General features: G+C 34.3%; 3 long non-coding RNA genes across 7 annotated transcripts; 1 reads left to right on the top strand and 2 right to left on the bottom strand.

Moving 5' to 3' along the window:
• Positions 1-43,583: 43,583 nt before the first annotated feature.
• LOC112641052 (uncharacterized) lies at positions 43,584-59,245 on the bottom strand. 2 transcript variants are annotated; one of them, XR_003124444.3, is made up of 3 exons: positions 58,913-59,245; positions 55,641-55,786; positions 43,584-44,847 (listed from the first exon to the last, which is right to left on the bottom strand). It is a non-coding gene; the product is annotated as an uncharacterized LOC112641052 (long non-coding RNA). The 2 variants fall into 2 exon arrangements; XR_007411591.1 differs by having other exon boundaries at positions 59,153-59,238.
• An 8,407-nt stretch (positions 59,246-67,652) lies between these two features.
• Positions 67,653-108,430, bottom strand: LOC125755212 (uncharacterized). Of its 4 annotated transcripts, none has more exons than XR_007411084.1 (4): positions 108,278-108,430; positions 108,013-108,191; positions 78,570-78,624; positions 67,653-67,773 (listed from the first exon to the last, which is right to left on the bottom strand). It is a non-coding gene; the product is annotated as an uncharacterized LOC125755212 (long non-coding RNA). The 4 variants fall into 4 exon arrangements; XR_007411082.1 differs by lacking the exon at positions 67,653-67,773 and adding an exon at positions 74,918-75,055; XR_007411085.1 differs by lacking the exon at positions 108,013-108,191 and having other exon boundaries at positions 108,250-108,430.
• A 71-nt stretch (positions 108,431-108,501) lies between these two features.
• LOC112679133 (uncharacterized) lies at positions 108,502-115,010 on the top strand. Its single transcript, XR_003148140.2, has 3 exons — positions 108,502-108,655; positions 111,931-112,099; positions 114,820-115,010. It is a non-coding gene; the product is annotated as an uncharacterized LOC112679133 (long non-coding RNA).
• Positions 115,011-144,179: the final 29,169 nt, after the last annotated feature.

Here is a 144,179-nt window from a genome sequence, read left to right as displayed (position 1 = left end):
TACATTTCTGAAATGAGTTCCAAACATGACTTATTCCTAAAGACTTTTACATGTGTAATCTATTTAAATGGGACTATTGTATGTATGTATGTGTATAACTCCACTTTAAGAAACAAAACAAAACACTCTGAAGCATCTGGCTTTACATTACCTGCAATAGAAATCAGTCTCATTCTTTGTGAAATAAGTAGCTGTTGCCATGGTGAGAACTTGATGAGATAAGTTGTTCTTATGTATGATATTTCAAAATCCTTAATGTAGTATCTATGTGACCAGGGTATCTGAACATTCTCAAAGGATTTACTAGCAACATAAAAACGTTCTCTGCTTAGAGTAACCATACAGTATTCAATAGATGATCAGTATTCAAAAGGCATTTATTAAAATTTTATCATAAGTATGATACTATTAGAAGCTCCTTTGGATGAAAACAAAGTAAAATAACCCCACAAGGAACATGCATTCCAGTTGAAGAGATGACATAAAACGCATTAAAATTTGAACTGAGAATGAAATGAAAACATGATGCATGATTCAAGAGAAGTCACAAAAATATTAGGTATTCAAGGAATTATAAAGATTATTAGGGGCTGTATATCAAGGAAAAAATCTCCTAGAGTAGGTGGAGATTAAACAAAAAGGGTTTTCAGGAATAGATGGAACTTGACTCAGATATTAAAGAAAAGATAAGATTTGGAAAAGCTAAATGAAACAGCATATATTATCTTTGGGGAATAAATGCAGAAATCCAAGGAGTCTGGGGCCTGCAGATTGCCAAGATCAAAACTTTTGCATGGAACAAAAAAAAATAATAACAAGCCAAATAATAGAATTTTTGAACAAGGCTGAAACTCACTTTCAAGGCAAGCAGAGGTCCTATTGTTAGGACTTGGGTACAGGCTGTGAGCAAAATTAAGGAACATCATTAAAGTTATATGACCAGTGTGTGTATCTCTGACATTCTCATTCAGAGGCCTTATTTAACCTGCAAACATTGATCCTTTTGTAATTCAAGGTCACTAACCATGCTGTCAAAGGTGGTAAAAGAAACTTGTGTAAGCACTCTTTTCCCTGGAACTGTATTAAGTGTTTTTAACATTTATTTTCTCAGGTAACTAACAAAAAGTAGCCTCATAATTGTTACAGAGAGCTCAGTGAGGCTCAGAATCTCTCAGATATGGTTACAATTACTCTGCTTTTCTACTCGTATGCCTTTCATAATCCTACTTTTAAAAGACTGGTGAAGTGATTACCATGGTAATTGCCCCCCTTATTTTTTTTTCTGTGTATGTATGTATTTATTTATAGCTTGCATTTAAGTTCCACTTAGGTAACATCCAGTGTAATATTAGTTACAGATGTGCAATACAGTAATTTAGCATTTCCATACAATACCCAGTGCATATCACAACAGGTGCACATCTTAAGCCCTATCACCTACTTATCCCATCCCCCAATCATCTCCCCTCTGGTAACCAGAGATTATTCTAATATGTAGATTTGATCCTTTCACTTTCTTGTCGAAATCATGCCGGTGGCTTCCCACCAATGCATTCACATACTCCAGAAGAAGACAAATGATTACGAGGTCTTTCATGGGTTGCTGTGTGTTCTCTCTTAAGCTCCACCTTTAAAAAAAAAGAAAAAAAGAAAAAAAAAAAAACTCCACTTTTACTATTACCTATCTTATACTTTTTCCTCTTTCCTTCCATCTTTCCAATAGACTAATCTTCTCTTTCATGCTTGCCTAATCGCTATTTTCCTTGCTTTAGCATTCCTTGGTATAATTCATGACAAATTACTGCCTAAATATTTTAATCATTGCACCATATTCTCTATTCATAAGAGCAGATGGGTAGCACAGTCAGTTAAGCATCTGCCTTCGGCTCAAGCCCTGATCCCAGGGTTCAGAGATCAAGCCCTACATCAGGTCTCTGCACAGTGGGGAACCTGCTTCTCCCTCTCCCACTGCCCTTTCCACTGCTTGTGCTTTTTTTTCTCTCTCTCTCTGGAAAAAGAAAATCTTTAAAAAACAAAACAAAACAAAAAAACAGAAAACAAATCAAAACCAAACCAAACAAACAAAAAACCAACAATAAAGACAACAGAAACAATATTCCTGCTTTTATGATCAAGGAAGAACAAATTACCAAATATAGCAGGAAACCAGTTAATGTTGAATGGACAAAGCACTGCTTATAGAGGAAGTGGTATCTGTAACTTTCCATAAATTTTCCATATTTAGAAGAATTATACATCATACAGATCTTCTAAATTTTATTATGCATATTAGCATGCATTTAAAAATCATGAGACATGCTAACAGAAAGAAAAGGTCAAAAGAAAAAAATAGAGACAGAGATTCTTGGAGTTAAAAGAAATGCATTTAAAAATAGCTATGGTTAACATATTCAAGAAAATTGGTATTACCATGTAGAATTTTCACAGAGATTTGTAATATATGAAAATATCAAACAGAAATTATAGGTTTGAACAACCCAATAACTGAAATTCAGGAGTCAGTAGATAGGCTTAATAACATATTGGAGCAGCAAAGTAGATATATGGTGAACTAGAAATAGATGATTACATAGTATCCAGAATAAAGTATAGAGTCCCGAACAGTTGGAAAAATAGAGAAAACCATATAGAACAATTGTTGAATGTAATAAAAAGTGTTAAATATATGATACTGTATCCATAGAAAGAGAGATCAAATGGGCAAAACTGAAATTTGAAGTAATATTGACATAACATTTCAAAACATATGAAAAACAAGCACAGATTCAAAAACCTTTGTGTGTCCGAAGCAGAATAATTTCAAGGAAAAATATATCTAGATATTTTATAATCAAACTATTTGAAGCCAAAGAAAAACTTAAAATCAGCCGGGGGGGGGGGGAATACACATTTTGCTTAGGAGAGCAATGATAATTCTGAATGTTGATATTTTAATAAACACTACAGTCTGGAAAACACATTATGGCATCTCTAATTCACTGAAAGAAAACAAGACCAACCTCGAATTCTATACCAAACAAAAATATCCTTTAAAAGTGAAGATAAAAGGGAAGCCCGGGTGGCTCAGTGGTTTAGTGCCACCTTCAGCCCAGGGCGTGATCCTGGAGACCCGGGATCAAGTCCCATGTCGGGCTCCCTGCATGGAGCCTGCTTCTCCCTCTACCTGTGTCTCTGCCTCTCTGTGTGTGTGTATGTGTGTGTGTGTGTGTGTGTGTGTGTGTGTCTCATGAATAAATAAATAAAATCTTTAAAAAAAAGTGAAGATAAAAGGAGACATCCAGATTAAGAGAATGTGAGAGAATAAATTTTTGCCCATTGTGCCTGTGTTAAGGTAAATATTAATAGGAAATCTTCAGGAGGAAAAGAATTTATCTAGGGAGAAACACAGAAAGGCCAGAAAAAATAAAGAACGACAGAAATGATGAAGTCAGGAAATTTTAAGTGAATATTATTTAATTGTGAAGCTTAAGTTATTCATAAATTCAAATACATGAAAATAATACAAGTTATTTGAAACGGATCAAGTTAAATAGTCCTTGACTTCTAACCTTGTCTGGAGGGTGATATAAGCACTGATATATATTAAAATATACAAAGTATAGAAGCATGTTTTTATTCCTAGGATATCCATTAAAAGTCATCCTAAAAATAAGTAATTTTAGGTGATAAAAGGGAGAAATAGAATAATAAAATATATCTAAGTGATTCAAAAGAAGAGAGAAAAGGGACATAAAATGGGTAGGGTTGGGCAGCCTGGGTGGTTCAGCAGTTTAGCACCATTTTCAGCCTAGGGTGTGATCCTGGAGACCCGGGATGGAGTCCCACGTTGGGCTCCCTACATGGGGCCTGTTTCTTCCACTGCTTGTGTCTCTGCCTCTCTCTCTGTGTCTCTCATGAATGAACAAATAAAATCTTTAAAATAAAATGGGTAGGGTAAGCAAGCAAACAAAGTTTTCTGATAGATTTAAACTAAACTTTGTCAGTATTTGTATAAAATGTGCTTGAATTTGAAATAAAAGAAGAAATATTGTCCTAAAAGCTAAGTAAAGCAATATATTCATTATAAGAAACAACTCTTAATAAGTGCATAGAGAATATCCAAGTAAAAGTATGGAAGACATGCATTCTGCAGTCACCCTACTTCTCCTCCCCTTCTCCTAAACACACAGAATCAGGCCTGTGTCTATACTACCATTAGACAAAATAGACTTAAGGAAGAAATGGGTGAACAGATATAGGAGACCTTACTGTATGATAAAATGGAATAACTCATAAATCTGTACACATGTAACATATAGCTTCAAACATGCAAAGGAAGCACTGACATTATAAAGAGGGGAGAAAGACATACACATGCCACAGTGGGAACTTTAACACACCTATCGTAATAACTTTAAGCAAGCAACAAGTCATCAGACATATAGAAGACCTGAACAAAAATATAAAATTGGCCTAATTGACATGTCTGGAACATAGCTTCCAATGTTGACAGAATGTACATCCCTCGAGTATACGTGAAACACTTATAGAAGCTGATCATCTGCTGTCCTAAAGCAAGTTCAATCTTGTTTACAAATAAGTATATTAGACAAAATCCAGCCACAGTCAATAGCAACTCTGAGCAAAATCTATAAAGATTAACTATCCCTCTGCTAAAATCATATCTCTCGGCATAAAAGGTAAGTCGATACACACTTCTAACAGAAGTGATAGAAATGCCCCATCTAGACTATGATCATTGGATTCTAGAAAAATGCACAAAAGAGGAGGAGAAAAATTCTTACTAGCTGACAACAGGATGAAAGAGGAGTTGGGAGAAATTTTCATGTGTCTCAATTTCTTTTGAGTCATATCTTATCTCCATTCCATTCTGTCCGTGAGTTTGGCTTAGTTAAAAGTTTCACAGCTGAGAAATTCTGGCTGAAGCGTTTTGTTTTAACCTCCTCAAATGCTTTATTATTGAGGGAGGTGGTAGAGGTAAAGGTCAGTGATATTTCTGGTGTTTTTATTATATTAGGGGGAGAGAGAGAAAATTTCTATGTGTTAAGGAAAGAAAATTAGAAATTTCCATTAAACTGTTTAGTCAAAAGATCTTGATAGGGAGTTGAATCAATTATAAATACTCTGAGGATATTCTAATTAGGATCTGTTATCATTTGAAGAAAATATTTCACTTATCAGTGAGTTATATTCATAAGACATAGTCTATATTATTCAGTAGTAGAATTTTCTTGGGAAGAGGGTAGAAAAGATAGATATGCAAATGTCTAATCACTACCTAATATAATAAGTGAGATAATAGAAATATTATTTCTTTGATTACAGTCACTGTGTCTTATTTTTCTTCTGTTCTAATACTCGCACCACATCTAGTGTGTAGGTCCTAAACAAATATTTGTTAATTTATTGAACTGACCAAACTCATGTGAGAACAAAATAGCGAGTAACTACATTGTATGAAAACTTTGTATATGTTTTTATCCTAGAGATTTTTCATCCATAAATATAGATTTAAGGCCAAATATTGGCATAGCAAGATGAAGTTGTTAAAAAAAAATTTGGTCATATCAACTCTCTATAATAGTGGCTGCCTTTAAAATAAGTACAAGGGTGTCAGGAGCTGTGTAGTCTGGGTATTGTGAAAGCAGACACTAATTGACACTATAACGCTAATCGTGCCCTACTAGTGTCTGGGCCCCAATTCCTCCAACTATACAATGAGGTCATTTGTTTTTAAAGCCATTCAAAATTATTTTGAAAGTAAGCAGCAATGAGATCGACAAATCATTGCTAGAAAATATACCTTTATGTGTATTTATAATGTATTATATGTTCGTAACAGAAATATAAAAAATAATACCTTCTGAATTAAAATTAGGAGTGGTTGCAAACACATACATGCTAAGTATACCATGAGCTCATTCTGATATGCTAAAGTCAACCAAGGAAAACTCATAGCTTCTTATTTATTTTTCCTCCCCTATTCAAGATAACCAACATTAGCTTTTGTCTTACTGGAGATAAAAATAAAATGACTATTGTAGTAACCCTATCTCTCACAAATTTTAAAGGATATAATATGTATATTTCTGACTATAATGTGTTTAAAATTTTTAAAGGTTCCCAGGGCATAATAACTAAATGATCTCATTCTCTCACAAATTAAGACCAACCATACAGATTTTTTCTTATTATTCTTGCCTATGAAGTTAATCCTCACTGAGCTCTCATAAAGACTTCTTTAAGCCTCCCAGGTGAGGGAGAAGCAGCCCTAATGAGCATGAATCAGTGGCATTTGATCCCCACCATAGTAAAATGCCGACACAGATATAATCTTTTGCTCTTCCAAAGGCTTTTAACTTTGAGGATAAAGAACAAAAATCTCCAACATCAGCAAGCCTTTAAACTAGTTCCTTCTTCTATCCAACAGCTTACCCTCTATTATTTTGCAAAAATAAAACTACAAGTGTTTTATGGGTTTCATTTGGAGAGAATGTGGAAATTGTAGTAGAAAAGGGACCTATATCCTTTCTATTAGAGTTCCTTGTTTCTTCCATTTGATCAGGGAAACTTTCCTTCCAGAGCATATTGAGCCAAATTGGCAAATAGAAAGAAATGAGCTTATACCATGTGTCAGTGAAGTTACCACATAAGTGTGGATTTATATATGAAATATTTTAGATGAATTAAGTGTTCCTCTGGGAAATATCTGGAAACGACACAGCACAGATAAGGCAAATAGCAACAGTGACCATAAATTAAGCGCATTCTCATTATGTCTTCACACCCCCTGACTAGAAACAATAACCTCTCCCCCAATAAGTACACAGTCTCAGAAAAAAAGATTAGTGTACCCAAAGGGCAAAGTAAACAGATATATCTTGTGATGTGTTCCAACAGTCGTAAAGCTGTACCTCTGGCAGATGATGGGTGGGAGTGAATTAGAGAGGTCTAGGTGAATTATAGAGGTGGGAATCTTCCATCAAGGAGGCCCAGCTGTCTGCCTCAAGGTGCATGACCCTGGCAACAGACGACGGGAGCAGCCAAGCAAGTGATGGCTGTTGCAGAGGAAAAAAGGAAATTGGTGAGATTCTCATAATTGGCCCTGGCCGTGGTAGGGAGTATATACCACCATCACATCTGTTAAACTTGAGTCAAATTCTAAGTCTCAAGTCATTATTAAACTGAGCTTGTAATTGTATATTTCATACCTCACACACACACACACACACACACTCATACAAACCCACTGTATGGGAATTAGTATCAATAATGGACCTTTAAGGGTTTTTTATTTCCCCTCCCATCTTAAAAAAAAGAAGCTGTTAACTCAAAGAAACCACAGGTAATGATGTGAGGGTATCTCTCCACATACTTGAAGATTTCTCTCTGACACATACCCCACTTTTAATGTTTTTTGAGGCTGCTCTCATTATATTTTATACAACAGAAAACTTGAACAAAAGTCTGTGCAATGTAAGGGAACAATGATTTGATTTGCAAGGAAAAGGAGATTTATGGGGAAAATCGCTTGTATCTGACAGTCACTGACATCAGTCCTTAGTTCATGAAAAGTGACTGGGGCCTGATAGATTCTTCTCCTGTTCATCATAAAGCTACTGTTTTCCTGTCTCAGCAATGAGTGGAAAGTGAATAATGATCACACTGATGTGGGGGAACGAGTCTCATTTTGTAACCAGAGAAAAATTTTTAGAACGTTGAATCATTAAAAAATGCAGATTAGACACCTGAAAATGTTTCACAGAATAAGATCATTCCTCTGTTTTTTTTTTAAAGAAAATGCCTATTTAAAAACATCTTAAATATAAACATTTAAAAATAAAATAAGCTATCAAAGTATTCCAGACAAACCGGTAGAAAAAATCTGACTTCTTAGGAAAATAGGTCACAGATATTTGATGTTACTACTTAAAGCAAATGTGCAACACTTAATGGCTCACTTAATGCCTCATTGCTACTAGCCTTTCTTTTTAAGTAGAAGCAGAAACTGTCTCTTTGATCAAACTGCATTATTAGTATCAAACTTTGTTAGTCAGTGAATTATGCTTCCAGCATTAACTGGCATCTTGACCATATTAGGAAAAGCTCTAAATAGACTCAATGATTTAATATGTTTCTTATTAAATACAAATTATTTTCCCACAACGCCTCTAACTATTGCTTAAAAATATATCAGGTACATTTTACACAGGCTCTATGGGTGACAAAAAAATACCTTGTTCATATTTGTTTAGTAAAAGGAGTTTTATTATGAAGACTCATGTTCAGTGATAAGAAAATTGCATGAAATTCAAAGAATAGAGAGATTGCCATGGAAAGGTTGTTAGAATCCAGATCCTCTGATGATAGCAACAGTCCTTGATTTAAAGTAATAGAAAGACTTAGCAGCAGGTCTGGCTAGAAAAACTGCCCTATTAAATGACAACAGATGGGAGTCATCAGTATGGCTATCTGTGATCTATGGCTATCAAAACTAGGGTCCTCTCCAAGGACTGATACAGAATGGAGCCTGGCCTTGACCATTCCCTAGTACACATTTCCAGAGAGAGTATGTGAATAACTGAGGGTAACATAACAAGTAAAGTGTACAACTCAAAATAAAACAATAAGCTATATTATCTATGCAAGATGCAATAAAAAACATTAGAACAAAAATAAATATTAATAATATGTAACAAATATATTTAAGAAGATAAGGGATATTAGTCATTTGAAACAGAATTAAGATAATATCAACTGGATACTAACTGTAAAAATGATAGTTGAAAAAGGGAACCCAATAGATAATAAGTAGTCAAATAAATGAAGTGAAATAATAGAATGACAAAGAGGATTTCCTGCTGAGGACAACAAGAAAGAAATGATAGAAAATACTTAGAAATAAAATGAAATGCTTTAAAAATGACAGATATGTTAGATATGAGTCAAAGTTCAAAAATCTAGATGATAAGAATCTTAGGAGAAGAAAATGCAAATGAAATGGAGAAATATTTGAAGAAAAATAGATATAAATTTCCCAAAGATAAAGACAGATCAAATATCTCAGATTGAAAACATTTATAGAGTGAGAGTAGAATAACTCCAAACACAGTATAGTAAACTTTAAAAATATAAAAAACAATAAAATTCAAAGTTTTAATGCACAATTGGATATAGACTTCTCAATAGAAACACTGGAGGCAGGAGGGTTAATTGAATAGCAATTTTAATATTTGATTTAAAAGGATGATTAATATTACAATAAAATATTATCAGAAATGAAATTGTCAGGAGACTTGACATCAAGACCCATAATAAAAATACTTTCAGAGGAAGTACTCAGATGATTAGTGAAATAAATCCAGAAGATGCTGCAAGAAATGTAAGAGTAAGAATGATGAAATGTCTTGTCAAAGTCTAGAATGAGGAAAAGGAACCAAAAGCATTTCACTATAAATTAGGACTAATATTGTAGACAATATCAACAGACTGCAGTAAAGAGAGAACACATGTTCATAAGAGGACTTATTCAGAGGTAGCATTTTGTGTAGATATATTAGGATGGATCTTAAGACTAACAAATATCAGGATAAGAAAATGAAATAAGTTTTCAACAAGCAGAAGAAATCTGTCTACTTAATTTAAATCAACAAAAGGGAAGAAGGAAATAAAATGAGACAATGGTAAAAGGAAAATAATATAACAGCAGAATTAAATTTTTAACACAATAATACCTGCAGAGGTGGGTGAATTAAAGACAGAGAGGTAAACCTTTGTAAGCAGACTAATGCACATCATAACAAAAAAATTTCACACTCTTCACATTTCACTTTAGACTTATTAGGTAAAAATTATGAAGTGAGATAATGTCAAGCACCAGCAGGAAGGTCGGGATACAAAACCCCTCATCCTCTCTAGGAGGGAGTATATATGGGGGTATCCATCAAGAAGTCTTCTGGCACTATTTATTCAAATTAAATGAAACATATCCTATCAATGAGCAATTTCAGGTTATATGCCAGGGAAATCTTACAGGTTTATGAGGTGTCATTGTCTAAAATGTTCATTGCCACATTAACTGTGTCAAAAGTTGGAGATAATCTCAGTATGAATAACATATCAAATAGAAATGATAAAATGTGAATATATTCCATGGGTTTTTATACAACAATAAAAAATAACATACAAATAAAAAAAACTAATTTTTTAAAGGAGAGAGACAATGGGATACAGAACATGAGGCTTTTAGGTAAATTAAAAATGGACAAAAACACTGGCATATATTTTTCATGAACATTTAAACATAAAGAAATGTAAGGAACATATTTTCATTGTTACCTGAGGGAGAGAACTGATGTGGGTGATAGATATGGAGACAAAAAATAAACCAACAAACCAAGATATGTAGACAGGTCAACGGGAAAGCTGTGCTGTGAACTTCAAAGATATAATTAAATCAATTTTCTCCTAAATTAAAAATAGTAATAAATATGGGCATCAGAGTAATTAAGCAGATGAAGGTAGAGATTATCTTTACAACAGCTGAAGATGATATTGGAAAAGTGTTTTCAGATCCCACAGTGAGCTCCCTAATACTTCATACCCAATTAGATTCATTTATCCACGATCATTGGCTGTGCTGAGCCTATACGGGCCTCATCTGAGGGGCTCTGTCCTTGTATGGGGCGAAAGTGCAGCAGAGAATGTGTGTCCTCTGTAGGTAAGGGCATATCGTCGAAAAGGAGAAAAGGACTCACTGATCCCAGCAGGTTATGCACCATTGCTCAAACTCAGTCCTTGGAAATAACTCACTCCTGGGGTAAGTACCCAACAGGGTAGACACAGGGCAGGTATAATTTGCCTAACAGATGCTCTTCCAGAAGAAATGGAGAATTTGTCCCTCCCAGACAACTATAAATATCACCTTGAGCGGCCTTCAGATCTCTTCTCCAAAAAGTGAAGCAGCCATGACTCAAAGTAGCTACTGAGAGTGACCATTAGTATCCTACCATCCTAGGTTCTTAAATGCTACTTCTGAGTTGACTTCTCTCTATTCAAATATAAGCAAAAAAAGGAAAACAAATGAACACTGAGTTCATAAAAATCTTGAGACACAAAGGAAAGGGAATTTTGTCTTGAAGGCACACATGGAGGCCATCATTTTGAAAATAATTTACATAACAGATGAGACAATGTAGAGGAGAAATACTCAGAGTCATTAAAACAGATTCTGTTGTAAGAAATAGCTATGAATAAGCTAAGATTAAAACAGATAAAAATAGACTGCTTCAAATAATTAGAAATAATGACAACATGAAATAAACTCTCCATTTGGGGCAGCTAACCGCAAAAGATCGTAATAAGAAAATTAAATGAATGATGAAAAATTCTACCATAATCTAGAAGAGATGAGAAATGAGAGAGGCTTATGAAGAAATTTGAAAAGCAAAAAGGTGGCACAGGACAAAATATTACTACCTTTAAACATAGAAAAATACCAATAAGTCATTAAAGATATTAGTTGAAAAAACAATTTAAAGTAAATAGAGGGGTGCCTGGGGGCTCAGTCAGTTGAGTGTCCAACTCTTGGTTTTGGCTCAGGTTATGGTCTCATGGATCGTGAGATTGAGGCCTCCCTCGACTCCGAGCTCAGCAGGAAGTCTACTTGAAGAATCTCTCCTTCTGCCCCTCACCCACACTTCCACATGTGCTTGTGTGTACTCTCTCTCTCTCTCTCAAATAAATAAATCTTTAAAAAAACTTTTAAAGACTAGAGGTCTCAAAATTTAGAAATATTATAAATTATGATAAAATTGTTCAATTAACTCAATTTACCTTCACCAGTAAACAAAGTAAATGAGAATAATATAAAATGTGCCCATAAAATAAAAAAGACTTTAAAAATAATAATGAAGGCGTGTAAGTGAGTTGGCCACTTGTGAGTGCAACTTTATGTTAATACAGTTCTTCTGAATTACAAATTGATACAATATTATTTGAAAATTTCCATACGTTGATCAATTTATTTGTAGGGAGTCTATTATAAAGTTATAGTCAGTGAAAAGTGAATGTGTAAAAGGTGTTTGTTGCAGAATAATATATAAAGTAGGAAATAGGAGCACCTGGGTGCCTCAGTTGGTTAATCTCAGAGTTCTGGAATCAAGCCCTGCAGAGGGGCCCCTGCTCAGTGGAGAGACTTTTTGCTCTCCTTCTAACTTCCCACCCACGCCCTGCTCATTCTCCCTCTCTTTCCCTGTCACAAATAAATAAATAAATAAAATCTTAAAAAATAATGTCTCAGAACACCAGTATATCCAGCAATAGCTTATCTACATGTTAACTTTTTATACACTCATTAAGAAATTATTTCCAAAGACTATAAAATAGCATGGAATCTTTTTCATGATATAATGAAAATAAGGGAAAATGTATATGTTCTTATCTCAATCTCCTATATTAATTTTATAAGACATTGTAAAATTATGATATTAATAGATTTATGTGCATAAAAAAACGATGGATAGAAAAGTAATTCCTGCTAAGTGATGGAATCAAAGGTGATTTACATTTCATCTTTATAGTTGTGCTGTTCTCATATTTTCTATATTGACTTTATATTTTCTATTAATGAGAAAAAGTCAGATTATAGAATGTAGATTAGGAGATCATTTCTTTGAACACGTTGATTTTGAGTTACCTAAAGACATCCAGAAAATATATTTAATTGGAGTTTAGAAATGTTAGTGTGAGTTGTAATATCCAGAGGTATCCAATTATCAGAATCCACATCGGGGGTATTTGAAACAGTTAGAGTGAGTATGATAATTTTGAGAGAGTTTATAGGCAAGGATGGGAGTTGAATATGTATATATCCTGGGGAATCCCAACATATAATGAATAGTAAATTAGCAAATACAATTAGATTTCACCATCAGAATTTATCAGCTTTTGTTTCACACTATTGCATTATACTCTTCATCAAAATACAGCAAAATCTGGTATATCTAAATTCCTAAAACAAGGATGTGAAGGAAACAGATTCTCTGGGTAAGAATTGGAAATTCACTAAGAAGTTGTAAAGATTTTGACAAGTATGCACAGGTTTTCACCAGCACGTAAAATTTCAACTTCTCGTGCTCAGAGTTGCAGATTGTATCCATTATTTCTATTCAAATCATTAACCAGAAAAAAATCAAATAAGAAATTTTTAATATCGCCTTATAGAATGAGCTAAAAATATACCATTTTTGAATGCACCTTAGTGAGAGAAGAAATTAACAACAAATAGCTACCTCGTCTGAAAGATATGAGGACCAAAAATTATTATATTGTTATATTGTTCCATTCAACAATAATTGCATTGACGGCAAAAATCATCCATCCATATGGCCTTATATTTGTGTCAGCTGATTTTAGTCTCAAGCACTCAAACTTTACTACAGTCATATGTAACAAGTTGTTAATGAAATTCAGTGAAATTCAAGAACTTAGATTTATACCTAAATTTACCTTTATAAGAGTTTCAAACAGTTAAAATCTAATAACTGTCAATGCACAGGAACCTAAGTTCTTTATGCTTTGGGGGAAGGGAAAATCACAGGGAAGGGAAGTGACACATAGAATGGCTAATATGTTACAGACAAAAGGATAGGTTACTTATCATTATCTCATTAATTCAGAAAAGTCCTTTGTGAATTTGATGATATGTTTTCTGTTTTATAAATATAAAATGTGGGTAGATTTGATAGACTCCCTAACAACTAGGGCAACAGAGATATTAAGTGCTGGATTTTCTTTAAGAATTTGACAATTTTCTAGAAATTAAAAAGTTTATTAAACTCAGATCTGATTCAAAAACGTAATTATAATTGTGAACTATGTAGAATAGTCAAAATAATTTTGAAATAGAGAAAGTTAAAAGACTAAAGTACCTAATTCAAGACTTAGTCTAAAATGACAATCAAGAGAGTATGGTGTTGGCATAAGGATCAATGAAGCAGAATATAAAGTTCAGAAACAGACCCACAGCCAATTGATTTTCAACAAGGAGCAAAGTAGTTTAATAGTCATTATACTGGGAAATCTTTAATATGGATGTTCCTGGAATCATTAGATTGCTCACTGGAAAAACTGAGGCTCAACTGTTACCTCATATCATAAATGAAAATTATTTTGAAATGAATAAATAGACTTAAACCAAAGAGGATAAACTACAAAGTTCTAGGGAAAAAAAGACATTTTTTTGTAACACGAGGGAACTATTTACAAAACGTTCTATATCTCAATTAGGTAGTAACATAAATATATATGTTTTTAAAATTCATTGAGTTGTAAACTTAAAATCAGTGATTTATATCGCACATCAATTTACCACAGTTACACTGATTTTATAAAAAACAAATTTGGCTGACTTTGAAATTCATATTCTTTGTGTGTTAATAATCCTAATATAGGCATATCGTTAGTCATGTTCTAAAATGGGCAAAATATTTTACGTTTAATTTAGCATCTGAAGGTTTGTCTATTGACATAATACCTATGTGTTTAATTAGAAAATGAGTGGTTTTGCTTGTTTTTGCAAACACAAATATTTCACAATTATGATTGCATATCTTTCGAATAATGCTAATACTGTGGGTTATAACTGTTTTTTACTGATGAGCCACAGGTAATTTTTGCAGTAAGATGAGTCTTGGAATATCATAAAGAAATGTATCGTGTCTGAATTTTGTTCGTATCCTATGTCTACTTATAAATTTAGCTTTATGGAAAATTTTGTAATTGCTGGACCATGGTTTATTGCTTTGGTTGATAACTGTTATTGCTTTTGGCTACTTGACCTAAGAACTGCGTCTGTTGTGACTGATGAGTAATAGCTGGATAAGCATCAAATAATACATTAGTTTATTGTTTTTTTACTTTTGTCAATTCCTATAAGGTTATTAAAGAAGAAAATATTGAAAATGATGAAACTTTAAGAATATTTACAATCTAGGATTCAGTTAACAGAGCATCTAAATTTAAACAGAATTTACATTTTAATAAAATACATGTACTATTTAGTATCTGTAGTATCAGAAAAAATATGGTTATGCCTTGTTTTAAATGCATATAGAAACTGATTTTGCCAGAAATAGGAAGTGTAAAAAGGAATGAATATTCATTTAGTGACTACCATGTGCCAGTTGATTTTGGTTCCGGTCATTCACTTATTCATTCAGCAAGCAAATGTATTTTGAGCCCTTCCTCATTACTAGACACTAAAATAGATGTTGGGGCCTCAGTGATCACCAAGATAGACATCACAGTTTCTGGTCCAAGATAGTAACTGAACATATACTTGACAATTTATGGAAGGACTGCAGCAATGAAGGAAAATGTATGACCTGGAAATAGCAAAGTACAAGTAAGAGAGTGTGTGACAGAGACTGCTAGATACCACTTAATGTCCTATGATCCCTCTGATTTTTAGTAGACACATTGTTGCACAGAATCAAGACCACATTCATCAGTTCTCCTCCTCGTAGTCAGTGTGACTATCGGGCAAAGTTTTGTGGATGGGGTCTATAAGCCAACTTCTTGGGAATGTCTTCACAGTGTCCTCCTTTTTTTCATGGCCAGAGTAATACAGGTGGCTCAATGCCAGCTCTTTCATGGGGCAGGGGTGTGACAGGCTCAACTGGGCATGGTGTTCTCCATTGTTTCCTCAGCTCCTGCTCCTAATTATATACACAATAGCCTACTATTGCAAAGGTTCTCTGACCCTGGTTGGCAACCGATGGGGTTCAGCACATGCTACGCCAAAATATGTCATTTTGGCATACCGAAGACTGCAAGCTGAAGGAGAAAGCTGTTGGAGAAAACAGCAGAAGCAGGAAGGTCTCTCTCTGACGTTTCCCTGCTCCCTTTCCCCTGAAGCATGGCATGAAATCGTCATGTGTGAGTTGCCCTCTCTGTACTTGGAGGAAAGGGACATTTGATCTCCAAGACAAAGGGACATTGAGAAGAAGTCAAATGAACAGGACTTGCTGTTTCTTCCAGTTTACAACACTTAGCTCATATTCTTTTCCCTGTCCTATATTTCCACAACTTTTCACTCTTCATCAAACTAAACATAAAAACACAGGTGTCATCATTTTGCAGGGTCTTGATTTCCTTACGAAAGTTCCTATGTCATGTAAAACATAAATAAATGTGTATGCTTTTCTTCTTTAGTCTGTCTTTGTCAGTTTGATTTTCAGACCTGGCCAAGGACTCTAATAGGGTCAAGGATGACTTTTAACTTCTCCACAGTTTCCTCTTACACAACCTTCTTGTTTAGATTCTATCAAGGCAAACCAAAACCTCTGGATCTACTTGGAACTGAAGAAGCATAAACAACACAGATAAAAGGACTGCATACTATGTCATTACTGCCTTTTCTCCTTGCCCTGAATTTATGGCTGGAATGATTCTGACAGACAGCAGTCCCTATGTTCATGTGTAACTCTGATTAACAAGGATACATGTCAAATTCTTTTAAGAATACTTCCACATGATTTTACTCCTCTTCTAATGAATCATGAAATATCCAGCTGGAAGGCGAGGGGCCAGCAGCCCTTCTCTGCAAGCTTTTCAAATCCCTCTAAGTTTTTCCCCCCATCTATTCAGCGGTGTCCTGGAGCCAGCTTGTATTGACTATAAAGCACAGATTCAGCATATCTCTTCCCAACAACACATTCTGTGCTATTAAGTTGGTAGCCCAAAAACCTACCACACTGTATTTATACCACATAAATTTGCAAATACTCAAAAAGGCTTTCATATATATAAAAATATATATTATATAAAATATATATGTAAATATATAATATATATTATATATAAAATATAAAAATTATATATTATATATAAAAGCTTTTTGAGTATTTGCAAATTTATATGGTATATATAAATATATAAAATTTATATATAATAACTATATATAATTTATATATATAATATATATATTATTGAAAAACAGATTATTAATACACCACTGAGTTCACATATTCAGGGAATATAGAGACCCTAGATCTTCACAATAGTATGAAAAAAATCTATACATTTATTTTTGTAAATACTAGCATTCTGATTATTCAGACTACTTGGAAAAGGTGATAGATTAACAGGCAGGAAACAAATGTGGTCACCTTTTAGATGCTCTCTACTTGGTATCTGTCAGCTGTTTTAGTATAAAAAGAAAAGGCCCATTTTATACATTGCTGTAAGTTATAGACCTAATTATAAATATTAAAATATATAGGTCATCCATTTTAAAAATTTAGAAGAAGAGTTATCAGAATGTTGGAGGTAGAATTGAGGAGAGTAAGAGAAAGATATGTTCATGTAACAAACCGAGGAGTCAAAGATTGGTCTGTTGATCCTGGATCACAAAAGTAAGACAACGAATCATGAAATAAAAACTTAAGTGTATTATTAAAAGTTGCAAAACTAGGGGCTCAGGGTGGCTTAATCAGTTAGATGTCTGACTCTTGATTTTGGTTCAGGTCATGATCTCAGTGTTTTGAGATCCAGCCCTGCTTCGGGCTCCACACTTAACAGGGAATCTGCCTGAGATCCTCTGTCTCCCTTTCCTGCTGCTCCTCCCCTGCTCACATGCTCTCTCTCTCAAATAAATAAATCTTTTAAAAAATTACAAAGATATTATAAGTGTAATTTTAAAATATAAATGTAAATTAAGGAAGGACGAGTTGGGTTAGGTCAAGTAAAATCTTGATCTGTTATAATTGCTTCTTGGCCTTTTGGCTAAGATCAAATGCAAATTTTGATCTGTTATTATAAAAAGACAGCTGTTAATGTCTTTTTTCAACGATTATTTATTTATTTATTCATGAGAGACAAAGACAGAGGCAGAGACACAGGCAGAGGGAGAAGCAGGATTCCTGTGGGGAGCCTGATGTGGGACTCGATCCCAGGACCCCAGGGTCATGACCTGAGCCAAAGGCAGATGCTCAAGCCTGAACCACCCAGGTGTCCCTGTTAATGTCTTAATAGAAAGCCCAGGAAACAACTACATACTCATTTTATATGCAGTTGGAAGATAATCTCCTAGAAAATAGTAACAGTGTAAATATTTCAATATAATTAACTCTGAGAAGTGAAATTAGATATTGGTCATTTTGGGGCAGGACTATATCATAAGCACCTTTGTATCATTAGATATTTTAACCTTTTTTATATATTACTTTGAAAAAAGTTATTTTTATTTTTAAAAAGATATGTATTCTTCCTACATTGTTATCAATACATCGAGAAAAATGTGTAATTAAATCAGAAATTGAAACACTGCAAAAAAAAGAGATATAATGAGCAAAGAAAAAGAGAGAATACTGAACAGAATAAATTATGACTGTGTAAAGGAAATGATGTTTAAATTCAACCTCAAGAATAAATATAACTTAAGTAAAATAGGGCAAGAGAGAAAGAAAATATTAAAGAATTCATTTTGAAGATTATCAGAAGTATTTATAATTTCATTGGAATAGAAAAGTCATAGAGGCTGAAGAGTCAAAGCTTAGACGCTCTGTACAATAAGAGAGGGAGAACTATGGATGAACACAGTAATTGGCAAACAAGGGGAGAAACATTACTTTACAGTTTCATAAATTGGAAAAACTCAGATTTTCTCCAGTGGTTCCAAACTGGCACAAAATTCTGACAAGAATCCTGAGAATACTATTAATGGAGTGTTGGCATGGTGACCTAGAGAGGGGAGGGAATAAACATTTGTGGGAAGAAGGGAAGATGTAGAGGAGAAAAGGGCATGAAAATCTCTTGATTATCAAGGAAAATTATTGATGAATAGGAAGGAGACATTAAAGAATGAGAGTTTCAGGTTATTACATTAAAGGAAAAAGCAATTTCAGGTACTGATAAGAACCAAGAAATAGATAAACTTACAGAAAAGATGATCTCAGAAGATGGAGAGGCCAAGAATCTGAAATGTCAAGACATTGAATGGATACTGAAGACACCTAGAAGTGGTGAGATTAGGGATGGAGAGGAAAGAAACAAATTGAGAGAATGGAATCAAAGTGGTCTTAAGGACAATAGATACTGGCAATGAGAAGAGATGGAGAGCGATAAAGGCAGGTGATGGGAACACAGGTTTTATGGAGAGGTAAGGATCAATGAATGAAAGCACTCTTGGCAGTAAGGAAGATAATTAGCCTGCCTGCCAACACTTTTCAATGAACTTATCTCTCCATTGACTTTTTAATCCTTTATTCATTCATTTGTTTTTACAGTTATTTTGTCCCTCAAGAAGGTTTCATTCATCGCTTAATATGTACCAGGTCTGAGAAAAATCCTTAAATATTCCCTGCTTTTGAGTTCACCCAATCTAGCTGAATAGAAAGATGTGTAAAAAGAGAATGACACATTAGCATAAGTGCTATGACAAAAGTCTTGGTAAGTGCTCTAGGGAAACAGGGAGGGAAATTACATGGGTATCAAAAGGGCTCAATCAGTCATGAGAAGTCTACGGAGGATATAGAGGAGTCGCATTTAAATGGAATATTTACTTCTGAGTAGGATTTAACCAGGTGAAGTAGAAAAGGATATGAGGACATAAGAAGGACATACGGAGAATTCATTTAGAAAGACCTTCAGTAAATTTAGGAACTAGCAGTGGCCATGAGGCAGTCTCCGCAGCATAAAATATTATATTATTTTCTTGAGTAAGTAGTCCTTGATTTCAGTTGAATACCATTACTAGCAATTACTGAAGTATAATAAAGGAGTGCCTCTTGCCTGGTGCCTTGAATTTAGCTCCTATATTAATGCTCATGTGGAGCCAAGAGATCTGCAGATTATTTACCTAACAGGATTTTTTATTTAACTTTCTGTGTACTTAAGTGTCTAATTTATCTTTGAGCCAACATGGATATTAACACATTCTCATCTAATCATCTTGCGCTTGATGTTCTTTTTCCTTAATGTTTAATTAAATTCATTCCTCTTCTTCCATCGTTAGTTTTCCGAGACACGTGGCTTTGATAAGATACCTGGATACTGATGCTGCATTGACTCATTTCTTTTCATTGTATATGAGAAGAGTTTAAACACGCTGTGAAGCATTTTCATTCATCCATAAGAGAAAATGGACTGGGCATTATGGTACTTGACAGAATTAGTTGTTCTAAGTCTAATGTGCCAGTTAAGCTATGAATGCATATTTCCCACTGTCTATTTTTTCAAGTTCTAGGATTAGCAATTTTAATTTGAACTGTTACATTCATAGACCTTCAACTGGCGGAAGACAAGCTGTAGAATAGATGACAGAAGTTAGTACATCTTTGAAGATATATTTTAAAGACACTTAACTGAATAAAATATTTTTATGAATAAGGAGAACATATTTCTTGCAGCTATTTTTTTTCTGAATTAAAGACCAATTTTCTCTTTATGAATTTCTAAAATAAAGTAATAAGCGTAAAGAGATTTTCTCTCTTTTATCCATATGCTGCCAGTTGTGAGTGCTGTGATATAACCCAGACCCGGCTATACCCCCATTGTCCGTTCAGGGCATAAATTAATATCAGTTATTCAGGGATGTATTTAACAAATATTTATTGATGCTGGAGCTACTGTGCTAGCACATCTTAATATGTTTTAATTTTTTTTTTCCTGGTAAATACTGAGAACCTTTTGCTTCCTTAGTCTTAGTGTGGGAGGAAAAACAATTATACCTATTCATTTTGATCTCCATTGATTTATTTTAATCTAAAACTATAAACTACAATTCTGAGCCAGAAAAACAGGTTTTCAGTAACTGAAACCAAGGTAACTATTATCTGACTCGTTGAAGCTCTCATTTCAGGATTTCCTTTGAGCCGCCGCAAATGACCACTCCCTAGGTGCTTCATTCTTATCCTGCTCCTCAAATTTTGCATGAAATATGTGTCTACCTCAGTAGACTTGTTTTCTTTTTTTTCTGCAATACACAATACTGTCCTCTCTTCCATTCATTATATATCTTTCTCCACCTGGAAAACACCTAATTGTTCCTCCTTCAAAGTCATTTCCTTTGTAAAGCTTTTCTTGATCCCCACCCACCACCCTCACTATTAGGCAATGGCTCCTTAGCCATCATTTATGTGCCTATTAATAGGCTCTATGATACATACATGTAAGTGTTAAGAGGGTCATTTTCCATCCTTAAGTCTATGTACTTATAACTGGAAACTGACACAAATGATTAAAAAACAAAATAGTTAATATAGCCGTTAATAATCTATCAATAGACTTATCACATTTAATTTTACTGTATTCATGATGCCTTGATGGATTATTAACTGGGAGAACTTGAAAAGTTTAGTCAGTCTCTCTGAACTTTCTTTCTTCTTTTGGAAAGGAAATGAAGGTTATTAGTAGTTCTTAACTCAGCAAGTTGTTGTACTCATCAAAACACTCACAGAAATATTCTTATAATAAAGACTCCATAGTTTTGTTGTTGCTCTTATGGTAGTGTTCTTACTGTTGTCACCACTAGTAGTAGCTTTCATACATCTAGGATGGAAGGATCAGAGTCTGATTCAGTTTTTTTTTCTTAAAAATTTCATTTTTAAAAAAATAATCTCTACACCCAACATGAGGCTCAAGTGTACAATCCTGATATCAAGAGTATCATGTTCTACCAACTGAGGTAGCCAGGTGCCCCCAAATCGTTTAAGTCTAATTAATATACAATGTTATAGTTTCAGGTGTACTCACACTATCGTCATTCAGAAATCCTATATATTAATCAGTGCTCTCATGATTTGTGTACTTTTAGTCCCCTTCACCTACTTCACCTATCCCCCACATCCACCCATCTCTGGTAACTACCAGTTTGTTCTCTATAGTTAAAAGTCTATTTCTTGGCTTGTCTTTTTTTTTTTTTTCTTTGTTCATTTGTTTTGTTTCTTAAATTCCATATATGAGTGAAATCATATTGTTTTTGTCTTTCTTTAACTGACATGTTTCACTTAGCATTATACTTTCTTAACTGACATGTTTCACTTAGCATTATACTTTCTAGATACAACCATGTTGTTGCAAATGGCAAGATTTCATTCCTTTCTATCCCTGAGTAATATTCCATGATATTTCATTCCTTTCTATCCCTGAGAAATATTCCATGTCACATCTTCTTTATCCATTCATCTATTGATGAGCATTTGGGCTGCTTCCATAATTTAGCTATTGTAAATAATGCTGCAGTAAACATAGAGGTACATGTATATTTTTAATAGTATTTTGATGGTCTTTGAGTTACTGGATCATATAGTAATCCTTTTCAAGAGTATTTATTTATTTATTTATTTATTATTTATTTATTTATTTATTATTTATTTGTTTGTTTACTATTTGCTGGACCATATAGTAATTCTTTTTAAGAATTATTTATTTATTTATTTATTTGAGAGAGAAGGAAAGAAAGAGAGAGAGTTGGGGTGGGGCAAATGGAGAGAATCTTCAAGCAGTCTCCCTGCTGAGCATGGAATGCAACATGGGGCCTGATCCCATGATGCATGAAATCATGACCTGAGCTGAAACAGAGTTGGATGCTTAAATGACTAAGCCATCTAGATGCCCCAGTAATTCTATTTTTTTACTTTTTCTAGTACCTAGTTCAATTCCTAGAAAATAGTGGATATTTTTTTTTCTCTTTGATGAACCAGTGAATGCATGAATGAATTTCAAAAGCTTATGTGGATGACTTTCTCTAGGTTATAGTCTACCCTTAAGTTTATAAAATGATGACTGAATACTGACACATATAAACAAATTATTAAAACACAAAATAATAAAAACAACAATAAAGTTAGTACAAAGTTCAACATGAGCACCAGCAGGAAGTGCTCCAAAATTTTGCCTTGAGAGCATGAGGAAGATTTGAAGAGAGGACATTACTTTTTAATCTTGCTGAATCAGCATCTCTAGGAATGAAGTATAAGAACCATATCCATTTCGTTTTTATTGAGGTATAATTGACCTATAATATATTAGCTTCAGATGTACAACATGAGTCTGTATTTGCATACATTGCAAAATGATCATTGCAAAAATCTTACCATTTGCTACCATTCAGTTATACAAATATTTTTCTTTCTTTTTTCTTGTGATGAAGACTCTTAAGATTTACTCTCTTAATGACTTTCAAATATACAATAGAGTATTATTGGCATAGTGAATATGTTGTGCATTATATCCCCATGAATTATCTGTTTTATAACTTGAAGTACCTTTTGGCCTCTTTCATCCATTTTGTCCACTTCCCACAATCCTTCCCCTCTGACAACCACCAATCTGTTCTCTGTTATCTATGAGCTTGTTTTTGTTTGCTTTGTTTTTTAGATTCCCACATGTTAAGTGAGATCCTATGACATTTGTCTTTCTCTGACTTATCTCACTTAGAATAATGATCTCAGGTTCCATCCACGTTACCACTAGTGACAAGATTTTACTCTTTCTTACAGCTGAACAGTTTCCATGGTGTGTGTGTGTGTGTGTGTGTGTGTGTGTGTGTGTGTGTATTTGTGTGTGCATAAGCTTTATCCATCCACTGATATCCACTTAGATTGTTTCCATATCTTGGTTATTATAAATAATGCTGCAATGAATACAGGAGTGCTGATTATCCTCATTTTCAAATAAACTATCCAGTAAATCTTATGCAACTCACATTTTGGAACCATGACTAGAGAAGCCATGGGAAGTTATTTAAAATTTGGTGTGGAAGAAACTTTACTGAGATAAATGTTAAAAGTTATTGGAGTATAAGACACAAAGGTATGAATGTCTACTGTATTGGAAACAAACGAGTACCTTAAAAAGCACATCACTATTCTCACAATTTTGTGTAAAATTAAGTTTCCTTAATAACAGATCATATAATATCAATTGTTGTTCTCACATATTTTAAGATGGTTTCAACTCATTTATGTATTTAATATCTCAATTACAAAAAATAGCAAAAATAGATGACCTATTGAAAAGTAATCTATAAGACACAAGACTGCTAAATTCTTAATGGATACAGATAATATAATAAAGATGATTAATTAGTAATTTCTCTGTTATTTGCAAAATTAATAAGGTACAGTTGAAATAGGTTTGGAAAGTTTCTACAAGTTTTAGGGGCTATCTTGATAAAAAATTTAGAATAGGATTAGGGCTAGAGGTGTCATATAGTGAGGCCCATATTTAACTGGAAACAGACATGAGATTAAGGCTGTATGGTAGTAGACTTTAATATATTTAAATATTAATTTTAGGAAGAAAAGAGACAAGACATCCTTATATTAGAAAAGAGATGTCTATTCTAAAAAAATATAAAGTACATATTTGTTAAACACAATTAGATCTGTTTCCTAAATGATCATGTATCTGTTACCTTAAATGTTAACTCAGTTGTTCTTATTTCCATGTTTTAATCCTATGTCCTCAACCTGACAACCAGCCTCAGGAGGCACCCCTGTGGTGACAACAATCTTGGTGTCTTATAGCTATGGATTAAAAAATCCACATCTACCACTAATTTGTTATTTTCTTTAAGCAAGTTACTGACATTAAAATATTTCTTCATATTCCTTATCTCACTGTATTTTGATTATTTCTTCACTGTCTACTCTGGACTGTAAGGTACATAAGAGTCGTTAAATGTTTGATGACTTTTGTCCGACCGTGGATTAGCTCTATGGATGACACAAAGTGAGATGATGTGCTTATAGAATAGAAATGAAATATAGTGAATGGGTAATGGAAAGGAAATAAATGAAAGAAATGAGGACATTTGCTCTTTGTATGAACAATACCATTACAAGTTATGTTACTCCAATAGAATAAATATCTTTAAAACATGGATTTTCTTCCTCAAACATTTTGATTCACATATCTTTCATAAGGTAACTTTTATGTATTTAAGTTTCAGTATGTTATTTAAAAAAACTAGATGTTTTGGGTATTTTGTCATTCTTATCAAATTATTAGATACTAATTATTAGTCAGACAAGTCAGCTTTCACAAACTTTACCTGTATTGCAAAAATTATGAAAAGAAATTTAAGGAAGCATATTTTTGGTTTCACTGTTTCTCCTATTGATGTGCAATTGAAAAATAAATGCAAATGTTTTAATATTTTTATATAGCACAAGAAGTGACGTGGTTTCAATAGTTGTCAAATGTATGTTTGTGTTGGTTTTTATTGTAATATTTTTATTCATTTCAATGTGTTGGGCTATTTGGGGGGATTTGGGAGAAATCATATTACCTTATTCTCCATATACACTTTGTGATTAAAGTTCATTAGAAAATAATAATAATTTACATTTAAATATGCACTTTAAGATTATTTTCTGTGACTATGGAAAAGATGTTGTCTGAGCCATACATCAAAAGTCTTCATCTGGGTTTTTAAATAATTCTTGAGGGATCATTTTAGATATGCAATGCTAATCTATTGGTCTGACCTCTTATTTCTCTTAACTGTTGTTCATCATGAATTTCAGTGAACACGAAGAGACTTCTTGATCTGTCCCAGCTCCACATCTAAGCAATGTACTTATCACTTAAGTTGTCTGAGAAGATTTCATACTTTCAGTCAGCACAGCAGATTTACCCATGATTCCGGACTTCTTCAGAAAATGTCTTACATGGAAAAATAATTCAGATAATCCTTCCCATTTTTTGATAGTTTTATTAAAATAATTAAAGATCATATCAATTGGAGGAGGAGAAGCATTGAATAGGATAAAGATAGCAGACCAAGCTTCTGCAACCTACCTTTCTTCCTTCAAGTCACTAAAAAATAATAAAGGAGTTCAGTGCATGCAGTGTACACACACACACACACACACACACACACACACGTCTTTTCTTGTTGTCTTAGAATCTGAACCAGAATATCAAATCTGAAGAGAGTGGGTGATAAATGTCACAAAATTCTAAAGCAAGGGGGCAATCCTTTGACAATCCTTTAACAATCCTTTCTGGTCTTTTATTTATAGCCTATAACATATAGTAGGAGGACCTGTGCTATGGGACCAACACAACATGGTGACAGTGCTTTTGGGAGAGCTTGCACATACATTCTCAGGGCTTTTGAGAAACAAAAAATGTAGGTTGAGAGTAAAACCCCACAAAGTTCACAGAGAAGGTCCTGTATTTCCAGAGTATGTTAGAGTTGAGTATGTGTTCCTGACGGCCATGTTGACAACACAGAAAAAAAAAAAAAAAGAGGTAGTATAAACTCTCTTGATATATTCCATACTGAAGGAAATTACCAAAAGGAATAAGAGGACATCATCTCCAAAGCAAGCATTAAGATATGTCACAAAAAGACCCTAATCCTTGTCAAAGAATATGAAGTCCCTATAGCCTTTAGAGGACAGTATATCAAGAACTTACAGGAGTGTTCCCTAGGAGAAAGCAAACATTTGGATATCTTTTATTACAAGAGATAGTCGGCAAAAAAGATAAATAGAAAAATCACTAGCTATGTAAAGAAGCACTTGCTCTGTTGTCATTTTGCCTCTAATCCTTCCTCTGCCCACAATCATTGCCTGTAGGACATGGAGGGATGAGAAGTGTAACATAATAAAGGGAAGTGAAATAACAGAATACATTCCCATTATCTCCAATCCTGGACAGTGGCTAACCTTAGACTGAAGGTTCTGGCATGGGGGGAATAGTAAATGGGAAATACCATAAATGGAATGAGACATTGTATGTTGTAAAATAAATGCATAAACTTATAGCTGACATACGATAAACTGGGCATACTTAAAGTGTGACATTTTGGTGAGTGCATGCACAAGAAATTATCACCATAACCAAGATATTAAATTTTCCATCATCTGCTAGTGTTTTTGTTTTCTGTAATACACCCATCCTTCTCTTTATCATCCTCAGGCAACTGATTTTCTTTCTATCAAAGATTGGTTTATGTTTTCTAGAATTTTATATAAATAGAATTGTAGTTTACACTTCTTTGGCTGGCTTCTTCTGTTCGGCATAATTTTGAAATGCATTAGTATTATTGCATGGATAAAGAGTTTGTTTCTTCTTGCCTTACTGAGATATGACATATAACATCGCTTGGGTTTCAAGTGTATAATGTGGTAATTTGATGCATGTGTATATGGCAAAATGATTATCACAGTAGGGTTAGTTAACACATCCATCACCTCATATACTATCGTTTGTGTATGTGTGTGTGGTAAGAACATTTAGTAACCACTGTCTTATCAACTTTCAAGTATATAATTGTATCTCTTGTTAACTAAAGTAACCGTGCTATATGTTAGAGCTGTGAGTTTATTTTTGTCTTATAACTAGAGGTTCATATTAATCGACCAAACTCTTCCCATTTCCCCTACTCTGTAGGCTTTGGCAGCTATCATTCAATTCTCTATTCCCATAAACTCAATGTTTTAAGATTCCACCTATAAGTGAGATTATGTGATATTTTTATGCAACTTTTTCTGACTTATTTTACTTACAATAATGCCCTCAAGGTCCATCTGTGTGGTTCTAAAAGGCAGGATTTCACAAAAAAAAAAAAAAAAAAAAAAAAAAAAAAAAAAAAAAAAAAAAAATAAAAGGCAGGATTTCCTTATTTTTTACGGCTGAGTAATATTCCATTATAAATTTATCCATTCATATGTAGAGAGACATTTAGATTGTTTTCATATCCTGGCTACTGTGAATAATGGGGCAATAAGCATAGGAGTGTAGTTATCTTTTTAAGATTCTAATTTTATTTCTCTCAGATATATACCCAGAAGTGGACTTGATGGATCACATGGTAGTTCTATTTTTAATGTTTTGAGGAATCTCATACTGATTTCCTTAGAGGCTATACTAATTTGCATCCCCATCAACAGCCACAAGGGTTCCTTTCTTCTTCACATCCTCACCAACACTTATTTCTTGTCTTTTTGATTATAACCATTCTAAGAGGCATAAGGTGATATCTCATTATAGTTTTGATTTGCATTTTCCTGATGGTTAGTGAAGTTGAATTTTTTTAAAGATTTTTTTTTATTTATTCATGAGAGACACAGAGAGAGAGAGAGAGGCAGAGACACAGGCAGAGGGAGAAGCAGGCTCTTTGCAGGGAGCCTGATATGGGACTCGATCCTGGGACTCCAGGATCACACTCTGGGCCGAAGGCAGGTGCTAAACCACTGAGCCACTCATGGATCTCCTGATATTGAATATTTTTTCAAGTACCTGTTGGTCCTTTGGATGTCTTCTTTGGAAAAATGTCCATGTAGTTTTTCTCATCTTTAAATTATTATTATTATTTTTTTTTTTTTTTGCCATTGAGTTGCATGAGTTTCTTATGTATTTTGGATACTAACTCTACTGGTTATATGGTTTACAAATATCTTTTACTTTCCTCTTGTTCCTTGTTACTTTTGTTGTACAGTCTTTTTATTTTAATGTAGTCCTATTTATTTATTTATGCTTTTTCACTTTGTGCTTTTGGTGTCATATCCAATAATCGATGCTAAGACCAGTATCAAGATTTTCCTCTATATTTACTTCTGGAAGTTTTACAGGAATGTATTCACGAGTGGGGTGGGGGCAGAGGGAGAGGGAGAGAATGTCATGCAGACTCCCTGATGAGTATGGAGCCTGATGTGGGGCTCAACCATCACCCTGAGATCATGATCTGAGCCAAAACCAAGAGTTGGATACTTAACTGAGCCACGCAGGTACCCCTTGGACATTGCTTTTAAATCTTTAATCCATTTCAAGTTAATTTTTGCGAGCGATGTACAATAGTGGTTCAGTTTCATTCTTCTGCATGTGATTATCCAGTTTTCCCAACACCATTTATTGAAGAGACTGTCCTTTTCTCTTTGAGTTTTCTTGGCTTCCTTGTCAAATAGTAAGTGACCATATATGTAGGGTCTTTTTTGGGTCCTCAATTCTGTTCCATTGATCTACATCTATATGTTTATGCCAGTACCATACTGTTTTGATTATTATTGTTATTATTGCTTTATAATATAGTGTAGAGTCAGGAATTGTGATATCTTCCATAAAATATTTAGAATTGTTTTTCTATTTCTGTTAAAAATGTCATTGGAAGTTGATAGGGATCGCATTGGCTGTATATACATGGCTTTGGGTAGCATGGAAATTTCAACTATATTAATTTTTCTGATCCATGGCATATCACTTGATTTATCCATGTTTTCTTCAATTTTTTCATCAAATTCTTGATGTTTTAAAGTCCTTTGTTTTGGATTTTTTTAAGATGTATTTATTTATTCAAAAGACAGAGGGAGACAAAGAATGTGAGCATGGGGAGAGGGACAGAGAGAGAGAGAGAATCTCCAGCAGATCCCCAACTGAGCATGAAGGCTGGGGCAGGGATTCTTCAGGGCTTGCTCTCACTACCCATGAAATCTTGACCTGACCTGAGATTAAGAGTCAGACATTAACTGACTTAGCCACCCAGGCACCCCTAGAGAACAGATCTTTTATCCTTTGTTAAACTCATTCCAGGATTTTTTTTTTTTTTGATGCTATTGTAAATAGGATTGCCTTTACATTTCTTTTTCTTTTTTGTTTGAAAGATTTTGTTTATTTATTCAGGGGAGAGATAAGAGAGACAGAGCACAAACAGGTAGAGGGAGAAGGACAAGCAGACTCCCTGCTGTGCACAGAGCTCAGCTCTGGGCTTGATCCCAGTACCCTGAGATAATGACCAGAGCCAAACTCAAGAGTCAGATGCTCAACCAACTGAGCCACCCAGTCACCCGTAATTTTTTTTCAGATACATTGTTAATATATAGAAATGCAATATATGTTGATTTCATGTCCTACAAATTTATTGAGTTAGTTGATTAGATCTAGCAGGCTTTTGGTGAAGTCTTTAGGGTCCTCTCTATATAATATCGTGCTATCTATAAAGCCAGGTCAGGTCTTGGCAGCCTCCCTTTTCTTCTTCCTAGAGTGGTGTTGTATGCTCAGATTTGTGGTTTCTTCTAGGTCGGGAATTAAGGTCAGTTTTCTGTGGGTACCCACTAACTCTCTGTAAAGCCTTGCTCTTATCCCCATGGGGAACATACACAAGGATCTAGCCATGGAATAGATGTGTGTGGTGAGTTGTATGAGCACTTGGGGTGCCTGTGGGCCAGTTGGAGGGATCCATGGGCAAGGCCACCCCAGTGGTTCATGAGAAAGGCCTCCTGATGGAGTCCCAGCAGCTGTTGATTAGATCTGAATCCCTTTGCCACATTCTGTTCTGAGCTTTGTTTACTGTTCTCCCAGATGCTCACTGCCTCTCAGCCATGCAGTTCAGGACTCAGCACTCTCGTTAGAATGAGGGAGAAATGGGCATCGAGGTATCCTGAACAGCTGGGGGATCTGGGCCCTCACAGGCTCTCACAGCCCCCAGCCCCAGCCCCAGCAGGAGAAATCACATGTGGAAAGGGGCTTCTTGATCCTAAGCTATGCTGCCTTGGTGGGGAGTGTGATGCAGGTAAAATAAACGTGTTTACAGCATCCAATCTTGGACTGTTTTGCTCCAGTGGTGTGCTGGAACTTCTCCATGAAACAGCTCGAATCAAAGGCTGTCTTTCTGTAGATGACTGTCTAAGGCAGTGTTCTTCAGGGTTTTCTGCACTGCCACCAAAAAGAGCCTGAGTTGGTTCACAAGGCTATTTCAAGGTCCACATTTGAAAACTGGGGTCTGTATGCCTGTTTTCCAATGCATGGGAGGGCAAGGCTTCTGGGACCATTGGTGTACACTGCTGTGCACAACCAAAACCCAAATGGGGTGATAGCTGAGTCCTAAGGGACAGGGGACTATTTCCAGTTCTACAGCCAGGACCAGCCTGATACTTGTCTCCTCAAAATGCATCTCCTGGTTCTAGGACTGCACTGGCGTTTTCCAGTTGTCCAACCTGGTTGCACAGCTCCCACCCCGGTGCTTTTGTCTATGGATGGATGCTATTGTTTCCAAGACAGCTATGTAAGTGAGGTATATTTTATCCAGCCACCTTACTGACGTCACTCATTCACATCTGAACTTAGGTTAGTCTTCCTTTGCCTGCTAGACCACAGTTTGTAGATACACGTGGGGGTGGACATTTAGTTTACTTATCACGGTTGAAACTGATGAACTTTCATGTACATATTATTAAGGACATATGTTTTTTGGCGAATACCGAGGAGTAGAATAGCTGGTTTGCTCTTTAAGAACCTGCAAACTGTTGTTTTTTTCTTAATGCCTGAACTCTTTGACATTCCCAGAAACAATACTTAAGAATTTCTTCCCCATCCTTGCCAGCCTTCTACTGTGTTTATCTTTTTAATGTTAGCCATTCTCTTTCATCGTGATTTTAGTTTGTATTTCTCGTATGAATAATGATTTTAGGTATTTTTATGTGATTATTGGCCATTGTTTTTTCTTCATTTAGGAATATTTTTTGTTAGTTTTTTTCCCCATTTTTTTAAAAGATTTTATTTATTTATTCATGAGAGGCACACAGAGAGAGGCAGAGACACAGGCAGAGGGAGTAGCAGACTCCTTGAGGGGAGCCTGATGCAGGACTCGATCCTGGGTCTCCAGGATCATGCCCTGGGCTGAAGGCAGGCGCTAAACCTCTGAACCACCCAGGGATCCCCCTTTCCCCCCATTTTTATTGTGTGGTTTGCCCTCCTATATTGAGGTTTAAGAATTCTTTGTAATTTCTGTCCATCCATAAGAAATGGACAGAAATTCTAATTCTATTCTTTTTCTAATGCATAGAAACATACATGTTTTTTAAATAACAGACATTTTTCACATTTCTGTAGTCAATTTTGTCATATTTTTTCTTTGTGAACCAAGGTTCCCTAATTTTCACTTCTAAAGTTTTAAAGGTTAGAATTTTATGTTTAGTTGTATGATCCACTTTGAATTCATTTTTTGTGGAGGTTATAAATCCTCCTTAAAAAAAGTTAAATGTTCACCTAAAAAAATATGGATAACTAATTCATCCTGGCTATGCTTTTGAAAATACATTCTATGTTGAATTTCTTTGGAGTCTTTGTTGAAATTAATTGGCCTTATATCTGTGAGTATATTTATGGATTCTATTGTGTTCAATTTATGTATATCTTCTAATTTCAAGGTGTCTCAATTAGCTCTATCTTAATATAGCTTTATATTAAATGTGAAATCTGATAAAGACATTTATCCATCTTCTTTAAAATAATGGTTAAGTAATTCTGGTTTACATTTCTGTATAAATTTTTAAAAACTCTCAAAATGTCAATTTCTACAAAATACCATCTGGGACTGTGATTGCACTGAATCTATAGATCAATTTGAGAAGACTCCTTTACTAACAAAATTGGGTCTTCTCTATTTATTTAAATCTCACTTAAAAACTTCCGGCAAAGTTATATCATTTTTAGTGTAGAGATCTTAAATGTCTTTTGTTAAATTTATTTATATCTTATAGCTTCTGGTATTATCATAAGTCAATTATCTGTGTAATTTTATTTTCCAATTGTTTGCTGCTATTGTATAAAAACACAAATGATTTTTATATATTGACATTTTGTATAGCAATTTTCCAAAATTAATTTATACATTTTAGTAGTTCTTTTATATATTTCCTTAAATTTTGTTTACAATTTTATCATCTGCAAATGAAGATACTTTTGCTTCTTTCTTTCCAACATATATATATATATATATTTTTTTTTTTTTTTAAAGACTTTATTTATTCATGACAGAGAGAGAGAGAGAGAGAGGCAGAGACACAGGCAGAGAGAGAGAAGCAGGCTCCATGCAGGGAGCCTGATGTGGGACTCGATCCTGGGTCTCCAGGATCACACCCCAGGTTGAAGGCAATGCTAAACTGCTGGGCCACTGGGGCTTCCCTCCAACATATACTAATTTTCTTATTTTTTTATTGTATTATTTTATGGTTAAAATTTCTGGTACAATAATAAATACAAGGGAGGAAGAATGTGGATGCATCCTTGATGAATTTCTGACATTTCTTGGGAATAATTCAGTGTTTAATTACAAGGTATGTTTTAACCTGGATATTTTTTGTAAATGTGCCTTATCAGTTTCAAGAAGTTCCCAACTATTTCTAGTTTGCAGAGAGTTTTATGACTGTAGATGCTTTAACTACATCTTTTAAAGCAATAATGTCCTGTTTTCTTTTTTATTCTGTTAATATATTGAAATATACTGATTGGATTTCAATTATTAAGCAAATCCTACATAGCCATATCATCCTTTTTATGTATTGTTGTATTAAATTAGCTGTACCTGTAATTCTAGATCTGTAATCCTTTCTTTATTTTTCTATTTGGTTTCTTTCCTTTTTTTTTTTTTTTCTTTTTTGTGGTGTCTTAGTCAGGTATTGATTTTATGATTTAGCTGGCTTCATAAAATAGGTTGAGCAGTGTTTCCTCTTCATTTATTGACTAAAAAGAAAATGTGATTTTCCTTGACTGTTTCATAAATTTACTAGTAAAACTATCTGGGCACAGACTTTTATTTTGAAGTATTTTAATAATGATTTTTTTTGTAATTATAGGACTATTCCGATATTTAAGGCTGTTTTAAATGTCAGTATTCATAAGCTGTGTTTTTCAAGAAATGTGCCTAATATGTTGAAATAATATCTGTGCATAGAAATTTTAATAGTACTAGCTCATATGTGAGTATTTTCATGCTAATCTTTTTTAAACCCTTAGATTGGTGGTTTCTATTTTTCCTTTTTCTCATATTTTCAGTCTGGTCAAAAGTTAATCAATTTCGGTGATATTTTTAGAGTACTACCTTCAAATTTTATTTTCTCATTTCTATTTCTTTGGATTCAGCCTTCCTCTTTAGTGCTTCCCTCCTTCTACTTGGTTGTATGTTCTTTGCTCTCCTTTTACTCTAGCCTTCTGCTGCAACTATAAGCCATTAATGCTGCATATAGATCTAAATACCCTACATATAATTCTTCTTTCAAAAATAGCATTAAAATCCTAGGTCTCTTTCTGAACACTGCTTTAGAAACAACTAAAATACGTATATACATTGTTCCTTCGCTGTTCAGAAATTACAAAATAATTTCTACTTATAATTATTTTTTAACATGTAATCTTAAAAAAATATTTATTTATTTATTTATTTATTTATTTATTTATTTATTTGAGAGAGACAGACAGAGAGAATGAACAAGCAGGAGCTATGGCAGAGGGAGAGACAGAAGCAGGTTCTCCTGCAGGGAGCCCGATGCAAGGCTCAATCCCAGGACCTTAGGATCAGGACCTGAGCTAAAGGCAGACGCCTAACAGACTGAGCCACCCAGGTGACCCTGACATGTAATTTTTTATTTGTGTTGTTTATTTACCAAATGTTATTTTCGTTTTTATTTTTTTTAATTAAACTCTAATATGATTCCATTGTATTCAGAGAAAAAACATTGTATGATTTTACTGAAATGTGTTTTATGGTCCAGCATGTTGTATATCTTAGTAATTGTACCATGCATGCAGATGACAAGAGTCTTGTTTTCTGTCATCGTTGTATGAAGTATTCTATAGTCCATGAGACTAAAGTGATTAACAACATAGTTGAGATGATCTATGTAGTTTTTTTTAATCTAGATGTTCTAACTATTTCTAAAAGGGGTTTATGTTGTTGTCTTTTTCTCTTTCTCTCAATCTTTGCCTCATGTATTTTGAAGTTCTGTTATCAAGTAACACATTTAGATTTATGTCCCCCTGATTATTTCTTTCCTCATCACTTTTAAATAACTCATTTAATTGTTAGAAGCACTCTTTATCCTGAGGTCTGTGTTCATCTACTATAAAGATAGCTACTCCATTCCAGCCTTTCATTTTGGCATTTGTTTGGTATATACGTATTTTATACTCTTATTTTCAAACTAGGTTTTTTATTATACTATTTAAGGCAATAACTTTTAATGCAATTGATGCTATATTTGGACTAATGTTCATTGTTATATAATTTGTTTTCTCTTCTTCCCTTCTTTTTGGTCTCATTTCCTGATTTCTTTTTGATGGTTTATTTTAGCATTTTATGTTTTATATATTTAATATGTTTTGTGGGAGTTTTTAAAAATTGAGGTGAGGTTTGCAGAATATACAACTTACCATTTTAAAGTGTGTATTTTAGTTCATTGACAATGCTCTAAAATCACTATTACTGTAGAGTCCCAAACCTTTTTTCCAACTCAGAACATCGTCATACCAATTAAATACTTATCCATCCTCCTCTCCCCTCATACTCTATTTAAATCCATAGAGCTGTGCACTTCATATTTGTTCATATTACCCACAATTAGTTCATATAACAATTTAGTTCACTACAAAAAAAAAAACAATATAACTAATTCAGCACAAAGCTGAACTATTTTGAGATGTCACAAAATTGTAGGCAGTTTCTAGGCCTGTCTACCACATGGAGCCCAGTCAGTTGCAATAAATGAAAATGATGTTAATGTGAGCCATTCTTCTCAGGCAAGCTGTTTACTTCATCCCTCACCTATCTTTTAGAGTGTGCTTGTCATGTCAAACAATTTTGATGAGCAGATACAATCTGTTTGTTACAGAATTGACAAGTTCACATTCCATATTTATCTCGATTTAATCATTTCAGAGAACTGTGAAACAGGAAGAAAATCCAAGATTATATTTTGAACATTTCTTGGTCAGTTAAGAGTCAGATCAGCTGCTATTTAACTACAGTATGGTGTGTCTTTTCAGTGTGTGTATATAGTATGTGTATAAAGAACGAGAGGGGGGCAGAAAGAGGGAGTTTTGTTTTTGTTTTCTGGGAGTTAGATTTCTTGAAGATTTATACATTGAAATTCTTAAACCTTGGGTCGAAGGTGAGTCCACCCAGAGAGATTCAATGGTGCTTCTGCTAGTTTTTTTGGAAGTACTTTAAAAGGGATTATTTTTAAACAAAATATTCAATCTAGTGTTTCAAACCATCCAACTGGAGTTAATTTAGCCTGCAAACACATGTAAGGGCCCTAGAAGTCCTCACAACCTACCTTTTCTATATTTCTATATTTGAATTAAAATAAGCACAATTACCTTCCAAAAGTGTTTTAGCCAATTTTAATATGTTGATATTATTATATTATCAATTTCTAGGTTCATGAGAGCATGAAAAAGGGTAAAAATAATTGTGTTTTTTTTTATAGTGCATACATCCAGCAATGGGAAGCTTATTCTTCAGAAGCTTAACGTCCAGCTAGTATAAACAATAAGAATCCATTTGTTTGCATTTATGTTCTATCAAACTGACAAACAGTAAAATACACGTATATACTTTCCAGCTTATAATTTATTTACAGACACATCCCTGGGTTGAAAAGGTTCAGGGGTAACCCTATATAATGTTAGTATAAATGTATATTAATATTGTACTTCCAGAAGGTAAAACCTTTGGTTTTATGTATCTAAAGTCTTTAAAAGGTATACACACACTTTGCTCACAATTGCACGCTTAGGAATTTAGCCTAAGGAAATAATTAGTGCTTTGCAGAACAGATAGATAGAAGAATGGATACTATGGAACTATGTATACATGGAAAAAAAGTAATAAAGAAGAAACAGGAAAGAAAACTGAAAGCAACTTAAAAATCAAGCGAAAGAGGTCATGAGCATGCATTATGTTGTATCACTATAATCCAATATTATATATTTTATTTAAGATAATTTACAAAATAAGAAAATTGAAGACTAGAATGTTTAAGTAGTTTGCTTTGTGCCACACAGCTATCAGCTTTTGAGTGGTGGAGCTAAAACAGAAACTCGGTCAATATGTCTCTGCAATCTGTGTGCCTGAGTCTATGACCCTATGCTTTTTCCATTATATTATTACTCTTTTTCTGTTACAACTTGAATAGCTATACTGTTCAAGAATAGTTAACCTTAAACCTTATTCATACTAATAGATAAAAGTCAAGACAAGTAGAGAGAGTGTGATTGCAATATAATTGTCTCTGCGTGTGATTAAAAAAAAAAAAACTAGAAGGATACACCGTTTTTATCTTTGAGTGATGGAATTATAGAGACTTCTGAGGTTGCTTTGTGTTTTGCTCCCTCCAATTTTCTGCAGTGAAAATGCATAGCAGTAGTCCTTTTAAAGATAATTCTAGATAAATAAAAGTGGTCCATGAATTATAACCTACGTTTGAGTAAGAAAACACAAAAAAGGGATGCCTGGGTGGCTCAGTGATTGAATGTCTGCCTTTGGCCCAGGGTGTGATCCTGGGGCCCCGGGTTAACCCTAACCCTGGAGTCCCACATCAGGCTCTCTGCAGGGAGCCTGCTTCTATCTCTGCCTCTCTCTCTCTACGTCTCTCATGAATAAATAATTAAAAATCTTAAAAAAATAGAAAATACAATAAAATAAATTACAGTAGAATCTTAATTAATTAACTAAAACTCAAAACCTATGAGCTGTTGTATCGTTTTTGTGTTTGGCTTGGTAGTTCCGCAAAAGAGTTTTTCAGAAGATAATAATTGTTCAGGAATTTTCTAACCTAGATTGTATACTAATATGGTCATTCCGTTCAACTCAATCTATTTTGTATGCATCTATATCATTGTACATTTATCAGATGAATTAAATATTTTGTGACTTGATAATAGTCACTAAGAATATTTAAGTAGAAGAACAAGAGTAACAGTAGAGTAGGCTCTGGGTAAAACCTCAAACAGAAATAAAGGGAACTGAATTTCTCTCCTTATTGACAAGATGGGTGATAGCTGCTTGATATAGCTCATGGCGGTCTGATGGTATTGCTTAGATTATACTCTTCTGGTAGCTATCAATTTATTGCTTTGCTTCCTGCTAGAATGTATTTTTTTTTCCTGTGGTGGCCTGTAGCCATCATAATTGCTGTCACACTGAGAAATTGTGTCCCTTGAGCCTTGGAAAAGGTCACTTCTTATGGTCACTATCTTGCTTCATTTACTACCATTCCATTTCCATTGCCACATCATATGTACCAGGCATAATGCTGAAGACCATACTGTTTCCATCTTGGGGCTGACTTTGATGGAGTTGGTAGCACTTCAATGCCTTGCTCCATCAGCATATTTAGTCACAACTTGCTTTGAATAAATGTAACATCTGTTCCTATTAAAGAGCTATTTGGACCTGACCATTGTATAGTACATAATAAAATGTAAAAGTAGACTGATATCAAAAGCAGTGCAGTATTATGAATACTTATTTCTACCTCCACCATAAAAAAAAAAATGTTTTCCTTAAATATGGTGATTTAGTATCTCTGAATTTCAAATTCTTTATACAATAAAGGCAAAACATTCTTTCCCAGATAAAAACAAATTCCTAGGGGTGCCTGGGTGGCTCAGTCAATTAAAGCATCTGTCTTCAGCTCAGATCATGATCCCAGGGTGCTGGGATGGAGCCCCACATCAGGCTCTCTGCTCAGGGGGATCTGCTCATCCTTCACCCTCGGCCTCTCCTCCAGCTTATTATGGTCTCTCCTGTCTTGCTCACTGTCTTTCAAATAAATAAATAAATAAAATCTTTTTTAATGCCTAGATTATTATTATTTCTTTGATTTCCTAACAGTCTAATGGCCAGTTAGAGTGTGCTTATGTTCTGACGTAAGTTTTATAGGGCTGCCAGGAAGACATTTGGGGATTTAGTGCCTTTACAGAAGCTCCAAAGAAGTGATCTTCAAATACATCGTTTAGAAAGACACTTGCTGGAAAGAGAATGAGAAATTGATCACTGGAATGCTCTTCATCTTCACTGTACTGACAGGAACTGCATAGTGTCAAAAATATAAGAAATGGTAGAATTTGCTAAGTAACATGGAATTGTCACTGCCAAAAGATTAGAATGTATTCCTGTACAATGGCTCTTCTATTTACTATTAAACAGAGAGTAACCCTGTTACAAAAAGATCTTGAAATTAAGATCTGATATACCAGGGCTTGTATTTGAACTACCACTGAGTCCTAAGCTTCTGGCTTGTGCTTCCAAACTGTAGAAAGTCTGAAAAATACAATTGCTCTAGAGAACTTTGAAGCTGCACTATTTCACAGGGCTAGAAGTTAATTATGTGAGTCATGGTTTGCACTGTGGTTAGAGTACAACTCTTAGGCAACACATTATAATACATGATCATGTCACCTTAGAAAGTTATAAAGTTGCCAGCAATTTCATCTCTGAAATAAATATTCATGATGTACAACTCAGTAATTTGCGATATGTAAAATATAATTACCAAAACAGAAATCAGTCATGTGGAGATGACTCTTTCCAATGAAATGACTGGATCAACTGTATTTTTAGTGATTGCTTTATCTTATCTGATCATAAACCCTATATTATTACTTTTAAGCCTCAGGCAGGATTCCACTCCCAGATGTTAGTTGGGAAAAGGGTGCCCTTATGACACTAAATAAATAATAATCCGCCCTGGACTTATAGTCTTCTTCCTGTATCACACAGCTGTGTTTTCACAAAAGTCGCCTACATAATAGGATGTGGACCCCTGTGCTTGTTATTATAAACCATGCTGTGGACAGACCTTATTTGGAATCAGGTTTATCAATGTGAAGTAAGGAAATCGATAAATTTGAAATCAAAAGATGAATTTTTTGAGACCTAGAGGTGTAATAGAAACAAAAATTATTTCAGATGAATTAAGGAAAAAAAGTGTCTATACTTCCACAAAGACTTACCTCAGATCATAGCCATAGCAGAAATTTTCCTGTGGGATCTGATAACCAACCTTAGGAACTTTTCCAGACATTTTTCTTAATATAACCGATCTCAGGAAAATTAAGGATGACATAACAAGGCCTTCCTTTCCCTGGACTCCAGTTTATACCTAGAAAGCTCTATATTATGATGCTAATGGTTTTTGCTTCCACTTTAAAGACAGGCTTTGAGATTTGAAGATCGTACCTGAAGGACATAACATCACAATCCTGATATTTTGTAATAGAAGAATGGGGCCATTCTTTTAGCTTCTGAAATAAAATTTAATATTTTAAATATTTCAGATTTTAGTGAAGTAAAATATTCTTGCATATCCTGATAGCACTTGCTTAATATCTATACTTCTTTTGAATAATTGATGATACTAACACATATATAATTTTAAATTAATTTATCCCATATCATATAAAGATAAGTATTATATTTATATCTCATATATTTATATCCTAAATATTTTTAACATGTTACCATTGAGCAGGTGAAAAAAAACTCTTGCTTCTCAGTTTGAAGTGATAAATCAGGATCATGATTTGATAAATCAAATATACATTTAAATTCTGTATCTAAAGTAAATATTCCTAAATTTCTCATTAAATAATTTCATAAAGATATTCATTTCCTCAATACTCATTACACTATCAACTTAAATTTCCCTATACTCTCAAATTAATTAGAGAGATTATCCTCTTAAAAGCTATTTTCCATAACTTACAAATGTCATGAAAAGATGTGAAAACTTTCTGAAGCATGTAAAAACCTCCTGTAATCTTAAAATTTACAGTTTTAGAAGGTATAAGAAATATAGGGAGATATTACCAGTATTATACTTCAATAATGAACATATTTCTCTTTGTACTTTTCAAATTTTGTATATAATTTTCATTATAATAATGGTTAATGGTAATTTAGCACTCCTATATACAAATGGTTAATGGTAATTTGGCACTCCTATATACACATATGTTGAACATATTTTATCTGATTTAAATGTCACAAAACTCCAGAAAGTTCTTTTACCCCATTTTAGAGATTAAAAACTTAAGGTACTAAGTTAACTAATTTGCCCAATACTACATGTAGTGACAGAACCAGAAATGCATGTTTTGCTACTGAGGGAAGAACGCTATCAAGTTTACCAACACACATACACACAGATAGTCCTTCTCAGACTCTTCCAAAAAAATAGAAGAGAAGGTAGTTCTTCCCATATTACTATAGCGTTCCCTTAGTAGCCTTCCTTCCATGAGACCAGCGTTTCCCTGATATCAAATCTAAGCAAAGATATCACAATAAAAAAATACTACAGGCCAGTATCCTTATGTGTGTAGAAGCAAAAGCACTCAATAAGATGCTAATGAATGAAACCGAGAAACATGAAAATAATTATATAATTCAATCAAATGGAATTTATACCAGGAATGCAAAATCAATTGAACATTCAAAAATCAATAAATGTAATGCAATATATTAAAAGCACATATTCAGAGCACCTGACTCTTGATTTCAGCTCAGGGTCATGAGATCAAGCCCCAAGTTGGGTTCTGTGCTCAGTGCAGTCTGCTTGAGATTCCCTCTCCCCTGCCCTGCCCCTGTTTGTACTTGCTCTCTCTTAAATAAATAAATAAATAAATAAATAAATAAATAAATAAATAAATAAATCTTAAGAAAACCCACACACATAATCATCTCAATAGAGATAGAAAAAGCATTGGATAAAATCCAACACTGTTTTATTATAAAAGCATTTAATAAAAAAGAATAGAAAGCAACTTTCACAATGCAATAAAATATCTATAAAATAATCCACAGTTAACACCAGTCTTACTGGTAAAAAACTGAATGCTTTCCAAGTAATATCAGAAAGAAGAAAGGATGTTCACCTCACTGCCTTTATGTAACATTGTACTACAGGTTCTAGCTAGGCCAGTTAGATGAGAAAAAAAAAATAAAATTCATCCAAATTGGAAGGGAAGAAGTAAAATTACTTGTATTTCCAGATGACACCATCTTGTATCTAGAAAATCCTAAGAACCACTCCTCCCAAAAGCAATTAACAAAAAAGTTCAATAAGTTTATAAGATACAAGTTCAATATACAAAAACTAACTGTATACCTATACACTAGGAATAAACAACATGAAAATGAAATTATGGAAAGAGTCCATAAATTCAGGAAAAATTTAACTTAAAAAAGCAAGACTTTCACATTGAGAGCTACAAAACATCATTGAAAGAAATTAGAGAAGTCATATATAAATGGAATATAACCTGTTCATGGATTGGAAGACAATAATGTTAAAATGACAATACTCTCTAAATTGACCTAAAGAGGGAAGCCCGGGTGGCTCAGTGGTTTAGTGCAGCCTGCAGCCAGGGCCTGGTCCTGGAGACCCAGGATTGAGCCCCACGTCAGGCTCCCTGCATGGAGCCTGCTTATCCCTCTGCCTGGGTCTTGCCTCTTTCTCTCTCTCCGTGTTCTCATAAATAAATAAAATCTTTAAATTAATTAATTAATTAATTAATTAATCGATCTAAAGAGTCAATGCAATTCCTCTCAAAATGTCAGCTGCGTTTTTTGAAAAATTAACACGGTCATTTTAAAATTCATATGAAAAGCTAAGAGATCCAGACAACAGCCTTGAAAAAAAGAACAGATCAGACTTGAAAGACTCATGCTAGATTATTATAAAAGTGACGGCAAAACCTTAGTAACTAAGGAGCATCTGGGTCACACAGTTGGTTAAACATCTAACTCTTGAGTTAGGTCCTGGTCTCAGAGTCATGAGATCTAGCCCCATTTTGGGACTTTCTGTGAGGACTCTGCTTGAGATTCCCTTCTTCTCCTGTACCTCCCTCTGCTCACTCTCTCTCTAAAATAAATAAGTCAATATTTTAAAAAACAAACCTTAATAACCAAGACTATGACATGCATGAAGACAGGTGAATAAATCAATGGAAGACAAACAAGAGTTCTGAAATAAAGCCATATATTTATGAACAATCACTTTTTGCCAAGTATGAAAAGACAATTAATTAGGAAATAATAGTCTTCAACAAATGATATTGAGAAAGTGGGTATCCACATGCTAAAACGTGAAATTTGACCCCCAACTCATACCATATAAACATTTTAACTGAGAATAGATCAATAACTTAAATATGAGCTTAGACTATCAAGCTCTTAAGACATAGTAAATTCTCATTATCTTGGATTAGGTAATGGTTTGTTAGATAGATAACAAAAGTTTAAGTGAGCAAATAGGAGTTAGATAAATTGGACTTCAAATCTAAAATATTTTGTACTTTATTTTACCATCAAGAAAGTGAAAAGACAATTCACAAAATGGGAGAAAATATTTACACATAATATAATTGATGGAGCCTAGTATGCCAAATATATAAAGAATGTGTACAATTTATAAATGCAAATATTTAAAAAGTGGATAAAGGAATTGAACACATATTTTTTCAAAGAAGATATACCAATAACATAAACAAAAACAACTTCATTATTCATTAGACAAATAGAAGTCAAACACAATATCCATTAGAATGGACCTAATAGAAAAAGATGCATTCAGCAAGTGTTGGCAAGGATGTGGAAAAATTGGAATTCTCATAAACTTCTAGTGAGGATGTGAAGCAGTAAATGTGCATTGAAAAACTGTTTTTCAGTTCTTCAAAATATGAATGTTCTTCAAAATGTTCCCCTCCTAGATAGACGCAAAGGGGAATTGAAAACACATCTGCACAAAAATTGTCCTATTATGTCCTTAACAACAAGATTAATAATAGCCCCCAAATGGAAAACACAATATCCATCAACTGATGAATGGATGAAGAAAATATATCTGTAAAACGTAATATTATTCAGCAATAGGAAGGAATGAAACCAGACAGAGAATGCACATATTTTATCATTACGTTTATATGCAATGTTCAGAATGGTGTAGTTGTTGCCAAGAGCTGGGGGAAGAAGGTAATAGTGACTGTTAATGGGTAAGCAGTTTCTTTTTTTGATAATCAAAATGTTCTGGAACTAGATAATCATGATGTCTACATAGCTATGTGACTATATTAAATGTCTCTGAATTGTACACTTTAAAAATGTGTTTGACTCCTGATGAATTATATATCAATAAAGCTATTATTTTTTTTAAAAAATGAGAAAAATTTGTAAAAAAAAATTGCCCATAAAATAAAAACTTATGGCAAATCTGAACTAATACCAGGTTTGATATTCATACATCAAGAATTTTTGGTTTAGACCAGTCAGCTTTCTTATAACGCTAAGGAATGTGTGCTTATTATACAGAGAGAAGTACAATAGCTCAGGAAGAGATTTTGTAATTACTGTGTGACACAAAATTAAGCACAATTTAGTATCTCAGATAAGGGCAACAAATAGATATAGTCTCTCTAATTAATTGTTCTCTACCTACAGAGGTGTTAGATTCTGATTCAAATACCTGGGAGTGTGTGAGACGCTTCGGGGAAGTGAGACATGTTTACCATTTCCAGGAAATAAGAATTTGTATAGGGAACTCCTTGCTTTTGCTTTTCTGATCTAGAAAGTTAGCTCTAACTGAAATTTATTCCTAAGAACAGAATGATTTATTTAATTCCTCCCATGTAGTAAATATATTTCACTCAACACCCACAGCAAATCTATAATGTTTATACTTTTGTTCTTTCATTTTATGGATGAGGAAACTGGCATTTTGCAAATTTACAAATTTGCTTAAGATTATTTTTGTAAAAACTCACTTAGCATTTCAGAACATATGATTTTGCTTGTGATTCTTTACTTCTAACCACTACACAGCAGTGCCTCTAACTGCTCAGTGGCTTACAAACAACAGAATTTTATTTCCTCGACATTGGGCTAGCATGGTCTATACAGCCAGGGCGGTCCAGGTGGATAGCACAGACTTGGCTTTGGACACGTTAGAGAGTTGTACATATTCAAAGATCCTTGGAATGGAGGAGTGAAGATGGAAACATCATGATCCTTAGTAGATTATGGACACGATGAACCTGGTTTAAAGGAAATGGTGTAGTCATCAAGAGACTTGTTCATAGTATTTCAGGAACCTTTATAAAATCTGTCCTCGATATGGAGTTAACATTTGGTCCAAACGTTTATTTATTTATTTTTTTTGTTCACTGTTTACAGCCAGATAGGCAATTGGTTTGTATATTTGTTCTATTTAAAATTACCCAAAGCAGCACAACATAGGTGGGACAAGTAGATGACAGTAAGAGAGGACCATCAAATAAAAGGCGAATTTAAAAGAGGAAGATGTAGCAAAGCTGGGATTTGCAACCCTGGAAAATGGCATACAGTTTTGCTTTAAGTGTGTTGATCCTAGGTCTCTTTTCAGGCACCAGAAAATACAGAAATAAGCCATGCCTAAAAAATTCCATTTTTTTAAGATTTAATTTATAGAACAGTCTTCTGTTCCAGCATAATTAAGAAGAAGGTGCAGAGATTTCCATATACCCACCTGTGCCTTCACACACGCATAGCCTTCCCCTTTCTCAACATCCTCCACCGAGTTGGTATGTTTGTTACAATGGGTGAACCTACAGTGATGCATCATAATCACCTCAAGTCCAAAATTTGTTTGTCTTAGGTTTTACTCCTGTGCAAACTCTATGGGTTTGGACGAAGGTATAATGATGTGCATACACTATTATAGTAGCATAAAGGGGATTTTCACTGCCCTAAAAAAGCTCTGTGCTTTGTTTATTCACACCTCTACCCTTCAGTCATTGGCAACCACCAATGTTTTTCACCGTATTCATAGCTTTGGCTTCTCCAAAATGTCCTATAGTTGAAATCATACAGTATGTAGCCTTTTCAGATTGGCTTCTCTCACTTCGTAAGACACATTTAAGATTTCTCCATACTTTTTTCATGGCTTGATATCTGTAAAATATTAGTGAGATGAAAAAAGTAGTTCCTAAAACGGTATTTAATTTTTATAAAAATGATAGGTAAAGTCAGATTTCTCATTTCTTTTTAGTGCTGAATAATATTTCATTGCCTGGATCTTACAATTTATTTTTCCATGTTTTGGCAACTATAAATAAAGGTGCTATAGACATTCATGTACTAGACCTTTCTGTGGACATGTTTTCAATTCTTGTGGGTAAATACCAATGAGAACAATTACTGGATTGTATGATAAGAATATGTTTGGTTTCATAAGAAACCACCAAATTGTCCACCAAAGTGTCTGTACTATTTTTGCATCCCCACCTGCCATGAACAAGAGTTCTTGTTGCTTCAACAGCATTTGATGCTGTCATATTCTGGATTTTAGCCATCCTAATGGGTGCATAGTGGTAACTCCTTGTCATTTTAATTTGCATTTCCCTGTATTGAACATCTTTTCATATGCTTATTTTTCATTTGTATACCTTGCTTGGTGAGGTGTCTGTTAAGACTGTTGGAACATCTTTTCATTGTTTTTTTGTTTGTTTTCTAGCTATTGAGTTTTAAATGTTCTTCGTATATTTTCATTAAGGGTTCTTGATCAGATGTCCGTTTCACAAATATTTTCTCCCACTATATGACTTACTGTTTTATTCCTTTGTCATTGTCTTTTGAAGAATGGAGGCTCTTAATTTTGCTGATATCTAACTTACCAATTATTTTTTTCTTGAATTGGGCCTTTGATGTTCTACGTAGAAAGTCGTTGCCATACCAAGGTCATCTAGTTTTCTTTTTCCCATGTTATCTTCAAGGATTTCTGTAGTTCATATTTCACACTGAGATCTATGACCCGTTCTGAATTAATTTTGTGGAGTGTAAGATTTGTGGTAATAGGACAATTTGTCCTATTGTTCTAGCACCATTTGTTGACAGAAAAACCAAAAACACAAAACAAAAAGAACAAATATCTTGACTTCATTGTATTCTTTTTCCTCCTTTGTCAAGGAACAGTTGCCTATATTTAGGTGAGTCTGTTTCTGGGCTCTCTCAACTGCCCCACTGAACTATTTATCTCTTCTTTCCCCAGTATCACATGTTCTTGACTACTGTAGCTTAATTGAGATATAATTTATAACATTGTGTAACATATTAAGATGTAAAATGTGATGTTTGCACGCATGTACAATCTGTGCATGCTGTGAAATGATCAGCAAAATAAGTTTAGTTAAAACATTCATCACCTCTCACATTTTCCTTTTATTGTGGTTTGAACATTTAAGATTTAGAATTTAATATTTAACAATTTTCAAGTATACAGTACAGTATTGTTAACTAAAGTCACCAGGCTGTCCCTTAGGTTCCTCAGAACTTCTCTGTCTTAAAACTGTGACTTTGTACCTTTGACCACATCCCATGTTCCCTATGCCTCAGTCCCTGGCAACCACCATTCTAATCTCTCTTTATATGAGTTGGCTTTTTCACATTCTATGTATGAGCAAGAGCATACAAAAATCTTTCTTTGACTTATTTCACTTGGAGTAATGCCCTTCACAAATGGCAGGGTTTTCTTCTTTTTATGGCCAAAGTATATATATGATGTATTTATATAATATATATAATTTATATATACATATATATAATATATTTACATGTAATTTGCATAATATATAATATATATTCTCTTGTATTACATGTTATATATTATACTAATATATATGTCACATCTTTATCCATTCATTCACTGATGGGACATCTACGTTGTTTCTATATCCTGGTTATTATAAACGGTGTTGCAATAAACATGGGGGGGTGCACATATCTGTTTTAAGTAAAAGTTTCATTTTATTTGAATTATATCCAGAAATGGTATCACTAGATCATTTTTAATTTTGAGGAAACTCCATATTGTTTTCCATAGTGACTATACCAATTTACATTTCCACTGACAGTGAATGGGGGCTCCCTTTTCTCCACACCCTAATACTTACTGTCTCTTGTCTTATTGATGATAGCTGTTATAACAAATGTGAGGTGATATATCATTGTGGTTTTCATTTGCATCTCTCTGATGATTGATGTTGAGCACCATTTCATGTATCTGTTGGTCATTTGTATTTTATTTGGGAAAATGACTATATATTTCTCTGCCCACTTTTTAATTGGATTACTTGCATTTTCCCTATTGAGTTGTAACAGTTTGTTATATTTTTTAATATTAAACTATTATCCAATATATAGCATATAAATACATTCTTCAATTCTGTATGTTGCCTTTCCTTTTGTTAATTGTTTCTTCTGCTGTTCAGGAGATTTACAGCTTGATGTAATCCCTTATGTTGAGTTTTACTTTAGTAGCTTGGGCTTTTGGTGTCATAACTAAATTTTTCTGAGATTTAGTTTGTTAGATATTTTTCCCTATTTTTTTTTCCTAAGAGTTTTATGGTTTCAAATCTTACATTTAACTTTTAACCCATTTAGTATTCATTTTTATGAGTGATAAAATGTAGGGCCTAATTTCATTCTGTATCTGGTTATCCGGTTTTCCCACCACAATTTATTGAAGAGACTATCATTTACTTATTGAGTATTCTTGGCTCCTTTGTCAAATATTAGGTGACCATTTATTCATGAATTTATACTGGGCTCTCAATTCCATACCACTGCTCCATATGTTTGTTTTTATGCTGGTGCCATACTATTTTGATTACTATAGCTTTGCAATATATTTTGAAGTCAAGAATTGTGATAGTTCCAACTTTGTTCTTTTTTTCTCAGGATTGCTTTGGCCATTCAGGGTCTTTTGTGGTTTCATATAAATTTTAGAATTATTTTCTTTTTAACTTCTTTGAAAAATGCCATTGGGATTTTGGTAGGGATTGCACTAGATCTGTAGATGGCTTTGGTAGTGTGGGTATCTTAACAATATTATTTCTCTAATGCATATAAACACAATATCTTTTCATTTATCCACATCTTTTTTAATCTCTTCCATATAGATATAGTGTATAGGCCTTTCACGTCCTTGCTTAAATGTATTCCTAAGTATTTTTATTTTTTATATTGTGAGATTGACATTTTATTTCTTTTTGCAGATAGTTTGTTTTAATGCGTAAACAACTAATTTTGTATGTTGATTTGTATCCTGCAACTTTACTGAATTTATTAATTGTAACATTGCATTTTTTAAGGATTTTATATATATATATATAAGATTATATCATCTAAAAACAGCTGATTTTACCTTGCATTTTTTCTGATTTGGGTGACTTTTATTTCTTTTTCTTGCCTAATTACTTTGGCTAGAACTTTTAGTTATGATGAAGAATAGGTACTCTTGTCTTGTTCCTAATGTTAAAGGAAAAGATTTCAACTTTTTGCTGTTTAGTGTGAGGGTAGCTATAGACTTATCATATACAGTCTTTATTCTTTTGACATACATATCTTCTACACTCAATTTCTGGAGGAATTTTATTTTAAAAGGATATTAAATTTTGTTAAATACTTTTTCTGCATCTATTGTGAGGACCATATGATGTCCATCTTTCATTTTATTAATGTGGTGTATCACAATTATTGATTTGAGTATATTGAACCATCCTTGTATCCCAGAGATAAACCCTACTTGATCCTTATGTATGATCCTTTCAATATGCTGTTGAATTTAGTTTACTAGTATTTTGTTGAAAATGTATACATCTAGGTTTATAAGAGATATCATTCTGTCATTTTCTTTTCTTAAAATGTCCTTATCTGACTTTGGAGTCAGGGTATCACAGCCCTCTCAAAGCTTTAGAAGAATTTGAGAAGAATGGACACTAATCCTTCTTTAATTGTCTGGTAGAATTCACCAGCAAAACCATCTGGTGCTGAACTTGGTTGGAAATACTTTGTTTACTAATTTAATCTTTTAATTTTTATTGGCATATTTATATTTTCTATTACCTCATGATCAGTTTTGGTAGGTTGTATGTTTCTAGGAATATAACCAATTTCTCCTAATTTATCAAATTTGTTGGTATATAATTTTTGATAGTAGTTTCATATAATCCTTTTTATTTCTATGACATCTTTTGTAAGGTCTCTTCTTTTACTTCTAATTTTATTGTTTTGAGTCTTCCCTCTTTTTTTTTTCCTACTTGCCTGGATAAATGTCAGATTTGGTTATCATTTCCAAAACCAGTTCTTAGTTTTATTAATCTTTTATATTATTTTTTCTGGTCTCTGTTTCAGGCATTTCAGTTCATGCAATAGTGTAATAACTGTTCTGCAACTTTGTTCTCCTTCAATATTGAGTTTCCTGATATGTTTATTTTGGCTGTCTGTATAAATTTTGAAAAAGTTTTCCAATATCCATAAATTAACTTGCTGGAATTTTTACTGAGATTACTTTGGATCTGTAAATTCAAGTTGGGAAAATGGACATCTGTTGAATCTTTCTATTCAAGAATAGGAAATATCTCCCCCTTATTTAATTCTTCTATCAGAGTTTTGTAGTTTTTCTCATATATATCTTGTCAATATTTAGATTTATACCAAATTTTTTTCTTTTGAAAGGGGGTACCAGTATAAATGACACTGTATATTTAATTTCATAATCCATTTATTAATTATTGATATCTTGAAAATTAATTAACTTTTATTTATTTATTTATTTTTCTTTTTTTTTAATTTATTTTTTATTGGTGTTCAATTTACTAACATACAGAATAACCCCCAGTGCCCGTCACCCATTCACTCCCACCCCCCGCCCTCCTCCCCTTCTACCACCCCTAGTTCGTTTCCCAGAGTTCGCAGTCTTTACGTAACTTTTATATAGTAATCCTATATCCTGCACCCTTACTATATAACTGCTTATTGGTCCAGTTTTTTAACCTCTACTTTTTCTTTTTTTCTTTTCTTTTTTTTTCTTTGTCTTATTTCAATTACCTTTTTAGTCTGATTATCAACCACTATAGCAATTATTGGGTCACACGCTGCAGAAACCAAAACAATACAGCTTGCATTATACTTCAGTTTCAATTCCAAAACTCAATTTTGATATTAGGTATATAATCTTGCTAATTCTTTTAGATTCAATTCTGATAAAATGGTTAGAATTTATATAATGAAGAAAGAGATTATTGGTCCTCAAATCCTCTCAACTTCCTGTTGGCCATGATTTATACTGTACAATTCTATTTGGTTATCTGTTTTTCAGAATGGTTTTGGCCATAATTATCTAACAATAAAATAACACTAGCACTTAAAATTGACCTTCTATTATTGTCCTGAAATGACATACATACCCACATGTCTTTCAACTTTATTTCCCCATAATGTAACTTATTCAGGGTAGAGCTTTTTTTGTAAAGAGCCATTAATTTCTTGAGATGAGATTCCACTAATCAGTTTCATAGGTTTTCTACCATTTCTCTCACGAGGTAAGCATGTTTGATGCAAACAAAACACGTTCTTTGCCTTGACCTACCACAGTTCCTGGGTTAGTGAAAATTAGTTCTCACCAGGGAATTTTGTTTTGCTAATTGTATGAATTTGCTTTTGAGAATTGAAAGTATCCAAGTTTTATGAAAAATCAGCTAAAATTTTATGTTCCCCAACATTCAAAGAGTTGTATTAACCACAGTCAGTGATTTTTAAATCTTTAAAATAAAACCCTTTGTTGGTTTATTATGTATTATGGTTTTTCATCTATAATTATAGCCTAGTTAATTTTTATCCATATTTCTACATAGTTCTTATGGCAGAGGATCCCACTTATTGGGATGTGCACATAACATGGGTATAGGCAATTTAATTATTGTTTTTTTTTTATTTGGAAATAATTAAATTATATCTACGTGCTTTATGAATATAGCAATTTGAGTAAAGAAATCATTATTATATTATAGCTAACAACTCCTACCCTTTAAAAATCTATCTCATTTAATGTTAATGAGCCACTAAATATATTCAAAGGCTCATTAGTATCATTAAATGCTCCAGAAACCATAAATATGAAGTATATTCATCTGAAGATGGTTCAGCACAGTTCATAAGGCATAACACATGTCATGAGCTGCTACTCAACTGCATTTTTACTAACTAGGAAAATCAGGACTTGTCTCCTTCTTCCCATTGAACTCTAACGGTTACAACAAGTTTCCCTGAAAGGTCCATCAGGGGAAAAATTTCTATACGCACCATTTATAGTAGAGAATAAAGTTGAATTCACTAATTATGAAAAATGCTAGAGAAAGCTTTCCTACTCAGTTATTTTCTCTAAATTTATTTTTCTTGGGTCATGTAATAATAATAATAATAATAATAATAATAAGTATGAATCAAATTCTTATGATTTTCCTTTAAAAAAAATCTCAGAGGGATCCCTGGGTGGCGCAGCGGTTTGGCGCCTGCCTTTGGCCCAGGGCGCGATCCTTGAGACCCGGGATCGAATCCCACGTCGGGCTCCCGGAGCCTGCTTCTCCCTCTGCCTATGTCTCTGCCTCTCTCTCTCTCTGTGTGACTATCATAAATAAATAAAAATTAAAAAAAAAAATCTCAGATACATCATTATGGCCTGAGTTAATGCATTCTTCTAGAAGTATACCATCAGATTGTAGGTGAAATCTTTGCTTTCTTAGCTGAGATCATTCAGGGACAGTCATTTTCTATATTTGAGCCTGGAGGTATTTCTAACAAAGAGATACATGTTTGTTCTCTAGAAGAAGAGGAAATGAATTTGCTTCAAGAGGAGAATATTACTGTTGTCAATTTAGAAAGCTCAAAATGTTATGTGCAAAACAACAACAACAACTATAAAATGCCATATGCGTTCACCCCTAAAATTATGATAATAAAAATGCTAATAATGTATCTATTCCACATAATTCAAATGCCTCAATTTCCCTGTATGCAAGAAATGAGTGGGCAAATTTATCTCATCTCTTGGCCAGGGGCATCATGAGGAATTAATTTTACAATTATTTTTTTCCTGTTTAGATGAAAGTTGCTAGGACTATAGTAATAAAAATTATGTTATAAGACCGTCTTTATATTTCAGACAGGCTGTATTTTGGAAATTTGTACTCCTTGAGTTTCAAAATGATTATTTATGTCAAAACTTTGTTCCAGTTGCCTTTGATAAGCATCATAAATACAATGAATTACTTGTGCTTTCTTTTTAAAACTGACTTTGAATCTTTTAATACAAGTTTCTTAGTCACAATAGACTTGTTTCTACTTGCAGTGCATATAGTAATCTTGACTGCAGCTTCCTGCAGGGTCTGGGATATCCTGCCGAGCTTCACATGACCAACATTATAACAGTACTGCTTGCAACCCACTGCTTGTTTACTTCATATTCTCAACTCAAGATTATTCATCTTTCTTCCCCCCAGATGTTAGTTGTCATTTAGCTCCTGTGACTTTTTAAAATCTTCTAAACAAGGTCATTTTAGATTTTTTGGTCAAGATAGTAGCCAGCCAGTGCTTTCCCCAGGCTTCATTGAAAACACAGAAAGAGAAGGAAGGTTATTAGCACCAATGGCAACTCAGAAAATCGATTAAAAATTTATCAGAACTTAAGAGGTTTTCTAATAACCAAAAGAATTCTGGTATGGAATATCAGGACAATGCAAGAAATCAGTAAATCAGAGCTTACACTTGATGGTTTCTCTGCATCAGAAGTGTGGATTATTTACTGACCTGAGGGAAGATAGCCATACCTCATACCACAGCGGATCTGCTTTATGAGGCAGGCAGGCAATAAGCACTTCATTTTCCTATTCTTCCCATTGGTATTTCTTTTTGTCTGCATCACTTATCAAATAAATTTCTCAGCAGTGTTACTGGAAAGAGGAGTGGGGAAGCAGTAGAGCGCTACATCCTGGCATGTGGAATCGGTGATAGAGAAGGGGTGGAACAGAGCCCTCTGGGGGTGCAGTTTTATTGGATTGTTTTCAGGCAAGAAAAGAATTACAGACTGCTTCAAATTGTCTGGAAAAAATGCCCTCCTCACAAACTGTAGTTCAGGAATGGCGAACAGGCAATCTCTCTCCATCCAGCAGAGCTGTGCCACATGAATGACCGACAGATACTGCAAATGTGGCTTTGGTCTACAGCAGCAAACCCACAGAATATTAGTGATCTAAGTGATACTTTTAACAGCCACTAGGCTGAGACTTCTCAGCATGTGCTCCCTGTACCACCTCCAGTAGCCTTACTTTGGAAGCTTGTTAAATGCATAAATTCCCCAGCCTCCTTTTTTCCCCCTGACATTTCTCAGCTTTGTTGTGATAGCACCCCCTCAACTTTAGTGACTGACAACAAACACCTGTTTAGTCCTCAGAATTGTTGGGGTGTTGCTGTACATGTTGTCTTGTTCTTGGATACTGCCTGAAGGAATAGCCACTCCCGGGCACATGTTCTTCTCCAATCAAGAGATGGATTGGGCCCATGTAATTTTGTTTGAAATGCACTTTTTGATGTTGCATGTGTTACAGAGTTACATTCTATTGTGCAAAGCAAGATACCAATAGGAATGTACTACAACCATATAGTATATGGATATTTCTCTTCAAGAGAGAGAGAAACAGGTGTGAAGAATACTACAATTTTTCGTAACTTGAGAAAATATTTTTTTCAGTAGGGTAAAGGGTGTCCATGAATTGCATTTTAAGAGTCCGTCCGTGTTAGACCAATATACATTAACCATGAGAACCACCAAGCCATATGGATAATAACAAGCTGTGTTCTTTATTATGTGGTAAAGTGGAGATTATGCTATAAGGAAAGCATAATTTGGCAAAAAATTACTGAAGGTACATTTTTAGAAACACCTTCTTTGTGTTTTTTTTTTTTTTTTTTTTTTTTTTTTTTTACCTTCTTTGTGTTTTGATAGCATTAGAGTCTAAGATCGGATAATTGGCGGAATAAAGAGACAACATACTGAAATTAATAGAGATCGGATTATGAAACAACCAGAGGCAAATTGGACTTGAAGCGAAATATAGTCAATATCAAACATTTAACCTGCGTAAGAAGCATTAAAGAGCATAATTGGCTATGCATGGTATTAAATCCATAATAGGGAGAACAATCTTGAATAGCTAGCCTTAAATATAGAATATATAAAGATACAACTGATTCAGCAGAAGATGGTAAATATGTAAAATAGATAATGCAGACTTAATATTCAGGTTACTGGTGTCACAAATAAGAAAAGAAAATGCAATATAAGTAATCATAAGAAAAAGAGAATGAAACTTTTTTGTATTGAAAAAATATGAGCTTACACCGTTGAAAGAGCATAGGTAATATCAGATTACTAAAATGTATATATTTATAAATTATTATGCATTTATATAAGATTTGTATATTATATATGAGATATATACGATTTTTGAATTTTAGGAAAATATTTTTCAAATGTCCAGGGAAGAAAAAGCGGTTACTTTAAGCATTGGTCTGTGTAGCATCCGACTTCTGTTGAACAACACTGAGCCAATGAAATACCATGTGCAGATATTTGAAGGAAAATGTTATAAATTCAAATTTCTGTATTTAAACAATTCATCTCATTCATCAAAAGACAGTAAAATAATCCCCTTTTTTCAAAGATCAGGAAATGTACCATCTATATTTTTCTCCCAGTGTATACCAATACAAGACTTTTCTAAATATGCTGGAAATAACTCCTTTAGAAAGTAATGTAAGGAAAAGTAATAGTTACCTAGATCTAAAAATAACAAAATATAGTAATATACGTATGATAAATTTTAATTTGTATATTAAGCATAGTAATAGAATAATAGCAATAAACATTAATAAAATAGAACAATTAGGACAATATACTGATAAAAGTATGTGAATATGGGCTCTCTCTATATATATCTTACTGTACTGTACTCACCCTTGTGATCTAAGACGATAAAATGCCTATATGATGACGGGAAGTGGGATGAATGACAAAATCCCTGGGATGTTACCTTATTGACCTTATGGTGATAAGTCAGAAGAAAGATCATCTGCTTCTGGACGTCTATTAATCACAGATAACTGAAAGCATGGGAAGCAAACCCACGGATAAGGCAGGACTACTGTATTGACTTTAGTTAATAATATATCAATATGAGCTCACTAATTGTAGCAAATCTACCATATTAAAATTTTAGTTGTAAAGGAGACCACGTATAGCATACATGGGAAATCTGTATTATCCTTATAATCTTTCTATAAATCTAAACCTTTCTAAAAATTAAACTTTGTTTATAAAAAGACTATAGAAATGTCACTGAATTTGGATAAGGTGTGTTATTGGAATTGAATTTGTTTTATTTTTTTAAACTTCATTCTGAAAAGGAGGAATTATTATTTTGGAGATGTAGGGTGGACTGATGAACAAAGAAGATAGGAATGCATGATCACAGCTTCTTATTTTAGGCCATATAGATAGAATTTTAAAAACATGTGGTTTCACCAACCTACAAAAATAGACATTTGGTAAAGATGAGAATAATTTTGATATCCTGTAAAAATTATGTGGCTAGCTATTAATGAGTGAAGATTCTAGCCCTCACTTGAAGAATTAATTAGTGGTATGTAATAACAATTCCTTTAGTCTCTCTACAGATGAAGTTTTTCACGGCTGACTGGTAGGAGTAGGATTAGTTTTACTGTGAGAGTTTGCTATATCTAAAAACTCTGATTTTGTGTTTAAGCCAGTGACATTCAAGTTAGGCCTGCTATTAATAATATTATTTTAATCAGATCAGTCCTTTGATAAGTAACATGATATTAGGTCCTGACTTGAATGGTGGTCCAGGTTTAATTCTGTTATCTGAGAAGAAGTATTGATTGTACCCCCTCTAATATGCCAAAGGGTCTAATTTTGGTAAATTAAATGACTAACTTATTGCATTGATAAAGAAATATTGTGTAAAATATAAATTCTCTCAGAAATACTATAAACGAATCATTATTTAACACCATGCCCTTGACTTTACCTCAGGTGGACAGTCATTGAATATGAATAGATTCTTGGAGTTTTGAAAAAAAAAAAAAGCTATTGTATTTACTGCCCATTTGAAAGTTCTGTATTTTATTTACAAAGACTTTTTCAATATATTCTTCCTAGAATTCAGAGATAAGAAAAAAATATGTCTCCCTTTGTAAATTAAAATACCATGTTTGATTTATAATTTAGTGTCTGCAGTTCGCTGTGTTTCTCTTTCTGTTCTTTCTGTTTCTTATTTCTAGGAAATATTGAACCAGCTTTTGCTCTCAAACATAAGTCCTTCCTTCAGCCTAGGTTTTCTATGGCAATTGTTTCCTAATATCTGTTGTTTTCTGATTTGTTTATTTTTTACATTTAAAATATAGAAGCTACCTTAGTTTCTTGGAAATAGGCAAATTGAGTGTATGTAAAATAGACAATAGTATTTGAAGTGGCTTAAGGCATTTTAATAGTAAGCTATAGTAAGTCGTAACTTCTCTACTGAAATTGTGCACATACTATTGTTAGTTACTTCACGGTGCTTTTTTTTGTATTAACATCTTCATTTTTTTTTTCCTTTTAAACACTGAAAATATAACTTCCATTTTGGAGCAGCTATATACTGAGCCATCAGTAAAGTAAAATAAAAAATAAAATAAGCCATATTTTTCATTGAATTGAAAGAGATATTATTGAAAAAGAAATTAAGTAAGTGATTTTTAAAGGCAATAACCTATTTTTAATCTGATATCCCCTCCCTAAAATTTCAAAGACCTAAAATAATTGAATAATAAAATTATAATTGTTGGTTAGAAAGAAGAGTTCCTTTTAAAATGAAATGCAATCATTATATTAATTGATTGTGGGAATCATTAAATCATGTTTTCCTGACTTTGTGTGACTTTTTTCTCTCTTTCCAACATTTCCCTTTTTAATGGAATGATTCAAGAAAGGTTTCCAAATTCATGTAGATATGTTTTTACTCTTAAATACTCATGGTGGCTTAATCTTAAAATGCCCACCTTCTGTTACTACCACATATATCCCATTGAAGCAGTGATATTCAATCACATTCCATCGCAGAGTCATCTAGCTACATTGTAGTTTTTCCCTTAGGTTTTGTCAATTTTACCCTGTATTTGCCATGGTAAAATAATCACATGAATTTTTCAAACAAATTAATTTCCAACTGAAAATATCCACAAAACACAAATGGGTTTTGTAATGTTTATACCAAATTTTCAAGGAAATTCAAAGACAGGTGTAGATTAATTCCCCAATGGGTTCAGAAATTCCATATAAAGAAAAATCTGCATTCTGAGTGATGGAATCTATGTAAGAGACAAAATTTAAATTACCAAGGCTCTAGATATAATATTTACATCTAATGTTTTGATAGGCTTATGTGGTAAAGACAAAATAACTTAAAAATGATAAAGCCAATTTTTATCAATTATCAATCAATCAATCAATCAATCAAAATGAGAGCTATTTCAAAAATTCATGTGGTTATTTCAAAAGCATTTCATGTATATTATTTTGTCATCTCATCCAAATTACCACCCTTTACCCAATGCCCTCAATCATCTTTCCTTGTTCCTTGGCTTCTGCTCATCTGTTAAATATTGTAGTACCTAGCCTAGACTTGTTTTCTTTTCTGTGTATGCATTTAAGTCAATAAATCCAATTTTATTTTTTAATTACCTTTTACATCCCAATAATCTCCAAACACATTTCCAATCTTAACTCATTCCTTAAATTCTAGGCAGTTATATTTAACTGCCTTCTTGATTTTACCTCTACCTAACCACTCATTGCATCTATCATCTATCTTCTTGTCATTGATCTGTATATCTACATCAACTATCTAACAGATATTTTAAAATTAATGCAGAATTCTCAATTTCCCCCACTCTACCCAATTATTCTTCCCCATTGGCTTCCATCTTTATCCCAATAAATTACCCACTTGTTTAAGTGAAAACAAACCAAAACAAAACAAAATAAAACAGAAAACTGTAATAAGCATTGATTTCACTTCAATTCAGCCATCATATCTAATCCACTGGCTAATTCATTATATTTAACTCCAAAACTTATTTTTACTTGATCAACTTCTTTCCATTTCCAGGCCTATTGCATGATTCCAAGTCATTATTCTCTCTTACATAGACCTCTGTAATACTTACCTAATCATACTGTGCCTAGTGTGGCCAACCCCAAATCCATTCTCCATCAGTAACTAGACTTATTTTCATGAAACTAAATCACAAATTTTCCTTTTTATCCTTGCTTGTAAATATGCCCCCGGCCTCTTCTATCATGGTCTTTATATTGTACCATTTCCCAGATTATTACACTTTTCATGCTTATTGCCGAACTTTTGGATTCTTCATCATTTCAAATTCATCTAGATGTTAAATTCTCACCCTGAATGTTTTTCATTATGTTGATATTGTTCACAACCTTGTATTATTCAGTCCTCTGTCTTCTCAAATGTTACCTCAATGAAATTTTCACACACCAACTGCCAAGTCTGAAGTATCTACTTAGTTATGTGTTATCACATCACCTAGCTTTATGACTTCATAGAGCGCATGCAACTATTTTTTTTATTGTCCGCATCCCTCTACTAAAATATAATTTCCTTAAGAGCAAGGGTTTTTTTTTCTTATTACTAAATCCTCAATGTCTAGAAGAATGTCTAGCACATAGTAGATATTTGATACTTATGAATTGAATGAATGGGTGAATAAGTAAGTGGGTTGGAGCTATTTGGCTACTTCTGTGCTTTTTGATTTTATTGCTTACTTCTCTTGGGATGAATATTGTACCTCCAACCCTAATTCCTATCCCCTCATATAATCCTCCTTCTCCTCATCCAATGTTAGATATTTCAAAAACCATTGAAATTATTTCAAAATATGAACAATATTCTTTGAGAACTTGCAGACCCTGTATATATCTATAAAAATATTTTATTTAATTATTATTATACTGTGAACTCAAAACACCAAGCATAACTCAAATATCCAAAGAGAGTAATTCTTTAGATCTCTTTAATTGTCTTTATATGGCATATGACACCAGGGTCATAAGATATATAGTAAATATTTTATAATCATATACCTGAACTTTTTAGATTTGTGAGATTAAAATGCTTTAAATATTTTTTCTACTTTCATTGTATTTTTAAGAAATATGAGTATTTCCATAATTAGTTGTTTTTTTAAGGAATAACTTTGGGATCTTAAACATTTTAATGAAAGAATAAAATTGACCTCGGTTTATAGTGTCCATGGGGTTTGAAAGATGAGTCAACATTAAAAATAAAAATAGCTAGTTATTTTTCCAGCAAAAGAGAACTTATACAGGAATAATGAAAGAATTGCAAATTTGGGAAATGCAAATTATGGCAAACTATAGACAAGTTCAAAGAACAAAGCAGAGGAACAGTCTTTTATAAAAAAGAAAAAGAGAGAACTTGATAGCAGCTATTTTAAACAAAAGTTTAGCCCACTACAGAAAACTGAGAGTTTGAAATTTAGACACTCCTTATTGACTGGTAAATTGCAGCTTCTCATTGCCTGGGCTGTTGCTGGGTAAGGAAAAAAAAATATTCCTCCTGCTGGGGTGGTCAAATACCTCACTATCTGCCCAGAAATAAGGTGCAACACATGGTACATGCACTCTTTCTTCAGGGCTTCCTGACTCCATCATAAAGCAAATTTCCTTTAATTAATTTTCATAGGTACTAATCACCATCTTCCTTTTTTTGGATTATTACCAGTTTGAGACAAGGACCAAGGATCCAGTTTTATTACTCTATCTTCGTAACAATCTCTTCATTTGACAAATGAAAAGATAAGCAGATACCATACAATGGGAAGGTTATAAACTAATCCAACTTATCAGTATTGGTTATTTATCAGAAAAAGAATATCCTTTAGTAAAGTATGTGGGTTCTATAACCAGATGTCCTGAGTTTAAATTTGGATCTAACGCTTTCTAATTTTCATTTCAGGAAAATTAACTGCAATGAAGGGATCAGTTTCCCTTTGAGTAAAATGGAAGTATTATCAATTGCCTCTTGAGATTGCTATGAGAATTAAATGACTTACTTCATACTTACCACTTAGAGACCAGCAAGATAAAGAAAAGCACGCATCACCCCTGCTCTCAGTTTAGTGATATAAATGGACATTGATTTTTTTAAAGAGGATTTGAGATGGTCATTAAAAATTGACCAGGTACAGAAGTTGTATTGAAGAGACAACATTAATGTTGTCTAGGCAAACAAGAAAGTAATTTTTCCAAATTCTAATATAGCAAAACTAAAAACTGTCTCTTTCAAAATTCAAAATAGATGATTCAGGACATATAAAGTATATATTATTAATAATTGGGATAATAAACTTCTCGAAGTAATTATTGAATTGTGTGATGCCCTAAATATATTACTGTATCAATAAATATGAAAATAAACAGGTAACTAATGTAACTTAGCTGAGTAATTTTGATATAGGAGCTGTCTTCCCCTACCTTAGATTGAGACAGTTGTCTGAAGAAACACTCTTGCTTAAGACCACCTGTCCATCTCTGCCTTGTTCAGAAGCATGACAGTGTACTGCATTATTGACTTTAGATACGATCCAGTGTAGCAAAAATTCATTCATATGACCTATCCTTTCAGTTTCCCTAGTGCTCACTGTGTTCTCACTCTCTCACTCCTGCTTTATTCTCGTTCACTATCTCGTTTTGTCAAATTCGGTGTTGTAGAGGGTGGACAAAGGCAAAGTTGGAGGCTCTCCAGGTTAGTATCAGGCATCTAAAGCTGAGACCAATTTAGTTGTTCTTCAAAGAGACAGGCACAGAGAGTAGAAAGTCACATGGAGACCTTAGCACTCTTTCCAGGGGGTCACCAAATGCTATAATACCAGCTTTAGAGTAAGAGAGAAAGAGAGAGGGAAATATATATAATGCAAAAGAGATTTCAACAGCTCCTTGTAGATGTTGAAGGGAGAGGGACATTTTTCATCCCAGTCATATTTTAAAATCTCCTATGAAATTTGTAACAAATATATATTCACAGCTCTGCTTGATTATTATAATTCAGTATATCTGGAATGGAGGTTGGGCTTCCAAAGTTTTAGAAAATTCATTAAGCTTAGAGAATAACTGATTTAAGAAGTAGGACTATGAAAATTCAACTAGGAAAGAGATTTGAAAAATCAAAATAATCCTGAGACAAACTTCAGAAAACACAAAAGGCAGAGAGATGAAGAAGAATGAAGACCATTGAAAGAGGTCTTTGGATTAGATTCTTAGGGGAGGACTATATGGTTTGCAAAACATTATTTACATTATAAAAAGGAAATTCCAGTAACTTAGAGGTTTATATTAATACAAGAAATATACAAAATATGTATTTTCTGGGACAAAGTTTATGCTTTCATAGAATGAACAGGTTAATGTTTTATGATGTCACATTAAGTCAAATATTTAAGCAGCAGGACAGTATGTTAGCATTATGTTGCTTAGCATTTATCAAAGAAAGACAAAGTTCATACAATACAAAAAAAAAAAGAACCAGAAACCTGAGTTCAAACACTGCCTTTGATTCTAACATCCTGTAGGATTACAAATGAGTCACTTTAAAAAATAATGTTCACTCACTTCACTTTGTCGTGAGTTCCTTGACACCACTTATTCAGGAAGGCTTTCTCTATACCCCAATCATGCCAGGTATCCAAATATTATCGTAATCAGCTTGCTGATTGGTCTCATCAGCAAGTTTGTAGAATTATGGATGGCAAGCATGGCAAGCAAAGCATTTGGTATCAGTAGAGAAACATTAGATGTAGATATACAGCTTTATTAAAACATTAAATGAGAGAGGAAGGATAGTGTGTCAAATGTTACCAGGCACAGAGAAAGGAGTAACTACCCCCTACAAAGGTCATGATGAACACGTGGTGAATACTTCCTAAAGGAGGTGGTACTTGAACCAGACATTTGGGTTACTAGAGAATATAGTTAGGATATTCTTAGAATTGTCAAATATGTCAAGTAGAAGAGTTTTGAACCATTTTGATGTGTATTATTGTATTTATCTGGGAGTTTACTGCGTGAAATAACGTGGTGGAAGCTAAGATCAAATAATGACAATTTTGGAGTGGTGCCTCTTTTGAATTTATACTTAAATAGGAAATTACTGAAAATCTGTAGGCAGTCAAATACTATGAACATATACCTGTATTATGGAAATTAGAGAAGTGGATATGAAGTAGGGTAGACTGGTGATAGAGATCCAATCAAAGTAATCACAAACCATTGCTGTGGTGGTCCTATGAATGGGTCCTAACAATAGAATCACTCTGTTTTCCATATTTACTCTCTCTTACTAAATATTAGGAGACTTGAGATGCCTGGGTTGCTCAGTGTTTGAGCAGCTGCCTTCAGCTCAAGTCATGATCCTGGAGTCCCTGGATCGAGTTCCACATCGGGCTGCCTGCATGGAGCCTGCTTCTCCCTCTGCCTGTGTCTCTCTGCCTGTGTCTCTGTGTCTCTCATGAATAAATAAATAAAATGGTTAAAAAAAAAAAAAACTAGGAGACTGAAGTGTCTCTATTCTTAATGATTAATGATTCCAGGTAATAAGCATAATTATGTTTCTGATTTGGTTAAACCTATATCTATAATGTATGTAGTCTCTGGTTCTCAAACCCATAGGCCTAGAAAATGTTAAGACTATAAATTTGACTTATATTTCAGAGGTGTTGAACTCCATAGCAGTAGAATAAAAGATGTAAAGGAAGCTCTCTGTAGATCAAAAATATTTTATTCAGGGGTTTCTAAGTACTCCAGTATCTCGGTAATGCAATGCAAATGACAATTTAGGAAGTAGGAAAGAATAATCTCATGTAAAATATAGCATGAAATAAAGAGTTATTAAATGAATAAATTGGTACATATGAAGTAACTGAATTCAAAATGTTAGGACTTTGGAAATATACTTAATCCCGTTTACTCAGTGTTAGAAAGTTCACATAAGTTGCAATATATAAATAGTTTAAGACAGCTCCCAAAACATAGATATCTCTCATTAAAGGTAAACACACTGATGATGGTGATGGGAATTATAAACTATGATCAAAATGAGAATGTCCTGCTAAATTTTACTAGGCCAAAGCTTCTTTGATTCTCATCAGGATTTTTTATTTGATTATGTTTAAAAAGATATAAATTGTCATTGCAGTAGATTGGGTGACGATTCCGTTGATTCCTTCCAATTCCTATGTGTCTTTTGGCACATAGTGACCTCCCACAGAGTGAAAAGGTAAAATTTGTAGCAACACGGCTTGTTCTAATGACGGAATGTTAAAGATACCATTCAAAGTATATCTTAAAAACATTTGCACGATTTACCTTGTTTACTATTGTCTCTACCAATGTCATAAAAAAGACCTACCTAGTTAGCCTACTTGTCCCAGGAAGAGGCTGAGAGACACCTAAAGCCATCCCCAGTCAACCGGGACACACAGTCAAACTGAGTTCCTCAGAACAGTTCAGCTGAACCAGATCTGATAAGCTAACAGTCAGTCACTACACACACCTGAGAGGAATGATTTTAAATCGCTCAATTTTAGGGTAACTTTTTAAGTAGCAACAACAAATACAATATTCCCAAACTTTCCTATCAAAAGTAAATGAAAGTACCTTGCTTGGTGCTAGAGCAACCACACAATACTGAAGAAACTCTTCAAACAATATCCGTGATCCTGTGAAAAATGTAACCCACATATGATGGGCAGAAATGAAATTAAGGAATAAACATTTCTAAAAGGCTATTGTTCTGGAACAGTGAGAATTCAACAAATACTGGCAGCGTATAGCTTTATGGTTTTTTTGACCCAGGTGAGAGGGAAAAAATTTCTATTTAGAGACCTAGAAAACAAGTTTTTTTTTTCTCTCCAATTGCTTTACAATCAGCTTTATATATAAAAAATATATTTTTTTCATATATAAATACATTATATAATTTATATAATTTTATATATATGTATATTTCAAAGATATTTATCTCTCTTCCCAGTTTCTCCTGTGTTTTTGTTTAAGAAACCCCTTCCTCATCTTTTTTCTTTAATTTCTTCAGTTCTAATTGTGGAAAACATAGAGCTGTAGCTTATCCAATTGTTTTCCTTACAGGTGTTGTTATAAACCACATAAATTGTATGCAACTTTTAACCAATGCAATCTAAATTTATAAAATAACTTTATTGTTAGACTAATAGATAAATATCTATTATATCTAAAATATCGAAAAATCTATCTATAAATATCTGGTTCTGTGGCCCCAACCCTCCTAAGGAGGCTAAAGTAGAAGAATTACTAAGAGGTAGAAAATACCTAGGAACAATCATCTTTGGTTCCTGCTCCTTGATTATTTCAATCAGAATTGGGATTAGTAATCACAAATTCCCAAGAAGTTTGAAACTGTGGTAGACTTTAATGCTATTTAACAGATATTTTTGGCTTCCTATTATCTACACAAACTTCCTGCACCTTCTGTTTGGATGGAGCTGTATAACCAGTTTGGGCAATGAATTGTGAATGTGGATCACTTTTCTAATATTTGGCCAGAACATTTAAATGGTATGAGACCTTATCTCTTTTCCTCTCTTGCTTTGTTTGGCAATATTGCTGGTAACGGTAACTTCCATCATTTGAGTCCTAGAGTAAAATCAAATTACTGCAGAGCACCTGGTCTCTCTGTAACACATACCTCATCCAAGTGTATACATTAAGTGTGAAGAAAAGTAATTGTAAGAGATCCTAGGAGAAAATCTACCAAGTGATGTCATGAGTAATTATTGGGTCATAAAATCATACATTTTTTTCTCTTGTTTTTGGGGTTCTTAATTTTCCTAATTATATTTAATGATTATAACATAATCTTTAAACTTTCATTTTCTAGCACATTCTCTTAGTGTGCTAGAGCTGCAGCAATTTGATAAATAAGAATTATGTAGTGGACCTCTATCATATACTGTGTGATCTTTTCCATACAATTTTAGAAAGTGTCCCTTATCTACTTTAAACAATATGTGGGAGCTTTGGTCACTTCTACCACCGTAGGTAGTTTAGTCAACATCTCAAAAGACACAGAATCATTAGGAGGCGTGGAGAGAGACAGACTGAGAGAGGAACATTTAGTTAACGGAATTGACTCACACGCTAAGAACCTGGAGACCTAGGGCAGGGCCTACTGAGGTGAAGGCTGTCCACTGACAGAATTTATTCTTACTCAGGGGAGGTTTGTCTTTGTTCTGCTTTATTCACAGTCCACTGTTTTATGTGTTGATTAAAAAACAAAACAAAACAAAACAAAAAACACCCTCACAGTTAGTTTGACTGAATATCTGGGTGTCATGGTCCAGCCAAGTTGATCCACGAAACCAGCCATCACAGGTATTAACTCTGGCTAATGAATGACGCTTACTTTATTCCCTGGCAATTGGACCCAGAATATGTGGGGTGAGTGGTGCCAAGGAGAATTCCTTCTCAGGAACTAGTATGAATCTCAGAATCTTTCAGTATCTCTCCTGTTGAGTTTATTTGCTGTAAAAGCTTGTAAAATCTGGGATCCATCTTTCTCTCCCTCCTCAGGATGAAGTCAAGCCGGCGTGGTCAGTAGATACATACAGAAGGAGACTCCTGGCAGTCTTATTTCAGCAGATAGGTCCAGATATAACTTAAGCCATGAAATATTGAAGCCATTTGTGACCATAGCATAAGCAGGCCATCCTGATAAATATTTTATTCACCAGTTCCCCCTTTTTTGACATACACTTGTTAGCTTCCTGTCGCCTATCATCATCAAAGAGGCATAGATATAGCAGTAACTTATTATCTCGCTATTTCTGCCGTAATAAAATCATGGTAGAGCTATCTGTCAGAACCTGGGGCAATATTTGGTATTGTAGGATAAAATCTTAGACATGTTGATAGTGCCTGCCCCACACCTGCATTAACTGGCAAGATATTGTCATTGAATTCTGGCACAATTTGTGGTACGAAGACCATGGGATCTGCCATTTAAATCTGTTGGTGCATGAAAAATACCAGAGAATGTCCACTTGAAACAAAACAAAACAAAACAAAACATGGCTTATCAATTCTCTTTACTACATAAGATAGTAGTCTTTCTACCAAAGATTCTCTGTCAAATTATTTGTATTTAAAAATCTACCTATTATTCCTAGGCAGCACTCACACCTTCTGTGTCTTCATGAAGTAAATAGCATTGAGGAAACTGTTGATTATGTTATGGCTAGTTTATAGAAACTAAAAGTGTAACAGAACAGCAACCGTTGCTACCTGCAGAGTTTGTGAATTAAAACATAATGCACTGGCTGTGTCTGATGGTTTAGAAAACAATAGGTCAGCATTTGCCAGTCATTAAGAAATAAGACTGTAAAGCACAGCATTATTCCAGAACCACCATGTGAAGGATTATTACACACAAATTGAGAAAGGCAAGTTAGGGACTATTGGAAATTACATGGCAATAGCTTCAATCACAATAATAAAACACCTTTTGATTAGTCATTATTCTAGTATCTTTTATGACATTTGACTCTCACAGTACCTATTTTTCATAGGGAAAATAATCTTCTTGCCATAATACCCTCTTTTCCCCACACAGAAATCCATATTACTCGTATCTACGTGGGAAATAATCCTGTCTCTAGTTGTTGGGGTTTAACGAACTCTAGTTCACAAACGATGCCACCCAGTCTCACCACACTGTGCCTACTCCTGCTCTGACTCTGAAGTGGGGTATCTATTTTGTCTCGTCATCAAGTTCCAGGTCAACTTTCTGGCTGCTTCTGACATGTCTAAGAACGCTTTGTGGAAACCAGTCTTACCTACGAGATAGCCTTTCTCTTGCCTTATTTCTGAACAGACTATCCAGCCTTTCATGCAGGATTCTGCTGCTCGGAGTCACATTGTGATGCCCACAGCATGGTGGTATGAAGCATAGAATCTGGAATCAGAGTGAAGTAGATTGCAACACTTAACACTTTATTTTTATTTTATTTTTTTTAATTTATTTATTTTATTTTTTTTTATTTTTTTCACTTAACACTTTATATACCAGTTTTCTTATCTGTCAAATACGAGTAACTAGTTTTTGCCTCACGCTTTCTTGCAGGTGATACTCCTACTGTCCTTACTGCAATGCTTACTATATGACGACTCATGGGATAGTAGCTGTTTCCTATTTCCATCCTTTATGCACTGTTAGTATAGTCTACTGTTCAGTTTCTTATACCAATCATTTCACTGGCCTGTTACCTTTTACATGTGACCATATTTAGTGAGTATTTATACCCAACTCAGTAGGTATAATATATTTTAAATTCTAGCTTCTCTCAAAGAAGAGAACTCATATATTTACTCATGTGTACTTAAGTTGAATGCAAATGAGTCCTTAGTTTATCAGTATATTATTGGCAGATAATTATTTTCTCTATATTACTTAATAGACTGGAACTTGCATACATCTTAAAATGCAAATCACAAGAAATAGAAAATTAGCCTGAATGAAAGTGGATATTATACTGGAAGCAAATAAGATAAAATGGGCAAGCCATTAAATATGGGTCTCCTTAGAAATAATTTAGTGTCTTTAAAAACAATACAATTATTATTACATATTCACATCCAACCATCATATTCAAATCACTGGTTAGTTTAGTTCATTTACATAGAACACTTCATTGAGTGAACAGAGTGTAAATAGAATGCAGATTTTGTAGACATTTTCTATGTTCATTTAAAATATGTTAAAGAAAAATCCTTAAAGTATGTAGGAAACCTTTTCAGAAAAGCTTTCCTATAGTGCCCTAGGATTCATTCCATAGTAGTTTATCATAATTCCACATTTATAAAGTGTTTTCAGGGAATAAGTTGACCCTTATAAGAATCTCATTAAAAGCAGTATTTCCATGTAGTTAAGCCAAAGTTCTAAAAGATGTTCTTTTTATATTTTGTCAATTTTTGTGGGGATCTTTCTAATAGATACTAAGGATCCTGCTTCCAAAAGTAATATATAACAAAGTTATCATTACCTTCCATGCAATTCTCTAGTGCTATTTATCTCAAAATAGGAAGACTCTAAGCCATTGTGGCCTTATTTATCTGTAGAAAATGTATCCAGGGTATGCTACACCTCCTGAAATAGATTAGATAATGATGATTCCATCCGTCTAGATATCTTGTTGCATCACACAGAAATGTGTATGGAAAGTTGAAATTGTGGTTCAATAGCTCAGAGATGAAGGACCTTGGTTATTGGTGACCCTTTAACCTCTGAAATACATAAGACAATATAATATTGCTTTTCTCATTTTCCCAGTTGGTATATTTTTGTGTTGATTCTTGGTTTTATAGAACACACTGTGTGATTTCTGCCAGAGTCCACAACTCTACCATTTACCATCCAATTTCTATGTTTGGTGGCATTCATAGCAGGAGCATGGTGAAACGAAGCAAGAGTGGGAATTCAATATTTATTATTAATGACAAGTGAATTTTGCTGCAATAAATTAGTTGGGCCAGCAATATGTCACTATTATATATAATAATAGAAGTTTTCATTAATCGTTCCTTTGGTACCGGTCATTTACCCACCATTAAGGAAGAGTATACAGTATAATTGGTTTCCCTGAAGCAATACTCTTTAAAATGTGAAGACAAACTAAGGATCATGGTTGAAAATCAGATAACTTGGAGGCAACAGTCCATATTGACAATGCTGATGGCAGTACTTACTCTGGGGATGCCTAGGTGGCTCAGTTGTTCACCATCTGCCTTTAGCACAGGGCGTGATCCCAGTCGGGGATGGAGTACAGCCTGGGGCTCCCTGCAGGGAGCCTGCTTCGTCCTCTGCCTATGTCTCTGCCTCTCTCTGTGTCTCAAGTAAATACATACATACATACCCAAACATGGTAAAAAGTAAATGACCATTGTAATGGTATAATCATTATTAATATATTTTTGCCTCCATTAAGAAAAATATTTTTAGAGATAAAGATTGATGAAGTTCTGGTTGTATTCAGAGTAAAACACCAAACATACAGGTAGTTTCCATTGGGCAGCTTATTACTGATTTTGGCACAGTTATCATAGGAATTTTCTTTGAACCTGGATCTCTAAAAATTCTTGATGGCTACTTTCAATATTTGAAATAGACTAGGGTAGCAACATGGTATATTCAAAGCTCTTGAATATGTCATAATTCATATGTCATCACTACAAGAAGATTATCTTTCACCATGTCTCCCAGTGCTCTGAAAAGCTCAGTGATACTTGTGGGCACTTATCTTCTGCTATCATGTGGTAGGTGGGGCCATAGGATCACAAAATTTTTATATCAAATAACCTCTAGGGGACCGTATCTACTACATATCTGTGATGGTCAATTTTTTTTAACAGGTCTGTTACATAATTGATATACAAAAAAGTGCATATTTTTAATGTATACAATTTGATGAGTTCAGACATAGGCAAACCTGAATGATACCATCACTACAATCAAAGTAAAAGATATTTCTAACACCTCCTAAAATTTCTGTGTGTGTGTGTGTGTGCGTGTGTGTGTGTGTTGGTAAGGACAATTAACATGAAACCTGCCCTCTTAACAAATTTTGCAATGCGCAATACTATATTGTCAACTACCCATGCCATGTTTTACAGCAGATCTTTAGAACTTGAATTCATCAGGTACAACTCAAACTTTATACCTATTGATCAACAACTCTCCCAGCCTTTGGCAACCACTATTTGTACTCTCTGTGATTTTGAGTTGGACCATTTTGGAAATATATAGGTAGAAGAATAAAGCATTTGTATTTCTGTGACTAGTTTATTTCTCTGAGCATAATGTCTCCCAGGTTCATCCATGTCACAAATTAGAGTATTTTCTTGTTTAAGGCTGCGTATTTTATCATATGCATATACCACAGTTTCTTTATTCGTTTATTTGTTGATGGATATTTAGATTGTTTCCATATATTGGCTATTGTGAATAGTTCTTCAATGAACATGAAATGCAGCAAAAGCAGTACTATGAGGGTAATTTATAGTAATAAACACCTTCATATAAAAAAGAAAAGCAGTGTCAAATAAACAACCTAACTTTACATCTCAAGGAACTAAAAAAAGAAAAAACAAATAAATGAAAACTTAGCAGAAGAAGTAATAAAGATTAGAGCAGAAGTAAAAAGAATAGAGACTAGGAAAACAATAGAAAAAGCCAATGAAAGCAAAAGTTGTTTTTTTTTTTTTGAAAAATAAACATAACTGACAAACTTTCAGCTCTACTAAGAAAAGGAAGAGTAAAGTGAATGAAATAAAAAATGAAAAAGGAGACATCACGATTGATATAATAAAAAGGATCATAAGAGACTATTACAAACAATTAATGCCAACAAATTGGATAATGTAGGAGAAATGGATATAGTCCTAGACACACAAAGTAACAACTGTGCATCATAAGAAATAGAAAGTATGAACAAACCAATAATGAACAAGGTGAATGAATAAGTAACTAAAACCTCCCAACAAAGAGAAACCCAGGACCAGATAGACTCATTAGAGAATTATACCAAATATTTAAAGAATAATCAATACCGGCCCCTCTGAAACATTCCCAAAAAACTTGAAGAGGAGATAACACTTCCAAACTGTGGTGATTAATTTTATGAGTCAACCAGGCTAGGCTATAGCACCCAGGGTATCCAGTTCTTGGTCAGGCACCAGTCTAGATATTGCTGTGATGGTAATTTTTTTAATGCGATTAACATTTAGGCAAGTAGGCTTTGAGTAAAGCAAATACACTGGGTGAGACTCAACCAAAAGTTTAAGGTCTTACAGAAAATAGTCCCTCAAGAAGAAGGAATTATGCCTCCCGACTGCCTTTGGACTCTTACATCAGTTTCTGCCTCAGCTTCCAGCCTTCTAACTGCTCTGCAGAATTTTCACTTGCCAACTCCTACAAACACATGAGTCAATGAGCCAATTTCTTAAAATCCACATATATATATATATATATATGGAAAAGTGTGTGTGTATATATATACTTTTCCATTTCTCTGGAAAACTCTAACTAATACACTCCATTCTCAGCAAACCTTTAGAGAAGTTAGCGTATAATATGTGAAAAATTCAAGGAATGAGGAGATGATATATTGTCTAGTGAATCCAGTGCAAGAGAGTGTGACCTTGAATTAGTGCTTTCATGTTTCTAAAGAAGTAATAAAAAAAAAGGAAAAGAAAAGAAAAAAAATAAAAGAAGTAATGATTGTAACTCACCCCTATGCTAATTAAGCCAGATCTATGAAGCATTCAGTATATAGGGATCAATTTTCCTGAGCTAGTATCCTCCTGGCACAAGCTGATATTAAATATTTTACTCAAAGAATAAGTTGTTGTAAGTGTATACTCTTCGGGCTTGCTCCAAGTAGCCCAGAATCTTAGCAAGAAAATAAAATCTTTTTCTCTCATAATATTGTAGACTTTTGTGATGTTCAAGTAAACAAGTTATCTTTGATGCAAAAGTTGTTTATCAGGGTTGGTCAGAGCAGAAAACTAGAAATGAAACGTCTAGGAATATCTGAAAAATCCTCAATCTTATGCTGTATTTAATTGATATGACTTGAGAAGACAGGCTGTGGTTTAGGAATTTCACCTTGGGGTTCTCAGAGACGTGTTTTTTTTTTATTGGTTGTCACAGAGGTAGTTGTAGGGTCACAGACTGCTGAAACCACATGAGGGTTCAGGTTAGAACATTCAGATATCATTCAGAAAATCATGATCCCTTTTCCATGAAAAAGTTCCAGAAATGAAAAATGGGCAGGATATTCTAGAACCCATCGGTCCTTTCAGAGCACTTTAGTTGGCTAGTAAATAGTAAGTAAGGAAAGGAAAGAAAGAAAGGAAAATAAACTCTCTTATCATTTCTCACTCCCAAATGGACACAATTCTAAAGTAGGAGGTATAATGTCACAAGACATTTGGTGGAGGACTTTAGGATCGTTCATTTAGATGACATAATCAGTGTTTACATTAAGATCAAGGTCTAGACAAAGCCAAGCCAGATTTTCTTTCCTTGTCTTTTAGGAAAACCAGCCTACTAAAGAGATGATGGAGAGCCCAGTGAAACTCTGTGCTAGGGTAGTGACATGTAGATTTCCTAGTCTTGGACTTGCAAATATAACTGATGGGAAAACAGACTCAATAATCACTGCAAAGTTGCCTTTGTTGTAGTGGTAAATGGAGGTGATGGTAGTGGTGGTAACAGCAATGACAATATGGTATTTAGAAGAGACGTGGAGTCTGGGGGTAGAATGGATCCTCCAAAATATATATTTCATATGCAAGTAATTGTTTGCATTATTTTAAAAAGGCATAATTACTGGGGACCCAAAAATGGGAATTTAATTAACATTTAATACATTTTATTCATATTAAGGAGAATAATTTTGAGGATTTTAATTGATCTTTCTAAGTGGTCCCCAACAATTTCTGAATGATCACTAAAATTACAGAATCACACATGCTGGCTTTAGAACCATGCTGTCTACCATATTGCAGTACTTACACACACACACACACACACACACACATACACTCACATAATAGTATCCAATAACATCGGCATTTGTAGTGTGCAGAGTAAAAAGATTAAACGGGACTGTATAACTAGTTCTGCTTTATATTGTTCCTTGGTATTGAAATGGAAATAAAATTCTGTGATTTGCAAGTGAGACGCTTTTTATTACATACTACAGAACTTTCTTTAATGTTTCCATTATTTTGCCTTCAGATAAATATGATAAAAGAGAAATAAGAGCATTGTGCAGTCCTGCTTAAATCTGAATTTAAGTTAATGGCATCTAAACTTTCTCACTTAGCCAGTATTCCATAACTTTCTACATGTATTACTTTAACGATATTAGCATTCGACCCTGTGTGATTGCATCACTTAAGAGGAGTGTTTCAGTGGCCAAAGACTGGGTTGCCATAGTTGACCCTTGAATGGCACAGGTTTGAAATGCATGGGTCCACTCATGTATGAATTGCTTATAGTTCAGTATTGCAAGTATATTTTTAACATTTTTCTTTAGCTTACTTTACTGTGAGAATAAATACAGTATATATACATGCCTATAACATAAAAAACATGTTAACCGACTGTTCTGCAAGGCTCCCAGTCAACAGTAGACCATGTAGTTAAGTCCTGAGAGTCAAAGTTTCTATGCAGATTTTCAACTGTGTGTTCCTAACCCCCACATTGTTCAAAAGTCAACTATAATTTATTGAAGTTCTTTGACTCATTTATCAGTCAGAAATCCATGTATTATTTTGGATAAGGCCACTAAATAAAATAGCTCTATATAAATATTATACGTGAATTCAACTGTCCAATTGATTTTGACGTGCACCGCAATTATATACAGCGAATTTTACTTCATCCGTTTTGCTATTTTTTTCACATTGTGTTTGATCTGCAAATTGATTTTGTTTTATGGTAAGTGGAAATAAGTGTTATTTTTTTTTAACCCAGACAGATATTACCTTGTTTTTTCCCAAAAGTATTTAATTTTTGTTTAGGATATATAATGTTTATATCACTAAAGTAAGACTTCAATTTGGAATTCCATTAGCTAAAGGAAGGAAAGTGATTTTAGGGGAAAGCCAAGGAATTTCAACTCCAAACAGCCCGATTTACAAATTTTGTATATATGGCATAGGTTGATAGTCTTATCTCCTTATTTTCTGTACTTTATAAAAGATTTTAAAATGTGGATAATATTAATAGGTCTTAGCCTGAACTTAAGTTATTATTACTATTATTATTAGGATAAGAAAGAGGGAATGATGGATTTTTTTAAAATCTGATTCTCTGTCTCTGAATGATTTGAACAAGGAAGAAAAACAAGCTTTATATTTTGGCTGTCAAGGCAATTGCTCAAATATAATTTTGTGGTTGAGTAACTCAAGAGTGGATTAGTTACAAAAGTTCCGATTTTTGGCATTTGCTGTTCAAAGGAACAGGAAGGATGCCTTGTTTCACAATGTGCATTTAAAAAACAATGTGGAAACAACAGCAATCTGCATCTCGTCACTTTATTGGGATTCTAAGCAATTCCGCAGTCTTCTTCTGCTTAAAGCTGCACAGACTGCAGGGCTCCAGATGTTTGCACGGAAGGGCATTTGCTTTCACCAACATTTTCCTGACCACAGGGGATTCCCAGTTGGCTCTGGACAAAGGCAACAGAGGCTTTGTGTCATTCCAGGTGTCATGCGGCTAACCCCTAGAGAGGCTGGGCTTTTTATGTAGTCTGCCTATTGCTTAACCGCCTTTCCCATGAGCAGATTTCTTTAGTGCACTCAGACAGTTTGCAGAGCTTGGCAATAAAATGCTTAAGTTAACATTATTAAGAAAATGTAAACACTGTTTTGATAGATGTCGTGAGTCTCCTCAAAGTACAGAATCAGTTGCAATGGAACAGCTGGCTACTTACTGATTTAAAAGGAACAGAGAGCCTGAATACGCTGTCTTTTATCTATTTCTTTCTCCAATAGAATTTGGAGATGTCCCAAGAGTAGTGGTTCAGACACTTGCTGTGATAAAAGGAAGGATCTATTATGTGATTAATAGATATTTCGATCTCAAATACAAGTTCGGCATCAATAAAGTCTGTATTTTTTTTTTTTTAGCTGAATTTGATCCTTCGTCTTTTATCTAGTTACTTCATGGAACTAATTATTTACAAATACAATCACTTTTCATATGAAATTTCATCATGATGCTAATCTCTTGACTACACACTTGGCTCATGAAGGTTTTCAAATTATATTTATTCTCAGAAGGTTGCTTTCATTTATTAGACATTTATTTTCATTCTTACGGTTGAGCTGGCTTATTCTAAGAATCTATTTTTCAGTGGCTTATAAATTTCCCTTTGGAAGGTCTCATCCTAGAAATGATAATTTTTTGAAATTTTAGAAAAATGCATTCATTAATTTTTAAAAATCAGTGATGGGTAAATGGAATGCTTAATTTCCTGAATACTATGCACATTGGTACTATCTTGTTTTCCAATTAGGGCTGAGCGTCTGGGGCCAGTATTCATAGTAGATATTTGGCTTTCCTTCCCTCCCAAAACAGCTCATAGAAGGTACAAATCTTATCAGTCACTCTATGTTCTGTTTTCTGAAACTCAAACAATAAGCAGCCTATAAGCTTTACCTGAATGTAAGTTCTTCTTTTCATCAGTCAGAAACAGACAAAAAGAAGCAATCTGGGACCTCATCAGACCCTGATTAAAAGGTTACTTCCCTCCACTAGGGTTTTTCTAAATCCTTATTCTTGTCTTTTGTTGGTTATCTACCATAATCTTCATTCTCCTTTTATGGTTAATTTTATTGGCTTGTCCTATGAATCCTACGGTGCCCTTTGAGAAACAAACGCTGTCAAGACCGATGAAATTCATTATAGGTCAAGATCTATTTTATTTGCCTTTGAGAAGCTATGATCATCAAGAAATAGAAGAAGCCATCTTGACAGCCTCTCATTGATAGACCTTTTTGGAGTTAGGGAGTCTGAAGACTGAGAGATGTCTCTGAATCCACAACTTATTCCTGACCAAGTGCTTCTTGGTAAACCTGAAGCAACTAAAACCACTCAATTCTCTAAAACATAAAACATGCTTTTCCCCCAGGCAGACCTTATTTATCACAGGTGAAATAAATGAACCATGATCGTTATGCTTCACAGTGCCAGAGTTTCTGTGATCTTGGTCTGATGTTGTGCATTTTGATTAAGAATATTTGTCCAGTTACACCTTGTTAAACTAGATTATCCTAGTCATTACTTGGCTAGTGAATTCTAGATATTTTTATTTTTTCCCTGCATGAATATATTGCTAAATTATAAGGGTTTTAGCAATTACATAACTGCTATATATATATATATATATATATATATATATATATATATATATATATAAAAGAGAGATTCTGAATTCAGTATTTGCCTGGCTCACATAGTTTGTTAGTGGCAAACTTGATATTTTAACCTGAGTTCCATCCAAAGGTCTAGTGTTACGTAGATGTAGATGTTGGAATGCTAATAAATTAATAATAATGATAATAATAACAACAACAATCATAATAAAACAAAACCAACACCAAAAGCAACACTAAAAATAGTATGCCTATGAAGAGTAATTCTATATTTTGTATATATTTTTCAGCTCCATTAATAATTGCAAGAAAGAGATTGCTTTCATTATAACAGCAGCATTATAGCAATTTTTTCTATTGTGTGAACAAGACTAACTTGTGAGATTTGGGTCCAAGTCATGGTTCCTCTATGTATGGCTAATCATCTTTAAAAATAAAAAGGTTGGTGGGATATTAGGTAATATTTCTTTCTAGTTTTGAGCTGCTGTGATTGATGATCTGAAGATAGTGAAAGTGATCTTTGAAATGTTTACAGCTTTTATTTAGGCAATTTTTATCTTCCAAAGATATATTTAAGTCACATAGCAAATCTATTAAGAAGTAAATAATAACTTATGCTAAATTTATGGAAGATGGTAGGATATAATCTTGATTAAAAATTTAAGTTTGAGACAAATTACATCTTTCAGAAAGTTATGGCACAGCTACACATATAAAAGATTTGTGGGAGAACAAGACTATAAACATTGAACAGTCTGGAAATATCTAATAAGGGTCCTATTGTCATGGTTTACAGTTCACTTAATGTATGTAGTTGATGTACATCTGAACATCTAAACTTCCCATAGAGAGAAAAAAAAAAAATTAACCTGTTACTTTTGTTATCTTGTTAGCTTACTGGGAAAAACCAAACCAATTTTCTTGTTTTCCAAGCATGAGTGAAAAACAAACACTTAAAAAAAAAAAAAAAAGCAAAACATACTTTATTATCACTTTCAGTAGATAGATTGATATAGACCTAAGATAGCTAGATAAATGTAGATGTACATATAGATAGAACTAGATTTACAGCTAACGATCAATATAGACAGGTATATAGATGTCTCTCTTTCTCTCTCTCTAGGTAGATAGAAAATAGAATATTAGCTTTGCTTTTTAATTTTTTTCACTCATCTATCTAAAAACACATATATAGAGATAGAGATGATATATATATATATAAATTTATATATAAAACATTATGTAACTATATAAATTTCATCCCCTATCATTCTCAGGATAGACAAACATGTTAGCTAGGTAGATTGATAGATAGATACTCTAAGGAATCTGCTTAGAATCAATTTGCAAGATACAGCAGAAAGTATCTACGTCCTAAATCCTTGACTAATGGCATTTGATCTATTTAACCATCCAACACAAGTTCAAGATACCCATTGAAAACTGTTACCATTAGCATGTAGGTTGTTCCATGTGTGAACTCTGCATTGTAACAGAAGAATATAAAAATCAGTGCAATAGAACACAATCCAAAAGGATATGCTCATGTTAACCCTGGAGAAATAGTCTTTCCCCTTATTTCAGAGCAGTGATAGATCGCACAGATATCACTATACTATTATGTTTCAAAATTCAGTATGAAAAAAATCAGATCTTTTGCACCTTATTATACAACTATGAAATAGGTGATAAACTCAAAATAACAGGTTTGAAAAATAAATTAAAGATTAAATGGATAAACAAACAATCATCCTGATCCTATTGCAGGCCTGATTGGATCTTTTAGAGATGGCTATTGCTACTGACCTTGTTGATGACCTTGTGAAACTGTCTCATCTGGATGAAGGTGACAGTGCTGTTACTGAAAGACACAAACAGATGCAAGTGGTAGAAGACAGGTTAAAAAATTCTATAGAAGTGCTCAGTAGTGCTCAATAACACCTGTTAGAAACAAAAATTTCTACCAAATAAATGCATATAGAAGAAACCTCATAAAATAAAAGCTGAATTCAGAGTTACGCATCTCCAAAATACCCATTTGTCATCTTATCTTCTTTCAATTTATCTTTATCTCTCTGAAAGGAAAATACTTCTACTGTTTCAGATTCTTTCTAAATTTAAATCTGCAAAGTCAATGGTTAAAGAATTTTATAAAAGCTGACAGTATAACTTAAAAGTTGCAGTCTATAGGAGTAATAGCACTAGCAAATCTATACATTGTATTTTTTTATTTCCTAGTAATCTTTACGCACACTATGTATATCACACACCTTCCATATGGGAGGTAGAGAAACTCTGGAAGTTGTAGACACTCACATCCGCTAGAGAGATGTGCAACTCCAAACTTCATCTTTTCTCTACATTTCTGGATTTCTTTTTTTCAATTTCATTTTGGTCCAGCTTTAGCTAACTAAATCATAGTTTTAAGTCCAGCTTGAAGGGCTGTATGAAAAGTGATATTCCCTTTGAAAGAGGGAGAAGATCGCTGCTCTGTAGAACTTGTCCCTGCCCATTTTCTGTGGGTTAAGTAGTAATGATGGGTCTCATCCAGATAGGCTCCTAAAAAAAGTTGGAGAATCCCTCTCTTTGTCCTTTATGTTTCAGTTGCTCAAATACGTACTTAGAATTGTGGACACCAGCTGTCAAATGTGGGATCACCAGATGTTCCCAAAGTAAGTGGTTACTATAGGCATAACAATTAAGTCCCAGGCTTGAATTTGTCAATTTGTGAAATATGAGTGGTATTATGAGGGAGCATCACCTTGCTAGCATTCCTTTTATTGCTCCAAAGAGAGCATTAATGCCTGTGGAGGCATATTCAGGACTCATGACTTAGATTGTTTCTATTTATGGAAGCGTAGATTAAAATGTACCCTCTGTGGAACAGAATACCATAGGCTGGGTAGCTTACACAACAAGTATTTATTTCTCATAGTTCTGGAGGTTAGAAGTCCAAGATCAGGGTGCCAAACATGGGAATATTCTGAGGAAGGCCCTCTTCCTGGTTTACAGTCAGCCATCCTCTTGTATCCTCACAGGGTTGAGATTGAAAAAAAGAAAGAGAGAGCCCACAAACTCTTTGGTGTCTCAACTTATGTGAGTTATAATACCCACATGGGGGCTCCATCCATATAACCCAATTACCTCCCAAAGGCCCCATCTCCTAATGCCATCCCACTACCTACTGGGGTTAAGGTTTCCACATGTAAACCTGAGAAGAGGGAGATGAAGACATGCAATCCATAATAAAATGCTATGATCAAAAAATAAAAATGCTTGACTCTTATAAACAGAATGACAATATCATGGTCTTTTCAGAGCAAGCAATATCTGAGAAGGTTAACATATTTGAGAACATTCATCCAATATGAATGAAGTGCATCTGCCTCACTTTATAGTCAATTTAAGGGGAAGAACAACCATCACTTAGTTGAATCTCCCTGTAGTGTCCACTGTAGTGTATTTATCTATTAAGACAAAAGGTTATATCATCTACGATCTGACTTTTAGAATACATAGCATGGAATAAAGAAAGCATACAGAAGTAGGAGGTGGACTACTGTCAACTGAGCCCCTTTTATACACTAGGCTAAGTAATCAGTACTTTAAATTACTATCTATTGTAATACAATGTCACGATCTCATGTAATGATCTATTAAAAGGCTCTCACTCTCAGCCATGATGAAATAATAGAGAAACAAACACGATATAAAACGGTGATTGGCAGACAGCCACATCCAATGGCTTTCTGTTGGTGGTGAGATCGATTCAGAGTTTATGGCTAAAATCTTGAGTAGAGTATTGGAGAGAAGTGGCTGCAGAGGGTGTTGGTATATCAGAGTGGCTTCTTGAGATTTTGGCTGAAGTTTGATTTGTGCATGTATGCGAAGAAGATACCAAGATCTGGGAAGTACCACCAGAAAGTAATAGAGGGGGAAAAAAAATCAGAGTTCACACAGAGCCTAGAATACTTTTTATTCCCCTCAGACAGATGAGAATGAACTTCTAATATGTGGTGTATAAGATAGAGTTCTCATAAAGTTTCTGCCATAAAAAGGATTTTGCTGCAGAGGTGAGGAAATGCTAGCCCTAAAATAAAGGCCACTCAAAATTCCTGCTCAGAAGACTTGAAAGGAAATCATAGGGGACTCAAACTAATTACAAGAAATTTAACTACATGACGGGAAAGAAATATTACATTAGTGAGAAGAATAAAATATCTGGCAACCAGCAAGGTAGCACATTTGATATCAAATTAAAAATGATTCAGGTTTGCACAAAACAAGAAAATTCATAGCCAGGAGAAAAAGCTTTAAATTCAAATAGACCCAGAAATAACAGAGATAATGAAATCAACACATTTAAAGCATTAAAAGTCTTTATAAGAGTTTTCATATGTCCCAGAAGGAAAAAATAAATGTATGAACATGATAGGTATAGAAGATTAAAATAAAAACGCATGCAAAATAAAATTTAAAAAAAATATTTGAAGTAGAAAATCATAATCATGGAAAATTTACAGCAAATTGGAAACCACACAAGAAAATATTAGTGAATTTGAAAGTCTGGCAATAGAAATATCCAAACATTAAAAAAACAAAACAAAAAAAACACTGGATAAAATAAACAGAGCTTTAATGAACTATAGGACATTATCAATCATTTTCATATATGTGTATTTGGTATTTCATAGAAAAAAGCAAGATACAGAAACAAAGGAAGGGTAAGGGATAGAAATATTTTAAAATATTAAAAACTATAAACCCACAGATCCAAGACATTCACAGGATTTCAAGCAATATAAATAAGAAGAAAATCAAAATCACACCAGTGTATATTATAATCAATTATGTGTAAATTCATGGTAATAAGTCATTTTTTTAAAAAATGAGAAAAAAAGTGACAGGTTTTATGTGAAGAAAAAAATTATAACAGACTTCTTGTTAGAACTATGTAAACCAGAGGACAATGGAGTGACATTTTTAAAATATTGAAATGAAACAAATAAGTATATTTTTTAAAATTGAAGTAGATGTGAGTTTTTCCCTAGATAAGCAAGGCTTAGATAACTAATGAAAAACGTAGGAGTATTTTATTTTGTGGGTTCTTTTTTTAAGATTTTATTTATTTATCCATGAGAGACACAGAGTGAGGCAGTGACATAGGAAGAGGGAGAACCAGGCCCAGTGTGGGATTCAATCCCAGGACCCGAGGATCACACCCTGAGCCGAGGAAGACACTCCAACACTGAGCCACCCAGGTGCCCAGCATAAGAGCATTTTAATAAATATTAATGGAATCCTTTGCCTGAAAGAAAAATCTAACTGATGAAAATTTTAATCTACACAAACAAAGAAGAGGATAAGAGAAAGTAGATAATGTGGGTCACTATAAAAGACATTTTTATCTCCTTTAAAAAACTATTCAAAAAGTAATTAATTCTTTCTTCAATTTTTTTTTAATTTAAATTCAATTTAGTTAACATATAGCATACTATTAGTTTCAGGGGTAGAATTTACTGATTCATCAGTTGAATATAGCACCCAGTGCTCGTTACATCACACGCCCTCCTTAGTGCCCATCACCTGATTACCCCATACCCGCCCCCCACACCAGCCCTCCAGAAACCCTCGGTCTGGTTGCTAAAGTTGAGTTTCTTATGGCTTACCTCCCTCTTTGTTTTCATCAAAAACATATTTTTCATCAAAAATGTATTTTATTGTTCCTTCCCTTCTCCTATGTTCGTCTGTTTTGTTTCTTAAAGTCCATGTATGACTGAAATCATTTGTTGTGTTTCTCTCATTGACATATTTTGCTTAACATCATACCCTCTAGTTCTATTCATGTCCTCACAAATGGCAAGATTTAATTTTCTTTATGGCTGAGTAATATTCCATTATAAGTCTACTTCTTTATCCATTCATCTGTCAATGGACATCTGGATTCTCTCCATATTTTAGCTATTGTGGACATTTCTGCTATAAACATTGGGGTCCAGGTGCCCTTTTGAATCACTATGTTTGTATCCCTTGGATAAATACTGAGTAGTGTGATTATTGAGTCATATTGTCTATTTTTAACTCTTTGGGGAACCCCCACACTGTTCTCCAGAGTGGCTGCACCAGTTTCCATTCCCACCAACAGTGAAGGAGGGCTCCCCTTTCTCCACATCCTCACCAATATCAGTTATTTCCCTAGATGTTCATTTTAGCCATTCTCAATGGTGTGAGGTGGGAACTCATTGTGGTTTTGATTCATATTTCCCTGATGCCAAGAGATGATGAACATTTTTTCATGTGTCTACTGGCCATCTGGATGTCTCCTTTGGAGAAATGTCTGTTCATGTCTTCTGCCCATTTCTTGACTGGATTTTTGTTTTATGGCTGTTGATTTTTAGATTTTGGATACCAACCCTTTATCTGATAAGTCATTTGCAATTTTTTTCTCCCATTCGATAGGTTGCCTTTTAGTTTTGTTGACTGTTTACTTTGCTGTGCAGGAGCTTTTTATCCTGATGAAGTCCCAATAGTTCAATTTTGCTACTGTTTCCCTTGTCTTTGGAGACATGTCTAGCAAGAGGTTGCTGTGACCAGGGTCAAAGAAGTTGCTGCCTGTGTTCTCCTCTAGGATTTTGATGAATTCCTGTCTCACATTTAATCTTTCATCCATTTGGAGTTTAATTTTGTGTATGGTATAGGAAAGTGATCCAGTTTCATTCTTCTGCATGTGGCTGTCCAATTTTGCCAACACCATTCCTTTGACTATTTGGGGCCTTTTTGGTTCCATACAAATTTTAGGATTGTTTGTTTCAGCTCTGTGAAAAATGCTGATGTTATTTTGATAGGGATTACATTGGATGTGTAGATTGCTTTAGGTAGTATAGACATTGTAATATTTGTTCTTCAGATCCATGAGCATGGGATGTTTTTCCATTTTTTGTGTTTCCCTTAATTTATTTCATAAGTGTTCTATAGTGTTCAGAGTACAGATCCTTTACTGCTTTGGTTGTGCTTATTCTTAGGTATCTAATGGTTTTTAGTGCAATTGTAAATGACATAAATTCCATGATTTCTCTTTCTTCTGTTTCATTGTTAGTGTATTGAAATGCAACTGACTTCTGTGCATTGATTTTATATCCTATGACTTTGTTGAATTCCTGTATCAGTCCTAGCAATTTTTTTGTGGAGTATGTATTTGGGCTATATACATAAGGTATCATGTTATCACTAAAGAGTGAAAGATTGAGATCTTCCTTGCCAATTTGGATGCCTTTTATTTATTTTTGTTGTCTGATTACAGAGGCTGAGATTTCCAATACTATGTGGTGAGAGTAGACATCCCTGTCATGTTCTTGACCATAGAGGAAAATTCTCAGTTTTTCCCCATTGAGGATGATATTCACTGTGAGTCTTTTATATATGGCTTTTTATGGTATATGATATTGAGATATTTTCCCTCTGTCCCTACACAGTGGAGAGTTTTTACCAAGAAAGGATGCTGTATTTTGTCAAATGCTTTTTCTACATCAATTGAGAGTATCATATGGTTCCTGTCCTTTCTTTTATGAATATGATATATCACACTGATTGATTTGCAGATGTTGAGCCACCTCTGAAGCCCAGGAATAAATCCCACTTGGTCATGGTGAATAATACTTTTAACATACTGTTGGATCCTATTAGCTAGTATCTTGATCAGAATTTTTGCATCCATGTTCATCATATTGGCCTGTAATTCTCCTTTTTAGTGGGGTCTTTGATTTTGGGATCAAGGTAATGTTGGCCTCATAGAATGAATTTGGAAATTTTCTTCCATTTTTATTTTTTTGGAACAGTATCAGAAGAATAGGTGTTAATTCTTCTTTAACTGTTTGGTGTAATTCCCCTGGGAAGCCATCCATACCTGGACTCTTGTTTGTTGGGAGATTATTGATTACTTATTCAATTTCTTTGCTGGTGATAGGTCTGATCATTTCTATTTCTTCCTGTTCAGTTTTGGTAATTTATATGTTTCTAGTAATTTATCCTTTTCTTCCTGATTGCCCAATTTGTTGGCATATAATGGCCCATGATATTCTCTTATGTTTGTTTGTATTTCTTTGGTGTTGGTAATGATCTCTCCTATTTGTGATTTTATTTATTTGGGGCCTTTCTCTTTTCTTTTTGATTAAGTCTGGCTAGGAGCTTATCAATCTTATTTTTTTAAAGATTTTATTTATTTACTTTTTTGGCAGAGGGCACAAGCAGGGGCAGTGGCAGGCAGAGGGAGAGGGAGAAGTAGACACCCTGCTGAGCAGGGAGCTTGATGTGAGTCTATATCCCAGGACTCTGGGATCATGATCTGACCTAAAGGCAGATACTTAACTGACTGAGCCACTCAGGTGCACAGGGTTTATCAATTTTATTAATTGTTTCAAAGAATAAGATCCTATTTTCATTGAGCTGTTCTAATTTTTATATATAATATTATATGTAATAATATTATTAATATATTAATATATTAATTAATATGTATTATTATATGTTAATATACTATATATAATATATATAATTAATGTAAATATATATATATGTAATTTCTATATCATTGATTTCTGCTCTAAACTATATCATTTCTTTTCTCTGGCTGTATTTAGGCTTTATCTGCTGTTCTTTTTCCGGGTCCATTAGGTATATTTGAGATTTTTCTTATTTCTTGAAAAAAGCTACATTGCTATGTACTTCCCTCTTAGGACCACCTTTGCTGCATCACAAAGATTTTAAACAGTAGTGTTTTCCTTTTCACTTACTTTCGTGTGCTTTTAAATTTTTTCTTTAATTTCCTGGTTGACCCATTCATTCTTCAGTGGAATGTTCTTTGACCTCTGTATTTGTGGTTCTTCCAAACTTCTTGTGGTTGACTTCAAATTTCAAGTGTTGTGGTCTCAACATATGCTTGGTATAATCTCAGAATTTTTGTACCAGTTGAGACCCAGTTTGTGACCCAGTATGTGATGTATTCTGGATAATGGTTCATGTGCACTTAAAAGAATATATATTCTGCTGCTTTAAGATGAAATGCTCTGAATATATCTGTGAAGTCCATCTGGTCCAGTGTGTCATTCAAAGCCCTGTTTCCTTGTTGGTCTTCTGCTTCGATGATCTGCCCATTGTTTTGAGTGGGATGTTAAATTAAAGTCCCCTACCATCATTGTTATTATCAACGAGTTTCTTTAATTTTATTATTAATTGGTTTATATATTTGGCTGTTCCCAAGTTAGGAACATAATTATGTGTAGTTTTTAGATCTTCTTGTTGGATGGACCCTTTTATTACAATATGGTGTCCTTCTTCATCTCTTATTACAGTATTAGGTTTAGAATCTAGTTTGTCCAATATAAGGATGGCTACTCCAGCTTTCTCTTGATGTCCATTAGTATGATAGATTGTTTTCTACCCCCTCACTTTCAATCTGGAGGTGTCTGTGGGTCTAAAGTCAGTATCTTGTAAGCAGCATACCAATGGGTCTTATTTTTTTTAATCTATTCTGATACCCTGTGTCTTTTGATTGGAGCATTTAGTCCATTTACCTTCATAGTAATTATTGAAAGATGTGAATTTAGTGACATTATATTACCTGTAGAGCCTCTGTTTCTAAGGATTGTATTTATTCCTTTCTGGTCTTTGTTACTTTTGCTCCCTCTCTCTGCTCAAAGGTTCCTCTTTAATATTTCTTGCGGGGCTGGTTTAGTGTTCACAAATTCCTCTATTTTTTTTGCTTGTCCTCAAAATTCTTTATTCCTCTTTCTATTTTGAATGACAGCTTTGCTGGTAAAGTATTCTTAGCTGCATATTATTCCCATTTAGCAGGTTGAATATATAATGACAGTTCTTTCTGGCCTGGCAAATCTCTGTGGACAGGTCTGCTACCTGCTTCATGTGTCTACCCATATAGGTTAAAGACCTCTTTTCCCCCAAGCTGCTTTCAGGATTTTCCCTTTATCTTTGAAATTTGTGAGCTTTGCTATAATATGTTGAGGTGTTGACCTAGTTTTGTTCATTTCAAGGGGAGTTCTCTGTTCCTCTTGTACTTGAATGTCTGTCTCCTTCCCCAAATTAGAGAAGTTCTCAGCTATAATATTTTCTTTCTTTTTTTTTAGCTATAATATTTTAAAATAAACCTTCTGCCCCTTTCTCCTGCTTTTCATCTTCTGGGACCCCAAAATATGGATATTATTTTGCTTTATGGAATCACTAAGTTTTCTAAGTCTCCCTTCATAAAATTAAAGTTTTCTCTCTTCTTTCCAGCTTCCTTATTTCTCCATCATTTTATCTTCTATATCACTGATTTACTCTTCTACCTCATTCATCCTTGTTTTTATGGCCTCCATTTGGGACTGCATCTCAGTAATAGCATTTTTAATTTCAGCCTGACTAGATTTTACTTCTTTTATTTCTATAGTAAGGGATTGTCTTCTATGCTTTTTTTCAAACCTAGCTAGTATCTCTATATTCGTTGTTTAAATTCTGGTTCAGACATCTTACTTATATCTACATTGATTAAATCTCTGGCAGTAAGTACTCCCTCCTGTCCTTTATTTTTGGGTGAATTCTTCTATCTTGTCATTTTGTCCCAAAAAGAAAAGAAGAAAAAAAGAGGAAAAATAACAATAACAATAGAAAAAGAACAAAAGAAACAAACAAACTAGATCCTGGGTTTGTTTTGGTCGGCTTGTTAACTACACACACATATATATGATATATATATATGACTAGACATATATATGTCTAGTTTATTTTAAATATATATATGATTATATATATATATGATGAAAGGAAACAAAAATACATATGAAATATACTCTCCACAGGAAACATACCTAAAATATGAAAATATAGGTGGATTTGTAGCAAAAACATAAGCCATACAAACACTGTTCAAAAATAAGCTAAGATAACTACATTGATAATATAAGAAGTCAATTTTAAGGAAAGAAGTAATGACTAGAGAAAAACAGATAAAGAGGGCAATTTATCAAGAGGACATTTCACTCCTAAACATGTATGTATATAATAATAGAGCATCTGTGTAAAGAAATAAAAATGATAGAAGTGAGAAGAGGAATAGAAAATCCACAATTACATCTGGTTATTTAAAAACCTCCATCACAAGAGTTGGTGGTACAAGTGAACCAAATTTTTGTATGGTTTGGGAAGACATTTCCAACACTATCAACAAACATGATATAATTGATATATAGTAATAGTTAATATGACTACCCGGAAAGACATCTTCTTTTCTCCTGCACATGGGTAAAACATCTCATGTCTATGGATAAATGAACCATATTCTGGACCATGAAACAAATCATAATTTTAATAGAATATTTGAAATTGTGCAAAATATGGTTCTGGTCCCCAGTAAAAGTAAATTATAATAAATAACAGAAAATATATCTTTATATATATATATATATATATATATATATATAAATATATTTTTCCCCAAAATTTGGAAAAATACTTTTAAATAACTCATAAAAGTCATTAAAAATAAAGCATAAAGGGTGGTAAAAATATATTTTTTACTTGATGAAATTTAAAAATAAAAATATCAATATTTGTTTATTGTAATAAAATCCTATCTTTATAGAAATTTATAGCACCAAGGAGTTATTAGAGAAATAGACAGACTTCATATCAGTAATCTTCCACCTAGGATACTAGAAAAGGAAGACCAAATTCAACTCAAATTAACTAGACTGAAAGAAACACAGGGAACAACAGTGATAAATCCATGAGGACCAAAATGAAAGTGAAAAGAAATTAATTTATAATTTTCAAGCTGTGATTATCAGGAAGAAAAAAAAAAAGAAACAATTTACCCGTGTCTGCATTGAAAGAGATGACATCACTACAAATCTATTATAGATAATCAAGAGTAATAAAAGAATATACTAAACATATTTCTTCCAATAAATTCAAAAATTTAGATGAAATAAATTATATAAATACAAGCAAAACTATGCTATAGAAAAGAATATAGCCTTAATAATTTTATGTATATTAGAGAAATCAAAGTCATAGATAAAAACCAAGATCAGATGGCTTTACTAGTGAGCTATAATAATTTTAATAAATATCTAAGGAAAATAGCAACAATTCTACACTGGAAGAGGATGAGAGACAATGAATCTAAATTACTCCAGTTACTCTGAAACACATATCAGACAAGAGTCATTACTCTGAAACATGTATCAGACAAGGTTAAAAAAAATCAACATCTTACATGAACATAGATTTGAAAATTCGATAAAATTTTAGTAAAGCAAATCCAGCAATATCTAAAACTGATAATACAACATTATAGGAATTTTATCCTCAGAACCTGAAACTACTTTAACATTTGATTCTATCTCAATGTAATTCACCATATTAAAAATTTTTAAAGAAAAATACATGATCTCTTTAATAGATGCAAAAGCAATGTACGATCAATTCAACACACATTTATGGCAATCATTTTCAGCAAAGTAAGAATATAAGAAAACATCCTCAGCATAAAAAAAAGAGCATCTACAAAAATCTTACAAGTAGCATCAAACTTAATAGAAGACTCAGGATTTTCCTCCTAGGATGGGCATAAATCAAAGATGCCAACTCTCAAGATTCATTTTCAACTTTTGGCCAGTGTAATAAGGAAAGAAAAAGAAATAAGACACATACATATTGGAAATAAATCCATTAAACCATATTTATTTGCAGATAACATGGTCATATGTAAGTAATCCTAAGAAATTTATATACACAGATACAAAAATTATTAGAATAGGTGACTTTAGCAATATTTTAAGATATAAGATTAAATTTTTAAAAATCCATTTCTATAGAAATATAAAATTGAAATTTAAAAAAATATTGCAAGAGCATCAAAAACATGAAATGGAAATCTTAATAAAATATATGCAAAACACTAAAAACTATGCAACAGTTTTAAGAAAAAGACCATATAAATAAGTGGGAAGGCAAATCATATTTAAGCATCAAAGCAATATTTTTATAGATTCAACATAATTCTAATTAAGCTCCTGGCACATTTTTTTGGTAGAAATTGTTAGGCTAATTCTAGATCTTACATGGATATGTAATTACCCCAAGAAGAGCCAAAATTTTCGAAAAATATCATTGGAGGATTTACCCTATCTGAGTTCAAGAACTAATGAAGACAATAATGCATTGGCATAAAGATGGACATATAAGTAAAAGTAAAAGAAAAATTAACTGCCTAAATACAGACCAACACATACAACGAATGGATATGACTTCAGGTAGGTATGGTATTAAGGTAATTCGGGAGGAAATGATAATCTTTTCAACCAATGATGCCAGTATATGCAATAGAGTGAACAATACTTCATCTCATACACAACTTGAAATGTGCTTTAGACTTAAATACAACAGCTAGGAGTATAAAATCTCTAGAAGAAAAAATATTGAAAAAATATTAGTGATCTTACATTAGTTAATAATTTAACAGGACACAGAACACATTAGTTATAAAAGAAAATTTTAGAAATCGAACTTCTCCAAAATAAAAACATTTTTTCTTGGGGTGCCTGGGTGGCACAGTCAGTTAAGCATCTAACTCTTGGTTTCGGCTCAGGTAATGATCTGGCTCAGGTCATGATCTCAGGGTTATGAAATAAAGCTCTGCAGGGGACTCCAGATCAGCAAAGAATCTGATTAAGACTTTCTCTCCCTCTGCTCCTCCCCATACCATGCTCACTCTCTTTCTCTCCCTAAAATAAATAAATAAATCTTAAAAAAAAATTTCACATAAAATAATATTAAGCAAATTAAAAGAAAAGCTAGAGACTGAGAGGCATTTGTTTGCCAAACATATATCCAGTACATAACTGTTACACTAATGTGAGGAAAGCCAACATAATTTAAGAAATGATCAAATGGTCTGAATATACATTTTACCAAAATAGGTAAATGGCTGATAAATGAAATTCATAATGTAACAAATGATATATAATATTATATATTAGAAATTAATAAAATTATTAATCCTTAGGATAATGCAAATGACCATAATATGACACTTTTGTGTCACAATAACCACAATAATACCTAAAATTGAAAATTGGGAGGATGTAGTGTGACTTTGCTTGTGGGAATCCAAAAGATACAGCCACTTTGGAAGATGGCTTAGTTCGATATACCCTTTACCTCTGAAAATCCACCTCCAGGTCCAAGATAGATAAAACATGCATTTACACAAATAATTTAGGTAAATATTCATAGACATTTTATTCATGATGGCCAAAACTAGAAATAACCCGAATGTCCATCAACTGGTGAACACGTAAGCAAACTGTTGTGTAGACATGTAATGGGATACTGTAAACAATATAAAGGAGTGAATCATTGATACATGCAATCCGAAAAGTTATGCAAAATGAAATAATTCATTTATAATTGATATTTTTGTGGGACATTAAGAAAAATATAAACTTATTATTACAGAAAGTACATCAGTAGTTGCCAAGGACCAGAGAGTGGAGTAGGGGAGCTGACTGCAAAGAAACAAAGAAAAAAAAATTGCGTATCGTGATTGTGGCACTGACTGGACACTATATATATTTGTCAGAACTCATCAGATTTACACATTTTAAATTTATTAATTTTATGGGATTTAAATCATATTCACCATAGTTGACAAAATTTGGTTTTGCATAAAAATCCCAATGGTTGTAGATAGGACATTCCCATGGAAACTAATACATGAATTCACTGGGGAATGTTTTCTTGCTACATTATTCATTTTCCTACCCAAGAGGGTCCAGAGCTTGTTTTGTTAATACTTATATATCCTACCAAAGATCTGTAAACTTTTTCATAAATGGCCAGATGATAAATATTTTAGGCTCAGGTTTCATATGATCCCTGTAGCAACTACTCAGTTCTGCTCTCGTAGCACAAAAGTTGCCATAGACAATATGTAAATAAATGACCATGGCTGTGTTCCAATAAAACTTTATAAAAACAAATGGTGGTCTGAACACTCAGTTGTATTTTGTTAGCCCCTGTCTAGACTTTTGCTAAGGGAGGGTGATCTCAGTTAAATGTTTTTCTGATTTAAAAAAAAAAATGTTATTATGATCAAAACAATTTACAGTTTGACAGTTCTGTTTGTTTTTGGTCATGCCAGTTTTTCTAAAAATATATAGATTATTAGAAACTTTTCATAAATATGTGATTCTTAGTACGATTTTGTTAGGAAGAAATTGTCTAGGTTCTGTCCTAGTAATGTACAGCATCTAACTTCACAGAAGTTCTTTGTTACCACAAGGATTACATTTTAAAAAGCAAACATTGTTGAAAATTTTTTTCATATAATATTAGGAGATATTTAGTTTGTTTCAGTTTTGGCTAAGAATCAGGCTACTTGTTCGTTTGTCATTCGTTCATGCGAGAAGTATAGTTATTGAATTCACGTCATTCTTGCTGCTTGGGAATTATCAGGAAGCAGGAGAAATTAATTCTCTGCCATTATAGGGATTTTATTCTAGGAGAAAGAGGCAGAAAAAAAAATAAAGAACATAATGCATTGGTAAATTAGATAGCATGCCTGCCTATGGTAAGCTCAATGGAAGAGGAGGGCAGAATGAGAAGATATTGGATGCTGGACATGGAAAAAATACAGATTGCTATTTTGAAGTGGATAGTCAGGTTTGCCCTGCACAGATGGTGACAGAGAGTGAGTGAGCCATGTAAGGTATCTGGGGAAAGAGCATTACAGGCAGAAGTAACGGCTATGGTAAGAATATAATGTAGGAAACAGAGAATATAATTCAAAAGCCATTGCAATAATCCATATGTGAGATGGTGTTGACTCTTGAAAGGGATGCCAGTGGTGGAGATGGTGTTCAAATTCTGAACAGTAACTGAAGGTAGGTCAAGAAAATTCCTGATGTGTTAGATAGCTAAGTATTGTAAAGAAAGAGTAGCCTCGAAATAGCTCCAAAGAACTTTAGCCTAAGCAACTGTTTGATACAGTTAACATCAAAATACTAAATTTTTATAAAAGATTTATTTATTCATTTTAGAGAGAGAGAGTGAGAGAACATGAGTGGAGGAAGTTCCATACAACAAGAGTCTCTCCAAAGGCTATATAGCTGGGGTCACTCCTCATCATTGGAGGAAGGCTGGGGATCTCCTGAGAAAGAGGAGGGCTGATGAAGGGGCTCATGTGTCTGGGTGGTGTTGCCAGCCCCATGAGAGGGGAGTCCCTGGGTCAGAGACTTAAAGACTGTAACTGTAATAGCTTTGGGCCTTGTAGCTGTTAAACCCTGTGTTGTCAATAGGTCATAGTTATTGGGTGAGATTTTGCTGGTGTGCAAAGGAGGTGGTCTCTAAATGGCTAAAATTTACTTGTTTGAGTTTTTAAAATAATAAGTAATGTGTAAAAATTTTAATTTGGTGCTGGCAGGTTTTTGAGCAAATGGGTCTCAGCCTGTGATGAAGTAATTAACAACCAGCAGCCAAAACACAGAGGCTATCTTTGGCTTATTCATTTAATAAATATACATATATGTTCAATTTTATTATTTTTTTGTATATCAATAGTGGTATTTTTGTTGATGTTGTTTTTAACTCAATCTTCAGGTTCTAGTATTTTCCCTAGTGCATAGTAGGTGCTTAATAAATATTTGTTAAGTTAACTAATGAGTTAATTCTATGAATGCGAGAAAATAACACATCTCCAACATCATAAAAGCAAGTAGTTCCTTATGTAAGCAAAAGAGGCAGTTAAAGTAGGGATTCATTAAAAATGATGGGCATTTAAAAAATATTTTTGTTGAAATCTATAAATATATAAATTTGTTGAAATTTATAAATATATAAATTTGCCAGATTTTAACATGGAAATAAGACTTCTCTTCGAGAACTCTAGTTGCAGTTCCACATTGTGTTTATAGAACCAACGACGCTAAAAAACCTTAACTGTGATTTCCAGTTTGGGGTATTTTTAGGTTCAGGTACAAACATAAAGATATTTGTGACGACATGTGGGTGAAGACCATATAGAATGTTTCCATTTTCCCTTTCTTTGACATTTATCTTGTACATAAATGAGACGAAAATATTTTGCAGTCCTATGTCTTTATCTAAACTTTCAAAACATTTAACTTAGCTTTTCATAAAAAGCAATTCCTTCTCTTAGGACTTCATTGTATATAGAAGCTGAGATTACAATAACAAATCTGCTCAACGTGAACATGTTTGGGAACAAACACATTTGCTATTGTTAAGCAACCACTCCATGCGGGAAGTTTGGAAGTGGTCTTGAGCTCCTGTGTGGTCCCCACTTCTGGTCATGAAGGGATGGGTAAGGGTGATTGGACTTGCCCCCCTGCTATACCCATAGAAAGGTGGGCGAACTATGTAAAGCAACTGTTTCAGACATTGGACAACAGGCAGTTCAGGACTCTGATCCTCAGAGAAAGGAAACAAGAGAGGGAAACCATATGATCTCTCCAGCTTTCTGTCTGCAGTCAGGAGGGGATCACAGGAAGGGCACGTCCCTCCCACTGAACTGAGGAGACCTAGATTAGAGATCCAGGAGGCCGATGTGACTGCAATTTTTGGAGCGCAGTGTGAGAGATGAAAGAGCTGTGTAGAAAAAGAGCTCCATAAATTGGCATATGGGTGTGCTTAATGGTTTGGCCTAATGCTAATCTGCTCATTTGTAGTAAGGGATGCCCCAAGGCTTGTCAAAGAACAACCACAGAGGAGAGAAAGATTACCAGAGAGCCCAGAGGTGAAAAATCCTGAGGGTTCACGCATTTAAGTTCTGACCAGTCAGAGCAGAGTTATCACTAAACCTGTGAGGCATTTGGTAGGGACCTCAGAGTACAGAGCTTTTAACTGGGGGCATTTTGCCCTTTTCTAGAGACACTTTTGATCATCACGATTTAGAGGGGGGAGGGACTACTGGCATCTAGTGGGTGGAAGGCACAGATGCTGCCTAATAGCCGACAAAACGGAACCTCCTACAACAAAGATTAAATCATAGAAAGGAAAACATAGTATGTAATAACTAAATAAACACCTTAAATGTAGTCACATTTTAAAAGCTAAGTTTGAAATTGCACTGTCACGAACACTGGGTTTTTCTATTACTAATTAAATTATACCTTCAGGGAAAAAAAAATGGGATAATCTTGTGTGTGCATGTGCATGTGTGTGTTGTGTTTTAGGGGCAGTCAGATTAGCACAGCTTTAAATTTCCCATGACTTAATTTTATCATCAATAATATAACATTATCAGCCCTTGTTTCATGTGCTTCAAATTTATCAGCCATAGTGCTGTGGTTAAAGCAGAGAATGTTTGTCAGAGACAGATAGTGTAGGAGGCCAATGTATCACTGTCAATAATGCTGAATGTCTACACAAACCACAAAATTAAATACCTTGGAATAACATTACAAAGTGCTATGTTAGCATAGGCATCAATTGAACTTAGAGCCATCCCAGAGGGGGTTCATTTGCATAGCATTTACATTGCCACTCTTGTCAATTAGCTCAAACATAAGCCACCTCAGTAGACACGTATAAGGCCAATCTGAAAGGAAATATGTCAGTTTATTTTAGCTTCCATAATCGGAGGCCCACAAACAGTGTCGCATACACAGCAAAAAGTAGAAAGCTCAAGCGCAAGCTTAGTATCTTGAGTGTCTTAAATATTTGAGGATATTTTTTTTCCAACTATTACTTTATTTATATTACTATGCTTAAGTTACATGGAAAAGACAACCAAGCAGTTCTGCCCCATTTCAGGAAAAGTTTCCAATCAACACCGATTATATGGTGACAAATAACTAGGAATGGTGACGTCTGTGGGTCAAGACTGACAAGGAAGGATGGGCTCTGGTGCCACAGTTCATCTCTACCTAGGTATGTATATATGTTTATTAACTCTATAGATAAAAAAAAAAACTCTATAGATAGATGGATGCATCTGGAGATGGATAGATTGGTGATAGATTGATAAATAAAATAGATACATCCCTCCTTAGATGTGGTTTCTTTCTTTCAAAACGAAATGAAGTCTATTGGAAAGCACACATAATTTTGATTACAATATTGTTTATTCATATTCTTAAATACTGTCTAAGGAAATGTTGAGGTTTTATACATTTAAATTTGAAGAAAACCTCTTTCGGACTTCAAAAACAGACCTCTAAAATCAGTTTTCCAAAAACTGGTATGTAAATTTTCAAATAAATATTCAGCAACATTTGTGCTATTTTTTTTTTAATTAGGGTTGATTTCTATATTCTGTAGGGATATTTCTTTTACATATACGATAAACATGGGTAAAACTTAGGAGGTCAGCTTCAGAAACAATATTTAGAATAGGAAAATGAGATATAGCACTTGAGAATGAATTCTATAGTTCTTAAAATATTCAAAGCAGTGTACTTTCCTAATAGAACTAACATAGAGCTTGCAAAGTCCAGATGCATCATGAATATTGGGCACGGATTTGGTTTCTCTACATCATCATAAACGACCAACTCAACCTTGCATTAATGTTTTATACATTGTCGGTGTGCTTGTTTTTCCTATTAAAGCTTTGGAAATTTGTATATATATTGAAATTGAGTGTGATGCTCATGAGCCCAGAGCATCTTTACATTATTGTTACCCAAGGTAAGAATACAATGATATTACATTCTACACGCATGATTATTGTCTTATTTTATGTCAATAGTGTTGAACCCGGAATTCTTCTTACTCTGTCTGTCTATATGTCATCTCTTTCTATGTGTCTGCTTTAATTTTCCATGGATGTCTTCAGGGCCAAGGGCCAAGTTTGCAGGGACTGCCAAATTTTTCCTTTGTCTTGACTAGGGAAATGAATTGAACTGACTGTTATCTGGAAATAAAATTACAACTGGGGGACATCATCAACTCCTATGTTAGAATGTCAGCTGCTCAGAGGCAAAGGCCATAACATATCTTTATGTGACTGAATGATAGGATACCCATTGGAACACAGAAAATCCTTTAATACCTATAGCAACAGTTAGGGAATCAAAATGAATGACTGAATAAGCCTACCATACCCCATTTGTTTTTAAATATGATAAATACATCCAAGGTATTTAAATAACTTCCCCAAATTTGTAGCTATTTAGTGATAAGCAATTCACAGTGAAAGCCAAATTCTTTAAAATATAGTTTCCTTTTTAAAAACTTACTTTAAAAATGTGTGATATAACAGAGATATCAATGAGTGTATATAATATTTCACAAATTAAAAAGTTCTAAACTTATAAAATCTCTAAGCATATGAAATACGAAAAGAATTATTTTTAAATTCCCCTTGAGTTTACCTTCCTGCCTGATTTCTCCATTTTCCCCCTACAGTAGATGCCCTCCTGAGTTTGTGTTCATCATTTTCCTGTTTTTTCTTCCCACATTTTCACAAAATACACATATTTCTAAATGATACTATTAAATTTAGGCTGATTTTGAAATGTATACATATACCATGATAATATTACATTTTTGAGATGTATTCTTACTGACTTACGGGTTGGAGTTCATTCATTTTTATTGCTCTGTCTCTTTCATTGTTTGAATACATCTCATTTTATTGATCTATTCCATTGGTAGATATTTAGTTTATTTTCAGTTTTTAACTTTCTTATAAGCAATAATGTTATGAACATTCATTCATTTACATATTTCTGGGCATATGGTAGAAGAATTTTTCAAGATATGTTGTTAAAATTGGAATTGTTAGGTTATAGAGTAGATGTCAAGCATTTAGTAGATGTCAAACGTTTTTCTATAGTATGTGGATTTACATACCTCTAGGTAGTATATGAGAGTCCTCCATGCTTTACATATATGCATACATTTAATATTGTCAGACTTTTTATGTTTATCCTAGATCGGGTTTTTGATCTAATATCTCACACTTTTACTTGCCTATCTCCATTGCTATTGAGGTCAAGCATTATTTTCTTTGTCTATGGGATATTGATATTTTATTTTTTGTAAAATACCTGATAGGTATGTTGCCAGAGATTTTTCTATAGATAAATGATATAATTATAAACTCTAGATCCTGGAACCAATCACCAGCATACAAATTCTTTCTTTGACACTTATACTATCTACTTGCCTGGCAGGGGACATTTTAAAATCTCCCTAATTACTGTATCACTTCTGAAGTAAAGATAGCAATAATACCTAACTTACACGAATGTTGTGAGGATTAAATAAATTAATATGTACCATTCACTTAGAAAATATTTGTACATAGCTATACTCTATGTGTTAACTGTTATTATTTCTTCATATAATTTTATTTTTGTTTTTAGTTTTAAAGATTTTATTTATTTATTTTGAGAGACACAGAGAGAGAGGCAGAGACACAGGCAGAGGGAGAAACAGGCTCCATGCGGGGAGCCCGATGTGGGACTCGATCCTGGGACCTCAGGATCACGACTTGAGCCAAAGGCAGATTCTCAACCACTGAGCCACCCAGGTTGTTGTTGCTCATATACTTCAAAGTTTTGTAATTTTGAGTATACAACTTTTTTTCCATTAGTTTTTTTTTTTTTTTTTTTTTAATTTCTAGGCTTGCTCATTTGCTATTTTTCAAATATGGCTGGTTGGTTTTGATATTCTCACATCTCTCATTATTTCAATGCTTCCTTATATTTCTTTGAAAATATAATTTTAAATTTGCATCTTTCAAAATTAATTAAGTTTGCCTTTCGGAAATTTAATAATTTGAGCCATAATTACACATTTTGGACTGTTTTATCGGACTTTTTCCCAACGTGATTAGATTTTCTCATATTTTTTGCTAATTTTTGCTGGTGAGTCTACTTTCCTTAGAACTTTGTGGAAGGGGACATCTGGGTGGTTCACTGGTTGAGCATCTGCCTTTGGTTTCAGGAATGATCCTGGGGTCCTGGGACTGAGTCCCACATCAGGCTCCCTGCAGGGAGCCTGCTTCTCCCTTTGTCGTGTCTCTGCCTCTGTGTGTGTGTGTGTCTCTCATGAATAAATAAATAACATCTTAAAGAAACAAAACAAAAACTTCGTGGAAGATCTTTGAGGCCTAGGTTTGAAATTATTTCTTCCCGAAATGATTTGCTGGGGCTTCTCCCAGGTGCTTAATTTTTCCCAAGGATCATAATAACTTAGGCCTACATTTTTTATTATGAGGTTTGGGGATTTTGAGGAGGGGATATACAAAGGTAGGGGGCAGCAGATTTATGTATAGAGACAATGGTGAAACTGACACGAATTTCCAAAATTCTTATTCTGATAGGAACCTTCTTATTTTTTCACTGAGGTTTCTTCTTTGGGAATATCAGATGTGAGGGTGGGGTGATGATGTAGCGGTGAAGGGCTGGTAACCCCAACTTGTTTTGTTCTCTGGCCCACTTCTAGACTAGCAATTATTGGCTCTAAGTTCTTACTTTCTTAATATTATGGATTTTAGTTTCTTGTTATTTTTGACTGCTGAGAAATTTTCCAAATGTCTAGCTATGTTCACCATGTATATATCTTTATATTTTTCCAGCACTAATATGGATACTGTATCTAGGGTAGCTTTCCCTGAAAATATAATCCCCTTACAAGCATACTGTCTGTTTTCTCATTAGGTAAATTTAAATTTCTAAAATTATTAGCTAATAAGTATCAATACCTGCTTAGTAAGTTTTTCTATACAGTTCTACTAGAACAGTTCAAGTACATGATTTACATCTGAATTAAATTCAAGACAATAGAACCCATCAAAAGCAGGCTATATTTCATGCTATATAGCAGATCAGGAAGTAAGACGGAAAATAGAAGCTATTTAGAGGAAATGATAGTACATGTGTATAAATAATTTTCCACATATTTATTTTTATAGAGAACAAGATTTTGGGGATGAAGAAGTATAGTTGAAAGAAAAGCTTTTACAGTGAAGCTTACCAAGCACAAATTATCCTACATATTTTTTTTTCCTCAGAAAAAAAAATCAATTAGAAAATTTAAGTCAGCAAAGATGAAAACAGTAAGCCTGGTATGTCTGATTTTTCTGAAATTACAAGTGGAGAGCCCTTTGTGTTCACATGGAGAAATGAAGATCTAATAATATATGTCATTATAGATATTTTAGCTGCACATATGATACATGGAAATTTAATAACTAAGTGTTATGCAAGAATAATGTGAGTTTAGACATTTCTGATGTTCAATTTCCCTTTATATGTCCAATTAACCTTTATTTACTGAGAAACCATGGCATTCTAATTTGATTGGCAGCACCAGAGCTGGCGCCAGTAAGGGGAGTTCAGAAACTCTGCTGGAAAATCATGGTTTATTAATACATCATTAAGCACTTTAAATGGATTCCAATGGTGTATGTCTAAGGAAGGAAATAATTCAGCATTTGTTAGTTACTGACAGAGTATAGAATTGAAATTTACATTATAAGCCTTACGTTAAAAATCCTAATGTGCCAGCAATCGAATTACACATCACAAAATGATAGTGTATGTCATCTGCCTTTTACCAGGGAGTACTATAAATGTTAATGATTATATACTTTTATCCAGACAAAAGCATATTATCATACAGTAATATGATCTAGAAAAGTATGAATGCAAATAAAATAAAAACTAGATTTATTTGCAATATGCTTGTGGTAGGCACTTAGTCCATTTATGACTTAAAGCTAAACAATATCATGCACAGTTAGGAGTATGCAATCTGAATTATACTTTGCTTTAAAGAACACACAGGATATCCGTGATTTCAAAGCATCATTATATTTTTGTTTTAACATTCTAAATCATTTCTAGGAAAAACAATGTCATGGGTTTAGAAAACATTCACATTTTTATTTTTACATTTAATGTCAATCTAAACCACGTCAATATTTGTTACTTTCTCATGTGTATGTTTTAATCTATGCATTATCTAAGAAAAAGTATTTGCATATGTTTCTGATTAATTCATGCTTATTCATAAAACATAAAAATGTTTTCTTGGAGGTATTTGACATTCCCTTATAGACTATTATTATTATTATTTTTTTACCAAACGAATATTTGGATATGAATGGATATATTTTACATGCAAATTTTTTACATAGAGATAGAGATATGAGATCCATAAATAATAATAGAGATCCATAAATAATAATATTTGCATAGCAACACCCTAAATTCTCTTCTTTTGGTATATACTGAACTGTCAACTTTTGTTTAATCTTTGTAGATAGAAATTTTGGACCTGTTTGACTGCTACACCAAGAAGAGCAACCGCAATAATCAAGGTAATTTGATTATGTTGACCAAGTCACCTCATCAAAATCAGCATTTCTCAAATTGTATGCCTTGAAATTTAGGAAGATCGATCTTTGAGAAATTTCAAGGAACAAATTGGTAGCAGGAAATTTGGGATTACATATAAGCAAGTTGTGCAAATTGCTAAGTTCATATCAACACGATTCCCTTCTTTGTCTCTAGCCACATCATAAACTGTGATATGTGCTAAACCATGACATCTTGTTACCTTTCATGGCTATACCCTAATCTCCAAAGTGAGAACCTGATCACTAAGGAGATAACCACCTTTAAGGGATATTTCAATGCACAGCATGTTGGAGTGAGGTAGCTAAGGATGGGAGGCATAGAAGACAATCTGTTTTTTGTAAGTAGAGATAATGACGTGGTACCTTAGCAACTGACACAGATGAGGTATAGACATAGAATATATTTTGACATCCTTTGCAATGTTTCAAAAGATATTTTCTAGTGGAAAGATGGCTTTTCATGTTGGAATGGAATTTTCCATATCTTCTTTTTGTTTCTCTTTTACATAATGAGACCCTAGCTTTGAATGATCAAATTTGTCAACTTTGTAAAATTTGAAAATGACACATTATATTATAGTCAAGTTTGTGGGCATAAATTTGAGAATATCTCGACAGATAGCCGTGCTTTAAGGTATTATTGCTTTAAAAAAAAAATGGCTCTTTGAAATCTTTTCTCTCTGAAAAAAATTAATCACATGGTTATACAGTATGATTAATGTGTTGAAAATATATGCAAAAACCTGCTTTATGTCTTTATAACTTAAGAGTGATGTGCAAATTATGCTGATTTCTACATTAAAAATACTCTTTTCTTTAAAGCCTGCCAAATGGGTCCAGAAGTGTGTACTCAGAATGTCTGTATATTTTTAAAAGATTTTATTTATTTATTCATGTGAGATAGGGGAAGGGGGGAGAAAGAGACAGAGGGAGAAGCAGGCTCCTCATGGATCAGGGAGCCCAATGTGGAACTCGATCCCAGGATCCCGAGATCATGACCTGAGCCGAAGGCAGACCCTTAACCAACTGAGCTGCCCATGCATCCCAGAATGTCTATATTTTATTTTATTTCCATTCTATAACCCTTGCTCTGAAACATCTTCAATATTGAAAATGAGTAACAATGTGCACTAACTTTCCTATTATCTTATTCTTACTTAAGAGTATCTAAACAATAATTAGAACATGTGAATAAATGTGAAAGATTCAACAAATAAATAAACATGTCAGAAAGAATAACAGAGAAATCAAGAATATTAAGTTGATTCATTTGTTATCATTGGCTCCACGTTACCTATTCATAAAACGAAGTGCAATTTCCTTTTCACACAGTATATACACTAGTAACAGTTCGTATATAGCTAGATTTTAGTGGACTGTGGTGATGTGTAAGGAAAAATAATAATAAAGTCTATTTCTGAAACTGTAGAATCATGTATCCATGTAAACTTTTTGTCATGATTGCAGTTCATGAAAAATGAAATATATATATATATATATATATATATATATATATATATATACTGCTAGGTGGGAATGTATAGAGGAAAAATGACTGTCATTGAATTTGTAGTGTAGATGGGAGTAAGATAGGAAGTCAGAAAGAAAAATGATCAAGGAGAGGGCAGCCAAGAGCAAGCAATAAGCTGTGTTTTTAAAATGAAAGTAAGGGAAAGTGAAACCAAAGGTAGATGGAGATAATACTGAAAATAGAATGCGATAAGGAAAACTAGAATCATAAAGTTATAGTCAATTTTACACATTGCACTTCTCTTAGAAATTATAGGCAGGGGATCAGAAAACCAAAATAAAGCCTGATAGAAATAGAAATGGAAATAACTAATATAATGCTAAGAAGAAATTCTTTCATGCACTTGAATTTTATATGATCACTGGTGTCTGGAGGTCTGTTTTAGATATTCTCTCTTTGGACTTTTTTTAAATCATCATAATCAGCAATACACCCCCTAACACTTTCTCTTCCTCCCCTTCTTTCAACATAAGGTGTTATATTTTTGCATCGATCAGAAGCAGAATCGAATCTACTATCTTGTGAATTTCTAATCTCAAAATATTAACTCATCACCCTGGCACTTCCTTTTGTTTCTTCTCTGTATGTTTGGAAAGGTATTAATGGACAATAAGAAAAATAAAAGAGTGACAAGTAAAATTAGAAGAACCAAGGCATTTTTTTGTCTTTTTAAGTTTTCTGAGACTCCATTATGGCCCCTGTTATGTACGTTCAGTTATAGGCCACTTGTACTAAAAGTCAATCCTGTTGTATTTCCTGGTAAAGTTGATAGGTAACTACCTTGTGAAAACAGAACAACAAAATAGATATAGTGAACAATATGTATTCAGGCTTATACTGTGTTTTGGTAACTTGGTAATGAACATGCCATGGATATATATAAAGAGTGAATAAGGCACTTGAATATTGTTATTTCAACAATTAAAATACGAGGAGAAAATTAACAAGATAAATCTGAGGACTAGTATTTCCTAAAGGACAAAAATAATAAAAGCAACAACAATACAAACCTAAGCAGTTGAAGAAGGTGTTTCACTTATTTGTTTCCCTGGAGCACTGAAGAAAGACAAAGGGCAAGAAAGGAGGGAAGGAAGGAAGGAAGGAAGGAAGGAAGGAAGGAAGGAAGGAAGGGAAGAAGGGAGGGAGGAAGGAAGGAAGAGAAAGAGAGAAGAAAGAAGAAATAAAATGATGTTTTCAAGGCCAAGAATTAGAGATTAATATAACAAAGTAGCATAGGGGAAATGAAGTAGTAAGAACCCTATTAAAACTCAGGAGGATGTTTTACCAGAAAGACTAGACTTTTCCAGACAGGAGGAGACAATGTACAGCATCACCTAAAGAGAGATATAACATTGCTTCAAAGACCAAAGAGATCATTTGGATTACAGCAAAAAATAGAAATGGAAAGGAAAGAAATGATAAGAAGCTACTATGTCTCAGGCAAGATGAAAAAGCAGATTTAGAAACATGTATGCAGATAAGAAAAGCCTGTAAAGAGCGAAGGCATTAATCATGGAAGACTGTAATTACACCGATGCCAACAAGGCTGACACCAGGAGGATGCCTATGGAAGGTGGCACACTTGGAGAAAACGGACTTTATAATGTATAGAAAATATTTATAAAGAATACATATCTGTATGTACACTGGAGCTAGATTTCGGAAACAGCTTGGTAAAAATGATAAATGTGGTTAGCATAAATAGAATCAATAGGAAAATGGGGGAAAAAAGATGGTAATACACAGTGATTAAATGCCCGGACAGTTTTATGTAGTTCAGTGTAAGAGATTACGCTCTTCAGTAGATTTAGTGAGCACCTACTGGGGCGAAAGCACAGAATTTTAGAGACTAATGCAAGGATGAATAACACATAGTGCCCAACCTCAAAAACTACAGTTTGGATTTATAGAGTATTTACTGGTGTTTAGTGAGTATGCCAAATCTTTTAATTTATGATAGTCTATATCTAGGTGGACTGAAAATAAAACTCTTTTTTAGTTGAGTCTTCTGATATGAGTAACAGAACTCCACATAGCTGGTTATATTTAAAAAGTGATAGTGAGGTGGGGTCACACAGACACAAAGCTACAAGGCCAGACGAGAACCTGAGTCCTTCATCTGAAATGCCAAAATAAAAACACACCAGGAAGGTCTCCTCTCAGCTGAATTCTGAGTATGTACTTTCTTAACTCAGCCTATTTCCATGTAATTGCACAGAGAATTATTTTAACATCGTGTGTAATTTCTGGCCTCTAATTAGCTGGGGTTTAATTTTTAATCCATACTTAACGTGTCTTGGGACAACTTACTTATCTGGTCTGTGTCTCAGTTTCTTCAACTGTAAAGTAGAGCTAATAATACTTGTCTCACAGATTTCCACCAACATAGGGATGAAAAAAGAAAACAGTATGTACATATTTAGAATAGTATCTATCTAACCCATTGTAAGGGCTAAATAATTGTTCATTTTCTTCTCTATCTCCATTGCAGAGGTGTCTGCCTGTTAGTTCCAGAGTTTTTAATTTACATAATCTTCAATTTGCTAACATGCCAAGATAAGTTGCAGTCTTTAAATCTCAAGTCTAAACTTCCAGAAGAAACAGACCAATAATCATAAAATAACTAGGCATAGTTGTTAAAGATCTATTATTTAATAAGGTTACAAATTCAGGTGGTTTTACAACTTTCAATCTATCCTTTAGATAAGAATCTACAATTTGATATCTTATTCCAAATGGTCAAGATTGTGGAAAAACATGCAAACCATCCCAAATACCTTATGAAGTTAGCATGATTTTAATAGCAAAGCATAATAAAAATGCGTACATGCATGCATAGGTATTCTCATGCAAAATACCATAATCAATTTTACACATATATACTTACAGATATTTGAAAAAAAAGTGTTCAAAGTTTTAACATTTTATTAAAGGCATAATACATTGTGATAAAGGTGATGATTTTTTAATGTGTCAGCATATCTAAACTAAACCACATCTCTCAAAATTTCTTTTTTTTTTTTAAGTCTGTTTATGATTTGAGGGAACCACAAGGGAGATTCCTTCAAAATGTGTAAAGTGTAAGAAAAGAAATAGCCATTGTACAGTTAGGCGGGTGACAGCTGGGCATGCAGTTCCTTCCTTTGAATCCTTTTGTAGCTTCTCTGAATTCTGTCCAGGTGTATGCCTTTGTGATGAAGGGCCAGGCGCCTGCAGGATAACCTTATCACCAAGGTGGGAGGCAACAGGACTAGACAGTTTCAGCCCATTCTTGTGGGGTTCTATCTCAAGCTTGTGGATACCAGCTTGCTTGTGATCTTCCCTTGCCTTCCTTATGAACTTTGACCACCAGCATTAGAGGAAAACAGCCTTCTAGACTGGTAAGTCAGCTCCTACAATTGCATGAGCCCATTGTCTGTAACAACTCCCTAAATATATACTATATATAGTATATATGGTAGGTGCTCACTAAATCTATCTATCTATCTATCTATCTATCTATCTATCTATCTATCATCTATCTATCTATCATCTATCCTGTCAGGATATATAGAAAAATAAATCATATGTGAGTGTGTATATATAACTATATGGGTTTATATATAATATCTATCTATGTATCTGTATGAATTCTGGGAATTCAGGAATTGGTTCTCTAATCCGATTTGATTTAAAAACACTAATGATTATTTCTAGAGGTAAAGAAGACACTGGTAAGCCATAGCATGGCAAAAGAGTTACTCAAATTATTACCTTTAGGTAACTATAACCAAGTATCTTTAAATAGAAGGCAGGACACTGGGTGACCAACCAGATGCTACCTTATAACGTTTTAGTCAAAATAAACATGTAATGGAATTGGTTGGGTGTTTCTAACTGTCCCAGAGAATTGGGGGAAAGAAATTGATGAGCTCGAGACCATAATCAGATCAAGACCTGCATGAAGGACCTAAAAATATCTATGATTGCTCTGAAAGAAACCTTTTGTCTCTTACAGCTATAAAGTCAAGAGTTCTAAAAACCAAACCCAAGGGTTGAATTTTGCAGTTGATCATTACAATGTAAATTAAATTTCCAATCTTCTGTGGTCACTTTTTAAAACTGAAGTATGGCTGATACAGAAGGTTATGTTAGTTTCACGTACACAACACAGTGGTTCAACAAGTCTCTACGTTATGCATTCACAAGTGTAGCCACCGTCTGTCAATATACAATGCTATTACAATATCATTAGCTCTCTTCTCTATGTTTTACCTTTTATCCCTGTGACTTATTCATTCTATAACTGGAAGCCTGTATCTCCCTCTCCCTTCGCCCAATTATGCCCACCTTCCCACACCCTCCCCTCTGCCAACCATCAGTTTGTTCTCTGTATTTATGGGTCTGTTTCTGCTTTTTGTTTATAGGTCATTTTTTGAAAGTCAGGGCATTGGTTAGGGAAGAATGGGATCCTGAAAACTGGGATGAAGACACATGGGAAAAGTCCAATAAAGTTGGGAATGTCAGCCTTTACACACCTGCCTGAAAATATTAGTACCCCCCTCTCTTAAAGAATCTATAATGACCTTTCTGATTTGCTAATCACTTCTGATTCTCCTGAGCACCTACCTTTACTGTACCTCTTTTTTTTCTAGACATACAACCCGATTTAAGCCCCAGAAGACTCTAAAGAGTAAATTTCAAAGTATTATGACCCATTAAAAGGATCCTAAATATTGGAATGGGAATAGTAAACCAAAGTCATTGTAAGAGGGGATATTGAGGCTTTAAATTCTGTTAAGTTTTCCATAGTGTGGGCAGTCCTTCTATTCCTGAGGTTAACCCTGCTTTGCTTAATAAATGTATAATGGCCTCTCCTGAAGTGGTTGTCTTATAAAACTTAGCTGGTTGTTCTCAGGACCAACCCTTATTCCCCTCTTTACTTCTAGACTTCAAGTTAGTCTCAAGTACCAAGCACACCCCAATGGGCAAAGTATAAAGTGTGACACATTAGGAGATGCACTACACACTAAAAGAACTGTATTGTTTTTCTGATTTATATGGGTAGAAACCTGGAGGTGTGTGAAGTTGGATATCAACGGTGTGAGATCAAGCAAAAAAGAATATAAAGGGAGATCACAGTTAATTTGTTCATATATTCCTCCTAAGCAGTGGTTCCAGATTCGTTGTTTTAGCCCAAAGAGTTAGGAAGGGCTCTAAAAGATTGCTTAGTTGGCTGACTGAAACTTGGGCCAAAAGGTGGCCTACGCTAAATGATATTCAAATACCAGAAATTCATTAATACGCCATAGAGAAACATAGAAAAAGGCATAGGGAGATTGGAAGCTTACAGTATTTCATCTTGGAAGACTTGTTCACACTCCCCAGGAAAGTCAGAAACATGATTTTTGCCAAAAATACAAGAAATAAATTGGTAAGAGTAGCCTCATCATCATTGAAGTTCTCTGCCGTGACCTTTCTCTGTAGTTCAGAAATTATAGTAGTCACTGCTACCATTAAAGTGAGAGCCCTAAATGCAATGAGAATAAAGAACCTTACAGTGGCAGGGACCAAGTAGTTGCACTTACTTAGGAAATATAAAGTGATCATAGTTACCGTAATGGACCATGGAGGCAAAACAGTAATCAGAATAATCTTACTTGCAGAGAACTTTGACATTAATGGTTTGATCATGGAATTCCTAGAAATTAAATAGATGAGAAGCCTACTATATCATTCATGTGACTGTTCTGTGTGGCTTGAGCTCACATTATGGGCACACGGATTCTAAGAGGAAAAGTTGGAAATCAAATTCTAGAATGTGACTTCTTCCACATTCTATTAGCCAAAGCAGTCATGGACTGAGTCAGTATTCAAGAGAAGAAATAATCTTCAGTCCTGGACAAGGCTGTTCATACAGGGAAGGAAGAAATTTATTGCAAAAAATCAACTATCACAGTCAACTCTCTGGCCACAACAATGCACATCTCTCTTGTAAGCAAATTATAATCATCCTCTATATGAGAGCAGTGGCTTACAGTGCAGGATCTTATCATCAGGTACAGGTGAAGCTCCTCAAATGTAGCTCTTTGGAAGCCACTTCTCAAGTGCACTTTCCCATTTGGAGAAAAAAAAAGTTATTTTTCCTCCAAAAAATCCACCAGGCAGTGGTGAAAAGAGGACAGAACTCCAACTCCAGAGTCGGGAACAATTCTTTGCTTGGGACTCAGTTCTTCTCCCTATGAGTAGTTCTCAATGGCTGTTAACTCTTCCTTCTGGGATTTTGACTCTGCCCTCTGATCCATCTTTTATTTTCCACTAGAAATGATCCTTGCTTGCAGATAAGTGGGTTTCTTTGCTTGCATGTAGGAGAATTGAGGTCCAGTGATTTCCTTACATATGGAACTACAGTCGTTTTAGTCAAGAAAAATGTAATTCTTTAAGAAGTCCTGCATATCAAATTATAATAAAATCTTATACAAAAGCCTCAACTAGAAATATATTTGAGAAAGTAACCTTCTCTCTACCTTAGTCTAAGATTGAGGGTGCTATAGAACAACAACCACAGAACTCTGAGAAATATTTCTGTCTGGTTGAGAGGATCTGTAAGTCAAACCACTAAATCTATCCCATGTTTCAACAAAGACTCTTACAGACATATCTTTGATCTAATCTTACACCTGAAGTTACAATTTATAGGAAAAGCTTTGGATTAAGATTTGATCTTTGCCCCAGACTTTAACTAATTAACTTATTTATTTTGGAGAATCTCTTGTGGGCTGGAGAAACTATAATGATATACAACTTGGTGTTCCAATCTGATATATCTTTAGTTGAAAGTATTTCCCTAAATTTGCTCTGAAAACAAAACAGTCCCTTCTTCGGCTCAACTCTCCTATCTATACTTTATTATATGTAGCTAAATGAAACCAGTTGACAGCTTCACTATTTGATCTGGAACTCTGATCAAAAGCAAAAGTGTCAAATTCATTAGGTATATTTTTATCTACTATAATGATTCACTTAATATACCAATTTGGCCAGACTCTGATGCCAGTTGGTCAGTTTAAGGCCAGCCCAGATGTCACCGTGAAGGTATTTTTTTGATGTGATTACGATTTAAATCTGTGGTCTTTGAGTAAAGCAGATTACCCCCCATAATATGAGTAGATGACCTTGAAATGAAATGAAAGACAGGTTTTCATCTCTCTCTCTCTCTTTTGTATTTTTTAGATTTTATTTATTTATTTATTTGAGAGAGAGAGAGAGAGACTATGAGCATAAGTGAGGAGAAAGTGAGGCAGAGGGAGAAGCAGACTCCCACTGAGCAGGGAACCCTGATATAGGGCTCTATCCCAGGGCTCAATCTCAGGGCCCTGGGATCATGACCTGAGCCAAAGGTAGATGCTTAACCAACTGAGCCACCCAGGCTCCCCAAGACTGAAGTTATCCGAAGATGTAGTTCTGCATCAAGATTGTAACACAGGAACTCTGCCTGAAATTCTCTGCCTGAACAGCTGCTTTACAGATTTCAAACTATAATGTCACTACCAACTTTTAACCTGAATCTTCACCTTTTGGCCTACCCTAAACATTTCAGACTTGCTACCCTTCGCACTCCTCAATCATAATAATATGAGCCAATCCCTTGGCTCATACATGTCTATGATTTATTTAATACATTATATATTTATACATAAATGTAAGTTTACATTATATAATATAATATTTTAATAACATAATATATAAATATATTTATATTTAAAATATTTGTATATGTGTGTGTGTATGTATAATCTCCTATTAGTGCTATTTCTCTGAACACTAGAACACTGACTATTACAAATTTTGGTAATGAGAGATTCCAGAGGAACAGAATATTAAAGATGAGTTTTTTTTTTTTTAATTTAAAGGCAGTATATTCTATTTCCAGTATTGAAAAAAAGCATGGATAATTCACAGTATGGTATGGCAATAAAGATACACAAAATATCACTGGATATGCCTAATCAAATACTTAAAGAGACCAGTTTCCGGATGATCATTATTTGATATCTTAGAATATTTTTTGTCAAACCCGTAAGTTTAAAGAGTTTGACTGGAGAAAGTGGGGAAGCAAAAGGATGAGCTCATGCATCAAATTCCCAGCTCAAGAACCACATAAATGACCTGAAAGTTTCTAAATCTGCCCTGAAAACATCATTTCCTGGAGCCACAGAGTTGAGTTTGCTGAACACCACACCCAAAGTCTTATCTTGCCGGTAGCTGAATTATAAAAAATTGAATTCTTAACCTTGTAGTGTATTTGTTGCTTGGAAGCAACACATTGCTCATTTGGGTGTGTCACTCTGGCCCATTTATGAAATGACCCCAAAAACTTTTTTTGAGTGGGACCTGGACAAATGAAGGCTCTGCAACTACTGATCCAGGCTGCTGTGTAAGCTGCTCTACCGCTTGTGTGATAGGACCCAGCAGGTCCAGTGGTATTTAAAGTATCTGAAGTAGATAGAGACTCTGCTTAGAGCCTTAGGCAGGCCTCCTCTATAGTTGAATCATAGTGCAAACCCCTACAATTTTGGGGCAAAGCCCTTCTTTCCTCCATGCATAACTATTCTTCTTCTGAGAAACAGCTTTTGGCCTCCATTAGGCCTTAGCAGAGACTGAATATTTAGCTGCGGGTTACTAAGGTACCACGCAATCTGAGCTGCCCATCATGAACTGGATGGCGTATGGCCCACAAAGCCATGACTTAGGCGTGCACAGCAGCGCTCCATCATTAAATGAAAGTGGTACGTATATGCGTGGGTCTGAGCAAGCACTGATTCCTTAAGTAAGTTACATGAAAAAAAAAAAAAAAAAGACTGGACTGTGCATGGTCCTTACTTTTACCGCATCACCTTCTCTTTACCTTTATATATGTGCCACATTTTAATTATATTATCCACAGCACACAAGCTATTGGATAATAGTGGAGATAGCAGGCATCCCTTTCTTACTTATATAAGCAATGGGAATCTTTTTCTTACATACCTTTGTCACTTTTATAGAATAACTTTAGTGCTTCATCGTTTATTATGATGTTTATTTTCTGTGTGTGCTGGAGAGTATTCAGCACTGGCGGTCTCTAATCTATAGAGCCGTTTCTCCCATAGTCAGGATTCAGGGTCCAGCAATCGAGGGATGTAAAGGAGAGTATACTACTCGCTATTACCCCTTGTATTTCACTAATAAAATTTTTGCTTCTGTAACCTCACATTCTTCTTGTTTAGAGTCTTTAGCTCCAAAGGGAAGAATATTTTTACCAATAAGCACAAGTGATTCCATTGATCTGGAAGTTAAGACGTACTACCCAGCCACTTTGAGCAACTTATGCCTTTGAATCAACAGATAAGAAGGAATTGCTGTTCTGGCTGGGGTGATGGGTCCTGACCAACAAAGGTAAATTAAACTCCTAGTTCACAAGAGAGATAAATAAGAGTAAGTCTGGAATACAATCCACCACAACTAAAGGATAGACTTCATAATAAAACATGAAATACTAAGGTTAAAAAAAAAAAGTGATATGTAAGACACCGACGCTGCTACCTCCACTATTAGCCAATAGTTTGTAGTTTAGAGATAATGTAATCAAAATGGGAGATAAAGTGTATATGCAGAATTTATTTTGTAAAGACAGTGGCAACAATATTTGCCACTCTACATCCTTTTCTTACACTATAACCTTGATACTCCTTCTATTGAATGATGGGGGTTATAACCTTTAGCCTTGAATCTAGGAAGGACTTTGTAACTGCCTTAAAAACACTGTGCACTTTGAGGATAAGATTGAAAATATTTTTATATATTATGCACTATTGCTTTGTTTTCTTGCAACTCTTATGATTGTGAGCCAGCCACCATTCCATGAGGAAGATCAAGCAGTCACATAGAGATTTTTTGGTTGACAGTCACAGCTGACATTGCAGTCAACAGCCAGCCTTAACTGTCAGGCTTATGAATGCATGGGCCCTTCAGACGAGTCTGGCCAGCTGAGCCATCCCCAGCCTTTGAATATTTCCACCTGAGTCCCAGAGTTTATGAAGGAGAGAAAATTCATCTGTGTTATGCTCATTCCCACTTCATGATTGACAAAATCTGTGAAAATAATAAAGTGCCTGTTACTCTAAGCTCTAAGTTTTCAGTTGACATGTATTTGCCTGCAGCAATAGATGATTGAAACAATAGTCCTTAGAAATGAAAAACAAAATAAAATTTGCATGTTCTACCATTATCTTAAGGATAGGTAACTTTTATTGAAAAATCATAAACACTTTGTATGTTTTATATGTCTGTATAGCAACTGTCCTTGTAAGTACTACTGTGACCCTCATGTGCAGAGGAGGTAACTGAAGCACGGTATCTTTAAGCAAATTCTGCAAAATCACAAGCTGACAGATCTGGAATTTGAACCCACATTCCAGAGCAGAGATGTGTATCTTCTATCTCACTGTCCATCAGTAGAAAAGCTAAGAAAAAGGGAAGGGAAAGTTCCAGAATGAGGGATGAGAGAGGACAAGGACTGACCTGGAAATTAAGGTGAATCAAGAAACAACATACTGAGGTTTATTGAAAGCAGGGCTGGGGTGGCTGGCTCAGTCAGTTAAGGGTCTGTCTCAGCTCAGGTCATGATCCCGGCATCCCGGTGTTGAGCCCTGTGTCGGGCTCCTTGCTCGGCCAGGAGTCTGCTTCTCCCTTTCCTGCTAACCGGCTCCCCTGTTTGTAGTCTCACTTGCTCTCTCCCTCTCTCTCAAACGAATAAATAAAAAAAATCTTGGAAAAAAAAAAAAAAGAGAGAGAGAAAGCAGTGATGAAATCGTAACAGCAAACCCAGTGAATTTCATCATGACTGAGAAGCTATGCCAAGTATCCATGAGGTTATATCCTAAGTGGCTTTTTTTGTTCCCCCTAATTAGATCTAAGTCATTGTAAAGCAATAGGACTTTAGTTCTCTAAAGGTAACAAGAAAAGAAAGGCAGCGCTAATTGTCTTATTCTCTTAGTATTTATTTGCTTCCCATGTTTAGTGGATATGCAACACTTTTTTTTAAGGGTGACTTTGAGAGGGGTAACTCTCCACTAAACATATAAGTGTGTGTATGTGTTTGTGGGTTGGAGGATGTGGATTTGTGTGCACATGTACCTTAATCCTAAACAGACATCAAAGTCTAAATGATTGGCTCTCAGTAATGAGGAAGAAGAATCAAAGCTTAGACTTTTGGCTTAAACTCGAGGATTCATGGGGTACTGATCACTGTGTTCAGTTTGGCCTTATGAGTTTAGAGTGCTTTTATGTTATCATGGTAGGGTTGTTTGATAATAAGTGAAAATGTAGATCTGTAACAGAAATCATAGCTGGATCAATGTACAGATGATATTTAAGCCATAATACAACTCATTTGCATCTATTTATCAGTGATGTAAGATATAAACATTTACACATGATATGTTCTACAAATCTACAGAAGGTTGCTTTAATGAAATACTAAATATATTTTTTCTTTATTAAAGTGAATATGTTTACTGTAACTAATGTAGCGCAGAATTCACTTCTAGATAAGTATGTAATCACATGCTCAGCGTTCAGTAAGGAAAACATAATCCCTTGTAGACTTTTTTTTTTTTAAAGATTTATTTATTTTGAGAGACACAGAGAGAGAGGCAGAGACAAAGCAGGCTCCCTACAGGGAGCCCGATGTGGGACTTGATCCCCAGACCCCGGGATCACACCCTGAGCCAAAGGCAGACACTCAACCCCTGAGCCACCCAGGAGTCCCTCTCTTGTAGATGTTTAAAACAAGATAATACATGATCAGAAAAATAAGTGCTTACAATATAAGGTAGGAGAGTAAAAGTCAGAAATCAAAGCAGGGTGCTGCAGGTTGTCAGTTTTGCCACTTACCACTACCTTTCAGGACACTATGAAGTCACTTTTGCCACATAATTACTGTCACTGCCCAGATCAGAAACTACAAGGAATCTCACCTATGCAGTTGTCTGTAGCACCAAGGCAAATAATTTACAAAGGAACTTCCAGTTGTTAAAAAATCTGCAGAAGTCCATGTGGATGCTTGTCACTGCTGGAGAAAGATTGATGTTTTCTGCTTCCCTTTTGCCTTTCAGATCTCGTATAAAGGGCTCTCTTTGGAAAAACGGCAATCCCATCCCAATACCTGGAAGTGAAGCATGCTGGCAAACACAATGGTCTTTCAGAACTCATGATAATGGAGAGAAGGGATGATAAATTCCATGTTGAGCTCAGATAACCCCTTTGGCTGCATTAAAAGAATCTCTTTCCTCAAGATTTTATTTTACACCGAGCTTGTGAGAAAATATTTTTATTTGCTTCCGAAATGATTGCTCTCTCTCTCTCTTAGGTTGTGTCCGTACCTAACTAGAGAGGCAAGGGGTGAACATAAAATGAGATTGATTAGAGCAACCTTGACATCAGGCTAGAAAATTAGCAAAATGTGCTGTAGAAGACAGGGGTTGAGAAGAAAATGTGGAAGTTTAATCCAAGTCTTAGAGGCCAACCACCACGAAGGAGGGAGAAGTGTATGATGTATTGACTTATTCGATGAATCAAACAATGATCAATCCTCACTGCATTCCAGTCTCTCAGGATATAGCATAGTGATGAAGAACAAATGGCTATGTCCCCGTAGCTGTTCAACAGCCCTCTCTAATGTGGTCTCTTCCAGCCTGCACTGACCTCATAAAGCTAATTCATTCTGTCCTATAAACTAAAACAAGGCTCTGAACATATTTCTGAAATAGCACTTTCTTTACTTCTACTGTATTGGTCTGTACATATGTATGCTTCTTTCTTTAGACAAGAGCTATTTAGGGCGATATGTCATTTCATTCTTTGGCGAGCTCAACATAGAGGAGCAGGATCTAGAGTGTGAAACAGTTAACCTATGACAGAAAACCGCAACAGTTGGGGCAAGCGTCTTGGGTTGAGAAAGAAAGGGATAGAAAGGGAGAGAATGAAAGAGATTTAGGCTGTGTGTGTGTGTGTGTGTGTGTGCAGAACAGATAATTTATAGTTTCAAGTCTTGCACAAACTATCAGAGCTCACTGCTAAAAGGGCATGGTATTTTATAGGAAATAGGGTTGGATTCAAGATTAAAGAATCTTTCCTAACTTAAGAAATGAAGAAATGTGTAACATTTTCTCTCCTGACAGTAACCATAGGCATTCCTACCTCTACGTTCTTTCATGACATGTAATATTTAGTTGCCTTTACTGCTTACATCCTTCCATTTTATTATGTTTTAAGCCCTATGAGTAGGCTGTTTTCATCATGGTCTCCTCAACACCTGACCCAACACCTACACTGTACTAGGTGTCCCTAAGACTATTCATGCTAAACTTTAGAAGAAAGGAGTGAATGAGTTAGATATAATCTTAATCAATTTTGAACTATTCATATTTTAAACAGCCCTCCATTGGATAGAAGTGTATACTTCAGGGAAAAAAAATGTTTAAATTAGCAACCCATAGGGTGGTGAACTTATTATCATGTTAGAATGTCAATTTGCACAACCATCTGTACAGGAAATATGGCTGGTATTTTCTATAATGAAATCATAGCTTAGACTATGGCCACATGCATTTAACAAACTGAACAGAGATTCTAATGGACAGTCCATACATCTTAATCACCTGTCTTAGGCATGCATATCAGAACATCCCAACTGATAGTGAGACCTCAGTCTTTAATGCATTGAATTGGACATATGTAAGTCATGGGTGAGACAACATAGGTTGAAGACTCAGAATAAAAACGAGGGGTTTTTTCCCCCCCTGAGATTTCCTGACAAAACAAATAACAACTGGAGAATAATTAAACACACACACATGTGCACACACACCACACACACGAACTCATATACAGTCTTGAAAAAATATACGATATTTTAAAAACTGTCATTGATAAGCTTACGGGATAGTATAAAAAGGGTGTGTTTTTCAGAAGCAATCAGGATAAGAATAGAGTCTTTAAGATAATTAGGAACTTAGTTTCAAGTAAATTCAAAATTTCCAGCAAATCTGTCTTCTTGTACTTCATGTGACCTTTACAATGGCAAAACAGAAAATGAATCTAAAAGCCATTTTGATTCAGTGTTGTGAGAACTCTGATTCCTACAAAAAGTATAACAAATGTACTTTGTTATGCCATTAACGTGGCATTTACATATTTATGCTAATATTTGTTCTTCATAATCACATGAAAGATATGCAGAACTGAAATGCCTTTTAAATTAAGAATGCCATTCCCCAAACTATTTTTTAATGTACTAATACTATATTGTCCATATACTAATATACTAATATATGTTAATAAATAATATTACTGTACAACACATAAATATGTTATATGATAGATATGCATATCCCAAGTATATATATATATATATATATGCATATATATATACACATATATACATATGTGTGTGCATGTATATATAAATTTTTTTTCTGCAATTGGGACAACCTTAGTAATGTGATTTCCTGGACATTTGGAGAACCAGATATAGTCTACCACTCTGTCCCCATGATTCTCTAACTTTGATAGGAGTTTAAATATGACATTTTCATCTAACCTGTTCTTCTATCTCTCCCTCTTCTTTCTATTATTTCTTACTATTTGTCTGCGTGTGTGTATCTCTCAGTTGCTCTGCTTCACACTGAAGAAGTTCTTGAACAGGTATACGAGGGCAGGTCCCAAATGTAACATACAACTGTGACCTGCATCAAGAAATGTGTGTTTGCAAGGACAAAATGACACCAAAACCAATAACAGGAAAGAATAATTAAGCTTGGCCTTTCCCCCAGCTACTGTGTATCAGATTATTTAATATGTCTCACAGATGGGAGACTGGGAGAAGCTTCATCATATACAAGAAGTCAGTAAGATGCAATTATAGGGAGAAAAAAGACCCTACTGTTATGATCTCCAGATGAAATACTGCCTTTACATTTCCTTTTTTTCTTTTTTTTAAGATTTTATTTATTTACTTTAGAGATAGATGGAGAGAGAGAGAGAGCATGAACAAGGGGAGGAGGAGAGAAAGAGGGACACGCAGACTCTGTGCTGTCCCCCTCCCAGATGCTGGACTGGATCCCACAACCCTGGGGTCATGACCTGAGGTGAAACCAAGAGTCAGAAGCCTAACCGGATGAGCCACCAGGAGCCCCTACATTTCTTCTCTTTTCTTCTTCTTCTTTTTTTTTTTAAATGTGAACAGAAGAGTGTAAGCACATTAATCCAGCTATCAATCCTTCACAACCTTGGATGATACATTTCAAAATATTCATAATTCCCAAAATCTTCTTTTTACCTACGGGCATTATAGTTTCTATTTTGAACATTAGTTAACTATATAAGAGATACTTAATTTTCTGGCCTTGAATTATAATTTGAAAAATGAATTTTAAAATTCTACCAAGAATTTTACTAATTTTTCATTGAGAGCAGACGTATCATGCATGCCTTGATTTTATGGCGTTAAAGACACCCACATGGATTATATGAGTTGAGGGAAAATCCTTATTAGATATGATGGAAGAGTATCTAGGCAGTATCATCACATAAACCTCTCAGACAAAAACGTATGTGAGCGTTCGAGGAAGACAAAGAGAACATGACAGCATAGGAAGTAAGGGGAAAAGGGCAGAAAATGCTGTCAAAGAGGTATTCCTGAGCAATGTCAATAAGGCCTGATTGGTCTTGATAAGGATTTGGAACTGCAAGTGTCATCAGAAGTCATGGGAAGGACGAGAGTGGTCGAGTTTCATGATCAGATTAAAGATTAATTTCAGACAAATGCCTTCAAACATTATTTCTAAGCAAGATATATATATTATAATATGTTAAAATGCATTTTCTAACATTTTTTATTCATTTTACATTTGAACATCATGTAAAAATGTGGAGAAAATAGGTTGTATTTTCCAACATTTTTTATTCATTTCACATTTGAATATCATGTAAAAATGTGGGGAAAATAGGTTGGTATATGATCTTCAAAGGCAAAGACAACAAAGTTAACATCCTTTGAGTTGCTGCTGACGTTTTAAAAGCTACAGCAACGAATTGATATTTAATCCTACAGTAATATTTTAAGCCTCTCCGGTAAATTGTGGCTTTATATATTTAGGTTAAGATAATTAAAAATAGTTTTATTTTGGTGTATTCATCCCTATAAAAAAATGTCTTCGACTTTTATGAAAATAATAACTGCTGTATATTCTTCAATAAATAGAATTATAAAGATTAAAAGATTTGCCTTGAGTCTTATAGCTAGCTTGTGGAAAAATCATATATGAGCTCTCATTTTCTTACCCCAGTGGCCACAAGTCTTGTCATTACATCAGTGTTGTCTTTTGAAATACCATCATTGTGAGTTTCTGCACCATTCTGCCGATGGTAGATGTGGACTCAGGAGACCCAATCAGTGGCTCTACTTCTGCATCCAGTGACCAGAAATTAGCAAACCTTTGCAGATTTAGAGACTTTTTCTATAATTACTCTTATTTGATTTCTTAAGTGGAAGCATGTATACACATAGTTTTTTATTTTAACTTTGTTTAAAATTAGCATTACATAGTAGTGATCAATTATAACTATTATTTGCAAAAACCAGGAAATTATAAATTCATAATTTAATGTAGATTTATTTTGAACCATCAATTTTGCTGTAATAGAGAGATGTTAGCACATGTTCTTGTATTTACAATGGCTATAGAATGGTCTTGCTTTTGCAGTCTTAGCATGCTTCCAGCTTCTTTTTTTATTATTCTCTGGGATCCTCTTATGTTAATGCAAGAAAGTTTCTGAACTCCTACTGCTCCTATATGGTATTTAGTTCATACCAGGACTATGCAGTTTTCACTGAAAATAATTATTAGTTTCTACATTTTCCTTTGTGGCCTTTTCTTTCTTGCTCTGTTACTCTTTGGTATTTTTCTGTCCTTCATTTTCACATTCTGTAATTGTATTATATGCTATATGTGTTTTGCTGTTGTTTCTCTGTTTCCAAATCTATTATATGGTGCTCAGTCTCCATGAGACTGCTTTATTGTCTTTATTGTCTTTCTTCCTTTTGCCCTCTTTATTTTACTTTGTATGTTGTCCTTTGTCCTTCCCTAACTGAATGTTTCATAGATCTTGCAAATTATTTGAGGATACCATATCCTCAGATGTTGTTTTCATAACTCCTTTTTTTTTTTTTAATTTTTAGTCTACCTTTGCATAGGGAGGGGTTATTTATCTTCTTTAACAAATCTTATGGCCCTAGAAAGAGAGAAGACTGATGCTAGGAAGACCATCTACCATTGCCTTGTTCTCCACAGCATGAAACCTACTTTGAGATACTTTCTTGATTATTTATTTCAAATCATGACATTGCCCATGACCTACAGATTAAATAAAACAGTCTAAATCTGGGACTACAGGAGCAATGAAGTTGATTGGGTTACTGGGACAACCTTGTTATTCTCACAGGTTGCTTTCGAAATTAAAAGAAAAAAGTGAGAAATGTAAATAATTTCCACAAAATATGCTTCATTCAGAATATTTTTGGCTCTTGAAATTACTCTGGCAACTTTAACTTTAGAGAGAATACTTATAAAATTATCAGAACTGAAATTTTCTTTTCTTTTTCTTCTCAATTTACAAAGTTTTCTTTTCAAATGGAAAGGATGAACTTGATAACCTGAAGTTCAGTTCATTTTCATTTCATGTGTTATTGAGCTCTGTGTATTAGTTATTTTCCATTTATATAACACAAAAATTTTACTTTTAAACTCAAAGCAGAGTAAATGTCAGTTGCCAGATAACTTGCTGGACAGTGGTAATTAGGCTGAATGCCTCACAGACACTTTTTTTTAAACATATTTTAGTGTCTTCTACTACCTTTTTGGTTGGATTCATAAATTGTTGATCCCTAAAAGATGGAAGACACATTCTTTCACATTAGAACCACAGAGGGCAAAAAAAAAGAAAAAAATAGATAAAAAAGAACCACAGAGGGATACCTGAGGTAGTCTCTGGCTCTTGATTCTTACCACGGGATTCCATGACCTACTCTTGAGTAAAATGGAAAGTCCAATTATTATTTTTTTTTTTAAAAGCCTAAGGATGGACCTTTTCTCTACTGCTTATAATTTATATCACCAACAACAAAAAACATTTACTCCCCAAACTCAATTTCTCATCTGCATTATAAAGAAAATAACCCATACCTCCTATGATTATTGCTAGATCAATTGATTGAATTGTTAAAGTATTCATCAAGCTAGATATTTTTCCTTTTTGATTGTTTTCTCTTGTTTTACTCTCCTTTTTATATCCTTGTCTTCTCTCCTTTTTATATCTCATTCCCCTTATTTTCTCACTGTTCCTCCTTTTTTCCCTCAGATTTTGAAGAGTGAATAGATTATTTTGTTAAATTAGCAGCATTTTTTTTTCCACAAAAGTCACTAACCCCTGTGCCAAGTGGAAGATTATTGCAGCATTCTAAATATTATGCCTGAGTACTTCATGCCTTCAAGGAATGAAAGAATGGCTTATGCCAAATGACTTTTCATCTACCTTTATAATTCTTATGATATGTATAAACTTCCTTCTTGGAACAATATATATGACATTCCTGTAGGTTTAACATCTCACATACCCTCTAGCAGAAAGAATTTATAGAATACAGTTTTCTGGCCCTGGAAAAATATACAAAATAGTACAGGGAGTAGGAGACAACATAATAAAAACTAATACAAGGTCTATTAAAAAAAAAAAAAAAAAGGCCTCTACCAACTCTGCCCAGCTCAAATCATTATGGTCAGATGCCTGCTATGGCACTTGCCATAATAATACATTACAAACAGGTCATTAAAATAAATAAATAAATAAATAAATAAGGTTGTATACCCCCACACCAAATGGTTGCATCAATCGTTGTAAAATCTGGGTTATAAGCCTAGTGGGGAATATCACTATTTTTTAATAGGAAGTGAGAAACATTTTTTTTTTAATTTTTGGAACACTCTTTATTTCAGCTTTTACATAGGGAAGTAGCAGGAAAAGACATTGAGGATAAGGAGGAAACACGTGACATGGTAGTAGAGTATTGTCAGAGATAACTAGGCATTCTCTGAACTACCAAATTTCACAAACTGACTTCAAATGTGAATGCTAAGAACATATTAGGAGATTTGGGAATCTTCTAAAACATCTGAGAAATCATTCTGGAGAGTCTGACTTTCCAGAGTGAAAAGTATATAGTTTAACAATCTGAACAAGTAAAAATTCCCTGAGACCAAAACTGAGGAATTTCTTCATTGAAATTTTATGATTGCCTATATCTACACTATTCTCATATTACAAAAAGTACATTGATTAAAAAAATCAGGAATATATAGATAAATATATTTATTATTGCTGCTTTATACCACTTTTTATTTGCTCCTGACATTACTGACTGACCAGGTTCCTTTGGTTGAAAAATGAACAAACATTTTTAAAAATATCCTTACCATCATCAAATGCCCAAGAATGTTCCTTCAAATGTTTTCACAAATCATTTGAATTCTCTTGATTCCCTATGTCATATGAAAGTACAAAGAGTTCACAAAATCAGTCCTTGCTAATTCAGTGAAATTTGTCTCTGTGCCCCTTATTCCTCATCCATCATTCTTGATATATTTAGATTTGTCTTTAGACTTTGAACTCATCTCTTATTCATCACATTTAATGATGCACAAAAAATTGTGCAATAAACTCATCATAGTTATCATTTATCTATGTTCAACTGTCATGGTTAGCTATTAGAAAGTACATGTTGTAAGTCTCCCTCTCTATATACTTATTATTATTTTGCTCTCATCTTCTTTACTTGCACATTCCTTCCTTCCTTAGCCTTTGTCTTTGAGAACTTCATTTGAAGCTATGTCCCTGCAATACCCTTTAGTCACTGACATTCATTTACTGGATGCTTGAACTTTGTCAGAGTAGACAGTTTGCAGGTACTATTCATGACACATTATTTATATTAATCTTAAAGTGTAATCTTTTGAAAAGATGAGTTTTCTGCAATCATCTTCATACTGACAAACTTTGCTGTAGTGAAGTTCTGTGTGCATGTAAAACAATATACTGAGTACCTGACAAAGATCTTCACCAGTCTCTCATTTCCATAAGATCAAAGCAAATATGGAAAAATCGGGCATGCAAAAAAGCAGTATTATAGAAAGAAAACATCAGGGAGAGATGTTTTTCTTTGTTTTTGGTTTTGCTATGCTAATTACAAGAAAACTTTTAAGCAACAAACACTACTTAGAAAAAAAAATCTTTGGAAAAATGAGGCTGAACATAATATCTTTCTTTACATGCAAGGGGTCTTAGGGAATTGAAACAACTATTCAGATAACTCAGGTCCAACAATTTTAGTAGAAACTCATTATTGAGGCAAAATTATATGTGAATGTGTGTTTTGAACCTTGCTTTTCTCGTCTGAATATTTCTTTCAAATCTATATTTCATATTATAAAGGTAGGCAAACCCTAACATGAAAGAGTCATTTTAAGTATATTTTCACTTAAACTGGGTGAACACTCGTGCAGCTCAAATTTAGCTTACAGATCATTGTTTTGCCCTAGAAAGGAAAGTTGCTTTGTAGCCTTTGATTTTCTGGCTCTAATTTCTCAATTAATATTTTGCTTCTTCAAGGAGAGAGAATTTTTAACCACAAATAAGGGTGTTGAATTAATTTTGTATGTTCCAAAGTGCTCACCACTTTTCCTGGATTTAATTATAATTATGTCAATTTGTTATATTTACTCTATAATTACAATAACTGCTCTGCATTTATTTTTAGTACAGTTCAGAGAGGAGTTGAACAGGTTGTGTATACTGTATGCTAATGACACTTTAAGAGCACATGGAATCAGTGTGTATTTGCTCAGTAGAATTGCACATTAAGAAATCTCTCAGGTATGGAAACAAAGGTAGGAAATATGTTCCTAGATTTGAATTTTGGAATCAAATATGAATATTACACAGCATGAGAGGAAATCTGATTTGCAACATAGGTGCTGCTTGTCCTGTTTTAGCAATCCTTTTCTGAGAACAATATGCTCTCCCTTACCTTTATTATGACACAAATAGTCTGGTTACTTAACACTCAAAAACCAATAGTATATTGGAGAATGTAGGTCTTGAAAGTATTTTGCTTCTTGGAAACAGAGGGATGGGCAAATTGGCCTTACAGAATAGTCCTTGGATTCACTGGCACACTGGTCAGAGTATATGTCATTAGAACTAAAAGAAGGATACTGAATTCACTCATTGCTCTTTCCCCAAGGTGTAGGAGACATTAAATCTTCCAATGTTCTAAACTGAGAAGAGAAAACTTAGGTTTTTAACGTAGGATGGTCCCATGGATATGTAATCAAATGTCTGTAAGATTTGGTAGTCACATGCTTTTGGTTACATCTTGATGCTTCTGTTCACTTGTATATGTGTGACCTTGTATATCTGAATTTTTCTTTTGAATCTATATTTCACATTATTAAGGTAGGTAAAACCCTAACATGAAACAGTCATTTTAAGTACATTTTCATGTAAACTGGGTGAACTCCACACTCCTGAACTTTTATTTTTTTAGCTGTAATGTGGTCCATGATACAAAATTATAACCAGGATTAAATGTCAACGTATGAGGAACTAGTTTATCACATACAATGTAAAAACAAAATAGATGCATTGATGAATACTTTTACCCTTAATTCCTCTCAAAGTGTCTAAGAAAGAGATAATCCATTCTTTAAAAACTTTAAAGATAGAATTACCCTTTGTTTTCTGTAATAAAAACAAAGGTCCATTTTTGATGTTTGACCATTAACAGTTTTCATACTCTTCCCTTCCTCACTCAGACCCTTTTACTTCACGACTGAACAAACTTATAAGATAGCTTCATGCTCTCTCCTGTGGAGCTGGTGGGAAGTTCAAACCACGAATGTCCCAGCCTGCTCAGGAAACCTTCATTCTGGTCCCACCTCCTAAGCACAATTAAAACCAGTGTCATCCTTCCCCCTTGATCCTTTTTGTTTTATTCCAAACCAAACTTGAGTCCTCGTCCTTGGGAATCCTTTAGATGTTTACTATGTAAATAATAAATTTTGTTTCTTTATTTCATATTCATTGGTGCCTATGTATCATTCATCCCAAAATCCACATACATTTCTGGGTCGAAGATGAGGGGTGGAGTTTAGGCAGTTACCCAACATCCAACACTAGTTACCAAAATAAAATAAGTGTTCTGTGTAGCCAGCGCAATAACTGGTTCTCTACAGTGTTCACCAGGACTTTGGGGAAATGTAGAATTACTTAACACGAGACAGTGAGGCTTTCAAATACTTCTGAAAGGCTAAATAATCCTGGTTTTCTCCTATCTTAAAATGGTTTATTTTTAGAGTTCTCAAGAAGGATGGCTATAGAAATAGAAATATCCTGTTCTTCTTATTCCAAAGGGAGATACTGCAAATATTTCTAATTGACTATTCCTCACTTAATATGCCTCCAGTAGTACCTGTGTATTTACAGTTTAGAAATGGGAACCAAAAATAAAAAAATAAAAAAATAAAATAAAATAAAATAAATAAAAAAAGAAATGGGAACCAGCTATGTTACAGCACACTAATGATTGTTAGGCTAATATTATGCCATGCTATGGAGAAAATAATGATAAGCAAGACCAAAAGCTCCACATTTTCATTGCCACATGGTCTGGTAGGGCAGATAGAATAATAAATGTTTAAAATAATGGATGATGCATACTATAATATGGTTATTAAGGTATGCTCCCAGAAACCATATCAGGGATATCTCACATAGTGTGGAAATGGCAGGTGGATTATGGAAAGATGCACAGATAAAGTGATAAAGGAGCATTAGGATAGGCTAATCCAAAAGAGGGAATGAAAAAAAAAAGAAAAAAAAAAAGAGGGAATGAGATTTATAAATACCTTAAGGCAATAAAAGGCATAGAACATCCATAAATTCAAGTTTGATCAGGATAATCTGAATTTCCAGCTACTGTACCAATGTGCCCTCATTTACTCTAAAATATTTTTGAATCTGACAATAAAAGTTTACAGTTACCCTAGCCAGATGAGTTGAAAATATAGTTTAGTATGCATTTAAACCTAGACATAATATCTTCTTTCACCATACTATTTACTATTTTTCTAATCCTAGAATAAAACCAAATTTTGAATATTCTGGTCAGATAAGAGCCATGATTGAAAATAAAATTTAGGGAAAGTCCAACAAGTTTCTATCAACTATAATAACACCCTCTCCTTCCTTCACGATAAATAACTTATCTTTTTACTATTAGTGTTTTCATTTTAACATCTCTCTTATTGAATAAACTTCTTCCTTGAAATTTAACAAGTCTCACATGGTGCCTATAAATCTTATTGAAAATAATCTGGTGGGGCACCTGGGTTCAGTTCAGTCAGTTGAACACCTGGCTTTTGGTTTCTGATCTTGGTTTCTAATCACTCAGGTCATGATTTTGTGGTCCTGGGATCCAACCCCTTCGGGGTCTGTGCTCATCACAGTCTGCTTCAGGTTCTCTCTCCTTCTCCCTCTTGCTCTCTCTCTCTCCAATTATAAATAAAAGCTTTTTTTAAAAAAAAAGGAAAATAATTTTGTTATAATTTCTATCTTATTGCAAAAAAAAAAAAAGCAGGAAAAGAAAGGAAGGAAAGAAGAAAGAAAAAGAAAATCACAAAGTCTGTTATAATATTTCACTCTATGCCTGGCTGAGTAGTTAATTTAAGAGTTTGTCTTTCATTTCTATGTATCTAATGAAGGCAACAAAGATCTCCAGAATTGGTTTACTGCCCTCAATCTCTTAACTTGTTCTGTTTTATGACCAAAGATGGAAAGAAATGTTTCCTGAGAGAAATGTCAATTTGGAGAACATTTAAAAATGAGGAAATGATTGGGTAGCTGGCTGACTCAGTTGGTAGAGCATGTGACTCTTGTCTCAGGGTTGGGTGTTTGAACCCCACACTGGGGGTAAAGATTCCTTAAAAAAATTGTTTAAAAAAGTGAGGAACATGCTCTATGTTCCCATGTAAAAAAAAAATATAGTCATGCTTGTATCTAGTCTTTTGTCCTAAATTAATTTTTAATCCGAGCAATGTTACATGAAGTTCACTTATTAACGTACCTAAACTATGTAACATTGCTAAGAATGTATAAATGGACTGATAATAAACATGTAAGAATGTCTAAAACATTATATGCAGGCTATAGCCTATAAAACTGGATGAGAGAAATATTGCTTATTAAACATGCCTCTATACAATTTGAAATCCTTTTATGAATCATTAGAAAATAAGGGTGAAATGAATAAGCAATGCTGTCAAAATGATATGGCATTAGCATCTACAGTGATACTTAATAAGAAAAAAGGATTAGGAAAACATTAGAAAACTCACAAAGAGAATAATGACAGGAGTTCTATAAAAGATTATTTTGAATATTGGCCATTTTCCTGTGTTTATGTTCCATGGATGAATATAAATATGATTGGATGTGATTGATGGGAGTTATGAGCAACCATGGGGATTTTCAAGGCCAAATATTTGGATGGATGTGTTTAGAAGCATGTAAAAAGGAACCCAGGTGGCCAAAGAATGGCATGATATGGATGGTAATTTAAGAAAAAAAAAAGAATGAAATGATATTTTCATGCTCAAAAACCTAGTAAACATTGTTAGGACAACACAGGAAATACGCAAACTAAAATGAGTGGAATATGCTGTGTATCTTACACACATTTATTTCACTTAGGCTTCATGGCAATTTTATGAGTTGGGCCAAACACCTCCAAGAGGTAGTTTTGCCTAATATGTCTTACAGTTGTGTCTAATTTTTCAGGAAGAATGTTTAAAAAAAAATGTGGAATTTAGAGTCCTTTGGGTGAGGCATTCTCCCTGCAGTTTACCCCATACAACCCCCTCTCTTCACACCTTTGGCCCTCATACCTGTTTGGTCCCCCAAAACCTTCATTGTGATAAGCCTTAGTTTCCTGATGTAAGAGAAGCAGAAACTGAGGCACAGAGAATTTAAGTGGCTTTCTCAAGAATTTCTCAAGAATTGTCACTCAACTCAATGTTCGCTTCCTTTTTCCTCATATTACATATGTATAGTCATCTTCACTCCTGTTGTAGGAACTTAATGGCCCTCAAAGGATGGCCACATCCTACTTAATGTTTAGAAACTGTAACCATGTTACTTTGAATGGCCAAAGGGACTTCAGATTGCAGATGAAATTAAGTTGCTAATTGGCTGACTTGACAATAGGGCGGGTGGCCTGTATTACCCAGGTGTATGCAATTGAATCACATGGGCCTTTAGGGCCCTTAAAAGTAGAGAACCCTGCTCACTGTATCAGAGAGATAAGACGGAGGAAGGAAGGCAGGCAAGCCAGGATGAGGGGAACTTGCTGGTGTTGACGGTGGTGAGAGACCGCGAGAGGACGATTGTTGTAGACTCTAGAAGTAGGATTAATTGACCGAAAAACAAAAGTGTCTTAGTCTCAAAACCTCAAGGAACTGAATCCTACCAACAACCTGTGAGCAGAAAATGATCCTCCTCAGAACCTCCACGAAGGAATGGCAGCTTGCTGATGATGCCTTGGTTTTACAGTTTGGCGAGAGGAGCATTGGACCTCTGACCTACAAAACTGTAACATGATGCTTTTTTGTTGTTTAACCTATGATATTTGTGGCAATTTGTTATGTCAACAATAATGAACTAATGCAACCATAAAAATAATTAAAAAAAAAAAAAAGAGTATTACTTTGATTTCAGGGCACCAACTGGACCACGACTGCTAGTAGGTTATTTTTTCTCCCTTTCTCTATGCCAGAGTCGGGGATGGGGCACCCTTCTTGGGGCTATTTAACTTTTTCTCTCAATTGGGCCTGGGACAACTGTAGCTAGTTGAGGTCAAGTGAACCTTTGGAAGTAAGCAAATGCAGTCTTTTCTCCTTTCAATAATGGTGTGAATGGTGCATGTGTATGAATATGTATGTGTAGGACTCCCACTTGGCTGGGTAGTGGTCAGGGGACAAAATCAGGTCTTTTTGAGATTTAAAATTATTTAGACATAAGGTTTAGAGATAATGACATGCCTCACTACCAAAGTCCCCTGACTTTGACTTGGGGGCTAGAGCTATAATTAATAATACATACTTTATTTTAAGATGTGAGTGTGTATAACTTAGGTATGGGAACTTGTTTACCTTTTCTGATATGAATCTTGAATATTTCTGGGTTCCTTGACCCTTATCCTGATTTTCTAACAGATTTTCCCCTAGATGTCTCTGGATCCCCTAGCCCATGTTTGTTCCGCTAAGCACTACTCCCTAGCCTACCACCTGATCCCCCTTGAAGAGTTAACAAATTGGATAATTGTCACTCAACTCAATGCTCTGAATGTAACATGGCTATGGCAGAAATAGGTGAGCTTCCACTGAGCCACAGAAAACCTAGAGCATAAAAGCAGATTTATTTCTAGACTCAGCTAACAAGATGAGAACACTTGTTAGCATTTAACAAGAAAACAACTGAATCACACTTCCTAATACATCCTGATCTTATTTTATGCTGAGTATCTCAAAGCACGTACAATTTTCTAATAATAAAAAAGCAATTAACAATTTAACCTTAATCTTTTTTCAGAGTGGTTTCATTGCTATAGGCAAAATTTCTGCTATACTGAACATATGAAGATAAAGGGAATCTGGCAAGGGCATGGTGCCATTTTTCCGACCCATTTAGGACCTGAAATCCTATGTTAGAAAGTGAAAGGCATTCCCTTCAGATGGAATATATTTCCAGAAGATCCTTAAGCTAGTTAGCCAAAGGAAAAAGTGGGCTATCTGGTCAGGTCCTTGGAGAGAAGATAATGATGTGTGTCTCCACATGAGCTATTATTTGTGCCTAGAGGTTCAATAGACTTCCAAAACTCTTGCATTTCTAATCTATTTAAAAATAAGCTAATAATAGAGAAGTTCAGTTGGTTAAACACAGTTACCATTACCACGTGCCACTGAACCCACAGATGCAATTGGTGGTAACAGTGAGGTCCCCTTTTCGTTAAGGAACAACTCCAAAGAGGCTCTCTTAACCCAGTGCCCCTGGGGTCAATCAACCATGAGGAGAAAACTATGAATGTCTAAAATTTTTGCTTAAGTGTAGCTGATGATGTTACACTAGTTTCAGGTGTACAGTCTAGGGACTGACGACTCTGTGTCCTGCTCACAACTGGAGCCACCCTGTGTCCCCCTACAACACTATCACAGTATCGTTGCATGCATTCCCTATGCTGTAACTTTCATCCCTGTGACTCACTGATTCTTTGACTGGAAGCCTGTACCTCCCACTCCTCTTCACTCATTTACCCCTCTGTCCAACCACTTTCTTCTAGGAAACCACCAGGTTTCTGTATTTATGGGTCTATTTTTTGTTTTGTTTTTTTTTGTTTGTTTGTTTTTGTGTTTTTGATTCCACATAGGAGTGAAATCCTGTGGTATTTGCCTTCCTCTATCTGACTTATTTCACTTGCTTTAGAAGCATAATTATGTCTGGGTCTGTCCGTGTTGTAACAAATGGCAAGATTCCATTTTTTTCTAATGCGGAGTAATATTTCATTAGTATTGTGTATATATACCACATCTTATTATCCATTCATCTATCAATGGACATTGAGGTTCCTTCCATATCTTGACTATTGTCAGTAAAGCTGCGATAAACATAGGGGTGCATTTCTTTTAGAATTAGTATATTTGCTTTCTTTGAGTAAATACCCAGTAGTGGAATTACTGGATCGTATGGCTTTTCAGTGTCTTTTGGCCATCTCTTGTCTTTGGAGAAATATCTATTGAGGTCCTCTATTTATTCCATTGGATTATTTTTTTAAGTAGTAGAAGTTCTTTACATTGGATTAATCTTTTATATGTATGATTTGCAAAGATCTTCCATTCAATAAGTTGAATTTGTTTGTTAATTGTTTCCTTTACTGTGAAAAAGCTTTTAATTTTGATGTAGTCCAAATTATTTTTGCTTTTGTCTCTTACCTGAGGACACATATCCAGAAATATATTGCTAATGCTAATATATATATATTATATATGTTATATATATATATATAAATAAATAAAATGTAAACACTGCCTATGGTTACTTTTAGGAGTTTTATGGTTTCATGTCTAACATTTAGGTCTTTAAGCCATTTTGAATTTATTTTTATGGTGTAAGATATATGTCCAGTTTTATTCTTTTGCATGTAGCTATCCAGTTTACTCAGCACTGTTTTTTGAAGTGATTGTCTTTTCCCTATTATATATTTTGCCTTCTTTGTTGAAGATTACTTGACCATTTATTCCTGGTCTCTCTATCCTGTTCCATTGGTCTTTGATCTTTTTATGTCCCAGTACCATACTGTTTTGATTACCATATCTCTGTAGTAGATCTTGAAATCTGGGATTATGGCACCTCCAGTTTGTTCTTCTTTCTCAAGACTTCATTGACTATTCAAGGTCTTTGTGGTTCTATCCAAATTTTAGGATTATTCTAGTTCTATGAAAAATGCTACTGGCATTTCAATGGGGATTGCATTGACTCTAGATTGCTTTAGGTAGTATGGAAATTTTAAGAATATTCTTCCCATCTATCAACATGGAATATCTTTCCATTGGTTTGTGACATCTTCAGTTTCATTCATTAATGTTTTATAGTACAAGCATTTCACTTCCTGATTAAGCTCATTCCTAGGTACTTTTTTGGTGCAATTGTAAATGAGCACTATCATTTGTGGATTTGTCATCTTTTTAATAAACCTATTGAGGAATAAATATGTGTACAGAGCTCCCACTATGTGCTATGCAATTAAACTGCTTTTTCCCTCTATTGCCTTTCCAATTCTTTTACCAATATGGTATTACTGGCACTATAAATCTCATTTTTAGGGAATGGAACTGAGATACGGTGATCCTAAGAGACTTATTTTTCAAGATCATCTAGGTAGTAAGTGGCAATCTGAGATTCAAACCTGAGAGTCTCTCACTTAATACCTTTTTTTTTTTTTCAAAAAAGTAACCCACATTGTCCTATATGCAAAAATTAAAGGAAAATGGTAAATTGAAATATTGGCAGGCAAATATCTAATAAGATCTATATATTTAGTTTTTCTAAATATCTTTATATTCAATCTTTTGAGCATTAACCCTTTATACAGAAGATAGAGATAATCTCTTATAAAAATTATTTAAAATATACAGAAAAAAAATCTCAGATAATTTAAATTGATAATTAAAATACCATCATTATTAAGTTTTAGGGGAAACCTTTGTTCTCTCTCTACTTAGACTGTAGGTGGGCAGTTCCTACTTGTTTTCTCAGTATGTAATGGACTATATGATTACTACTTATTTGTACTTTAGGGGCAGGCGCTCTGTGTTTCTTCCCATTACAGGAAACATTAAGTACTCAACAATACTTGTCAGAAGATTAAACTAATTTCAGTAATGCAAGGCCCTCATCTAACACGAGGCTACCTCTAAGATGTCAGAGACCTAAATATATCTCATCAATAAAGGACTCAAAGACTTAACACCAAATCTGTGAAATCAAATTGATTTTCATTTCTTCTCCCCACCTTCTAATGTTAAGGTAATATCCTTTCTAATTGGTCTCTGCATTTCCAAGATATTCCTGTGTAAATGCTCATGTTTAAAGATAAATAGGAGTTTTCATAGGCCTGTTCTTATCAGGACATTATGGTCGTTTCCCCATCCTCTGTCATATTTTCTATTGCCTTCCATAATACTATACCTGTAGATCTATTTTTATTCTACTTCCCTCCTTCTAACCAGTCCCTACCCCTACCAAGAAACAACAGTTGGCACAAACACACGGTGCTTTCCTTGTTTATTCCTTAGTGAGTGTGGCCACTTCTACAGTGGATTGTCTGGACCTGAAATTTTTGATGAAATAATTGGTGATTACAGGAGAAAGAAAGGGAAATTAAGATAAACACTTGAAGAGGAGCAGGAAGGTAGAAAAAAGGAAGAGCCAAATCTAGGGTTTCTAAAGATAGCCCTGAGTCTGGAAAAGGCAAATACAGTGCTAGTTTAATGTGAATTAACTTTTCTATACTTTTATTTCTGCTAAGACTATGAAAAAATATATATGTGATACACATGCGGTCTTTTTCCAAATTAACCACTGTAACTGTACACCTGCTTTATTTGATACTGATATTGATTTTGTTCTATTTAATTTTACATAGACATTACACCTGCATCTCCCTAAAGGTAATATTTATTATAGCAATTGAAATGCATAATTTGATAGAAAACATAAACAGAGTAAATAATTAGCTGATTTACAACTTGCTTTAGATAACATCTTCAATTATTAAAATAATTAGTGAAATTGAATTCAAGATAAAAAAAACTATTTAATTTGAACTTGTCCTTGAAGCTACTTTCTGACCCATTTTAATATATTACCTGTTGAAATATTCATAAGAGAAATTTTAGCCTTTGTGTTTAAGGTGACATTTTTCAGTTCACTTCCATTTAAAAAAATTTCCTTCTATATTATATTCCTTTCCCTAGACTAAAAATTCTTAACCATATCAATACAAAGTATTTTGGTTCATTTGAGAATCTCTGTTCCTATAGCAAAAAACTTGCAAGACCTCTGTGTCTTTTTGGACTCCTCTACAAGAGATTTGTAATTCACCTCTTTTTTTGTGGGTATTATTCTGGGGGAAAAAACATTAAAATATATCTGCTTCCTACTTATATAATGTAGTTTGCTGTAAGATACAAATCACACTCCCCTTAGGACAAAAGATTATGAACATGGAAAAAAAATCTAATTACCATCTAAAATGCTATCCAAATTGCCAGCATTTCTCAAAACAAGCTTTGACCATTGATTTGGGGTTTTGTATAATAGGGACACCCACATACTTATGATATAAATAATGTACATTAGTAATTGGACTGTCTTTTCCGCTTATGAAAGACAAACATAATTTTATGTGCAAAGGAAAGGATGACAAAATATTTTGTATTTCTTAAACATAACCATGTTTTTCTCTAAATTTCTTAGAATCTGTGTATACCTCTGTAATCATCGGAAACTTGCTCATTATATTCTGAGAAGTCCAATAGGAAAAATGTGTTAAGTACCCAAATGTGTTAAGTAGTGCTACCCACTACTTAAAATGTGTAGCTTGGGCATGTGGACTGAGCAGCACCCACGGCTACCTACTGTCTTATTTACACTTACATATTTCATTCAAGTTTATTTTTTTTTAAACAAAAACAAGCTTTTTTTGTATCATAAAATGAAGGAAAAAGAACAAATCTTTTGTTTCCCTCTTTATGAACTTGCACATCCCTATCTACAATGGCTCATGATTCCAAGGAGACTTAGGTTTCTGCATCCTTGATGCATTACAAGAGTTCTCGTATATATTGAGGGTATATATTGAGGCCAAATGCAGAATCAATTTTGGCTGCCCCAGCTTCTCTGAAAATTTTATATCTAAACTCTCGCCACAATGTTTCTAGAACCATCTTTTGGTTCCAGAAGGACCATGATTTCCCCAGTAATAGTCATGGTAGACAAAACAAACACGGATTCCTGTAGCCCATGATCCCCAATCCCATGAGAAAATTAGAAGTCAACCAGAGGAGGTCCATGGTATAGACATGGTAAATAGTTTTAACTACAGGTTAATCTGAGCAAAAGTTGCTATTAATGACATATACTGTCCTTTCTTCCTGTAACATTGTATTTTATATCCTGTCACTTTTAAAATCAATATAAATTAGACAAAAGCCTTATCTTGTTTGTCACTTTGGTGATGGAGTCTGCATCTCTTTATTCAACTTGTGGAAATCCCAACATTTGTGTTAGTGTTGAATTCTGTGATCTTACATAAGAATTCATAAATTACTCTGAAGAGTGATTTCCTTGTTCTACTGGATCTTATAATATAAATCCCACAAAGTCCCAAAGAGAGAGTCCTTAGAGGACAAGGTTGTTTTCTTAATAAAGGTTTTAGGATTAAGCTAAACAAGACCCTTAAAACCTTTCAGGTCTTTCATACAAACATTTACATTTCTAAAATTTGTGTTTTTAGCCAGCAAAGCCTATAAGATATTTGATGTGAAATAGGTAAATTGGTATACATTCTGAAAAGCTGTAACTATAACAGAGTTTTAAAGTTAACACTTTTATTAGGTGTCATCTATGCTTCAGTTTCCAGGGTATAAATAGCCATCTAGGGTATAATCCTCACCCAAAAACTCAGTCTGGTAGGGTGAATATGTTGAGAGATTATATTATAGTGAGGCAAAGACAAGAACACAAAATGTGTCACAGAATCTATTTTTTAAGTTTAAATTGGAGTCATTTAAGTGTAGGAGTTCCTTCCAATAATTTGAACGAAAGCACTTTTGATTCATTGTTCAAAACTCACCGGCCATAGGGTGAACAAAATCCTGATGCTTTTAGTAATAGTAGTTTTTTTTTTTTTTTTTCAATTTTATTTTTTAGCTTACTATGGAACCTTTCTAAAGGATCTACCCAGCAAATCAAACTCATACCAGGAAGTGTTCTTAAAAATTCACTGGCCTTCTTCTGCATTTCTTTTGCATCTCTCACTAGCTCTATTTGTCCTTTTTAATAATTTATATATGCTTTTCTGACTTGACACTTAGCCCATCGTCTTGCAAACTTTGTTATTGTCCTGATTTTTCTGCTCTACAGCTGCAGATGAAAACCTTTCCTTTTCCCATGGACAGTACAGAGTACATGGGAGGGAGCAATACTCTCTCAGTGGGGTGTTGGTATATATTAAACATCTAGCCCTCTGGGAAAATCAAACAAAGAAGCCTGAATTGAAACATGTGTTGATTTCCATGGTGTAAAAACTCTTACTGTGGCTGACTGTATCAACGCACCAGGATGATGTCCTTGAACAGTTTGGGGGAAGTTCTCAGTTCTCCAGAGCCAAAAAAAGCTGACTGTAACACAGCACTGAATTTTACAATAATACATATAATACAATTCATAATACAATTTTGACATGGTTCCTAAGTGTCAAGTACTAACTGGAGACTAAAATTTACAGCATGCAGTAGTGAAAATTAAAAAGAGGTCTGCGAGAATAAAGGAGGAAGCAAAGCAAGACACAGAAAAGAAACAGTCACTCCTGAGCAATGAATTAATGGTGGAATTCAGAATCAGATTTACAGAGGCTGTTCTGGTTTCACCTGATGAGCAGGATTACCCTTTCCTTTCATGAGAAATTTAACATGTGTAACATGTATTAAAAGTATTCTTTGTCAAAGTATTCAGAAAGATGCTACAGGATGTTAAGTCAATGCCTGTGGATCATTTTTAGACCAAGAAAATGTGAACAAAAGAGACCTGTCTCATCCAGGTGGAAGGGTTTAAATGGGAATCTTGGACTTCTTAGTTCTTTCCCTGCTGTGGTGTTGATAGAGTATAAGGTTGATATGGCAACGCCTTGAAAGAGATCTGGACCAAACACATGGAAGGCATTAGCCCTGGATACTGGCCTGGCCATGTAGCAGAAGGTTCCTTGGCAAAAAAAGAAATCTCTTTTGTGTTAAACTAATGGGATCTTGTGTGTTATTACCTTAGCACAAACTATCTTATCCTAGCTAATAAAATACGTGTAGCTAAGGTCAGAAGTACAGGTGGGATCATAGCTCCCGTTCCACGATGTAGGTTCAGTCTTCAATAAATCTGTTTACTAAATATATAAAACTTTGAGTAAAGACTCTTCCAAAAAGTGCACATGAAATAATTTTCTGTGACACCCCCGCCTCCCAGGAAGCTGGCATTGGAACTATAGAAAATGGCAATTTGCAATTCTTTCTTAACAGACTTTTTAATATGGGTAGTTAAGTGATTTTTATTTTGTGTGTGTTGTCCTCTGTCGGTGCATTTTTCTTCTTAAATCCATCTTTAAAACCAAGTAGACCCTACCTGACTCTTGTATTTAACATACATGACCTGCAAAAAACATAAAGTACTCATTAAAGAATATTTTGGCTTTGGCATATCACTTTTTAAAGCATTGCTTCTTGGTAATAATGAAACTGTAGGTTTCAAAGTGAGCGGTGCATAGTAGAAAAAAGGATGATGGCTACATTATAAATAACTGGGGAAAAGTTTCAAAGTAAGTCTACCTAACTCCCCAGGCCTGGAGATTCTAAGGATGTATCAAATTGGGAGCCCAAATTTCAAAAATGTTCCCAGGTGACTGTGGTTTTATCCTCTTATTTACTGGAAAATACTTGGGTAAAGATTATAGATATTTTCACTCTGACTCCTTATGACGCTTTAAGCCAGTTATTTAAACTCTCAGACCTATAGTATTTTCATAAAAATATAGATAATGCCTCTATCTTGATGGTGTTATGAGGATGAGTTAAAAAACATTATATAAATTATTGAAACCTATGTATTTTTCTGAATATTTCTGAATATAAAAGCTATTCAACTGTCTTTAAATTTGTCAAATTCTCTTTACCTTGTTCAGAATGTCTATAATTTTATGTGTTTGAATCATGTGATCTCTCAGCTTTCACCTCTTCATAAGAAGTTCCTAATCTTCTATGTACACTGTGCTATACCTGGCGTATTTTAAGTCTACTAATTATTACCAAGTTTAATAATTATGGTTTTTGGCACTGTAACAATTCCCTATGTGATAATTTGCAAAAATTGTTCACAATTGATGAGAAAATTAACATTCAGGCATATTATCTGGCCACCCAAAGGTCACAGTAATATTTCCAAGGTTTCCTGATTCCTTATTCTTTCCATAAACCCATGGTGGCTACCGAATGATGCTCAGATACATGAAAGATGGGCATATGAAACATCTCTCAACTGTAAATTTAAGAATATGTGGTACTCAGCAACAACTACATATTAATAACAAAAATATCTTCTATAATTACTTAAATCAGGCTGGAAATTTCATAGTCACGGAACAATAAAATAGGCAGGTCTTCTTTTTCATAGCAAACGCTGCATTTCCATGTTGGATTGTTTTGTCAGTTTTCACTAGAAATCACCAGCTATAGGTACAAGGTCAGGTGTTTTTTTTGTTTTTTTTTTCCCCCCAAATATGGTGTTTTTCAGTTTGTTATATTTGATGCCCATATTTGTTGGCTATAGATTCTGACAGTTTGCTGCAAGAGGTTTCAATATATTGTGCCTCACCTGAGACCTACTATTTATATACTGAAATACTATTGTGAAGTGGTTGGGTATAAAGGCCCATTGAATCCAACGGAGGAATCCTTCAACACTCAGCCAAGTATCATCATTTCGATGGAGCTGCTGATTCTCTCTGCTTACCAAGAACAGGAAATGCACCTCTTTTCTGCTTCTATAGCCCTTCACACGTGTCTCTGTTAGAGTACCTCCACCCCACGCTCCGTTTATCTCTCAATTTCTGTGTGCTTCCCAATTCCCTTGCAGTGCCTTGAGAGCAATGAGTATTTGTATGTTTATATAACCATCTAATAACACCCCTTGTTTATAGCAATGTTAATACCTGTTGCTTAATTTAAGAATAGAATGACTGATTATAAACTTTTTTTTTCTACTTATAAACTTAAGAGATGGAAAGAAGTAGGACCTACAAAGTATATATTTCTTGATGTTTCATCCTTGTCTTGGCTGCTTGAACATCAAAACTCGGTGGATCACCTCTAATCATTTTCTTAGTTTAAAGCTTATATCCATTTGCCTGTGTAACCTCATTAGCCACAATGCAGCTTCCATAGATAGGGGGTTCGTCCCCACACACAGCAAACACCTACCATGGTACTTGAATCATCCTGACCTTTCACAGCAGATAGCTACTGATGTAGCCCAGTCCTCGAGAATACCGCCAAAAGCAGAAAATTCTTCTTTCCCTGACCAGCAACATAATATCACAGGGAGATGAAATAAATGCAAAGGCAATCTGAAACAATGGGATTAATTTGGTAATATCTGGTGAGTAGAAATATTTGAGTTTTTGAAAATAGGACATTTCCCTGATGGGACGGATGTGAAAATGTAGTCCTCTCATATGGAATCCTACCAGTAGGATGAGAGCAATGACCTCCAGTGAAAGCTAGTATTAAAAAGTTCAGTTTACTTGAAGTTCAGCATGGTGTCTGCTTATCTACAAATATCACAATGGTATGGAGTTTTCCGCTGGGGTATGGGAATCTATATGCTTCGGTTCTTCTATCTCTAAATGGATACTTGCCTTAAGGAGGAATAGTCTTAATGCACATAACCTTATTTGCAAGGTACTATGTTACGTCCCTACCTACATATTCCTTCCCTCCTCTGCATAAATAGGCAAAGAGAAGAACTCTGATGATTGTCTTGTTGGGAAAGAATAGCTAGTAAATTCAGGGACACAGATTTGATGTGCCAGATTAACAGATGCCTCCAAAGTAACCAAATTTATTTTGATTTTTTTTTATAGTCCCTGAGAGCATAGAACATGTACTTTTCTTTGATTTTGAGTGAATATGAATATTTTTTATAAATGCTTGTATTCTTAAAACAGTAGGATTTAATAGTTTGTAGCGAAGAGGTTGCTTTTGCTTGACCCTCTTCCCACCGCTTCAGTTCGAATGGCTTTAAGACCAGTTGTCTCAAAATGCAAATGAATTGGAGCCTAGTTTAGAAAGGACAACACTAGGAGATTCATGCTCTGGTTAGTACTTCACAAGAATTAATCTGCATTTTTGTCTCTGGGCCTCTGTTTTAGTGCACATATGGTATGGAGAGCTGCCCACTGATTGGAGGAGACCCCCTGTGATACAATAGGCAGCTGAAAGATGACATTTTAGGATATGGGTGATATAATCCAGGTTCCAAGTATCATTTTTGTGGCATTGTTTTTTACTGACTTGGTTTATTTTGTTGGCTTTTTAACAAGATGGGTCCATAGCAATTGCCCCAGGGATATCCTGATTCAGCATTCACAAAAGGGGGGGGGGGGGTATGATAAATAGGTAGACAAGTTCCAAGAATTCAGATTTGTCTAAGAAAAATTGAGATAAGAGTAAGCCAAAGAAAGTATTTTGATATTAATTGCTCACTGAGTTGTATATATGCTTATGCTCTTAGTGATAGAACAGACCAAAAGCTTGATTGTAGAAGGTTTCCGTTGTTGTTTTACTAATTTTTGCAAAGGAGTTGGGGTGCAAACTTGAGAGAGAAACTAAAAGCTTCACCACATAGGTATCAAAATGTAAATACGAGTTTAATAATAACCATAAGAAAAAATTGAAAGTACAGTTAAGCACTTATTTTAGGTTTATGAGTAAAGCCTCATCTAGGACCCATGGATGCCAGCAGTTGCATATGGCAGACGAAATCGCTTCTTCATGCCCTATCCCCTTTCTCTACCATGCAATCATAATTCACAAAATCATTGTAAAAGGAAAAAAAAAAACCCACCTTCCAACTTCTCCACTTTTACATATAGTCTCATGTCTGTATTCTTTCCTTTGCTCCTCCACATAGAGTTCTTAACACAGACACAAAGGAGGCCAGTGTTCAGATAACCATACAGATAAATGCATAGATTAACAACTTGAGAGAGAAGCCAAATGAAACGGCATGGCTGTGTTTTCAGAGTCAGGAATAACGTGCATTCAGACCTATTGTGTCATTGCCACCCAGAATCACGAGCATATGTGAATAGACTAGGGGAGATAATGTGGAAGGAGGAGAGTGAGGTGAGTAAGCAGATGGATTGACTAGGGAATAAGAGTAGGTTGCTTAAAAATTCAAATATTCTGTGTGCGAGAGAACCGAAAGGCGGGGTAGAGTGGTAGGTTAGTGGTCCATGAAGGAAACAGAGACGACCTGGATGAGGATTTTAAAATGACGGGAAAATGCAAGAGCAACATGTTTGATTGCTCATGCCAGGGACAATTCAGGCAAAGGAATATGTTCTTGGGGTTATTAAATTGGAAATGGAGGAAGTCGAGACACTATAAAACATACATTAGCACTTTTATCTGTGCCAAGTAATATCTGAGGTCTCACTGGGGACAACATTGAAAGACATTCATGCTCCCTGTTCTCAAAGAGATTATATTTCAAATACACTGTATATGTTTTTTCAAGTTGCAGCTGGTGAATGGGAGCGACAAGCATGTACTTCCTGCAGGGGGTACCTGAAGGGGGTGACGATGCTGGCTTCTCGTGTGCAGAGATAGACCAAAGGTAAAGAGATAACGCACTTAAATCATGTTAATCAAACGAGACTGGCTTACTTACTAGGTGGTGTATGTTCTTTGACTTCCTTGGAAAGGAGGAAGATTCCTTAAAATTTAGTGACTGCTTTTTGAAGCCTAAATTGTCCCAACGGCCCTCGTACACCTTTGCAGCTATTCCCCTGGCCTTTCCATTTCTTCAAGGTTTTAAGATTTTATTTATTTTAAGATTTTATTTATTTATTCATGAGAGACAGAGGCAGAAACACAGGCAGAGGGAGAAGCAGGCTCCCTGCAGGGACTCGATCCTGGGATCCCGGGGTCACTCCCTGAGCCGAAGGCAGATGCTCCACCACTGAGCCACCCAGGCGTCCCTCTTTAAGTTGGATCCAACTATTTGAACTAACTTCCCATAATTTCATAGTAAATGCAGATACATCCAAGACTAATCCCCCAAAGTGAAAAAGGAACATTTATTTAAAGGAAATGATCATTTACATAGTCCCCTACTTGTAAGCACGCTGCACCCACTAGGAAGAAAGTTGGTCCTTTTGAAAGATGCTTTTTGTTCGATTGATTCTGTCCTTTTCTGGTGTCCTTGCTGCTGCCAAGTTCTGACTGTGCTCATCCCGAGTCAGCGCACATTCGGTCCTTGCCTTAAACGCCTCCAGATCCGATTATTATAATACCCTTGGTAGCACTTTGCCAAGAATGCTCATGTGAGAGTCTAAATCTCCTTTAACGGGAAATGGTTAGAAGAGGTGAGCAGAGCCCGGTTCTGGTCACGGCGGGGTTGAGCGCCTGCCACCACCTGTCTGCAGATCCACACCTGCTCGGCAAGGCTCCATGGCTGTCCCCAGGCCCTTCTGTTCCCTGTGCTGATCACCTGCTTCAGGAAAAGTGCTCACACATGCTCTCCCTTGCGTTGTCACCTAAACCATGCAGGAGTCTTTTTTTTTTTTTTTGCATTATCTTTCTACCTCTCTTCCCAAGATCTCATCATCTTATTAAAAATTGAAAGCACCATAAAAGAACCTCCCAAAACACTTTTTATTCCCTAGGATTATGTTGATTTTTTTGATCCCCAAGACAAAATTGTTTTCTTCTCTTCCATTTATTTATTCAAAGTTTCATTGAAAATGTAGCCATGATTTTGTAAAAATCTATAATTTTTTAATTGTATACGCACACCTATCCACATTACATCCCACAAAAATCCTCTTGGCCTATGATTTTTTTTTTCTTTTTTTGCCTTGAATCAAATGTATTTTTAGCCAACTAATTGATACCAGGAAGATAAAATTATCTTCTCATTCAATATGAAATATTCATAACTCTGACTTTTTAACAGTAAGAACTATCTTATGGAATTAAAAAGCAGGACATTAACTTATGCGGTGATAAAATGTGAAGCTTCTAACTTAAGACATTCTCGTCCTCTTAAAAAGGACATCTTATTAGAGATCGTAGCTCAGATCCCTAGTATGTAGAGGTGTGACTACAAACCTATTTTTGCTTATAAATTTCAGGTGTGTCACATAAAAGGGAGGTATACTGTGCTGCTTGTCAGGCCCCGATGTGTCCAAGAAACCAAACCCATCAATAGGATCTCTTAAAGTGATTTCGCCTTAGCCATTTAAACCCACTTCCTGAGCTCAAAGCAAGACCAAGCCAGTCAGATTTTTGCTACTTTTCTCTTACCCTCTCGGGCAATTTCCAGTGGAGTCTGAGCATAAGCAGAGGTGCTTCTGTTTCCCACTATGCCACACATAGCATTTCCCCCCAGATTGCTACAGGTGGAACAGAAAGAACATGTGCTCATAACTGATCTCTGGAGCCTCCTTAGGGCAAAACTGGAAGGTGTTTTGTGACCGAGGGCTTCTGAGGGATAGACTAGAAGAACCGTTCTTGCCTGCTAGACAACATTGATCGCATGCTTAACACGGTTCATCCTTTAGTGGAACAGCTCATTAGTTTAGGAAAATATTTATTACAGTCTACCTCTACCTCTCCTATGTCCCAGAAATGAGTGGGAATGGAACCTAGATAGATATGTGAATCGTGTAGACCAATTCCATGTTACGTCCACAATTATCCCTTTATAATCGAGGCCATGGCCACAAGTTTTCTCTGCCTGATTCTCTCATACTCTTGAATTTATTTTTCTCCTGAGTTGCTAATTTTTTCTACAGCTCATGGGCTTCTCTTAAATAGTCCCACTGGTTTTCTGCATATAATCAGAGTCTGAATCCCCCAAATGGACCCAGTTTCTGGTCTTCCTAAGATTACGCCACCCCACAGACCACTCGATCATAAAAATTGCTGTGCGATTCACCAGCTATCTTCAGGCAGCCATCACGTTGAAGTAGACCAACTGCAAGCTGACAGTAGGGTTCTACTTCAAATAAGAGGCACACAAGGAGAAAAACAAAAACGTGCAAGATCTTCCACAAGCTGCTAACAGTGATTATTCCTCTACCACAAAGTTGTACATGAGTCTGGATTTCCTTTTTTTTTCTTCTGTTTTTATCTGCATTTTCTAAGACAGTTGCAATGAGGACATATATAAAGCTTTACAATTCAATAAGAAGGAAAAAAGTTCTAAGCTGATGTTCTGTGTGGTCCCTCCCAGGGTCCTGAAATAGCAGGACTGCTGCTCCAAGCCTTAAGAGAAATGCTAGCACAATCCCTGAGAAATCACAAGGGAAAATAAAACAGAACAAAACAAACTAGAAGAAATCTGTATGAAAGTATAGAAGGAGCAGGACCTTCTGCAAGATAAGAAATGAGGGGGAAGGGAATCCCTGGGTGGCCCAGCGATTTAGTGCCTCCTTCAGCCTGGGGTGTGATTCTGGGGTCCTGGGATCGAGTCCCAGGTTGGGCTCCCTGCATGGAGCCTGCTTCTCCCTCTGCCTGTGTCTCTGCCTCTCTCTCTCTCTCTCTCTCTCTCTCTCTCATGAATAAATAAATAAAATGTAAAAAAATTAAAAATAAATGAGGGGGAAAAGCTGTAGGGCTCTTCCCTTACCTTTCCATTACCATTGTGTCAGAATGAACTGTTTCCCCACTTGTGGCAATTCCACCTCTGGCCCAAGTGC

Source organism: Canis lupus, chromosome 6, assembly GCF_003254725.2.
Source record: "Canis lupus dingo isolate Sandy chromosome 6, ASM325472v2, whole genome shotgun sequence".
NCBI lineage: Eukaryota > Metazoa > Chordata > Mammalia > Carnivora > Canidae > Canis > Canis lupus.
This window is presented reverse-complemented; position numbering and strand designations above follow the sequence as displayed.